Genomic DNA, 121,562 nt, shown 5'->3' on the forward strand with positions numbered 1-121,562 from the left:
TCAAAGAATTGTGGTCCCCTGCTTTCCGTGTCCTAGTGGATGGGATGCCATTATTTATGACATATTGTTTCAAATATGCACGCCCTATCATATGTCATTCAAAAGTAATCACCAAAGTTAAAATTTTTGAAAATTAGGTAAAACATTAAGGTGAAGGGGTAAAAAATCATAGCATGCTCGGAAACATCTTGTTACAGGTAATGTACATGTCAAATATGAAAGTCCTATCTCTTCTCAATCAAATGGTATAAGGAAATATAACATTTTTGAAAAGTAGGTTAAACTTCAAGGTCAATGTCACAGAGTCAAAAGTCATGATATATTAGAAAGGTCTTGACACAGATAATATACATGTATAATATGAATGCCCTATCTTTTCTCTTTCAAAATGATCAATTTAAAATAATGTTAACTTTTTTGAAAAGTAGGTCAAACTTCAAGGTCATGGGTTGAAAAATCATAGTATGTTTAGAAAGTTCTTGTAGGTAATGTACATGTGAAATATGAAAGCCCTATCTCTTATTATTCAAAAGTTATGACCAAGGTTAAATTTATTGTGACAGAGGGACAGACTGACAAACGGACAGACTGACAGACAAATGTGGGTCATAATTTGAACAAATTTGAATTTAAACTAAGTCTATGTAAACTTTTTGGGCCCAGTCAGTGGTTCTTGGTAAGACTTTTTTAAATGATACCACCAAATGTTCACTTATTCTTGATTATCCCCCCTTGAAAGAGGGTGTGACCCTTCAGTTGAACAAAGTTGAATCCCCTTCACCCGAAGATGCTTTGTGGCAGGGTTGGTTGAAAATGGCCCAGCGGTTCTAGTGAAGAAGACAAAAATGTGAAAAGTTTACAGGCGGACAGATGGATGACAGACAAAATGTGATCAGAAAAAAAAGAAAAACTCAAGTGAGCTAAAAACTTATGATCACAAGTACTTGGAAAGAGTTACAGTATTTGAAAAGCAGTTTTTTTTTCATGCATTATTTTCAGAAGCTGAAAAGGTATGACTTGTATCCATGTTGAGAAAAAAATTCACATTTCAGAAAACAGTATGATTAAAAATAGTTAATCAAGGTGCTTTAAGTAGCAAAATAAGCTAAACTGGTATAGCTAGTTCCACAGAGCTTAGTCAATTCTAAAATGCGCAACCTTTTCAACTCTTAATCATTCTTAAAATATTTATACATTGTATCATTCATTTCTGATTCAAGGCAGAACTAGAGATATGACCAGAAGTATATCCATTGACTAATAAACATGTACATGTATATTGTGTGTTTTACGTGATTTATGTTTGTTTGTTGTTAAATGTCCCTCTCGGGAATTTTTCTCTCATATGGAGACACCACCACTTAAAATTAATGAAGACGCACAAGTCGGATTTGAGGTTAACATTCATTTTAGGAGTTTTCAACAATTAAGACGTCCCTTCCTCTGTTTGTTCATGAAACTAATACTTTGTTTTGACATAAAAAAAATGTGAATAAATGTGAATATATACAAATAGTTAATGTGAATATATACAAATAGTTTAATGGTCCATCTCTTTGAATGATTTTCATTCCTAATTCTACATGGGTTGACCCAAATTCATGAATGAAATGTCAAGCAATCTTATCATTGATGCACTTTTATTTAATTTGATGTAGTCATATTGTGAACATTTCCAGGTCATTAAGAGAGTGGGGATGACCTCCAGGGGTTCATAACCTTAAACCATTAGATGTACATAACATAATATCTCAAGAAACAAAATTATGTACAGTCGAATGGAAAAATTTTCTACTATTTTGGAGTCACATGTCCATTTTTGTCATTTCAGGGACAGGGGGCGGCTAGGGAGATTGGACCCCCCCCCCTGGAATTTGCAGACTGAGTTTTTTAAATAGGACTATATACTGATTTACAGAAGCAAATAAAAAATGACTTTGGACGCCCTCACCCCTTTAAAAACATGGACCCCACCATCATTGTGTTTATTTTGATTGTTTGTTTGTTTTGTTTTCTTTTTTTTCCAGAAAAAAAATCCTGGATCTGTGCCTGTAACTAAATGTAATGTCTTCAGAATCTGAAATTCGTCTATTGTGGCATCCGATGATCTTTGATCCTTTTTAAACTTTTACCTTACCATTTGCATTTCGGTTATTTTACCCCAATCAATACTTAAACTTATACTTACCGACTGTCATAGGTCCTGTCAACTTCATGAAATATAATCCAATTAAAACACAAAATGAATTAATTTCTACTGATATACATGTAATGATGTTTACACCACGCTGCACCATATGCAATGATAATGGTAAAACTAGTACTAGTAGGGTGACGCAAGCCCAGTGTGATGTAGAAATTTTCAAAAAGGTGTTCACATACATGTGCAGTACAAGAACAAATCTTAAATTATCATTACAAATGATGTTTTAACATAACTTTGCCTTCTAGGCCTATTTCCAAAAACAGGCAATTTGTGTGTGTGTGTGGGGTGGGGGCAAAATTGATTGGGTATGGCTTTTCAAGGAGGTTTTTGCCTAATCAAATACTAAATAAAATGTTTGCACATTTTGATAAATTCATGAAACACGCTATTACTAAAAAAATTTTATTTGTTGTTGAGAAAGTAAATTTAAAAAGTTCCAATATGGGCCAAAAATTTATATCCCCCCTTTTACCAAATCCTAATTTACATCATTAATTAAATTCTGTTATTTCAGACTGGTAATGAATTAAGTAAAGGAAATACCAATAAGAGGCTCATAGGTCTCATGGTCACCTGAGCATTTTATGCTCGAATTGAGGAATACATGTACATGTACTGTGTAAATTATAGAATTATTTTGACTTTTTCGATCTTGGTAAGCCCAATATGAAGGAGTGTGCATTTAGAGGCAAACACCTTAGTGCGGGTATTACTGTCTCATGACAGCATCTAGTTTGCTTAGTTTTAAAGAAACAAGATATTTTTATGTAAGCATAATTTGGTGAGAATTTATCATCTATATCCAATTTTTTAAATTTTAGGTTCAATTTTAAAGAAACTATTCAAGATATTCTCATCAAACTTCATACACTCATACAAATTTTCATGTTGCATTAGTAATATACATTCGACGGGGCATTCATGTCCTATGGACATATTTCTAGTTTTTAAATCATGACCTCCGAGGGTAGGGTCAGGCCACAATAAGCGATCAAAGTTTTATATAGGAATAAAAGGAAAACAAATCTTCAAAATTCTTCTTTTCAAGAACAACAAGAGCATGATTAATATGGAAACATTCTCAAGAAGTGTAGATTCAAGTTTGTACAAATCATGACCCCATGGGTTAGGGAGGGGCCATTTTTTTCCTGCCCCTATTTGCCATCCACATGGAAATGCAAATTTTGAAACCATTTTATATATCCACAGGACAAAACCAATCATCTTCCAAATGATCATAATTTAAGGCTAATGCATAAAATATAAGGGAAGTTCTGGGAACCAGGGTGTTTAAACATGTTAAATATTAAAAAAAAAATTGCATCCCTAGGGTGAAAATGAAAATTCCAAAACCTTACTGCATATCTACATGACACCACCAACGATCTCCCAAAAGATGATTAGGTTACTGTGTAAAATGTAAGAGGAATTCTGGGAACCAGGGGCTTTTTGGATAAAAAACGTCATTTTTCGACCCCCATTTGACCCCCAGGGTGAAAATTAAAATTCCGAAACATTACTGCACATCTACATGACACCACCAACCATCCCCTAAAAGATGATTAGGTTACTGTGTAAAATGTAAAAGGAGTTTAGGGAACCAGGGTCTTTTTGCATAAAAAACGTTATTTTTCGACCCCCATTTGACCCCCAGGGTGAAAATGAAAATTCCGAAAACTTACTGCACATCTACATGACACCATAAACCATCTTCCAAAAGATGATTAGGCTACTGTGTAAAATGTAAGACGACTTCAGGGAACCAGGGACTTTTTGCATAAAAAACGTCATTTTTGACCCCCATTTGACCCCCAGGGTGAAAATGAAAATTCCGAAACATTACTGCATATCTACATGACACCACCAATCATCTCCCAAAAGATGATTAGGCTACTGTGTAAAATGTAAGTGGAGTTTGAGAAAGAAGAGTTTACAGACGGACGGACGGACGGACATGAGTAACAACAATGTACCCGAACTTTCTTTAGAAAGTGCGGGTATATAAAGTGAGATCAAGGTCAAAGGAAAAGTCAAGGTCAAAAAAGTTGATGCAATTGATAGCTCTCAGCAGATGTATCAGCATATGAAGTTTGGTAAATATATCTTGAATTGTTTATTCAAAACTGATCTAGATACTAATTTAAGAAAAGTGAGGTCAAGTCAAAGGAAAGGTCAAGGTCAAAAAGGTTGATGCAGTTGAATAGCTTACATCAGAAGGTATCAGCATATGAAGTTTGATTACAGTAACTTGAATGATTTCATTAAAACTAAGGTAAACACTAATTTAAAGAAAAGTGAAATCAAGGTCAAAGGAAAAGTCAAGGTCAAAAATGTTGATGCAGTTGAATTGCTTACATCAGTATGCATTAACATATGAAGTTTGATTACACTATCTTTAATGTTATCTTTAAGACTGAGCTAAAAAGTGAGGTCAAGGTCAAAGGAAAGGTCAAGGTCAAAAAATGTTGATGCAGTTGCATAGCTCTTATCACTATCTATTAGCATATGAAGTTTGATAAAAATATCTTGGATAGTTTCTTTGAAACTGAGCTTTGAACTGAGCTAAAAGCAAAGCGCGACAGAAGGACAGATGGAAGGACAGACAGAGGGATGGAAGGAAGGAAGAAGGACATGACAAACACTATATGCCTCGGCCATATTCATGGCGGGGCATAAAAAACTTGAATCTACACTGTATGAGGATGTTTCCATATCAAAATGACTAACAGGCAAATTCAAAGAATTGTGGTCCCCGGATTTCCGTGTCTTAGTGGATGGGATGCCATTATTTATGACATATTGTTTCAAATATGCACGCCCTATCATATGCCATTCAAAAGTAATCACCAAAGTTAAAATTTTTGAAAATTAGGTAAAACATTAAGGTGAAGGGGTAAAAAATCATAGCATGCTCGGAAACATCTTGTTACAGGTAATGTACATGTCAAATATGAAAGTCCTATCTCTTCTCAATCAAAAGGTACAAAGAAATATAACATTTTTGAAAAGTAGGTTAAACTTCAAGGTCAATGTCACAGAGTCAAAAGTCAAGATATATTTGGAAAGGTCTTGTCACAGGCAATATACATGTATAATATGAATGCCCTATCTTTTCTCTTTCAAAATGATCAATTTTAAGTGACGTTAAATTTTTTGAAAAGTAGGTCAAACTTCAAGGTCAAGGTCATCGGTTCAAAAATCATAGTATACTTAGAAAGTTCTTGTAGGTAATGTACATGTGAAATATGAAAGCCCTATCTCTTATTATTCAAAAGTCATGACCAAGGTTGAATTTATTGTGACAGACGGACAGACTAGCAAACGGACAGATTTATTATGGAAAAAACCCCCTGCATCTTTCTTTGGATCCCCATATGTTGCCCCACTCTACCCCAGTGGGTCCTAATTTGATCAAATTTGAATCTACACTAAGTCTATGTAAAGAAAATTTCAACTTTTTGGGCTCAGTCAGTGGTTCTTGATAGAGATGTTTCTGAACAAGAATCGAATCCGAATCTGAAAATGAATATGAAACGAATTTGAATAGGAGGGATCTCGATCCCGATTCGAAAACTGAGAAACATATCAACATAAAAAAATTCTTAATTTATTATACTATGAATAATAATGATAATAATAATAATAATAAAAATATGATCATTTCTGTGATTTATTTTTCAATTTTACCATGACTAGAAATGTATCGAATTTGAATTTGAAAAGTGTTTGATCCTCATCCTCCTTCTGAACTTAACTAAATCAAAATTACTTTTGCAAAATTCCATCGTCGGAAACCGACGGGTGATCTCGTCTTTTACTCATCACCCAGTGATGAGTAAATGACTAGATCACGATGGCGAAATACAAGTACATGTATCTATGTTTAATATGTCATTTAAAAAATAGTCGATGGTGTTTATATTTTTTGTACTGTGATGGGGATGTTATAAAAGGGACAAGTCAAATTTTCTAAACAGAAAAACAGGACAGGTACCCTTTCAACTCACTGAAAAAACTGCTCGTAAAAGTATTCACCTACTTACATTACAATTGTATTTGTTTCTCGCAAGAATCGTGTTCTGAACTCTATTTTTAAAAATATTCTGTGTAAATGTATACAAACGAGTCATTTTATATATTTATATTTAATTGAAAATTATGTCGGATAAATAACCTTTTCAGCAACCCCTTGGCCACTTTCTCGCAGGCCATTATTTTGTCGAAAGTTTTCGGCGATTTACATTGATGTTTACAAATTTCTTTTTTAAACGTTTTCTTTCATTTCTCGGAAAATTTCCTTGATTGGCGAAGAATGTAGCTTGTTAAAGCGAATAGTAAAAAGTTTAATTTGTCTCCTACATCTCAAAGAACACAATTCTCCCAAGGAACGAATATCTAGTGACCTCAACAATAAAATAATACGAAACTGATAGCTTTCGTATAAAAAGACACTTATTACTACATGTAGTATGTAATATGGCTGATTTATAGGATGCAGTTACAGTAGGGTAATGGGGCGCAACTGAACAAAAATTAAGTCTACGAACTTTATTTATGAGGGTCATAATTGTAATTTTGATCTGATTATATTGTGTAGTATATAATGGCAAAATTAATAGGAAGTGGGGGGGGGGGGCTGGTTTCCATGTCTCCCCCATTTCTTACGGGCCTAATATAATGCAATTTTTTTTTTTTTTGGACGACTTAAAATGAGAGGCCGTTCAGTAGCGATCAAGCGATGGAAGGCGTCAAAGTAGTCTAGTCCCGCCCCTATTTTTCAGAGTTATTAAATTATATATAATATAGTTAGCAAAGAGGAACTTGCCAGTCCCCTCCCCCACCCTACCCCTTCCTTAGGGAAACATGGACGGGCCCCTTGTAAGCTGGTCGAGGAGAATTACACAAGCATGACAAGCCCCTACACACAAATAGGTTTTTACACGTCTAGAGAGAGTTGGAAATTTATTTTTGTTTTAAAATATCCGAGTCGGAGAAATAGGGTGATTATTTACCTCCCTGTGGGAAGTGATTAGAATGTCCCCTTGCCCGCCTTAAGCAAAATTCATGGTTTACCCTTGACATTTCAAACACACTGAGACTATGATGCATTCCACCATTTCAATACATATATATCTATAATTTTGCTCGTGCACATGCACCAGTTACAACAATCATTTACCATCATTACATTACATAATCTACCATTGTATATAAAATTATAGTGTCCGGTGATCAATTACACTATTTCTCGTTTCATAAAATAGCAAGTGTATATTCATTATTAAAAACGTCATTGTACAAAGAATTTCAACCATTGCTTAGCATCCATTTTGGCGCCGTCACACTAATCTAGCGCATGCGTACCAATAACATCCAAGAGCCCACTAAAATTAACTCATAACGATAAAGAGCTCCACAGTAGTAAAATGCGAAGGCGAAAGTGCGAAGTTGCGAAGGCGAAAGTGTGATATTAGTATCGCTCCTTCGCCTTCACACCCTTGCACTCTCACCTTCGCATCTTCGCGCTTCGCCGTCGCATCTTCGCACTTTCACTCCATCGCCTTTGCAACTTTGCACTTTCGCCTTCGCAACTTCGCACTCTCGCATCTTCGCCCTAAAGGCGAGAGTGCGAAGGTGCGAGTGGCCCCAACGGAACACCATAGATTCATTTCATATTCAGAAACATCTCTGATAAGACTTTTTTAAATGACACCATCAAATTTTCACTAATTCTCGATTACACCCCCCCCCCCTTGAAAGAAGGTGTGTGACCCTTCATTTGGACAAACTTGAATCCCCTTTAATCAAGTGAGCTAAAAACTTATGATCACAAGTACTTGAAAGAGATACAGTATTTGAAAAGCAGTTTTTTTTTTCATGCATTGATTTCAGAAGCTGAAAATATATGACTTGTATCCATGTTGAAAAAACTGCACATTTCAGAAAACAGTATGATTAAAAAAAGTTAACTAGTGCTAATTGTAACGGGAACCGTTACAGATGTTCCCCAAACGGCTCCCCAATCCCTTATGATGCCCCATTCCCTACAAGCTTCAATAAATTAGACAATACTTTTGTAATATAGATGGACACTTTATTTTTAAGGGTATTTCATTGGAAAACTACTCCGATATAGCCATATGGGTATTAGCCAATCAAATTTCAGCGCATGTGCTTGCACATGTTTTCTACAATTTTCACAATAATTTTCTTATAGTGTGTCACAATACATACATTTGTGTTAAATATTAAAGAATTTCATTGAAAAATAAGAGAGATGTAACCCTTTAAGTATTAGCCAATCAGAATTCAGCATACGCGCATGCATGGCCTTGCATTCAATTTTGATAGTATCATAATGTAGGAGCTCTATGTGCCTATCCATGTCGTAAATTTCATCCTGTTTTGTTGAAAACCAAGGGAGTTATGGACATTTAAAGTTTCAACCAATCAGATTGCAGCACACCTGCATGAGCGTGTTTTCAAGATATTTCCTATATAACATGTTGTAGCACCTTATAATATATACTTATATTCTAAATTTCAAAGTATTTTGTCAAAAAACAAGGAAATTATTGAGATTTTTGTATCAGCCAATCAGAGAAGAGCGCACGTGCACGCGCGTGAGTTCACGCTAATTTGACCATGTTATCTTGTCTAGACTACTAATATATCTTTATATTTTGAGTTTCAAAGCAATTCATCAAGAAATATAAAAGTTACGGCTTCATGAAGTATATCAGTCATTTCACTCATTGCACGCGCGCGCACGTGCATGCATGTGCGCTCAAAATGACCTTCGTTCCGAACACCTACACAACATGCCTATTAACCCTAAAAAGGTTTCATGTCAATCTGATGAGTGGTTCTATGAGAACACTCCCGGACAAAAAAGTACCGGAGAAGAAAGTAGAAAAAAAGAATAATAACTAGAAACTCATTGCGAGCAATGAGAGGTCTTCCGTCCGATTTTGAAAATAAAAACGTAAATTCAAGCTGAAAAGGTGATAAAAGAAATTCAGATACTCTGGAGATTTAACCCTGGTTGTCAGCGTGAAAATCCAGCGTGCTAACCATTAACCATTCACTTTTTTGCATCACTTCCTGTCACGACCGAAAGTAACGGCGATACAAGATTTCCTCGAGATTCAAATAAACTGATGACTGACTATCAGTTCTGAAAGTTTTAGACTTCAGTCGTTTACTGTTGCCGAGCAATATAGTGAGAACAAATTCTAATTCTGAGGACAGGTAAACACGCGACCGGAAGTGAATTTTATAAAAAAAAAAAATCTCTGACGTTTCTCTAGACATTTGCATTATCTGCAAAATGCATAAAAACATTTCAAGTACTTTATCGATAAGCAATATTTATGAGAAAGATTAATATCGAAATAACGTAGTTTTTCACTAAAACCGGAAGTTGACGTTTTTGTTTCCGGTGGAATCTAACATAATTCAAAACAGCGAAAGAGATGCAACAAAGTGATGCAAACTTTAATTTAAAAAAGAAAAGTTAAAATTTTTGATTTCTTTGATCACTTCCTGTGACGACCGGAAGTTACGACGGACGCGTTTAACCAAAATGGTTTTGCCTACTCCTCAAGGTCTGCTACTCATAAAAATTTGGTGTTTTAATCTTTTACCTGTTTTTGAGATCTCGCTCAGACAATATTTCATTTTGAGGACAGAAAAACACGCGACCGGAAATGAATTTTTGAAAGATATTTGAGGTTACTTTAGACCTTTTCAGTCTGAGTAACATATTTAAAATTCATTTCAAATACATTATCTATAAAGAATATTTATAGGAAAGTAAAATACTCAAAATTTGTAGTTTTTCTCTTATAACCGGAAGTTGTCGTTTTTGTTTCCGGTGGGACCAACATCTTTCGAATCTGCGAAAAAGATGCAATAAAGTGATGCAATTTTTAAATAAAAAAAGAAAAGATGAAATTTTCGATTTCTTTGATCACTTCCTGTGACGACCGAAAGTGACGGCTGATGCTCTGATCCCAAGTGGTTTTGGCTACATCTTAAGGTCTGTTGCTCATATAAGTCTGGTGTCTTAATCTCTTACCGTTTCCGAGATCTTGCTCAGACAACTTCTCATTTTGAGGACAGAAAAACACGCGACCGGAAGTGAGTTTTTGAAAGATATTTGAGGTTACTCTAGACATTTGCTGTCTGAATAACATATTAAAAATTCATTCCATATACTTTATGTACAAAAGATATTAATGGGAAAGAAAAATACTCAAATTATGTAGTTTTTCTCTTATAACCGGAAGTTGACGTTTTTGTTTCCGGTGGGACCAACATATTTCAAAATTACAAAAGAGATGCAATAATGTGATGTAAGAATTGATTTAAAAAAAGAAAGTTGAAATTTAACGATTTCTTTGATCACTTCCGTAAGCGACCGGAAGTGCCGACGACGAACGAAAAGGTGCCCTCTCCAATCTAAAAATCATGTTCTATCATCTCTAACAAGTCTCCAGTTAATATCTTAAGCCATTCTTGAGAACACTCGCGGACAAAATTGCATTTTAAAATCAGAAAATTGTCCATAACTTGGCACTGGAACCGAATTTACCAAAAAACGGAATTTTATATAAAATTCATATAAAGACCTTTTATTCCTGAAAATTTCAAGGAAATTCATTGAATAGTTTTCGAGAAATCGCGTGCACAAAATTTTGTCTAAAAAAAAAAGAATAATAATAATAATAATAACTAGAAACTCATTGCGAGCAATGAGAGGTCTTCCGTCCAATTCTGAAAATAAAAACGAAAATTCAAGCTTAAAAAGTGATAAAAGAAATTCAGACATCCTGGAGATTTAACCCTGGTCGTCAGCGTGAAAATCCAACGTGCTAACCATTAACCATTCACCTTTTTGCATCACTTCCTGTCACGATCGGAAGTAACGGCGATACAAGATTTTCTCACGATTCAAATAAACTGATGACTGACTATCAGTCCTGAAAGTTTTAGACTTCAGTCCTTTATTGTGGCCGAGCAATATTGTTAGAACAAATTCTAATTTTGAGGACAGGTAAACACGCGACCGAAAGTGAATTTTATAAAATCTCTGACTTTTCTCTAGACATTTGCAGTATCTTCAACATACATAAAATTATTTCAAGTACTTTATCGATAAGCAATATTTATGAGAATGTTAAATATCAAAATAACGTAGTTTATCTCCTAAAACCAGAAGTTGACGTTTTTATTTCCGGTGGGACCAACATCTTTCGAATCTGAGAAAAAGATGCAATAAAGTGATGCAATTTTTAATTAAAAAAAGAAAAGTTGAAATTTTCGATTTCTTTGATCACTTCCTGTTACGACCGGAAGTGACGGCTGACGCTCTTAACCCAAATGGTTTTGCCTTCATCTTAAGGTCTGTTGTTCAAATAAGTTTGGTGTCTTAATCTCTCACCGTTTCCGAGATCTTGCTCAGACAACTTCTCATTTTGAGGACAGGAAAACACGCGACCCGGAGTGAATTTTACAAAGATATTTGATGTTACTCTAGATATTTGCAGTCTAAATAACATATTTAAAATTCATTTCAAATACTTTATCTACAAAGGATATTAATGGGAAAGAAAAATATTCAAATTATGTAGTTTTTCTCTTATAACCGGAAGTTGTCGTTTTTATTTCCGGTGGGACCAACATCTTTCGAATCTGAGAAAAAGATGCAATAAAGTGATGCAATTTTTAATTAAAAAAAGAAAAGTTGAAATTTTCGATTTCTTTGATCACTTCCTGTTACGACCGGAAGTGACGGCTGACGCTCTGAACCCAAATGGTTTTGCCTACATCTTAAGGTCTGTTGCCCATATAACTTTGGTGTCTTAATCTCTCACCGTTTCCGAGATCTTGCTCAGACAACTTCTCATTTTGAGGACAGGAAAACACGCGACCGGAAGTGAATTTTACAAAGATATTTGACGTTACTCTAGATATATGCAGTCTAAATAACATATTTAAAATTCATTTCAAATACTTTATCTACAAAGGATATTAATGGGAAAGAAAAATACTCAAATTATGTAGTTTTTCTCTTATAACCGGAAGCTGACGTTTTTGTTTCCGGTGGGACCAACATATTTCGAAACTACAAAAGAGATGCAATAATGTGATGTAAGTATTGATTTAAAAAAAGAAAGTTGAAATTTTACGATTTCTTTGATCACTTCCGTAATCGACCGGAAGTGCCGACGACGAACGAAAATGCGATTCTGCAAATTTAGAAGTCACGTTCTATGCTCTCCAATAAGTCTCCAGTTCATATCATTAGCCATTCTTGAGAAAAAGGGGCGACAAAATTTCATTTTAAAATCAGGAAATTGCCCGTAACTTGGAACCAAAATGGAATTTTCCAAATTTTCCTTGTGATGAACAAAGTTCATACAATGACTGATTTTTCCTGAAAGTTTCATTGAAAACGACTGAATACTTTTCGAGAAATCGCGTGCACAAAATTTTGTCAAAAAAAAGAATAATAATAATAATAATAATAATAAGAAACAGTAGAATCACTATAAGGTCTTCCGTGAAGACGGAAGACCTTAATAAGAAACAATAGAATCACTATAAGGTCTTCCGTGGAGACGGAAGACCTTAATAAGAAGAAGAAGAAGAAACAGAGTAAAAACAATATGTTCCCAAACTTCGTTTGGGGAACATAATTAAGGTGTTTTGAGTAGCAAAATAAGCTAAACTGGTATAGCTCATTCAACCACAGAGCTTAGTCAATTTTAAGATGCACAACCTTTCCAACTCTTAATCATTCTTAAAATATTTATATCATCATTTCTGATTCAAGGGAGAACTAGAGATATGACCAGAAGTATATCTGTTGACTAATAAACATGTACATGTATATTGTGTTTTCAAAGTCATTTGTTTGTTGTTAAATGTCCCTCTCGGGAATTTTTGACTCATATGGAGACACCACCACTTAAAAATAATGAAGACGTACAAGTCCGATTTGAGGTTAACATTCATTTTAGGAGTTTTCAACAATTAAGACGTAAAGAGATAACTTCTTCCCCTCGCACCTTCCCCTTCCCAGATCCCTCTTTGTTCATGTATGCAAACTAATACTTTGTTTTGACATAAAAAAAAAAAAAGTGAATATATACAAATCGTTTAATGGTCCATCTCTTAGAATGATTTTCATTCCTAATTCTAGGAGGGTACACGGGTTGACCCAAATTCATGAATGAAATGTCAAGCAATCTTATCATTGATGCACTTTTATTTAATTTGATGTAGTCATATTGTGAACATTTCCAGTTCATTAAGAGAGTGGGGATGACCGCCAGGGGTTCATAACCTTAAACCATTAGATGTACATAACATAATAACACAAGAAACAAAATTATGTATAGTCAAAGAGAAAAGTTTTCTACTATTTTGGAGTCACATGATCATTTGTCATTTCAGGGACAGGGAGCGGCTAGGGAGATTGAACTCCCCCCCCCCCCTCCCTAGAATTTGCAGATTTACAGAAGCAAATAAAAAATGACTTTGGACGCCCTCCCCCCTTTTAAAACATGGACCCAACCATCATTGTTTTTATTTTGTTTGTTTTGTTTGTTTGTTTTTTGTTTGTTTTTGTTTTGTTTTTTTTTTTTTGTTTTGTTTTTTTTTTGTTTTGTTTTGTTTGTTTGTTTGTTTGTTTGTTTTTTGATTCTTAGGAAATTCTGGGCTGGAAATTTTTTAAGTGAGGTGTGGATCCCCCCCCCCCCCCCGGAAAAAATTCCTGGATCTGTGCCAGTAACTGAATGCAATGTCGACAACGGGAACTCTTCAGAATGTGAAATTCGTCTATCGTGGCATCTGATGATCTTCAATTTTGATCCTTTTTAAACTTTAACCTAACCTGCATTTCGGTTTATTTTACCCGAATCTATACTTAAACTTGTACTTACCGACTGTCATAGGTCATGTCAACTTTATGAAATATAATCCAATTAAAACACAAAATAAATTAATTTCTACTGATATACATGTAATACACTGCACCATGTGCAATCTAACAATGATAATGGTAAAACTAGTACTAGTAGGGTGACGCATACCCAATGCGATGTAGAAATTTTCAAAAAGGTATTCACATATATGTACAGTACAAGAACAAATTTTAAATTATCATAACAAATGATGTTTTAACATAACTTTGCCATCTAGACCTATTTCCAAAAACAGGCAAATTGTTTGTGTATGTGTGTTGGGGGGGGGGGTGACAAAATTGGTTGGGTATGGCTTTTCAAGGAGGTTTTTACCTAATCAAATACTAAACAAAAGTTAGCACATTTTGATAAATTCATCAAAAACGCTTTGTACTAAAATAATATTATTTGTTGTTGAGAAAATAAATTTAAAAGTTCCAATTATTTGCCAAAAGTTTATATCCCCCCTTTTATCAAAACCTAATTTACATCATTAATTAAATTCTGTTATTTCAGACTGGTAATGAAATAAGTAAAGGAAATACATATAAGAGGCTCATAGGTCACATGGCCACCTGAGCATTTTATGCTCGATTTGACGAATACATGTACTGTGTAAATTATAGAATTATTTTGACTTTTTCCTTGGTAAGCCCGATATGAAGGAGTATGCATTTAGAGGCAAACACCTCAGTGCGGGTATTACGTGTCTCATGACAGCATCTAGTTTAATTTTCTTAGACTTTTATTGAATATTAGAATTTATTATCCCTCTACTGATTTTTCCCCATATAAAATGAGATTATTAGATGGAAATAATCCCATGTGAATGGACTAATCCCTGTTTTGCTGTTTGTCAGTCAAGTGAGGTAATCCCTGCTTCGAAAGTTTATTCCCGGTTATCCACAATCCTCTAGAATTTACTTTTTGAATAGAGAAGAATATCTGAAATTTGCATCGGTAAAAAGTATATCATTGAGGGTGTTAGCAAGATTCCAGTTCAAATCTTGGTAACTCCCTCAATGATATACTTTTAGTTATCAGTATAATGAGCTCCATTCTCTCTTCATGATTGGAGCTAAAACTTGGAGTCTTCTTTTTAAAATATGGTCTGTGTAGAAGTGGAATGGTAACATGTGACCATTATGATTCATGGACAAAAGAATATTTTCAAATATATTTATCTGTAGTAAAATAAAGGGCATAATTAGACCAAAGCTCAGAAACATGCTCACTTGCTTGAATTTGTTATCTCCAATATGTCCATTCAAAGTAATGAGTGTGATTTGTGTCCACTATATATTCGAAAAGTGTATATGGTTTAACAAAAACTTGTGCCACAGTTTGTAGGGAAGAGGGCTCAAGTAAGCACAACATCTTCTTACATCATCAGAGGTGGTTGCATTGTATTGTTATTTTTGTATTAAAGTTTGAGTAAAAAATATCTTATATACTTATATTGGGGAATATTGGAACGAGTTGGCTGTACAGCTTGCAAGTGCATTTTTAGAGTAAACAAGTGTCAGTATTTACCTATATAAGTTCTATAGCTCCTTTTTAAGTAAGTAAGTAAATTTTAATTTCAATTTGTCATTTTTTTACATGAAATAACAATTAACATGAGCTCTGTTGAGCTCTTAAACCAACAATCACATGTACCGTTAAAATATTACATGAAAACAATTATATAACAAAGTCCAGTATGCAAAACACGTGTACATATATTAACACACACAGTAAAAAAATAAAATTCATATTTAAAAAAACCCAGTGATTAAAAAGGACAAAGAAAATTTGCATATAAAATTTTTCTTTTACAAAATGATAAAATAAAAAATAACAAAATTTAGCTCTACATGAAACCATAGAAATCAGATTAAAAAGCACTGGGTGTAATAATAGAAAAATAAAAACCTTTAAAACTTAAAAAAGGTTTGATTTTTCTAATAGTAGGTCTTAGCTGCTTGTATAGTCGATATGAATAAACCTTAGTGCTCGCTCTGGAATTTTTTTTACAATCTTACGCAATTATAGTAGCAGATTTCCAACAATTTAACCAGAAAAGGGTATATGTGTATGTTAATATAAACAAATCAAGAGGAATGAGATACAGAAAAATATTGTGACCTTCAAATATCAACAAAGAGGGTTGAATGCACTTTAAAAGTAAATTTAAACCAAAAAAATAATTAATAAATAAATAAATAATTCAATTGTCATCAGTTCCGCAGTGCAGTTGTTTTCTCTCTATCTGTTGATATTATATAAAGCTGTCAACACCTTTTACTAGGTTTGTCTGTTTTGGATAGGCGAGCAGGGTCATATATATATCTGAGCTTAGTTTAGATGTTGTTAATGTATTACCAAGTCTTTGTTTTAAAAACCATTTCTGCTTGACATTTAAAGGTCAAAAGGTTTTTGGTCGCACTGATTTCTTTTGTTCCTTGTATCATTCTTGTTAAACAAATCCAAAATGACATTGCAGGGGCGAGATTTATGCAAGAGAAATTGTTTTGTTCTCAAACTTTCTGTAATGTTATATACAGACTCCACTCCATGACTCCACAAGACTCCACTCCACTTCACTCAGCTTTTTACCCCAAGCCAACACATATCGGTTGTCAAATAAAAGAACTAATGCTATTTTTGAGTGAAAAACAAAGGACAATTAAATTGATCGCTTAAAATGTGCACAACCACTTTTGACAAAATTATTTGTAATTATCTGCTCTGCATAAGGTTACGTGATTTGAAAATGAAAACATAATAGCCTCACTATGGAAATAAGTGTATTAGTTAACCTTGCATGTTGTGTGAACGCAATTTATTCCGCATAAGCTTATCGTGCACACAGAGCATTAGCTTAGCAGGATAGGCACCACCCACAAAATTTGAATTGAACATATTTTATTGATACATAATCAGTGGGATTGGACACAACTTATTCCAACTTGATTGTCCTCTCCAACATACAGAAAATGACAAAAACATATTCAAGTGATGTACAGCCAACAAATATACAAGACAAAAAGAAGGGGGGAAAAGGTGAAGAAAATTAAGAAAGGAAGGGAATAGGAGTGCAAGGAGAGGAGAAAGAAGTTTGCATGTTGTGTGAACGCAATTTAATTCGCATAAGCTTATCGTGCGCACATAGCATTAGCTAAGCAGGATAAGCACCACCCACAAAATGAAGTTTTTGCATTATGATCGCTGTAAATATTGCCAGTTGGAGTGTATCCAGGTTCCGATCGCACTAATACAACGTCTCCTTGTTGTAGCTGAACATACCAGTTACTCCATTATAAGTGGTATCACCTTAACAAATACTATGCCAGCTCTGGCACTGTTGATTGTCAGCTCCATTGGAAATAGGGATGCGGATCAGCAAAGGTACTCCAAGAAAAAACATAAATTCCAGTCGCAGGGGCAGTAAAGGACCCGGTATGTTTATTGTAGCCCTGTCCGGAATTCGTCACAACATGGTCGTAGACAACTATGTGATGCGCTCCTGGGTTTATTTCAGATGTTGTTAGATATGCATAAAAAGCAATGAGATCGTCAGGTACCGCATGTATTCTGCTTATTTCTATGTAAATAAAAAAATTATATTGACTATTATACAATGACTGACCAGAATAATTTGAAAATTTCTTTGGAAAAAGGTGATTCAAAAGGCACATAAATTCTTACACATTGTTTTGTAAGTCAATACTTTCATTTATTAACTTATTGAAGATTGTGTTAGTAAATGTACTTAAAACATTGTCAAAACCACCTTATGTTATTGACGATACAAAAAAAAACCCTTATCTTTTGTAAACATCAGAATGTGTTTCTAATTAACGAATAGACAATATATGGCCTTAAGTGAGTCATAATTGCATTTTAACACTAAGTATTTCATTGAAAAACCAATCAATTTTTACTAAAAAAAATTATAGGTCATTTTTAGCCCAATTTCCATTCTTTTTTCACTGAATCATGCACAATTGCTCAAATTTAGTTGTCATAAAATGCTAAGCAATTGATATACTAAGCATTGAGAATAAATCATGAAACGTCAAGACAAAAATTTCTAGCCTCAAGTTACAATGATTTCATAACAAATTAGATTCTTAAAATTTTATTTCGCATTTGACATGTGATATCACTGCAATGCCTGCAGATAAAATTATTTTAAAATTATGTGAAGAAACTGAAAAGAATATTACATTTTTATTATGTTTTAGTCATAAAAAAATGAACAACAAATAACACTGCAATAATATTTTCGAAAAATGCATTTTTCAATAAAAAAAATAGTGGAGAAAAAAAATTGTTATTAACTTATGGCCAGAAACTGTACTTTCATTTTTTTGAAAAGATTCAAATCGGGGTGAACTGTTGTTACTGTCTATTTTAATTATGTTAAAATAAGATACTCAACATATGTGCTTTTTATCACCTCGTTAAGCATATTAATTGCTCAAAAGTATTCAAGAAAATAAGGAATCAAAACATAAATAGGACAATATAATTTTCAGAACTTGTGAAACATATGATTATTGTGAGGCCTTTGTTTCTGTACTGAATTTTACTACGGAATATTCTGATAATTACATATAGCGCTCACGCCGTGTGTGACCAGTTAACAGGGTATGCTTATTCCTCCTATATATTTGGCACCTAATTCCACCTCTGGAATTTCCAGGGGTCGTGTTTTATGCCCTCTTTACGGATTTGTATTGTTTATTTAAGGAATAACTGTCTTATTTTTTTGATTCATGATGTGATCAATCGAGTGGCTTGCGTGATAATTTGCATAAACGCCGAAGGCGTTTATGCATAAAATTATCACGCAAGCCAATCGATTGATCATCGTCATGAATCCAAAAAATCTGACAGTTATTCCTTATATTTACATGCTCCTGCAAATTCCCGTGCTAATAGCCCCGCTTCTGTCTCTATTTGTCCCGCCCCGCACGTGATTTTTTTTTAACCGCGCCTATCGATGAACCAGTAGATTTATGTAGAAATAAAGTATTTTTACAAGTTGTAATTTTATCTCGGACAAAGACATTGGAAATGTAGATATAGATCGATCGCTGTTTGTTATCTTAACTTCTTTCATTATTTATATAACATTGTTGTATTTTGCATATACTATACCAAAACTACTGGTCATATCATGTATGCGATTGAATTTCACTGTGTATCAAATCTTGATTACCGATCATTCATTGTACATGCAAACATAGTAAGAATAATCTAACTGTGTCTCGGGAGAAACCCTCACCACAGTTAGAATATGTCCCATATACTTGCAATGTAGCAAATCGGAGCGGATCCGCTCCGAAATGATTTTGAAGTATACAAAAAGAGTTGCACTGAAAATAACTACCAAATTAATCATAACAAACCTTTTTGAGTTTGTTTATGCCTTTTACCTAAAAAATAATACATATAAACAAAAATTCAACTCATTTTCTCAACATTTTTTCTCGCTTAAAATTTACACGCCATTGACACTCGAAACTCTCTGGATTGATCATAGTAAATGCACTGAGTTCGAGTTATCGCCCGTGTTCATTTTGCTACATTGCCAATACACGGAACGAATTCTATCGTTAAACCGGGTCTGAGGGACAATATCATTTTAATGATAGAACGTTCTATCTGATGCAAACACAACACTATTGCCATAAAGTGCTGACTGTTTTATAAATGCAAAAATTAATTTAATCAACAGTCCCAATCATGTCTGTAAATGTGATATCTCATTGCGGGTTTTCTTTTGCTTTCTTCAATTAATTGTTTTTTTTTTTCAGTCAAAAGTGGTTTTATGACTGTAACACCCATGTGAAGATGTGCAACGGATTAATTTAGAGAATTATCAGGTCCTTGCCAATATTCATTTCGTGTTTTGTTTCCAATTTAATGAATTTAACAATTATAATTAATCTTTTCTCTACATTGTTAAAACAGTGCATGTGATATTGAATATAAAGATGTACATACACAAAACATAATACTAGCAATAACAATTAACCAATCTTTTGACTTTGCTACTATGTAGGTTGTAAAAGATTCCCAAAAAAACTGAAATCAGTCTTTTACTTTGATAATAAATATTGCCTTGACTTTGCACTGACAGGTCTATGAAGGAGTTCAGCCTCTAGACTGCGAAAATTAACATCAACAAATTCAAAAAGAGGCGGCTTTCCATTGATAAAAGAAACATACATATGTATCTACTAGCAGTTCTAAAATAAACAAGCATATAGAATTTAACTTTTTAGGTATCGAAATGCTTGATAGACTACTAAAATTGCATGCATATAATTAAGTTGTATATAAAATTTAACTCACTCGGTTGTGCCATTCTCTTCCATGATGAGGATATGTTCCTTTGAGATAAATTCGCAGTTTTCATTTCTTTTGTTTAGAATTTATCATAATTTTTTTCTTTCCTGCTTACTTCGGTCAATGTTTCTTCGTTTCTTACAAGCGATTCTTTAAGATGAGATATAATTCTTTCCTGGTTGGCTATTTTCTTCGACTGAACTTTGTTCTCGATCTCCAGATTTCTTGATCGGTTCAGTAGAGTTTGCTTTAATGCATTAAATTCCTCTTTGCTGACACAATCACTATCACTGGAAACTGTATTTCCAGCGAGGAAAAGGCAAAAAAGTAATTGCAGTTGGGATTTCATTATGTTGAAGATTGTATGAAGCGGAATATCAGTGGTGTTGTAAATACACTTTCTGTATGATATATAGAGATAACGAACAGTATTCAAGCTCAAAGTCCATTTCAACAATACAAATGGGGAACAGAGCAAACACAGACCTCCAAAACCATCAGAGGTGAGATCAGGTACCATGGAGGAGTGGGCATCCCCTGTCAACCGGTCATACCGGCCGTGTGCTCTTTGTCATGCTCGGGAAAAACGGAAAAATGTTCGTACACAATTCAGTGGGTAAATAATGGCCTAACAATTAGTATAATTTTTTTTTAGAAATTGTTTATATGTAGAGCATGCATCGAATCAACTGGGAGACAAAAACCCCTTAAGCAGGTGATAAAGGCATATTGCTACATAAGTAAGGAAGTTGCAATTGAAAAATTGAAGTCATCACGTTTTATCATATAGCTTTGTTGTCAGGTTACTATTAAAGTCGTTTTTTCTAGTAAAATATCTAAATATGAAACAGATGTATATGAAGCAGTTTATCAGAAGTGTAGTGCATACAGCCCCTGTATACAGAGCGGATTATCAGTGCTTAGAAGTGAAAATAGCTTCTGTTTACAGTGTTAACAGATACATGTATAATGCAATATTCACAAACATTTTACATGCATGATGTATCCGTAATATTAATAATGAATTTTTATCATTTATGCTTTTCAAGTCCGATTTCTGATTTCAGTTTCAAGGGTTTAAATTTTAATGAAGTCGCAGGATTTCTAAAACAAAGTTTATCATGCAGATCTAGCATTTGATACCATGCATGAAGAATGATAATGATCCTTCTCAATTTTGAAATTCACATCCTCGAAATTTGGTTTTCAGGTGACACGAGAGGCCTTATTTGTGTATTAAAAATGAAGGAGAAAAAGCTTTGAAAATCATTGTTCAATGTTTTATAACTAAAAAAATCTATCAAAAGAATTAGACCCCCCCCCCTTGAATAAGGGCCACAGGCTTTTGAAAGGATAAATTGTTTGCATTATTATGCTCCCCACATATATTGTATGCAGATATCAGATAAATGTGTGTCTAACCTTAGATTCAAATTTTGTTCAGGATATACTAAGTAACTTTGTTAGATACAATAAAAGGAAACTATTAATATACACAGAGCCTATTTATAACGGCCAAGAGAGTTAAGATTCAACTGATGCAAAATTCACAGTCAATGTCTAAAAATACGCCGATTTTACAACATTTCAAAAACCAATGTGTAAGAATGTATAAAATGCAGAGATTTATGTTCACTCTGTGTCTTGAGATCATTTAGCCAACTTTATAACAGAAAAAAAACGTGAAGTACATGGATACCTGATTTCTTCGGCAAACATAATCGATTCAATGACTTTGTTGGCAAATAAAATCTGTCGGTAGGTCAAATGTTGACTGACATTTTTCATGCAAATTTGATCGTCAGTTTACCCGACCATGACAAAGAGCACACGGCGGATGGAACCAGTTGGTAAGGGATGCTTATTCCTCCATGACACCTGATCCAACCCCTGTTTTCAGAGGTCTATGTTTGCTCTACTCATAATTTGTATTGTTAAAATGGACTTATGAGAACGGTCACTGTTTATTATCTTCTTATTTTGCCAGTAAGAAATAACTTCCTAAGTTCAAGGTTCAGTCATATGACATGATAACATTAAAAGACATTTCTTTATGTCCTTTATGCGTAAAATATGGTCAGAGTTACTTATTTGCAAGATACTTTGCAGAAAATAGATATAAAACGTACTATTAGAACTGTAAAATACGACAGAATAACACAATGTCACATGTATATACAGATGTACACATGTATAAACAGTGTTAAAGATACGACAAAATCAGGGATATTTGAAATATAACCATATTAATATCAACTGAATAAATCGAACTAAAGCACTCCAATGTCTAATGGTGAAAATGATTTTTAATACTACAATACAAAACAAAGTCTCATATGCATAAAAATCGTTGAGGTGAGATTTTGATATATTCTATTACCATTGGAATTCCTTTACTTATAAATAATAGTTTTCTCCTCCTCCTTTCATCTGAATTCTTATGCTGATTGCCTCCCTACCATTTCAATCAACTGTAAGTATAAACAAAAAAATAATTCCTGTATAACCACAACCCATTCTATCTTTATCAAGAGAATAAAAACGCATTGAATGGCGGAACGGTTTACTAGATAGTATAGCTGTTAAATTCTGAAGTCAGCTGCGGATCCACTGAACATTTATTTGAACCTGTTTTTGAACAGGTAAAGGGGAGGCTTAAGTCGTTCTAATGTTACTTTACCATATGGATATTTAATTTTATTTTTATTTTATTTATTATATTTAATAAAACTAACATCATCGTGGTTCTAAACCCCTGAAACCCTCTCATTCCACCTGAGCTCCCCGTGGGATTTCAATGCATCGACAGAAGGCAATATCTTCTTGAGTTGAAACTTCTCTCCGAGTATATTCTAAATAAACCCTACATAAGAATGATGTTCAGGGGAAAACCACATTTTAAATATCCAACATAAATTAAACATTGGTTCTAGAGATCTAGAGATAATGAATATCATTGCTCATCTTTTTCAAATTAAAAAAAAAAAAAAAACATTTATTACATGCATTAGGCATGTTGAACTAATACTGCGTTTATCACTAGACTCTCGAAAGTAGCACACAAAACATTTAATAAAAAAACATGTTTTGCAGAGAAAGGGGAGAGGGAGGACTTCTGTAATTCTACATAATGAAATTCCAGTAGAATTGAATATTTAAAAAACCCATAAGAATAGGTAAATGCACCATTTCAATCAACACAGGATATTATGACTACAAAGTTCCGCAAATTTATTAATGAAATCGAATTTTTAAATTCTATATCATAGATATCTTTTTAATGAGGTGCTTTTACATGTATGTAATTGATATCTTGAAAACCTTCATATAAATTATAAATCAATACTGCAACATGTGTTTTAATTGATCTACAAACACAAGTGTCTATATAATGTTGTATATCATCATTTTTTTTTTTTTTTTTTTTTTTGGTGATTTTTCACTAAGAGAGGAAAAATGTCTTCAGTAATATTACATTGGATGATCATTGTCTCTGTTTTCGCTTCGGAAATGAAGGGTTTGTGACAAATATTTACGTATATACCTAAAAACCACAAACTATTTTTGCACTATATAATAATCGTATTATCAATAAGTTATTTCATTCCAGAATTGTCCTACAAATACCTCTCGTAATATCAATATATTTATGTCATATCCATTCAGAACATGTATCATATTTTTTTATTTTTAAACTTCAGAGCGGAGGAATATAGATTAACAAAACGAGTTTGTCAAAAGACGTAAATGTTCAATTCATTTCATAATCAGCGATTTTTTTCTTCCTTTTTTTAAACTACCTCCCACTCTTTTTGAATTGGGAAAAATTAGCGACAGTTTCCTTAAAATTGTGGAAAAATGTATAGTAAATTAGAATGATAAAAAATGCATAAAATAATTGAACAAAGTAGAAACAAATGATTTTGTTTCAGGTTATCTTCAGATCGATCTGATTTAAAATCATAAAATAAGCCATTTTTTTAATATTAAGTATATTTAATGGAACATGACTTTTATTAGTTATACCTATAACATTTATTTTTTTGAAATTACTTATTGTTCAATTTCAAAACAAACAATAATAAAATATACCAGCATTTAGACTTATGATCTAGTAAACGGCTTAGTTTACAGAAGGTCTTTACTGTTTGTTTTTCTGATTTTAATGAACCCCAAGAGTGTTGTCTATTATTTTTTTTATAAGCCTGACTCTCTATTTAATAATGACGATAAAAAAAATTTAAAATGCGTTAAATTTGGGACCAAGTTAATGCACTTTGAAAATAAAATATTTCATTTCAAAGTGCGTTAACAAGACCATATTAACGCACTGTGAAAAAAATATGTGCACGGTTAATATTCTTCAAATTTTAGGTATGATTAATAATTATTTGAACCTGCATGGTTGGATAACTTTTCGGTGATGGTGTCACTTCGTGATATAGACGTTTCAAAGATTTTTAGGGGTTGTCTTGTTCCCAAAGGTTCTCATAAATGTTATAAAAGGGAAATAGGTATTTAGAAATAATGAAGAAATTACTCAAAAGGAAGTCCAATTCAATAATTTGACCTTGACAAAGTATGGGAGAAGACTGAAGAGACACACTTTTGTTGTTCACACATGTAATATTAAGGTCTTTCGACTCCCTCCTGAAGATCTTACTATTTATGTTTTGTTTCCCTTAATGATTATTCCCTTTTCTTAGTATATACAATTTTCATAAAGTATCGAACCTATTTTAAAGATTTTTTTGTTTTGAATTTAAAAATACTTCCTGTTGCATTTTTTTCTTGTCTGATTTTCATATTTTTAACTATTTTGTCAATTTTCTATCAAATGACTCAAAACGGAATCATAATTTTTACAGGGAAGATAGAATTCCCTTTGAGTTATGCATTACAAATTTTTGGTTTTGAATCTGTCTCTTCGGGTTGAAGAGGAAGTGATTTTTATTAAACATTTTTTTTTAAATTAAAGAATGTTTAGGAAAGGCTTTAAGAACTACATGTAATCGAAAGAAATCCAAAAAGTACTACAGTATAAATCAGAAATAGTCGAGAGAAATGGAAATTTTTTGCTAGAAATCATTAGAAAAGGTATAAAATGGTTTGTAAGTGAAGCTTAAGTTTTTTTTGTTTTTTGTTTTGTTTTGTTTGGGTTTTTTTTTTTTTTTGGCTTCTTTTTTTCACCGGAAATGGCATCTTAAGGGCCAGAAAACACTCTGAACATATTCGACATCCATCGTCCATCGGAAGACCCACTCCTTGCTTGGCAACGAGCTTTGCTTTAGTTATTATTATTTTTAATTTTTATTTTATTTCATTTATTTTTTTTTTTTTGGGGGGGGGGGTTAAATGTCATAACAGTAATGAAAGTACATATATTTGGGTAGGAAAGATAAAGTTCTGGGCTGAGGGACCTTCTATCTGTCTTCTCCTCGTTCTCAATGCAAGTAAATCAATTCATCAGGTTTTCAAAAGAAATTTAACAAAATAATGCTGTCTATTACTATTTTTGTTTTATACATATTTTTTTCAAAGTGCATTAAGTGTCTCCACGGTAAAAAAAAAAAAATAAATGTTTATACACACCCTTAACGTACTTTGAAAAAAAATTTCGAAATGCGTTGATTTTGTCCAAATTTTAACGCACTTTGAATTTTTTTTTTTCAAAGTGCGTTGCCAAATACCTTCAATGTTTTCTAGTTTTCTAAATGAAAACTTAAAATTGATTATTTGTTCTTTGATATGTCTTCTTATTTACCAGTGCTCCGAGAAAAGTATAGTATACATTAAATCAACTGAATCTGAAATTAATAATAAATACATATATTTATATTTTATCAGAATCGTATGGCCAGGATCCTGATAATATCGTGCAAGCCGCCTGTGCTGCCATACCTACAGGAGGATTTGTATCTGTCATTCGAAAGCAGTGTGGAGGGTCCAAGACCTGTGCCACAGTATGTAAGGAGGCGGGTGCAAGTATGCGGGCAATCTATGGAAATCAGGGATCGACAAAGTAATTTCTTTTTTATTCCTCATGTCAAATCATATTTAGAAAAAAATAAGTATGAAGTGTTTACTACATTATAAACATGTGTATGAGGGTAATCGTGTTAAAAATCCAGACTTAAGCTTGTAAGTTTGTAATTCCGAACATGCAATCGTATCAGTGTCATAGTCTAGACATTTAAGCAGGTAATTCCGACATATTAGCACGTAATTTTCGAACATACAACTGTGCTGACTTTGAGTTTATACTATGAATCTATGTACTTTTGATGTCGTAAACTATGCTTTTCCGGGAGAGATACTTGAGAATTAAACTTGAATGTGTTGTAAGTTAACCTGTCATCTCTCTACATGTTTCTATACAGCCAAATTGTCGAGATTCGATAATAAGAATCAGTGCCACAATTCGTCTTCAATGTTTATATTCAACTTTTTTGTTAAAATTTCAAATTTGATTCTCATTTCTTAATCTCATTTTATTTTGACAATTTTACATATGTTCTTATTTTAATTCTATCTTAATTCAAAATTATGTTTTTTTAATTTTCGTTTTTCCTTATAGTTGCACCATTAAAATTAGAATATAGTTAGGAATAGTGAAACATAATTTTAAATTTACTTGCTATAGAGTCGCGGCGTAAGGAGTTGGCATTTGGGAAAAAAAGTATCCGCGTTTTTAACGGCTTATGAACGATACAACACAAAGCAATGCTACGCCCTCACACATAGTTTTAGTCAACTTAAAGTAAAAAAGTCAAAGGCGTTCTTCAGAATTCGTATTTTTGGTTGTAAATTAGAAATGCCTGATTCTTCTCCAGTTCATTCGGGGATGCCGTATTTCATACTTAAGATAGTAAAATATCTTGAACTAGAATATAAGGTCACATTTTTATCACTTTGGTACCAAATGCTTATATATTGATATTCCTTGAAAATATGCCTCAATGTTCAGAAATGTTTCTAAACAACATTGTATGCTAGTGAGAAATTCATTTTTTAACAAAAGTAAAATATGAATAAATTGAATATATTTTATTGACAAAAAGTCAAAAGGATAAAACACAAATTCAGTAACACAGATATTCACTCTTCCTCTGATATTTGAATTTATCAGCATGTCAATATTTTTCAGACCTACATGTTTTAACGCATTCCACTTCTACTATAATGCCCGGTACCTTCACCCTAAAAAGATAGGAAAGGCACGCTTGGCAATGTACAAATATGGATCCGCTGGATGCCATGCAACATACTGTGGTCCTAATTTTTGTTGCTGTAGAGCTTAAAATAAACTTATTTTAGTTCTATACTGTGGTTCTCTTTTGTTATTCTTGGTATCCAGAAGAAAAATTACAAGCGTCAATATATACCTGGAAAGGAATGTAATAATATCTATGTGAATTTCACGTATAAACTCTAACTTTTGTGGAATTTCAATGATATATATAGATAATGGTATTAAATCTATGTCAAATATATGCATATCTTCGTTTTCACTTAGTTGCAGGTATTTTGATATATGAATCATCATTCACATTGGGTTGATATCATACTATTGACTTTACATTCGTTGAATCTATTGGTCTATTAAGAAGTTCAACACACTGTGGCTAATAATGTGATTATACCCGCACTTTCTAACAAAAGTTCGGGTATACTGTTGTTACTCATGTCCGTCCGTCCGTCTGTCACACTTTCTTCTTCCTCACACTCCTCTTACATTTTTCACAGTAGCCTAATCATTTTTTGGGAGATGGTTGGTAGGGTCCATTAGATGTGCAATAAGGTTTCGGAATTTTCATTTTCACCCTTGGGGTCAAATGGGGGTTGAAAAATGACGGTTTTTTTATGCAAAAGACCCCTGGTTCCCAGAACTCATCTTACACTTTACGCAGTAGCCTAATTATCTTTTGGGAGATGATTGGTGGTGTCCTGTAGATGTACAATAAGGTTTTGGAATTTTCATTTTCATCCTTGGGGTTAAACTGGGGTCAAGAAACGACGTTTTTCTGCAAAAGGCCCATTGTTCCTAGAAATCCTCTTACATTTTACAAAGTAGCCTAATCATCTTTTCAAAGATGATTGGTGGTGTCCTGTAGATGTGCAATAAGGTTTCGGAATTTTCATTTTCACCCTGAGGGTCAAACGGGGGTCGAAAAATGACATTTTTAATACAAAAGCACCCTGGTTCCAAGAATTCCTCTTACATTTTACCCAGTAGGCTTATATATTTTCTAAAGTGATTGGTATTGTCCTGTAGATGTGCAATAAGATTTCAGAATTTCCATTCATATAGGTGTTCCATATGACATTTGTAACAAATCATTAAAAAAGAAATTCTGGCTGTGTCCTTTTGTAATAAGATGTACATCAAAGCCACGACTGTAAACTTATTTTTTTCACTTATCTAAGTAAGATGTCATTCTAGCTGCAGTATGAAAGACACAGTATAAAATTCTGAAAAGTTGATCAATTAAACTAGAAATATGTCCATAGGATATGAATGCCCCGCCGAGTGTATATTAGTAATGCAACACAAAAATTTGTATTAGTGTATGAACTTAGATAAGAATGTCTTGAATAGTTTCTTTAAAATTGAAATTCAGGCAAACATATCATTGATGCACTTTTGAATACCATTAGATACATAATAACACAAGAAACAAAACTATTCATAGTCAAATGGAAAAAGTTTTCAATTATTTTTGAGTTACATGATCATTTGTTATTTCAGGGACAGGGAGGTCGGGGGTGGGGGTTCATGTCCGCTTCTACCATTTAAACTGTCATAATACAAAGACGGCTTCGAGGTTTCAAATTTTATTTAAAGCTGTCTGATTCAGATTGTTTCAATATCAAGGGAATGGGAATGCAGATCTAGACCCGCCAGACGACGACTTTTACAATTACAAAAGTTATTTCCCTTTGCGGGGTCAATCTGGGGTCAACCGGCGTAAGGCACTGTTTACCCTCTATAACGTTACCAACTCTTAGAAATGAAATTTATATGAATATGTTCATTATGTTTTTCATGTTGCCCCATACTCTAAAAATGTAGGAACGGATCAAAATTACCCGATAGCATTTGAAGTTTGGAAATATTTACAGGCTAAAGTGAGAAAAATGAGCGTTACGTCGACAACGGGAGATAACTCTTCAGAATGTGAAATTCGTCTATTGTGGCATCCGATGATCTTTGATCCTTTTTAAACTATAATCTAACCATTTGCATTTCAGATTATTTTTACCCCAATCTATACCTAAACTTGTACTTACCGACTGTTATAGGCTGTCAGCTTCATGAAATATAATCCAGTTAAACACACAATGAATTAATTCCTACTGATATACATGTAATGATGTGTTCACCATGTGCAATCCAATAATGATGATGGTAAAACTAGTACTAGTAAATTGACGCAAGTCCAATTTGTGGCGCGGGTTTAGAAATTTTCGAAAAGGTGTACACATACATGTACTTTTATATTATCATTACAAACGATGTTTTAACATAACTTTGCAATTTATTTCCAAAAACGGGCAAATTGTGGAAAAGGGGGTGGTTTTGACAAATTAATTGGGTGTGGGTTTTCAAGAGGGTTTTTGCCTATCCAAATAAGTTTAATTTGCACAATTTGATCAATTCTGAAAGTTGGCATCTAATTTTTATTAAGTTCATCAAAAATGCTTTGCACTTAAATAATATTATTTGTTGTTTAGAAAATAAATTTAAAGAGCCAAAAATTTATATCCCCCTTTTTTCAAAACATAATTTACATCATTAATCAAATTCTGTAATTTCAGACTGGTAATGAATTAAGTATATGAAATACCTACATGAGAGGCTCATGGGTCACATATTCACCTGAGCATTTTATGCTCGATTTAACAAATACATGTACTGTGTAAAATTATTTTGGCTTTTTCCTTTTTTACCCAAATATGAAGGAGTGTGCATTTAGAGGCAAACACCTTAGTGCGGATATTACTGTCTTATGAAAGCATCTAGGTCTTATTTTTTTCCATTTAATGTTAAACAAACACTAATGTGCCAGAATGACCGACGAGCAATTTGAGTGTGTTATGAAAAAACAATTTTTTTTCATACACAATATAATAAAATAATAAACATGCAACAAATTTAACTATATACAGTAGTGTCAATCTGCATCCTACAAGACAATGTTTTGCAAATCATGAAAAATCACAGTGCATACTATCTACAGGTACAAAATATATGTCCATTACTTTTACAAAGAAATATGTTACAGGGGATATTACTTTTTGATTATGACATTATGACATTTGATTTAATATCCTTAATCAAGGATATGTTACTCTCTTATCCAGAAATCCTTTTTTCTATTAAGTGCAATAGCATTTACTTCTGCTTTAATAAGATCATCCTCGCGTCCAGTTTTAGCCGATCTTTATTTTTTAATTCTTATAAATCAGAAAATAGTCAAATGTTCTACATGGGAAGAATAAAATTGTTCACGTCGACATTTAGAGATATCAATGCTTATCAATTCACAATAGTTGTTTTTTATTTATTAGTCAACCAATACTCTAATGTTTAAAATAGGTAAAATAGACTCTAACCTATGTACATTTTGTGAAGTAGAGGAAGAAACAATATATCATTTAATTTGGCAATGTCCAGTTGTACAACAATTTCTAGATGGTTTTGGTAGACACTGTCACCAAAAAGACATTTTATTAAATCTAGATGGTAAAACTTTTATATTTGGAGATACAAGTAATACAATATCATCAAAATCTTTAAATATGCTGCTTTTGTCAATGAAGCAATATATCTACAGAGTTCGTTGTCAAAACCTCAGCCTCTCTATCCATGGTTTTCTGAATGAATTCAAAATTATTTATAAGTCATTGAAATATACAGCCAGAGAATGCAATAAAATAAATGAGTTTAACACCTCCTGGCAAAAATGGCACTCCATACTTTCAGACTAACATGAATAAACCCTGTCTTTAAACTAGTTTTGCTACTTCCTCTAATTATCTGTCATCCACATTCTCTTTTAACTCTCTCTCTCTCTCTCTCTCTCTCTCTCTCTCTCTCTCTCTCTCTCTCTCTCACAAAAATGAATACTACAATGAAAAGATTGTGTTAATTTCATATGTTTATGTTTGTATTATATCATTGTGGAATTCAAATAAAAAAAATGGTTATTTTTATTTTCCAATATCACCTGCATATTATGCTTATGTCTCCCAACCGATTTGGTACGCATGAGCATGTTATGAGAACTATTCATTTTCGACCAAATCAGGCTACTGACATCACAAGGTTTTCAACAATCTCGTTTACATCAGCTTTTTGCTAATTCTATGTTGAAATTATGACACTATTTGCAAATATTATACTTTCATGTAGATTAGTTGAAACTGATTCATTTGTTAAAAAACACTATTACCCGCTGAATGATGAAGCCACGCCCTCCAGCGTAGCAACAGTCAACAATGCTTGACGACGGGTGATATTCCAAAAAATGGTGACTGCGCAGAATTTATGCGCGCACGGTTCACTGTTATATGTATTTGTATAAAATATTCAGAATAATATAATAAAAATTGCATATAGTTGGGTGTAACATTGAAAAATTTCACCCCAAGAAAACCATTGTCAACCGAGGCGCAGCAAAATTTACATAATACAACCTTTCGTTAAGTCGAATATGGAATGACATTTTCTATACCAATACCTTGCCTCTGATGTTACCAGGTGTCGCTGTATTTAGTTCTCTACACGAATTGTACTTGTAGAGGATTTATGAGATCTCACACTGCTTTATCTTCAAGTTTTTCATTTTCAGTAATAAAACTGTAAGTTCATACTGTTATCATACAAAATATATTATTTTGTGATATGTCAATAACAAAATGGTACCATCTGTCTATTGTTTTCCATCTTTAAATTAATATTTTTTTTAAAGTTATTATTTAAACACAGTGTCTCAAATTCTAATTCATTAACAAAAAATCTAATATTTTTCAAATACTTTATAATTGCCTACATTTCGAAAGATATATATATATATATATATATATATATATATATATATATATATATATATATATATATATATATATATATATATATATATATATATATATATATATATCCCCTTTTAGCGGATGTGATAGCAATTTTAAAAATTGTAAAATAAGCCTCAGACTTCATAGGAATAATGCTAATTAGGTTGATAAAAATACAATTTGGTACACTCCCAAGTAAAACCCGCCGTGAGTCCTATGTTTTGATAAGTTAGTCGGAACATACCACAGACAAATTTAGTATCTGAAAAAGGCCTAGCTATAACAATCGGTATGAAGCAAGTCAGGCAAAAAACGACCCAACAATAGGTTATATTTGTAAACATGGTCATTATAACGAGCATACAATTTACGAAATGCTTACTTAATATATATATATATATATATATATATATATATATATATATATATATATATATATATATATATATATATATATATATATATATATATATATATATATATATATATATATATATGTATATATATATATATATATATATATATATATATATATATATATATATATATATATCAATCGATAAAAAATCTCTCATAATATTTGTTGTTGGATATGATTTTTATCCAACGAGTTGTGTGGGAGTTTTTTTTGTTTTGTTTTTTTATAAAAAACAATGGTATGAGAAAAAATATCCAACGAGTGATATCCACGCGACAAAGGGTGTAAACATGTGAAAAATGTATAAAGTATATCATTGAAAGATTGTTCCTCCGTTTTTTGTTTCAATATACTCAAATTGGGGTAATGTGGCAATGTATGAATAAAATTTGGTTTTGAAAGAAGTCGGAATCTATTTCCCCCCCCCCCCCCCCCAAAAAAAAAAGAGAAAAGAAACAGGATTTTTGAGTTTGGAGAATGTTTATGGTTCCTCCTTTCAAAAACGATACTGATATTGATTCTTTCTATTTTACACCATTGAGGGGTTTTCAGGTGACACAACTTTATTTACTATTGTTTGGTTACATTCTGTGCAAATAAAAATTGCAACTTACTGGACACTTCAATAATTTTAACATATGGCATGTAAGCAACAGTTGGTCGTTCCATAGTTTAAAATATATAAATAAATACAATTAAGTCTCAATCACTCATTTGAACACGTCATCATAAACGTCGTTTAATGACATATTATATTAATTTGCCTTGTTTAAAGTACATATATATATATATATATATATATATGAGTATGATTTCAAATTGTAACACAGCAATTAATAAGTTTGATTCAATAGAAAATGATCATATATAATAATAATAATAATAAAAATTAAAAAAAAAAGAAGCAACAAGCTAATTCAGAGAATTTGTTTTCCCCGCTTAAAGCCCCCCCCCCCCAATAATTTTGCCGATATATAGATTACTATAGTAAACATAGATACTATATGCTTGTGTCCCCTCAATAAAAACGTCTGATGACCTTTTTTTTTTTACTTGTCAGGAAAATTTTGGTAGTGCCACCGCAACTGTAAACAGAAAATGTATGGCTGTCCCCCCAAACTGAATTTGCTTCCTACGGGTCTGAAATGCCAAAATGGATATATAGATTTGATTGCTTCTTCGTTAAAATGTGAACAGGAGATTCTTTTTTATGTAAAATATTTATCACAGTAATAATAATTTTATGCGAACGTTTATACTCCCGTTTACTGCTTGTATGAAATTGGGCGCAGATCCAAATACTTTCAGCATATTGGTACTTTGCGTGTAATACACCACTTCTAACTGGCCTTTTTTCTAAATTGATATTTTTTCGTTTGACCAACAAATACTTGTGCTTCGTTCGAAAATATCGCAGATTTCCACTAACCTTAAGCTTATAACATCCTATTCTTCGTTCTTGACACGTTCGATATTGTCAGATTTTACAAATATGTGTCTAATTTAGCCTTTACTAAACAGTTCTTGTAGATTTGCCATGCAAAGTCCGCCGACAACAATTACTGTATGTAGAGTTAACTGTTCTCTATGCTCTCCACATGCTTCTGTGCTAAACATTGTGCCACGCGACTTTTAATACAAAAGGGGAATATCTCTAAAACGTTGACCCTGATCGATGCCAATAAACTTCTAATTGACTTTGATAAAAAAAAACTTGACCAAAATAAAAAAAAAGGAGTGGGAAACTTTGAAAGGGACGGGCGGGTCCATAAGGAGTTGTGGTATAAAATTTCATTGCAAAAGCTCAAACGCTTCTTGAGATATCGTTCGGAAACGAAAATATTACACTCAGACAGAATGTATGAATTTATGACGTTGACCTTGGAACTTTTGACCTTGGAACCTCAAAAATCAATAGGGATCTACTTTAGTCCATTTGGAGTTGTAATTTAAAACTTTATTGCAAAAGCTTAAAGGCTTCTTGAGATTTTTTCTGGAAACGAAAGTGTTAAATACAGACAGAAATACAGACAGACGGATGAACTGACAGACAGACCCAAATTAATATCTCCCACTTTTAGTGAAAGCGGGAAACAAAACAATAACTTTTATACACCTTTCATCTTCATGTTTTCGACTAGTTATAAGTACTTTTAAAATACATGAAATAAGTGCAGTTACATTTCTGGTCTTTCAGTAATTTATACATGAAATAGGTGCAATCAGGTATATCATATATTTCTGGTCATTCAAGATATAAATCCTTATCATTGAAGAAACTCATTGAAAACTTAAACTATCAGCTGATTCAAGTAAATGTGCATGCATATTCCATAGGTAACCCTGGCCATAAGAGAAAAATAAAGTCTCTTGAAGGACCTTTGAAGATGTCAGATTTTTTTTTCATTTTTGCACCTGAGATTCTTTGAATAACTGTCACCAACATCCTTAAGTCTGGTGGTTTAATTCCCCTTTTTGCTGGAGATATGATGCATTATCTCCCTTACTCCAAAGCAGTCAAGAATACACACTGAGCACTCTGAAAGAAGTTTTTTGTGTATATTTTGAAGCAGAATTTCATCATTAACAGACTAGGCCTGGCAGCCAATTTTGTATCCATTGAGAGTATATGCTTTGTTCTTCACAACAAACAAAAAAGAGTTCACAAGTCTGAGACAATTATGCAATTATTACATAACAATGTTGAATTTTACTCTCCAAAGAATGATATAATTCACAGAAATTGTTGAATATTAGGTTGATAATAAAATCTGCATCTGGTCAATTTATGTTCCAAATAAAGACTAGGTATTTGTCTATAAGCTGCTGTGTAGAAGTTTATCTAAAAGCTTTGTTGTAACACAGGGCAGTCTAAATAATATCAGCATCTAGGGAGGTTCTGGACAGTTCTGACACTCCATTAAACTGGCTTTGATGATAAGAAAATGGAGAAAATAATTCAGATGTAATTTATTGTTGTGATTTATGTAACTGACATTCTCTGCAGACACAAATTAGCCATGAAATTCCAATTGAACATGCATAATTATCCTCTTTTCATTGAATTGCTCAGGAATTCCAAAAGTGTTTGATGATTTTGCATGATTAATTCAAGATTACAGCTTTTTCTTTCACCAAATTTACATAAAAATTCAACATTTAGATTTCAAAATATAAACCTTAAATATTTTTTACAGTTTTAACACTTTTAAATGTAAAAAAAAAATGCAACACAGAGACTAGTATCAGGCCATCCTCCATGATTCTTGGAGGTGGGTGGGTGTACAAAAACTGCTGATAAAATTTATAGGAAGTGACATAAGAAGAACAGGGCACTTTATTAGCTATATTATGGTTATTCTGATATTTTAATTATGTAAATATGTCAAATTTCTTCAACACTTTAATTTGTAATTTATTAATATTTCAGTATATTAATATGCTTAACAAACCATGCTGAAATAAGCATCACTGGCTGGGACTTATTTTAAAAGTGAGGGTCAACACCTAGAATTAAGTAGTAAAATGACAAAAACATTCTCCGACAAACTAAAAAAAACATGAATTTCAGCTGTGAAAGCATGGAAAAAGTCCAGAGAACCATCACAGGCATGCCATGATGCTAAGTAACATTCTGCACTACACCTGTAATGCATGGTTAGGACTCAGAATAAGTATTCACTCTCAGGTTCTAACAGTATTTATACATTTTTTGGTTATAAGCTTCTTACTTGTGAAAAATTCTTAAAAAATTTTATTTGGGCATTACTTTTATTACACAAATTTCACTCATTTCATTATTTCTATTCCTCCACTGCAGTTAATACATGCATCACTTGAGGTGAATAAAATGAAAGTAAATCCAGTAAATCTGTAAAAATTAACACTCTGTTTTACTTTTTTACATTTTATCGCAGTTGTCGCTTATGTTGAAAACTCATTCGCAAACCTAGAATTAGGTTTTCCTTGAAAAAATCAGCCTAATACACTTTTACGGCAAAGTCTGTAGACACTAGCTATAATTGACTGCGGTCAGGCGGTGCACATAGTTTAAACTCATCTAAAATAAAAAAAAAAAAAAAACCCAACATTTTCTGACTTCTTTCTACATGTCAGATGAAAATCCTACTTTTTAAGTCATAATTTGAAGTTTTGAGGGTAAAACATGACATGCTGTTAGCATTTTACATAGAAATCTGTATAAATTAATGTCAATCTGACTTATAATTTGAAAACTGGGTGCTTCCACACAGAAAGTTCATAAAATGACATATTTAGTTGAAATATGCCTTTTAAAAATCAAAACTGTCATTAATCTGGATTTACATGATTTTACACAATCAACTTCAAGGTTTCACACAGGTAATTGTTTTCACTATATAATTCTATATAGAATAAAAAAAATCTTTAAAAATCAGGCCTTTGAATTCATGAAAAATTATTTAGCAGGAAGTGTTAAACGTAACCCGTCACATTAGCTGACACCAAAAAAAACAGGGTACGTACACGGCATTTTCTGATTTTTTTTCATCAGCAAACAGGAATACCCTCAAAACCACGTGTTTTCAATGTGTTTATAAACAGTGTGCACCCCAGGAAGTGGCCTCCCATGCCCTGAAAAAAATAGTTCCTGTCAAAAACCTTCAACATTTTACAAAGTACATAAAATATCCTATACACAGATACCAGAAATGTAAAAATAGAAGAAGGAAAAATATAAAATTTCTCACAACAAAAAAATATTTCTTTATTATGTATGGAACTACAATTACCGGTGTGATACCTTAAAGGTAAAGATACCTTTTCGTTATCTTCACCTTTTTCATTAAGAAAAAGCAGAGGTTGTAAAAGAAAGTTTATTCAGTTCCATAACATATAATCATCAGTAATCCTAATCACTACTAACCAGATACATATAACACCTTTTCCTATCTCTTATGACAATGTCATTCCAAACAAATTTCATGATTGAATTATCATTTGTTCTTCCATTATTCAGACAAAAATTTCCTTTGTTTTTCTGGCTATCACTCTGGTATTCAACACAGAGGTGATTATGTATTATTTGGGGGCTAATGTATGCTTCAGTTCTAAAGCTTGTTTCATTTAGAAGTAAAGAATCCTTTGACTTCTTGATAGGATATACTCTTTATTTTCAGAGTAAGAATTTTTTTTAATGTTTTTCCTTATTTAAAACTCTAACAATTCGGTTGAAGAGGCACAAATACTTTTGTAGCCATACTAATGAAGGCAAACAGATAAATGATGAAAAAAAAATTTGAGTACAAAATGAATCAAAAATGATAAAAGTAATAAATACAGTGAAATCACTGATGATTTGACAGTAAATGTTTTACTTAGATTTTAGGATTGGTTTTGTAACAATTTTTTTAAATTGTTCCGATAAACGTCTGTCCTCTGAATCTGGCTGTAATTATAAAAAGCAGCTACTTTTAGAAAAATTAGTTTTCAAACATGTCTTAAAATGTTTCTCTTGTTTTCTATCCACCCAGGGAAAATACACACTTGAATAACGGAAAAGATTATCAAGGACGAAGACAAATACTTTTCTTGACCTAATTACATTATTCTAGGAATTTCATGCATGCATGCATGAATGTTTTTCATAATGAATATGAACTAGAGGTGAATGGACCACAAAGCCTACTTGCGCGTAGCCTTGGCTCTGCTGCTAAGAGGACATAACTTTATCAAACTTGAATCCACACAGTTTGGGACTCAATATGACTAACTTGGCCTAACCGTTCTGGAGAAGTAGATTTTTTTTTCTGTATACATGCATTATTTAAAACATGAAACCTGAATATAGCTTCCTCCTGATTTCATCGTCAATAATTTGAGAAAAAAAAATCTTGAATCTATAATAAGCCTTGAAGATTTAAGCCTTAAACCCAAACTCAGTTGTAGTTTTTTGTGTGACTTGAATGGAAGGAAAAAATTATCAAGAAATTTGTTTTCTACAAACTTGACAACCAACCTAGAAAACTGATGTTTGATCCATGTAGGACCAAGGGGAGAAAAAATAAACCCTTGACAAGGATTGTACACAAAGAGTTTTCTGACTTTGACCTTTCATCTATAAAAAAGTAGAAAGAACATATGCTCTGAGTTTTTTTTTATGCAAAGAGATTTTAAAACTTAGAGCAATTACCAATTTTTATCCCTAATTAAGGAATTTCACCAACAGACAATGCCAAAAAGCAATAGAAAATTTTGAATCATCAACCAATAAAAACAATTTTACCTAAATTTCTTTATTTTATAAAAATAATTTCATGTAATTTTCCTTAATTACAAAAACACACACACACACACAAAAAACAAAAAATAAAAAACGAGAAAAAAAACTACAGATTTATATGGACCAGATAGACCAGATTGAGTACTATGATATTGATGTAGAATATTGTCATGTTTCTATTAATACCCATCTTAAGTTGCTTGTAAATGTTTCCATTCATCACCTGGATTAGCCGTTGCTTCTCTTTCTTTAGCTTGATGAGCTTACAACAAACCTACAGCTTCCTTAACCTAAAAAGCAATTCAGAGCTCCATATACATGTACATGTAAAAGATTATTGCTAGTTACTGTTCCAGCCAAAACAAATAATTATGATTTTATTACATTTACTCAGTTAATAATACAAAGGAGTTGACATGAAATGGTAAGTTATTAGTTATGTACATACATATCATAAACATTTGTCCATAACACATATGTCAATTGTCTGTGACTTTGAAATAAATCTTTGATACCTATACAGTACAGACCAGACACAACCTAATAGAACGCAATTTCCAATGGAACTCCGGGTTAGCTCAAGTTTGCAAGGGGCCCTCTGTAAGGCTGACACCAAGAGAACAAAGATCAAGCCTAGGCCGACCTAAGGCGTACGCCAATTTCAGAAGCGCACCAAAAAAAGCTAACGCCGGGTTCGCTAATGCGTAACAGACCTGCCGATCAGGATTATAGACAAAACGCATTGACCGATCAGCGCCTCGACCAATCAGCATGCCACTATGGCTATTCGGTGTAAATACATGTAGTATAATCGTGTTTATGAACATTTTCTTTAAATGTATTTTATTTCCTTAAATTATTTTTCTCCGGGTAACATTAAGATAAATATTTTACAAATTAATTTCTTAAAGTGTTCTTATTCGATTTAATAATATCAAACAATATAATCATACATGCATGAATTTTAGACAAGATATCTACAAATAAAATATTAACTAGGTTAACTAAAACTAATAAAAGAAACTAATTAAATATCAACTAATATAAAATATTATTACCATATACATGTCTTCATTACATAGCTTTTGTAATTATTCTAGTATTTATTTTGTTTACAAAAATACAACTTTTGAAATACTTTTTCAATACATTGAAATCTGAATTTTCTTCGCTTCTCTCTCTCAACAAAATTAATGAAATAGATTTATATTTTTATTCCTTAGTTTACGTATCTAATTCTTGTGTACATGTAATAAAACATCAATATTAAAGATAAAGTGGAGTCCGCTTCCTGCATGAGTGAAAGCGAACGCCAGGTTCACTCTAGCGGGTCCAAAGCTGACCCCAAGCGATCGTAGAGCGCACCCAAAGCGCAACAAGATTATGAATTAGCCGCCCCAAGAAAACGTGTTAGGTTGTGTCTAGTCGGTACTGTATCATGATTGGTAATTTCATGTATCTGTCAAACAAGCAGATTGGAAACATGATCATTCTACGGAAATCCCTCTATTCTGTATGGAATATTGCTTATTTATACTTCCTGGTGGTTCAGATAGCTTGGCAGTTTGTTTACCTTAGCCTCTAGTGACTCCTGATATTTCATCATGTGCAGCAGCTCGGAGTTGTCGAGTTCCAGCAACATGCCTGTGATCTTTCCAGCCATGTCTGGGAACATACTGGAGATGAGAGGGAATAAGCGGTCTCCTAACATTTGCTTCTGCTCCTGTGGCGGAGCTGTAGCCAACATGGTGGCAGTAAGTGGTTCCTGTCCCTAGACAATCACAACTTTAGGTAGATCCTTTTACAAAATCAGATTATTTTTTTTCAATACACAAATTAAACCTGTAAAATCCAGCAATCCTATAAATCAAATCTTAACAATAACCACAAATCTCTGACGAGACTTGAAACTACTGCAACAGCAATAAATAAAATAATGATCCTTGGTTTAGTGTCTTTCTGAGTCAATTTTAATTGCAATTGGACAATAACTGTAACAGGAGTAGCGTTTCGAGATAATTTTACAGAAATATCTTTTTAAGTTACAATGGCAACACCATTCATTGAAATCAAAAATCGATAGAAGAGAACAAAATTGTGTATCGTGAATTCACTAATTTTCATGACGTTTAAATTTTGTTTTCGAGGTATGAGGAGACCCACAAATTAATGTCCACCACGAAACTTGTCATGTCATATACATCATTACTCAACAATTCTTCATTCACAAAGTCAAATCCTCAGGAACCCATAGTTTTTCCTTAAAACAAGAACGTTTTACCCTACGAGAATATTTGATTTTATAGTATCTTACTGTAGTCTAATTGCGTATCAAGTAATATTAAATTTGACAGAAACTGTAGGAGTAGCATTTAAACAGACAGACAAATGGACGACGGAAACCTTACTAATACATGAGCTCTACTGGTCTCTGACCAGTGAGTTAAACAAGGGTGAAACATTAAGTTGAATATTCTGAAAAAGACAATGGACCTGCTGCATTCCTGGATTTTGTACTTGATGCTGCTGCATCATATGACCTGCACTATATATCCTTTGTAGCCTACCTGGCAATTTGCAGCTGCAGGCATACTGGGTTGGCTTCCTTGGGGACGTCCAGTCACCTGCTGGCTGACAGGCATGTGCTTAGTGTAAGGTGTTCCTGACTGACCAGAGACTGGATGAGCACCTACTCCAGTTGGTCTCCCTGTTGGTCTCTGACGTCTTATTTGCAGGGCTCCTGGTACGGTTTGGAATCCTTATAATATATGTGTCGAATTATAAACTCTGTCATTTTAGTTTCTACTTTGATGATACATTTCAATTAAATCTGAATCGTAATATCTGAGCTCAGCTTTAGTTTTCACTCTAAACTTGTGTGAAAAAAGAGGCCCACTCAGCATAACTGATATCCTCATTATGAGATTTTTGCGTATCCTTACTCATACCATAAAGTATGTGGAAAACTCTGAATATATATATTTAATTTGGAAATCAAAATACCTTGTGTATATGATATATGATGACAAGTTTGACGACCTGATGTCTTTTTCTTCCGGACAAAAAGAATGAGAACAAGAACAACACAAAAATACCCCTCTAAGGACTGATGTCAGATTATTATATATTGCAATTCGCTAATTATTGTACCAGTGTAGTTAATATTGTTTAATGTTAATTCCTCGAATATCAGTTGTGTATCTCTTTGTGATATATAAAACATTAATCATAATTATCATTATCTTCTGATTTAGAAAATGTTTTCAAAATGTCTAAGTACATAAATACACAAAAAATTGGGATATTGTCAATGCTTGTGATTTTCAATAGGGTTATATAGTAAACAACATCCTCTGGTATCTTGCACAAATGCCTGGTAAGGTTTGTTTGTTTGTTAATTAACCTATCAAGAATTTTTCACTCATATGAAATTTATCTCAAAAGGATGAATATAACGTTTCGTCATTTCAGCCAAAGAATATTACGAAAATAATCTTCCTATATTATATATGGTGGTAGAGACAGACAGCTAGACAGACAGACAGACAGACAGACATCTGGTTAAGTGATCCCAAAGTGTCACTTTGTTCTACAGGCAACACAAAAGTACACAGATTGGAATTCAATAATCTAATGAATTAAAATAAAAACAAATAATACACGGTGAATTCTTTTACATCACAAAAACTGCCAAACCCAATATTGCTTTCAAATATTTACAGCTTAAGTCTGAATGATTATATAAGTAAAATCCCTGTTTTTGCTTAAATTACCTTAAACTTACATAATGTAAAACCCAAAGTTAAAAAGGATTAAACCCTCAAATCTAGTAAAGAATACGAATTGTAATTAGCGCAAATACACAGACCCAAGTTATATCATCCTTTATTATCCTTTAGATCAAAATTAAAGATGACAATGACCTTAATTTTATTTTTACTATTTATTCAAATTCATATGATTGTTGTAAACTTGCTGATTTTATATTATTTATACTGCTAATCCTATGCATTTTCATTCAGTTTTATATTTCATACTACTATTTTCAGTATGCAATAGGGATCCTGACATAAGAGCTGTTATTGAAAATCAAGAAGGATAATTATTTATAATTAAAAAAAAAACACAAATAACAGGGTTCTCCACATTTGAAAATTTAACCATGGAGGAAGATGCGCGAAAAGGAAATGTGAACAAAAGCACTAACGCGTGTTTGAGTCTCTAGGCTTCATAATCAATGATTGATTTCACAAAAAAAACTTAACCATTGCAAAACAAGAAAATGAAATACACCTCCCCCCCAAAAGAAATTTAAAAAAAGGAAGAAAAGAAAATGAAAATAATACAATAAAAAAGATTATGTACCTTAATTTACAAAAGTACCAAATGTACCAAAATTGGACCAATTCTTGGTCGAATTCTACAAAATACCATATGACATGCCTAAGCAAAGCGTGTGCTAAAATTTCAAGCATCTGCGATGAGTAATTCTTGAGAAAACTGCGACCAAAATTTGTTATGCATGGTACGGACAGACACACGGATAAAAGAAAGTTGACACCAGATTCGTACAAAAATGAATCCAACCGTATGGCATGCCTAAACAAAGAGTGTGCTAAAATTTCAAGCATCTGTGGTGAGTAATTGTTGAGAAAACTGAGACCAAAATTTGTTATGTATGGTACGGACGAACACACGGATAAACAGGAAGTTGACGTCGAATTCTTACAAAATACCATATGACATGCCTAAACAAAGCGTGTGCTAAAATTTCAAGCATCTGCGATGAGTAATTCTTGAGAAAACTGCGACCAAAATTTGTTATGTATGGTACGGACAAACACACGGATAAACAGGAAGTTGACATCGGATTCGCAAAAAATGAATCTTACCATATGGCATGCCTAAACAAAGAGTGTGATAAAACTTCAAGCATCTGCAATGAGTAATTGCTGAGAAAACTGCGACAAAAATTTGTTACGGACAGACACACAGCTAGACAGACAGACAAGGGTAAAACAGTATACCCCCCTTTCCTTCGGAGCGGGGGTATAAAAACATTTTCTAGCAAAAGGTCAGTGAGTAAGAATGGGTCTAAAATAAGACTTGATAAATAACAATGACATGTTTGGAAAAAAAGAACGTGATCACTCTTTCCAATCTCCCTCTCCATTCTGTATGGCACAAATACACTTCTGACAAAGGTTTCAAAACGAAATTAACAATATGAGCACGTCAATGTAATTCAAGCAGATTTTATATCAATGCCAGATGACTTAACGTGTTCGAACATAATGTCCTAGTGAGTACAAAACATTACTACAAAACATTAGCTACCTTACAAGTCACGGAATCTAGTATTCACAAAGTTACCTGAGGTAAGAAATCACGTGGTGAATTATAATATTCAACATGTCACAATCCTTGGTTACAACACATAGAGCGAATGTAAGAGGAAGATGTTTTTTTCTCTTTTTAACCATGAGCGCATGATTGTCTATTAATCTCCTTTTGACACATTATTTATGCAAATATACAACTACTGTTAAACGTAGAACAATAGACAAACATGCGCTGACTATGTATAAAGTCAGGAAAAAAGTGGGCGTCCTCATTATCGAACGGAGATTCAAGAAATTGTGATGACCACTGCCTTTGAAAACAGATTCGAACTTCGTAAATACACTTTTTTATTAAACGTAATTACATAAAGTTGTAGATTGGATGTTGACCATTCTTGCTATGAAAAGAAAAATGCTTGTTTTGAAAGTTTATGTTGTCGCAAATTTCGCATGTCCTTAAGTGCAGTCATCCTTTCCTTATGAATTTCTGTTTTCATTCGATGTGGTTGTGTACATTCTTAACTACACAACATGTAAAACCAGATATTCCCTTACCACTTGCAGGCTGACCAGTTGGTCGAACAGTAGTTGTCTGCCATCTTGGATTGGTTTTCATGGTTGGCATGTTGTTGGGACCATAGAATCTCTGAGCTTGAGGCATTGTTGGGACAAAGTATCCAGCCCCACCTGGTTGGAACATCTGGCCCACCTGTCCCATTTGCTGTCCCTAAATTAATGACTTCCATGTTTTATAGTACAGGAATATTTCTGTAGATATCTTGTATCTGGAACAATTCTTGCATATTTTTTCCATTACACTGTTGTTATGTATTTAACCTATTACAAAATAATTCATTGCATGTATATACGAAGGTTGTTCGGAAAGTTCGTGAACTATGCAAATCTTCGTTATACTATCTTTAAGAAATTTAAAATGAGCACAAATGAACGGACAAGTTCTATTGTGAGCACGCTATTTGCATGAAATCAGTAAAACTCTGCAGGTAAAAACTATACGTATTTTCTAATTAATATGCAAAGATTTGGTGTTTTCCGATGATCTTTAAAAAATATACAGCTAAATTATTTAGATAAAACATGCTTTACGGAGCATGTTACTTTTTTGCACCTGTACTTTATAGAGACATAATTTGATGAAAATAAAAATTGCACTGTTGTAGCACAAAACAAAGCCAAAAATGGTAACGTCATTGAACGTCTTGGAGCACCGAGCTATTAAAAATTATGTGTGCAGACAGGAAAATGCCCGAAAGAGACTAAAATGTTTTTTAGATGCTGCTGGGGATGGCTTACACGTATCTTGTACCAAAGTGTTCAAGCTTTGTAAGAATGGAAAGAAAGACACTATTGATTATCAACTCCTGCGATATCCCATTATCCTGCTCATCGCATGGACGTTGCGCCTTTGGATTTTGCAGTGTTTCTCCTATCTGATCGCTGAACTGCGTAGACAATGTTTGTAAGATCTCACAAAAGACATTAAAAAATATGACATGTCTTGGAATACTTATTTGATTTTTAAGTCAAAAAAGACATGAAAAGTCTATAGAAATGAAAGAAATATGTAGAACTGTGAAAAAGCTTCACAGGTCTGGAATCAGGTTGTCACGTCACCTAACGCCATAAAATGTCAAGTGATTGCTCCGTGAATCCTATGACTGCGTAGTAAAAATATATTTTCAAAAATTTCTAAAGTAAATGGACCTGGTCTTTTGCATACTAATAAACAAAGGATAAGCATTTAATTAGACATACGTCATTCTTCAAAGTTTACAATATTTTTTGTGTAAATCAACGTGTCCGCGAACTTTTCTAACAACCCTCGTACACACATCATATTTGGTCTTACATCTTTTTTTATTCAAGTAAATATATGTTATTCAGGTTTCCATGTAAGATTATTCAATGTTACCTGCATTCGCATGCTAGTGATATGCTTCATATACTGGCGAGCCTTACGTTCTTCCTTCCTTTGAGCAAAATCAACATACAGGGGCTTTGCCACCACAATTCTTCCATTCATTTCAGTAACAGCTTTGGTAGCTTCTTCTTGGGAACTGAAGCATACGAATCCAAAGCCTCTGGATCGACCTCTCTCTGACATGACCTGAAATCGTGACATTGAACATTTATAAACACAAGATTCCAACACTGAACGTTGAAAGAACAGATTTCTAATATCTTCATAAAAAAAATCCTTACAAAGAAATATAGATGTATAGCAGGATCTAGTTAATGTTATATCAAGCCTTTTTCTTTACTCCTCACGAAAATATTAACATCAGTGAAAGAGAAACTTCAAGAGTACTGTACAACAATATATTTTATTATACTTTTCATGATAAATACTAAAATCTGATTGGTTTAGACCCATTTAACAATCTGTAATGTTACCCTCAGCGTTAGCAACACACTTGAGAACGGGTAACATTACAAAAATGTCACATGCGTTCAAATCATGCGCGTACAGTTCACCGTAGAATTCTCAAAACGTCAGTTGTGCGTTTGAAAGAAGCCGATTAAACGACGTCAATAAAAGCTTGCGTCCGATGTAGCTTACTTGAAAACAACAAACGACAGACGAAACATCCTTGCGAGTACAAATTTTATTTGATAAAGGACTTTCTGAGTAGCAAACAAACAATAAAGAGGTTGGTAAATCTTTTCCGAAGCTTTCTTATTGAGAAAAAAAGAAGAGGGGAGTATAAAAGCTTTCTAAACGTGAACTTAACGACGATCTCCGAATTTTTTTAATGACATCCGAAATCAAGAAGACATTCAGTATAATGAAATAAATAGTGCCCGTTTTTGAGGATAACAGTTGAAATCGACACCCCGCGGAAAACCATTGTCAACCTCCGCTAACGCGTCGCTTACCAATGGTTTTCCTTGGTGTCAATTTCAACTGTTACCCTCAAAAACGTGCACTATTTATATATTATTACTTTTTATACTCATTCCCCACGGCAAAGACCAGGCTTTTTGACTTAGAGAATTGTTTTTTCAATAAAAATGGAACTCTTAAATTTGAATACTGTGTCATCGGTTAGGCCAAATTTATTTTGTTAAAAACATTCTGATTCTTATCACAGGTATTTCTTAGATAATATTGCAAACGTGCTTGAGTGTCTCATTGACAATATCGATGTAGTTTTTGGAGACCAGGTCTTCCAACAATCTGATGGAATTTCCATTGGTACTTACCGTGCCCCGTTCTAAGCAGACCTGTTTTTGTGTTCATATGAAGCAGAATTTATTCAAAATCTTCTACATCAAAAAGAGAAGTATCTTGTGGTGGCCTTTAATTCGATGTATATATTTTGATATATTGATCGATGACGTTTTTTAATGATCAATATTCATTTTCATTTCTACATTGATTTGATATGATGTATCCCATTGTATTCAAATATTCTACAGTCGTTATTATAGACTTGTTAGCAAACATAGCGTATCATTGGATAGTATTTTGGCTGACGGCTAGCATACCAATTGCTAAGCCTTTGTTCTTATACCGAATTTGACTACTAAATGTTGTCTACCTGATCAATACTTAGGGCTAACGACGGGTGTTACCAGTCAACAGGGGACGCTTACTCATCCTAGGCACGTGATCCCACATCTGAAATTTCCATGGGTCTGATTTTTATGCTCTCTTCACAGATATGTATTGTTTCTAGATGTTTTTGAGAAGGATCGCCATTCGTTATCTTCACCTTTTTTCATACAAAACACCACAGAGTCTGACACATCTGTTTCATATTTTGATATTTTACTAGAGAATGACATTGATGACAAACTAACAACTAAACGTTATGATAAAATATTTAATGTATTGACGTCAACTTTTCTATTGTCAGCTTCCCTTTTTTATGTAGCAGTATACCATTATCACCAGCACATGGTATTTACCGCCTATTTCATTCGATACACAATAGTTTATGCTATGTATGAACTTTTCTAAATCGAGGTAGGCTATTAACAGATAAGTAGATGATACAAGGATTACAATCTCGTTTAAAATCCACGGTTCAAAATTCTAAGGTCGATACACAGACCTCTAGTGAGTTCAAATGTTGACAGACATCTACCCATACAAATTGTTAGGCCATTATTCATTAGGCCATGAATTTTACCGTTTACTCGATCATGACAAGGGGCACACAGCGGGAAAGATTGGTCGACATGCGATGATCACTCCTTCACTGCACCTGATCCCACCCTGCTTTCGCTCACATTTTGTAATGTTTAAATGGACTTATGAGCTTGATCCTTGTTCTTGAGCTTCCTTTTTTATTTACTAACCGTATGTAACTGAGTTAAATTTGATCGCTATAGTTCTAATGGTTTGTATTCCGGGGTTTAAATTCCCTCAAATTTCACTGGTCCAAGGACTGCTTAGCTTGAGAAATTCTCTAATCACTAGCATAGCATCAATAGTCAATTTGCAAGTATAAAAATCAGACTGAAACTTTATTAAGTAATTGAGAAAAAAGTGGTGATGTGACTTGTAGCATAATAAAGTTGTACTCAAACTGCGTTTTGTGAACCAGCTATGAAAAAAAAAACGACAAGTAGCCCTCCTCACTTCTAATTTATTTTTATTTTCAGCATAATTAAGCAACAATCAAAGCAGACAAATTAATTTTTTAGAAGATACAGTGTTGAGCCTAAGACACAATGTAGACTAAAACTATATAATATTAGCTTTATTTCAATAAATATGAATATTTTAGGCCTATACATGTGCTATATATAATCCGTATACTTCCAAATTTCATGGAAATTCAATTCATAAATAAAAAGCCATAAGTACCTGTTATATAGATATATTTACAATCAACATGTATTTTGCTTATAAAGTATGGGGATAGCTACGGCATTCAAAACACCATAACACGGGCGGGGGATCAAAAGGTTAAAGTATGCGTTTTATTTTGACGTCACAAACGTTTAACAACGTGGACGTGCAACGTCATAATCGAAAATCAAATTTCACGCTCACATTGAACAGAAGCTGTTGCAATGGCTCTTCCATTAAATGTAACTTACCCGAAGGATAATACAGGGGTTTTGAAATAAAAAAAAAACCTTTGCAGTCAAGGCAAGGAGTTAAAAAATGTAAATATAAGCATTGAATCATTATTTTTGAAAGATATAGTCTCATAACTGCAACGGTGTGTGGAAACAAATTTTCATGTATACTATCCAAATTATTTGTATGGATATAAATGCATGTACTATATTAAAAGTGAATGCTTTAGATCCTTTTGAAAAAGGCACTAATTCCAAAAGTTGAGGAACGTAGTATCTGCAATAAAATCTTTACAAACCAAGTCAAACATTATTCTTCCCACTAAGGAATATTAGCCCATGAGGAACTCCACCCTCTATTAACAGGTTTAGTAATTACTTTTTGTTTCATGACATAAAGATTCTTTTTTGAAACATATGAAACATTTAAACAGTAAAATCAAAATTAAAAAATAAAATAAATCTTTGAAATTGAAAAAATCAAACATTTTTTGTGGAAATAAAGAGACTCCAGGGCTATAAATTTTACTAAAAATTACATTCGGTTTCCCTATACATAACAAACCTTTGCTTGGGTGATTTTAAATCAGTATAGCATAATAAGTATTCAACATACTTGAACCTCTGAATATGATAAGATATCTCAGCATCTTACCTTAGCACTGGTAATGGTACCAAACTGAGCAAATTCTTTTCGTAATCGTTCGTCATCAATATTGTTATCTAGATTCTTGACATACACGTTGACTCCCTGGTACCTATTGATGCTTTCCATCTTAATCTGATCAAACTTTCCTTTGAGCTCAGTCTGTCGAGCACGCCCTGTATACAATACTTTTCCACTAAACACTTTTCCATTTAGTGCATCAACAGCCTAAAATAATCATGGAAAAACTGATTTTCATGCTGCCACTGACATGTGTATGTCACTGTATATCAGAGAACAACTTTCCCTAAAAGCTTACAAAGAAGAAGGTACGGTTTTAGCTTTATCGTGCCCTAAAAATGTAATGTTTCAAAAAGTTTTGAAACTGGCTTAAATATTAGCTGAGTATATGACTTTGATAAATCATGAAAGAATATGGCATGAAGGAGTACCATTCTGGAAATATGATGTCATTAATTTGATGCATTTCTCTATTTTAAACAGAAAAAGCCACAAAATGACCCATTTCAAGGGTTATTTTCTTTAAGAAAATAGTGTCCACAGCTGTGGCCCACTTTAATTTTCGGATATGTTGTGTAAAATTCTTTGAAAAATCACATATCCCAAAATCTTTGTGGGCGATGCCTGTGGACAATATTATCTGAAAGAAAAATCCATTGAAAATTGGTGTCTTCTGCAACTTTTTAAGAAAATACGGGAAAATGCACAAGTTTATGACGTCACAGTTAACATTTAGAAGGTCATGTGAGAAAAAAAGATTTGTATGATCTTTCTCCATGGAATTTCAATGATTCAAAAAGCAGGAGTTTTAATTTATTACATCATTTTCATTTTTAAGATCTTCTGTCTCTGGACCATCTGCACTAAATTGTATGAAGTTATTTATGTTCAATCAAATGCCTACCTTGTCGACAGCCTCAGGGTCTTCAAAGCTAAAAAAATCCAAATCCTCTACCTGTCATGACCTTAAAATGTAAATGGAATGTGTTGATATTTCGACCACATAATAAAATCAAGACAAGATTGTTGTGTTCTAAAGGTGGTGCCCCTTCAAATTACGACAAGTCGTGAAAAACTTTGATGACTAACATATTCATAACTATACCCATTAATACAAAAATAAACACTGACAAAAGCGTGTCATTCTGGCGCATAACAGTATGTTTTATCAATTGCAATTAAACACTTGCATTTTTGAGTGTAGTTTAAATTACTGCTATTGGTAAATTAGTAACTAATTTATTACACTCTCTGATATCTCAAACAGAGATATCATATAAGTAGTTCTAAAAATCTTCGAAATCTCAAATAACTTAAGACTTTTCAGAAGTAATTGTAGCCAAAACTTTTTTTCCAAAATAGCAACCCAGTAGTTTATATTCAATATTGATTATGATATCGTGGATACTAGTTAACCCTCACTGTCAAATGTAAGAAATTGTTTTACCCAAAATCTGTTGAGTAATACTTTAAGATGATCAGTCAGGGAGGATTTGAATACAATGAGTTCATAGCCCAATGATTCGTTCTAATAAACATGCATGAAAAAACAACTAGCACTACTATTAAACTTCCAAACACTTTATATATACAAAATTACATGTTTAATTTGAAAGTTTATAACAAATAGTAAAAAAGGGAAATCCGGACCGCTATGAAATACGTCCGGTCTGTCGGGTGTACTCTGGTGAAGTCTGGTGAATAAAACATGTAACATTGTACCCATAGAGGAAACTATTAGATAAGTGAAAGGAAAAAAGCTTTGTAGTTGCATAAAAATGTTTACGCTTATACATTAAATATGAAAGTGTCTTTAGTGAACTATTTAATGAAGCTTTTAACAGTTTGATAAAGTATTTCTTCTTTTCTCGTCTTTGTATAACATTGTCCGTATAAAGTTGGTAAAACAGAAAAAACTGAAAATTATCCCCGGCCACAAGTATCAAGACGTCCGCTTAGATTCAGGCTGGTTAATGTGTTGTTTGTGTATTCGGACACGTGTACGTAGGGTGGTTCCAGTTTCCCCTATATAAAAGTGTCTACATCCAGCGCACGTAATGCAGTAAATTACGTTTTTAGACTCACATCATGTCTGCTTTGATGGTAAAATCTTTATTCCCGAATTTAAAGGTACTTCCAATTTTCATGTACTGGCAGGTTCCAAAACGGAGATCGGAACATTTTTTTGACTGAATATGAATTCTGCTGGTGAAATGAAGATTTGCATAATATCCTTCGGAGGATCTCTTTGATGTTTAAAATCTTTTAAATTCAGTACCAATGATGTAAATTTGTAAATAATATGCTAATATTCAAGTAATATTTTCATTTGATATAACAAATATGCGCATTTCAACTGTAGAACATAAAATATAACGATCTGAAAAAATACTAAAAATACTTTGATAGTGAATACTTTGATTTGTTGTAGTAAAAACTTTGACATGATATATGGATATGACGAACAGTATTCAAGCCCAAAGTCCATTAAAACAATACAAATAGGGAGCAGAGCAAACAAGGACCTTCAAAAAGATCGGAGGTGGGATCACGTGCCATGCAGGAGTGAGCATCCCCTGCCGACCGGTCACACCCGCCGTTTGCTCCTTGTGACACTATAGTTAACTATAGTAAACTATCGTTAACTATAGTATATTTTTGGTAAGTTTTGGTCGCATAAATTTAGTACTATTATACCTCTCTGGTTCTTAGGTCTAGCAATTCCGGGGTGAAATTTGATAAACATTTTTCAGCAAAACTGAGTTCCGATAAACAGGTTAACTTTAAATAAATTTGATGAAATAGAAGCAATAAATAAACTTAAACAACTTCTATCAACAGAATTTCAGAAAAAAATTCTGCACAAAATTAACTAGATGACATGAGACACTAATGATCTTCTTCGAGAAGCACTGACTATTACAGTCGACGGCTTACATTTACCACCAGGACAATATATGGAAGCTCGTTTGCAATATAAATATTTAGATTAAAAGTTAATTAAATGGTCATTAGAGGCCATTACAAAGCACATATAACGTTTTCTAGGAAGGGAACGGCAACCTCTCTATCCTCAACCACCTTCCTTCCCACCTTCAGCAACTCCTGCCTAATTTTCCATTGATCATGTCCCACTATATGGTATAGTGGTTAGATACTTTTGAGTTTAGATACATGGAAACACATCTGAACACCTCAACTATTTATTAAACTGAACTGTCAAACATAATAACAACTTTACCATGATGGCATGATATGACACCGTCACAATGGACTACTGCTGCGTCTCAAATGCACTGAAGTGTTATTCAGTAATAGGTATTTACCAACAATTTGAATGCGACAAAATTTACTAATAAAATTTAATTTACTCATCAAATGAAACTTTAACTAGTTTTACAATATAATACGTTTCCTACATAAATAAACAATTTTGACCTATTACATCTAGACACATGCAAATTAACTTGATTTGAATATACCTTATTTTCATATGAATTTACGAGAAGTCAAGCTGAAAATATTATTCACCTGAACAATAAAAAAATGAGTTTAGAGCCACGCAACTCGTGCTTCTGGAAATATCGAAGATGAAATCAGTTGCTATGGAGAGGTAAGCGTGAGCTCTTTGTCTTGATAGAACAATCCATAGACAAATCAACATTGTACATGTTCAACATGTACAATTTATAAGAGATTCTGGCAGATTCAATTAATTATTACAGCCTTACACTAAAACTCTAGTGAGTTATATATTTATCATGTAATGAATGTATGTTTAAAGCAAACATGTTTGTATATCAATATTTTTTTTTATATAGACTTTGACAGTTGTAGCCATTTATGGTGAGAACCTCGTAAGTTGTTAGACCTTGTGTTTAAACTATTGGTATACTATATATACAATAAAATATGTTGGAATAATAACTACCCAGGTAATTTTTTCTTACATTGGCTAAAGTTTTACATTCTAAGATATAATGAAATTCATCAGCAGTTTGAATATTTTTACAAAATGTACAGATTTTATCACACAGTGGTATACCGTACCATCTTCCAGTCTCTACTCGTAAATGATGATTAGCGGTACGAAATTTTTTAAATATTTCTCTAAATCTAAGAGATAGCTTATCAATATAATGCTCAAATCCAAAGTTTTTTTTAAAGATTCTGTAAATCTATCCTTTTAAAGAATTATTTACGTCACTAGACCACTTTTGAATAAATTAATCTTGTAATATTTATTTTAACAGTGGCAGTTATCCATTTATAATTCATATTGATACCCTTTTCGTACCATACATCTGATAAACCACACATATTACATATTTTCTGTATGCAATCTAACCATGGGTTTGTTAAGTTTCCATCACAGTACAGTTTAAACATATGTTTGTATAAAACATTTATAATTTTATTTGGTGGGCCTGAAAAAATCTTTGTCCAATATGAAATCATTCTACAATATACCGAGATATACAGAGGAAAGCGACCATAGACCATGTACGATGGCGTGCAACTTTTCAAATTAAATATATACTTTTAAGTTCAAACGCTCGAAAATATCAAGATTTTCATAGCCCCATATTTCAGATCCATATAGTAAGACCGGTGCAACGACGAAAAGTGACCCCCGTAGAATATTGACAGGGGGCCAATTTTTTGGTAGAAAATTGACCCAGGTCAATTTTCTACGGCAAGTAGGGTTTTTTTCGACCGTAGAAAACCCTTCCAGGCCGGTAATTCTACGACTCCACACACGTTGAAAAATGACCCCCATAGAAATCTGACCCCTTCTTGTTCACCATATTTTATAATTAAACCTTTAGAAATGATATGTGATATGCGTTAATCCGAAGTTGGGGAGGGTCGGTGAAGGCCTAGAGTATCCTGATTTTTTTCCCCTTTCAAATGCATATTGGCGGAGGAGCAAAGTATCTTCCCCTCCTTAAAGGTGCTTAGACACAGATTTGAAGTTAATATTTTCTTAAATTTTCTGTATAATATCACGACTTATATATTGCAATAGCATTTTACACGAAAATATAATTAAAAACTTATTTTATCTGCAAATTATTGGAACTACGAATTCCTGGACGAGTTTGATTAACACATCCTTGCACTTTCACGAATTTTATCTTTATCCTTAACATTTAAGAAAAGAAGCGATTTTGTTGTGTATAAATGAAAAACATTACATGTATAATCCAGAAAATTCAGAGTAGAAATGTGCGAAAGCAAACCCCCTCACTAATATCGTCAGCCAGTGCTCAGTGTTGTGTACAGAGTTTAACAAATTGAATACACCCTTGAAACGTAAACTGTTTTTCTAAGCAGGGCACGAGCTCTGTTATTGTTATTGTTTACGATTCACCGGATGTGTTCAATTGTTAAAGTCTGCACACACCACTGAGCACGGACTGACAATACTGTGAGTGGGTTTTGCTTTCGAACATTTCTATTCTGAATTTTCTGGATTATATTTTTAATATTTTTCATTAATACACAACAAAATTGCCACTTTTCTTAAGTATTAAGAATGAAATTAAAATTTGTGAAAGTGCAAGAATGTGTCAATCAAACGCGTTCAGAAATTTGAAGTATATATATATAAAACAGTATAATCCGTTTTGTTTTGTTTTGTTTTTTTCTTTTTTTTTCTCACAGGTCTTGATCCGAAAATGACATATGTTTCTGACAACGATATACCTGTATGGAATGCATGTTATCGGAAACCATTTAAAGGACAAGTTTGTGGCCCTATACTTCTAGCTTAAAATTTGTGCCCGCTTTCAACCTGCCTCCACCATGCATCAGTTTCTGGATACACCAATGTATTGAAACAAAAAACGTATTGTATTATTATTATTTTTAGACAATGAAAAAACTGGAGAAAGCACGGCATACGAAGCGTCCAATATGGAGATGCTATCATTATCTATAATTACTGCTTCATTTTTAATATCATGTAATATCTTTTCCCCTCTTTTAGGTTCATTTATCTTTATTTATTACGTGAATATTAATACCCGCGCTCCAAAGGAAATGGGGGTATATACCTTTTACCCTGCGAATCGCTCTGTTGTGTGTGTGTTGGGTGAGTGTTTGTGTCTGTCTCTCTGTCCGAAACATTTTTTTTTCGTTGCAGTTTTCTCTGCAACACCTCATCGCAGATGCTTGAAATTTTGACACATTCTTTGGTTCGGCATGTTATACAGTGGTATTCATTTTGGTACAAATCTTGTCCGTCTGTCTGTGGGTATCACTAGAGAGCACTGGCCTATAGATTTCTTGTTTCCCCTGTAATTTGTGTACTTACAATGTATTTATTGTCTGTAGAATCAAATTATTTGTATTGTAGGGAAAAAACGAATGTATCTTAATAACGTTAATTATGAAACACTATATATATTGTTTGTATCAGGATCGCTATATGAAAAACACTAATAGTCTCTAACCCCCCCCCCCCAAAAAAAAAACTATAGTTTACCAAAGTTAACATCAAAGTTAGTATCAAAGTTTTTACTATGGTAAATCATAGTATTTTTTTTTTTGATATATGATTGTTATATTTTATGATTATAAATATGTGCACATTTTTTATATTTTAGGGAACTACGAGGGGTGATCAAAAAGTTCGTGAACTATCTCTTTATTTACAAAACCACAGTTCAGATCAAAATGAAATTTGGCACACATTTCTAGTCATAAACATGTTCTATAAATAGCAGATGTTTGCTCCATGTATGTGACGTCACAATATAAAAATGACTCAATATGTAGATGACGTGACAAAAAATGGTTGACTCAGTCGTACTTGAGTAACGAACGGCTTTAAAAAAGTTTAACGTTATCTTTGAAATTCCTTTGCAGTAGCATATAATAATTTGTACAAGATTTATGAAGACAAAAGACTTGCCAGAAGTTCAATCATTAATTGGATTGGTGAATTTGTAGTGAAGGAAGGGAGGTGCTTAAAATGATGTTTGTTCTGGTGCAGAGTGAAAGTAAGCTGTGGAAGAGATGTGTCCTCAGTTGAGCAATTTATAATGAAAGATCGCCAAATTACAGTTAGAAAAATAGTTGAATATCTTAACAATAATATAATTATTAAATCCCTTAATTATCGTTTACCTTAGATTTTAAACATATCATATATGATAAAAAGAAGGCGCCCATACTTTATCCACAATAGATAACCAACGGACCCAATACAAAAGAGTCGGGTTTTGATGGTCACCATGCTCATTCTGGGAAATGATATCCTTATCCATCCATCCTATTGCCGAGATTTGACCATTTGTGACTAATGGACTATTTTTGTTGTAAAAAATAACTTGCACGGTATAAGAAATATAATATTGGAAACATTTTTAACTTCTGTGAACAGAACGCTACGGAGCATGTCACGTGACCGCCTGGATCACGTGATTCCCGCATGGGCAGAACGGATGCAGATGTCCATTCAAATCGGAGAGGGCCACTTTAAAAAATAATAAACACTGAAACCTGATTTTATTTCTTTTTTAGAAGTAATTCAATTAGTTCGCAAACTTTTTGATTACCCCTCGTATTTCTTGTATATTAACATATCATTTCAAAATTTTACATTACTGATATCAATTTTAAGAAAGTTTCAGCTTTGAAATCTCAAAAAAGTTCCAAACTAAGTTTCATAGTTAAAGTTTCAAAGTATTTCACGTAAATTTATTTGGGTAGGTTTCGAAAGCATTAAACTTTCTTGTAACTTCTGAAGAAAAAAAAACGCTTGGGACTTTATTTTCATCCTTTTTTTTTCTTTTACATTATTTACCCAGAGTAAAATTTAAAGAGAATCATTACAATTATACAGAGAAACCATGCATTTTTATGTATATATAAGTTTCTCTTTCTGACACCAGCTAATTAAGTAAATAGTCTTTTTTTTTTAAATGACGACTGTGGAAACTTATTTTATAAAATGTGCTAAAACAAATTTAAGAACACGTGTATTGAGTCTATTTAGTTCATTTTCAACATAGGGTATCTGCCTTATTTCCGCAGGAAAATGTTCAAAGACAATGGACTATTCATAGACAGAAATCACCGTTGTTCACTTACACTGGGAAAAATATTGAAAGTAATGAATTCAATTACTTATTCTTAGTCAAATATAATGCTTAGAATATTTTCATCTATAATAAATTGTGTAATTAACTGTAAATAACCATTTTTTTCTATCTTTCTTCTAAGGGCAGATCACTCTAACTGCATAAAACTACCCTACAAGTAGAACTCTTTAGTTTCCAGTGTTTAGAGCTTCCTTAATGGGATAAAACATCTTGTATTATTGATGTACATGTAAGGTATTGTATAACCTTTTGTTATTTTAACTTCAAAGCTTTTAGGCTGCGTGATTTTACCCCTATGTATTTGCCTAACAAGAATATTCCTACAAAAAACAGTTTTCTTGTATAAAAAAGACAAAGGGTCATTATTCTACGGGGTCATTTTACAACCCACACGGAAAAAAATGACCCCCAAGCCATAATTTCTACAAAAAGATGTGTCATTTTTCTACGTAGGATATTGACCAGAGAGTCAAATTTCTACGTAGAAAAATGACCCGGTCTATATTCTACGGGGGTCACTTTTCGTCGTTACACCGGCACTACAACTCTATCAATAAGATCAAATTGGCAGTCAACTGGTAATTTAAATCGTCTAATTTTTCTTATAATGCAATACATCGCTTTCTGTGCTTGTTCATATAAGTGGGTTTTGTTTTGTGTGTGTGTGTGTGGTTTTTTTTTTTTTTTTTTTTTTTTTTTTGGTTTGTTGTTGTTGGTTTTTTTTTAACAAATGAACCTGTGCGTGAAAAACAAAAACAAAAAAAAAAAAAAAAAAAAAAAAAACCGCCTAACTAATTAAATTCTATAAAATTTTCATTAACTAAGTTGTCGTACTAAAATTTTATTTTTAACATAGAGCCCTTTTGAAATACTTGGATCTTCGTTTTTTCGATATTCACTTTCAACTTCCATTGTAAACAATATGTCCGAAATTCGTTAATTACATGTTGTAATTCATCGGCTAACATAAACATGCATGCAGGTGACAATGGTATTTTCCTCTATAAAAAGGGAAGTTATTGATAAAAAAGTCATAACGTTTATCATAATGTTTAGTTTCTAGTTTGATATCGATGTCTTTCTATTAAAACATCCAAATTTGAATCAAATTTGTCTGTATCTGTGAGGTCTTTTATTTCGATTTTATTGGGACATATCAAATCAACGTATGAATGAAATCTCACATTCTTAAATGATAAATGGTTTTGAATATTTGAAATATATGCAATGCTGAATTGAAGACAGACATAAGAGAAATTCTTTTCATATATGGCTTGATTGATTGTATGTTGTTTAACGTCCCATTCGAGAATTTTTTACTCATATAGAGACGTCACCGTACGCCGGTGAAGGGGTTCTTTAGACCTATACTCGGCACTCAGGGCCATTGAGCTATGAGGGTTCTTTATCGTGCCAGCGCCTACCGTGACACGGGTCCTCGGTGTTTAAGGTCTCATCCGAAAGACCCGTGACTTTCACTTCTAATGCCGGGCGCATGGTGAAGGAACAGTCTAACAATGTTTACCTCTAAGGTTTGACGCGGCGCGGCGAACGAGAATCGAACCCGGGCCTCCCGATCACGAAGCGAGCGCCCTACCACTAGGCTACTGTGACCGGTCTTTTCATAAAGAAGTTTTGAAAAAAACATATTTTAAAGAAACAAAAACTGCATTGTTTGACTGATAAAGTGATACATGAAATATGTATTGGATATATGCTGAATACCGTTTCTTTATGGAAAAAAATATCAGTCAGTTTGAGGCCCTAAATGTCTGATATTTTTTTTCATACAGAATTGTATTCGGCATATATTGCACTTAAAACATTGCTTTTTTGATTTACCTGAGACAGCCGCCAGGCTTAAATGAAAAGTACTCGGTATTTAAGGAATCACTACACTATAGTAGGTATTTGACTTACCTTGATAAGTTTGATTCGGAGAGTGGGGACAATTTTTTTCTTCCTTAAAACATACATGGAACTTAAATCAATGCACCGGATTATGATACAGACAATCTAGTGAATGAGTTTCTTGGAATGGAAAGGAAAATGCAGACGTGAATTTTTATTTGAACTGAATAACCACAGAAAATAAGCAGATGCTGAAGGTATATTATGCCATTCCAATTTTTTTTTCTATGTTTAGCGTCCGTATGTGCCTTGGTTTTTGACACCCATAGCAGAAAAACAGACATAATCAGCAATCCAAGAATTGATTATTTTGATGGAAATGTTGGAATTCTGTCAATTTCTTTCAACAATTGTAGAGAATGTGTCAAAATAAGTATTTAGTTATCATATATACTACCTTGGTTTTGCAAAGGCATTCATCTCTCTACGGTAAAAAAAGAATTATGGAATCAAATTGTTACATTGTTCTTTATACGTCTCTAAAGTTTGTGTTTATTTTTCGAATCGTGCGTTGGTGGTGTTGTTCTTTTTTTTAAATAGGTAGATAGGGTTTTAGTGATAGATTCAGACTAAACAGAGAGAAAAATTTGAGTTGTCCTGTTTTCAATTACAGATGTCAAAATAAGTTTTAAAAAGTTTGCATGTGTAATGAATAAATTTGTAATGCAACCAGCAGTAATACTCATCCATGGTGTAAATGAGAAATTTACCAGCCAACTCTGCTTCCAGTGGTTAAGTATCATCATAATTTATTCAATCCAGATAAGGGAATTTGTTACCTATGGTCAGCACTAAATGATTGATTGATTGTATATTGCTTAACACCGGAGGGTTTTATATCCCTAACCTTGGTTGCTTTGCAAAGGATTATCTAGCTGAAAAAAGAAAATTTTAAATATTTATAATCACTCTGATCAGTTTTAAACACCGCAAAATATAACGATATTACATAGTCTGGACTTTGCGCTAGAACGTTCAAACACTGTTCATAAATTTAGCACGATTCGAAAAATAAACACAAACTTTAGAGACGTAGAAAGAACAATGTAACAATTTGATTCCAAAATTCTATTGAAACTGGCCCAGTAGTTCTGGAGAAGAAGATGAAAATGTGAAAAGATTACAACGACAACACCAACGACAACGACAGACAACGGACAAATTTTGATCAGAAAAGCTCACTTGAGCCTTCGGCTCAGGTGAGCTAAAAATTTATTGTGGGATGCATGTGTTAATTAATGAATTATCCTTAAAGAAATATTAATTTAAAGTCATGGGATACTCAATACATTATGATATAAAATTTCTTGAACAATTTGTACTTATTTGCTAAAACATATTTATCATCATGAATTTTTTACTAATCAAGCCAATCTCATTTTAACATTCTCCCTTAAGATGTACTTTCAAAAATCTATATTAATATTTAATGCAAAATCAAGAAAAATGAAATTCCAAAAAAATAAACAGAGATTTACTCTAAATGTACCAAGTAACAAATAAATTTGAATATAAAAACGATGTAATTCAAAAAGACGAGATATCCCCCCTTTTTTCCGGATTTTGGGCAATCTATAATTAATTCATGTCACATACATATTTTGAACATATGATAGAATCTTACCTGTATTGAAATTATTCCCATTAACCTGGAACCAAACTCCTCTATAGTAATATAACTTCTGGATCCACTAGTTCTCTTTGATTTTAATTTTTTTTATTGTACAGGTCGAATTAACTTGTTTTGTGAGCTATATACATTACCAATATCAGCAAACCTTTTCTCAAGATTCTGGAAACATTTTCCCTTTGTGACATATTTATTATCAAAATGTTTTTCTATGTTTGAAAAAAAATTAAAATTTTCGTCCTAGCATATTTTAGCTAATAAAAAAACACTACTTTCAAATGTCTAAACAAAATTCAAGATATAACAGTTACACCGGGTAAAAAAAATTGTCTGACTTCCGTCCACTTTGACATGTTATTTAGTTGTTAACTAGACGATCAAAGGGAATGACAAGACACACTGTATTGTTTGCTTAAAAATGTCATCACTTGGATATTTTACTTGAAAAAGACGTTAATGGTAATCTAACAACCAAGCTTTATGATAAACGTGATGACTTTAACTTTTCAATCGTCAACTTCCCTTACTTATGCAGCAATATACCTTCATCACCTGCATACGAGGTATATATCTCTCAGTTGATTCGATACGCAAGAGCATGCTCTACGTATGTACAATTTCTAAAACGAGGTAAATTATTGACAAATAAGTTGATGAAACAAGAATATCAGCTGTATCGTTTAAAGTCATCATTTCGTAAGTTCTATGGTCGATACAATGATCTTGTCAGCAAATACAATTTATCATTGAGTCAAATGCTGACTGACGTTTTTCATACTAATTGTTAGGCCATTATTTACACACTGAATTGTCGACGGATTTTTCCGTTATTTCCCGATCATGACAAGGAGCACACGGCGGGTGTGACCGGTCGGCAGGGGATGCTCACTCCTCCATGGCACCTGATCCCACCTCTGATGTTTGGAGGTCCGTGTTTGCTCTGCTCCTATTTTGTATTGATTAATGGACTTTTGAGCTTGAATACTGTTCGTTATCTCCATATATTTCATTGTACAACAACAAATATCTTGTATATATAATTGCGAATCAAAAAATAACAACACCGTTTTTAAATGAATATTTATTTATAAAACATGATTATAACTGAACCCAAATACCCTTTTCTCTGTTTGTTGTTGTGGATGTTTTGCATGCTTGTTGTCAAAACTTAAGACAAAAACAGTAACAATATATGGGTTAGAAAAAGTTAAGAATTCATTACAGTGAATCTGACTCTGAATGTTTTATGAAACTGTTCCAACACTGCACTTTTTATGAATAATGTTTATGAATTAATTATCAATCAAAGGAGAATTTTGAAGCCTTTTTCAGCATATTGTCAGTGAAAATGGTGAAGAAATCGATCTCAAAAATCTTTAAAATAACACAAATATTGAACAGGGCATATAAAACGGACCCATGGAGATTTCAGAGGTAAATCAGAGGTAAGTATTCCTTATTGACTGGCCATCGCCCTATGTATTAATTGATAAGGTAGACGGAATACTCACTCCTCAATTTTAGCATAAAACAATATCTTCAGCTGGTATGAAACACTTCAATCAAAAAAATGACCCAACGTAGGTTGTATTGCAAACAAGGTCATTATAGCGACCGTAGGATTTTTGAAATGCTGAGAAAATTGTTGAAATCCCTGTAACATCAACTTATTTGTCAGTGGCCAGCATCATTTTAGAAATAAAATCGTTCCCAGAGCATTCTCGAATTAGTTGGGAAGACATAAACACCATATGCAGATGGTAGTAATACAAAAATAAGGAGTTAACGATGGAAAAGCTGAAGTCATCTCGTTCGTTATCTAATAAAGTTTTGTTGTTAAGTGGCCATTATCGTCTATAGTCAGTAAAATATCCAAATATGAAACAGATGTGACGGACTCTGTGCTATCTTTTATTTTGAATTAACTGGGATCGTGTCGACATATGAATGAAAGTAACTATTGTTAATTGATAAAACGTTGATGATGTATCTAATGTCGAGTTGAAGCCCAGAGTAAGATTTTTCTTCTTCCCTTATATAAGTTTTTGAATAATTCTGCTTCAAAAAAAATCCCTAAATATGTGCATGTAAAAAATTATGAAAGGAAACGAAAAAATATGAAAATTTATATACTTATTCACATAATAATTTGCCATTTTTTTTCTCATTTGTTTGTAAAAATAAAGGTTGACAATAAACCAATCACATTTTTTCTTCACATTTGGAAAAATGATTACTATATAAAATTATCAGCAAATATTAAAAAAAACCTATTACAGCCTCAAAAGACAATCTCAAAACATTTTCTTAATAGCCAAATCCAAGATCAGCAGCAGATAATTTCGACCTAGGCACAAATACAAACAACTTTTATGGGATGTTCCTTATTTACAAATGCACTGAAAATGTACATGTCTCATGTTACTTTGATGTTTATATAGAATGACAAGATTTTAATTTCGCTCATTTCATATATGCTGACAGATATTGTATTAAGTGTATTAAGTCAGTTTATTCATCCTGTATTGGCTGTACATGTATCTGTTTCTTTAGTTTAAGTGCTTCCTAAACTTCTAAAGTAAAACAAATTAAATTTCAAAACTCCCAGACTGACCGGTTGGTCTTACTGTGGTTGTCTGCAATCTTTTATTGGTTCTCATCGTTGTTGCGAGCATAGAATCTCTGAGCTTGAGGCATTGTTGTGACAAAGTATTCAGCACCTCCTTTTTGGAACATCTTGCTCATCTGTTCCATTTGTCGTCCCTAAATAACCAATTTGTATGTTTTATCTGGCAGGAATATGTAGCCAAATGATCTTCTATGAAGAAATATTTCCGATATCAACTCTTAATTATAAATCAATCACCTATATATTTTATCGGTATCGAAAGCAAGGTTTTTAACTTGCCTAGATTGCACAGGGGGTTGTTGGGTATTAGATGCTCTGTATTGAACAATATGCAATATGTAAGGAAACGCTTCAATAGCGTATACGTTTTATTTTATATAGTATAATAAAAAATTACTAAGAGTTTCCAGAACGATAATTTAATGTTACCTGCATTCGCATGCTAGTTATACGCTGCATGTATTGAGAGGCAAGATGAGCCTTACGATCCTCTTTTCTCTGGGCCAAAGCAACATACAGGGGTTTTTCCTCCACAATTCTTCCATTCATTTCAGTAAGAGCTTTGGTAGCTTCCTCTGGAGAACTGAAGCATACAAATCCAAAGCCTTTGGATCGACCTCCCTCTGACATAACCTGAAATAATGGCATTGATCTATAATTACCAAACCCAACACTGAACATAATAGGAACAGAGAAAAGGTTTAAAAATTGTAACCACCCATATAATGCCATGTAATTCCTTCAGACTTGCCACAAAATTTGTTGTGTGCAAGACTTAGTTAATTCACAAAAGATATAAAGGAATCAGATCACACAATTCCTTAGGGTACTTGGTTCAAAATTGATTTGAATTAAATTGTATCATCTTATAATGTAAAATATGAAAACAACTAACAGTGATCAATCTCATAAGTCCAGTAAACAAAGCAAATTATGAGCAGGGGAAAACACAGAACTGTGGAAACACCAGAGGTGGGATTAGGTGCCAAGGAGGAGTAAGAATCCCCTAAATGCAAATAGAGGAATGATCCAGGAGCACATTAGTGCCATTTTGACACTTTTTTTTTTAACCTTAATCTGTACATTTAATACTTTACTACACTTTAATCTGTAACTTTTTTTACTTGTATATGTAAAACTATTTTCTCCAAAATAGCCAGACAATGTTAGTTGTAATGATATTGAACAATCTCCATCTGTGTCAGTTAAACTTTAATTAATTCATTAAAGGGGTCTGGACACAGTTGCATTGTCGATTTGTTTATAAATTGAAACTTCTATTTCTATTAAAATAAAAAAACAACTTAATAATTGAAATTACATGAAAAATACATGAAAATTCTTAAACTTCAGTGATCACAATATTCTTCGTTACATTAGGTCAAATGCGTGTTTGTAAACATGGGCATACACTCAGTTATTGTTAATGTTAAAAGTTTTACAGGGTGTATTTAGTTTGTTAACTCTGCATACGTCACTGAATACAAACAGAAAACACTGGTGTGTTCGCTTTGTCGATCTTAATGATCCTTAAGAGTCGCTCTACTTTGCAGGGGCAAAAAATGAGTCAAAAGGACCCATCAGATGCAAAAAATGGAAAAACAGACAAAAGTAGAATATCTGTACCACGCTTCCATTTGTTAAAAGACAATGTCACCATAACAGGAACTATCAAATTTAGATATCATATGGACATAATCATAGTCCTTTTTAAAACAAAAAAACTTCTCTAATGTTAAGGAACGTCGTATCCTCAATACACTCAGTCTATTTAAAGACCAAAGTAGAGTTCTCCAAGGAACGCATGTATCGCCTACTTTGTAGTTTCATTAAAGATGTAAATAAATTTAAGATTAGTCAGCTATTTATTAAGTACTTGCATTATACTTCATGCATTTGCCTGCAAAGAAATAAAAGAAAACATCCACGGATGGTAATAGACTGAGATAAAATCTCTCGATAATAAAAACATAGCTCCCGAGCCCTCAAATGAATAATTAAATTGAAATAATTATTTACCATTTTATTAACACATATGTTTCGAACAATCCTCAGTCTGTTTCTACTGCAATTGGCAGTCTACGCGATCCATTGAGTAATACCAACCCTGATGTATTTACATAGTATTTGAATATAAGTTTGCATTGTAACTGAATATCCAACAGTTTCAAAGTACAGTTTCACAAGTCATGAATATGTATAAATGCTAATTATCAAACACTACTTCTAAAAATTCAATAAAATTGTCCGGGGTATTTTTTGCAAAGTGGGTCAAGGGTCAAGGTCAAGTGGATTAATTGCAACGCTGTTTTTTTTTTCATAATGTTTTATGACAAACAGTGCATATGCTAAAGAGCATAGACTTATCTCTTAAATATCAAAAATTTGCTGCATATCGGTACTCTGAAAGTAAGCCAAAGGTAAAGGTCAAGGGTCACAAGGTTGGTAACCATGGTACATGTAATTTACAAAAGCTTTAGTGCCAAGCAATATATGTGCAAAATATCAAATCCATACAGTTAGCGAGATATAAGGTGTGACAGACAGACGGGCAGAAAGACGGACAAACTACAGACAAACAGCCGCCGGGTAAAATGATTCCCTAAGTGTCGCTCTGCTCTGCGGGTGCGTGGAAAAAGGTAATTCATATAACTCATTTAACGAACGGATGGTTATTGAAGAGATATTACCCTTGATACTGGATTTTCCGAACATGTATTACATACATAACTGGTAAACGATCAAGTGTATATTTACAACGATTGTGTTCGAAATGCTGTCGACAAACACGTCCCCCCCCCCCCCCCCCCCTTCGCACCAAAGACCAAAGAAATTTGCCGAATTTTTTGAAGCGAAAATTCAAAGAATTCGAACGATGCTTTTACATCAAAACAACAGTCATAACGGGAATTTGGATGCGCTATGGGCAGACAAAAGGTTTACGGGAACCCCGCTTCTTGAATTTACAAGTCTTCTGCTGAAGAAGTCTTGAAAATTGTGTTAAAAACAGTCTCTACGTCTTGCTGACTGGACCTAATGCCTACGAATATCTTGAAAACCTGCATCGAAAAATGTTCTACCAATCATCACGCGTCTTGTTAACTAGTCACCAGCCGGAGGTGTTTTTCCAGATGATTACAAACAAGCAATAGTTAAGCAGCTTCTTAAGAAACCGTCGCAGGATAAAGAGTGTCTAAAGAACTATAGGCCGGTTTCAAACTTATCGTACGTTTCAAAAATCATTGAGAAAGTCGTGGCAAAAAGAATCGAAGATCATCTCAGTTCGAACACTCTACATGACAATCTTCAGTCAGCATATCGCGCTGTTCATTCCACAGAGACTGCCCTTCTTAGAGTTCATCATGACATTGCGGTATCTCTTGACAAAGGATGTTGTGCTGTGCTACTGATGCTTGATTTATCTGTGGAGTTCGATGTCATCAACCATATACTTTTCCGTCGACTAGAATACTCCTACGGGATAGAATCGTATCTGAGCGATAGATCACAACGCGTTTCGAAAGGCTCAACATTATCGGAACCAAAATCTCTCAAGATTGGTGTGCCCCAGGGTTCGGTACTCGGGCCCAGGATCTACTGCATGTATGCAAAACCAATCGGAAAAATTTGTTACACAAACAACAAGAACTATCATTGCTATATGCACACAGGTCTACATCATGATTGAGCCCCGGGATAATTGGAATAACATCTTCATTCGTCTAACTGCATGCCTCAATGACATACAAAACTGGATGAGTGCAAATTTGCTTAAACTTAACCAGGGAAAAAGGAACTCATGATATTTGCGCCTAAGACCAGATCAAATGAAATTGAAGGTTTCAGTCTTTCATTTGGAAACAACGTCATCAACATTCAACAACACCCCCTTTGTTAAAGATCTTGGGACATATTTCGATACGTCGTTAACAATGGAAAAATAATGCAATGCACTATCTAAACCATGTTATTTCCACCTAAGAAACATCGGATGTGTTAGAAACTATATCACCGAAGATGCATGCAAAACGCTTGTTAATTCATTAGTTACATCCCGTTTGGATTACGGGAATGCTTTACTTGTCGGAACAAACAAACAACTTACAAGCAAGCTTCAACGTGTACAGAACACAGCTGCGCGCATAATAACATTGTCAAAGTCGAAATTTGACCATATAATCCCTGTCTTGATCAGTCTATACTGGCTGCCGGTAGAGTTTCGTTGCCAATTTAAGACTCTTTTTATGCATACAAAGCACTCCACGGACAAGCTCCAACATATATTTGCGAACTAATTGAGCCGTACACACCTTCGCGTAGCCTACGCTCAGAATCATAAAATCTTTTAGTTGTTCCGTCAACAAGAACTGTGACATATGGGAACAGACGATTCGATAGAGCTGCGTCTACCTTATGGAACTCTCTCCCTTTGTATCTGAGAAAATGTGACTCAATAGGACTTTTTAAGAAAAAGCTAAAAACTTTTCTTTTTAAAAAGGCAATGACTTGTACATAGACTGTGTATTTAATCCATTTTTTATATTATGGACACTGCATTTTAATTATTTATCCTATATTTAGTACTTTATGAATAGTATGGGCCCTGAAACTTGATATATATTTATCTTATAATTTCATATATGATTGCTGTAAATTTTTAAATTTAATTGTTTTATATAAGTATTATTTAGAGAACGAGACAGGTACTGTATCATAGATACAAATTTGGGGTGGACGAGTGCGTAGCACGAGTCTCCACTCCCAAATTTGTATCTATGATACAGAACCTGTCGAGTTCTCTAAATGATTTGTGACACGATCAATCAAAAAAAAAAAAGCACCGCCCACTTCATACCTGTGCAGCATCCAAACTTCCGCCAGAATTCGTTTCATCTTTCTGAAGATGAGGCCTCGACATCCGCAGTATATATATTTCCACGTTTAGTCAGATTAGTTTTAACAACAGGGTAGACGTAACAGACTCGAAGTCAGTCTTATTTGATAAGGTGGACGATTTAACCTTGTTGCAGATGGAGATTGATCCTAATTTATTTCAGGGGTCTTAAAATCTCAGTTAACTATAGATACACATACAGACAGTTTTTCGATGGACTTTGATGTTACGGATTTTTATTTTCTTATTGAGACGTGACATTAAAAACGAAGTGAAAGAGATGTGCGGCAGTCGTCAGCGATAAGGATTTAAGATGAAATTAAAAAAACCCTGAAAAATGGACTTGAGTTTGCACGAGAAGAGTGGAAAATGGGGGGAGGGGAAGTGCGAATTTCACGTAATGTATGCTGCATCCGCGAACCCATTGGCTTTACTATTTTGAGGGGGACACACAAAGCAGGGAAAGCAAACAGGTTTTCAGGAATTTCTCCAACATAGGATGTTTTCAATAATTGCGAATTTTCCTTTTCGTCTGGTTCGAACTAACGTGTAGATTCTGTGTGGAATAATTTTTTTAAAAGTGATTGAGAAATTTTGACATTTTACATTCCTAAGGAAATATTTCTTCAAATTTATAATAGGAGAAAAATCAGCATTTACTATTTGTACGTGCTTTTGATAAATTGAATCAGATTTATTTTTAGACCGTGCTGTATTTTAGATACAGAACAGTTGGCTAATACAAGACAGTATACAGGGCTAATACAGAACGGAAAGTAGCTCCGCCCACTGTATTTCCGTTCTTTATTGCTAATAAAGAACAGCAAACTTCAAAGAAAAACACCGCAATCGTGTCACAATATGCTTGTACAGCGCCTTAGAGTTTAATATATAGGGCGCTCTATAAATGTTTAATAATAATAATAATAATTTTAGTATAACTGCTCGTTTTATATTCCTTTTTTTTTTTTTGGGGGGGGGGGGGGTCAAACATTTTATTTTATGGACAATGAATTTTTTTTTTTAACAAGCATTCTGAGAGTATTGCATTAGCAATACTAGTCCCCTACCGGCAAGTGTAATCTGGGTCCGTTCCCGTTAAGAATTGAAAATGTCATAATTCCATCAAAAATTAATGAAGCCGGACGAAATGCAAACTTGATCTATAACTAATCAAGGTAAAACCACATACCAAAAATCAGCTCAATATCTACAAGCGTTTAAAAGAAAAATGCGGAAAACCCGTAAAAATTGAAAAGGCCGTAATTCCGTCAAAAATCAATGAAGCGGAACGAAATGCAAACTTGATCTGTAACTCATCAAGATACACTCACAAACCAAAATTCAGCTCAATATCTACAAGCGTTTAGGAAAAAAAGCGCGGAAAACCAAGTGGGACAGACTGACAGACAGACAGACAGACGGACGGACAGACTCAGAGGAAACCTATAGTCCCCTCCGGTTTCACCGGTAGGGGACTAAAAAAAATCAATGCACTTATGGAATTGTGAAAAAATTTTTAAAAGTCGTACCTTGGCACTGGTGATGTTACCAAACTGAGCAAATTCTTTTCGTAATCTTTCATCGTCAATGTTGACATCTAGGTTCTTGACATACAGATTGACTCCCTGGTATCTATTGATTCTTTCCATCCTAATGCGTTCGAACTTATCTTTGAGCTCAGCCTGGCGCTCGATTTTCTTCTGAGCACGTCCTGCATACAGCACCTTTCCACCAAATAAACCTCCATTCAGTGCATCAACAGCCTGGAATAATGATATTCATGTTTTCAAATTATCACTAAAAATGAATATCACAGAGCAAATTTGTTCTCAGATATAACAGTTGCCATTCTCAGTGGTACCTTAAAGCTGAACACGACTCGTAAATAGGCATACGCCATTTACGATACTACTATCTAAGATATCAGCACCAAGGTATACTCTTCGCATTCGTTACACCTGACTGCTTTTTTGTCACGGGTATCGGCGTGGAATGGCGACCCGTGTTCGTGCTGGTTATCTTGCATTACTTTTGTTTACATTTTATTGCAGTTACGTATATTTGTGTTTGTTTGTAGACTGCACTGACCTGTGCAACTGTTGTAAATCTCTTTCATATCTTACTCTCCTGCATTAGAAGAAGCACACAGTCATTTTCGTCGCTACTAAGTGCTGTATAGCATACGTCCGTCTACACCGGTGACAATTGATTACACTAAACAGTGACCAAGTGAGCGGCTCTATATATAGGGGCTCTCAGATATAGCGAAAGTCCTATCGAATATGGCGGACAGATTGTTTTTACGAAGCGTGTTCAGCTTTAAGTCATAATGTAGTTACTGTTCCTTAAGTCATAATGTAGTTACTGTTGATCTTTAAAAACTTTACACCGTATGTCCATTGTCATTTCAATCAAAAGCTATATAGAATGCTCACCTTCTCAGCAGCCTCTGGGTCTTCAAAGCTAACAAATCCAAATCCTCTTCCTTTTCCCGAAGAATCATCTGTCATGACCTGCAAATATGATAGGCATGCTTTAATACATGTCTGCTACAATAAAGGAAACAAATAGAATCATCTGATCATACACTGTTCCAGATACAATATGAAGTCAAGACCAGTCCTGCAGTTATGGTGTTCAAATTGTTGATGTCCCATCAAATTGCAAGAAGTGTATAACTATGGTGTCCCAATAGGGCCATTTGCAAAAGTGTAACAACGCTTTAGTAACAACGCGCTAGCGCGTTGATCATGACATGATGGTGCGCTGTCATTTTGCCCTAGCGCGTTATCACTTACAAAAGTGCAGCAATGTGTTAGTATCAACGCGCCGGTGTAACGACGAAAAGCAACGCCCGTAGAATATTGACCGGGGGTCATTTTTCTACGTAGAAATTTGACCCCCTGGTCAATATTCTACGTAGAAAAATGACCCACTTTTTGTAGAAATTATGGCCTGGGGGTCATTTTTCTCCTTGTTGGTTGTAGAAAAATGACCTCGTAGAATAATGACCCTGTGTTTTTTTAATACAAAAATCTGGTTTTGGTTTGAATATTCTTGTTAAGCAAATAGATAGGGGTAAAATCACGCAGCCTAAAAGCTTTAAAGTTTAAATAACAAAAAGTTATACTATACATAAACACAAATAATACAAGATGTTTTATCCTATTAAAGGAAAACAAATAACTAGACATTATGATGTTTGATGACTATAAGAGCAAAACTTACACGTGTTCTTAGATTTGTTTTATCACATTTTATAAAATAAGTTTCCAAAGTCGTCATTTAAAAAAAAAACAAGATTATTTACTTAGCTGCTGTCAGAAAGAGAAACTTATATATGAATAAAAAATGCATGGTTTCTGTGTAAAATTGTAATGATTGTCTTTAAAATTCACTCACGGTAAATAAAGTATCAAGCTTTTTTTCTTCATAAGTTACAAGAAGGATTCATGTTTTTGAACCCTACCCAAGTAAATTTGCGTGAAAAAAGGACAATTGTTAAGAAAATTAGATCTGGTATATATCTTTGATTTTCTAGTATAAAACTTCTGATAAAAATATAAGGAAGATCAAATTTGTGTAAAAATAACAGACAGGACTATATCAATATTCCTCTGATATTCGATCTCAGGGACACAGGCACTGGTTTCAGTAATAAATTTTGACCATAGTATAATAATAACACAAGGTATCCAACTCCGAATTACATGGAGTACCCCCCTCCCCCAGAATCGCACTCATTTACACTTTCAGAGGAAATGCACTGGCAAACATTTTATACCCATGTCATTTCTAAAGGTTTAATAATAAAATATAGTGAAAAAGGAGGGGGTCAGATTTCTATGGGGGGTCATTTTTCAACATGTGTGGAGCCGTAGAATTACCGGTCTGGAAGGGTTTTCTACAGTCGAAAAATGACCCTACTTGCGTAGAAAATTGACCGGGGGTCATTTTTCTACGGAGAAATTTGACCCCCCTGTCAATATTCTACGGGGGTCACTTTTCGTCGTTACACTGGCGCGAAGTGACAACGCCGGTGTGTTATTTCTAATGCATTGTTGTACTTTTGCAAGTGACAACGTGCTACCGCACGCCGTTGCACTAACACACAGCACGCCGTCACGCTAACGCAACTTTACACAACACGCCGTCGCGCTTACGCAAAACACGCCGACACGCTAACACAACTTAGCACGATGTATTGTTTGCTAGCGCGACGGTGTGTTGTGTAAAGTTGGGTGAGCGTGACGGCGTGTTGTGTGTTATTGTGACGGCATATTGTGTGTTAGCGCGACGGTGTGTTGTGTAAAGCTGCGTTAACTTGATGGCGTGTTATGTGTTAGAGCGACGGTGTGTTGTGAACAACGCTCTAGCGTCGTCACTTAAGGACGACGGACCTAATTTGAAATTTCGAGCCACTGCGCAGAAAACCGCGCATATGCCTTGAATCAAATTGACTTAATTATGTATTGCAAACGATAAAAAATATACATTTTTAATTCTTTTAAAGATATTCAAACGTTTCCTCTCAATTCGAAAATATTGTAAATATTTCGATTTATATTCATTTGTTAATTTTATAAATAAATGATTTATTTGGCCAACATATTTTCATTGAAAATTTCCCCCAAAATGTGCCCTACACCTGTGTTTGACATGCCCCTCTGAAAAATCTAAACCGAAGACTCATTTATTTTTTGGCATAATTTGGTGGTAAATTGTCTAGTTAACATTGTCCTTTAATGTATGAATAAAAATCCTATTTCAGATTTTTTTTTCAATGATCACTTTTATACCCTACACTGGCAATTTCCCATTACTTCCTATAGTAATTGTCGATTTCCATTGCCAAATTTTAAAACGCTTCCCATTAAAAATCTATATCGATGACCATATGATTTTTTTTTATTTGATTTTAACTTACCAAAAGTCACTTTACCTCTTATTAAAAGTTAAATAAAAAATCTATTGCCGAAATGAATCGGGTCCGTCGTCGTTAACGCTAGCGCTTTGTTCCTAACGCATTGTTACACTTTTGCAAATGGATATACCGGGACATCATACATAAATATTCTCATTCATTAACACACATACACACACACACACAATATTATAATAATGACAATTATACAATGCTACTTCGACACATACCAATCTATTTTTTTTTTATCAATTGCAATTAAAAAATGCACTTTTGTGAGTATGTTGTGTATAGGTGCTATTTGTGAAATGGTACAGGCTTATGACACTTTCAAATATCCAAAAATATTAAAGAGGTTTGTTCCTGATCTTTTGTGCAGATTTTTGTCTTGACCTATATTTAAAAAAAAATCTGCGTGATGTTTTTTGTTCTTATAATAAATTTGGATTCAACGATGCAAATGAAGCTATATTCAATTAAAACCCCATAGAAGAAAATGATCATTTTTTCTCTTTCGAAGTATTTACAGTATTGTTTTAAGTTTGGATTCCTATTTTTCCATGCAGCATGCACACATAGTTTTTGTGCAGCGAACTGTTGTATACTGGCCCTAAATTACATATCAAATTAATTGTCATGAATTCTATCATCATATTTGACAAATATAGCAAATATTGTGAGAGACTTAGAAAAAATAGCCCCAATTTAAGCTTAAAATAAACACTTTATTAGTAATCTCTAAAAATTAGCATCACAGACCCCTACTTTTAATTTTCTTTTTTGAATATATATGATAATTTTAACCATTTTGCTTAAATTCAGTAAAATGACATTACTTTCAAATGATTTCATTGCTTGTTAAATTTCTAACGCCAGATAAATGATCTTTTTTTGGGTGCAGAAAGGTCAAATAATTGACCTTGCAAAGTAATTTGAAACTTTTTTGTTGTCACGAATTTTAATGTGTCTATTCGCAAGGTATTTTGAAACTTTTTTGTTGTTACGAATTTTAATGTGTCTATTCAAGATGAAATGAGACTGTGTTTGTTCCTATAATTTACTTGAAAAAAATATAGGAGGAAAAACTGAGAAAAAATGATTTACGTGTTAGACTCAAAAACTGAGAAAAATTGATTTATGTGTTAGATGTACTTACAGTGCAAAAAGGTCATACTAAATGCTCCGTTAACCCCGATTTTGTATTTTGATGTTAATTGAGCTCAGTGAGTAGATTCTAGAAATATCCTTGATAAAAATTTCTCAATACTTTTGATAGCAGGATACAACCTCCTTAAATCTGTAGATGTAAAACTCATCTTAAATCAAACTACACTATAGTTTTCAGAGGCATTTGTGAGAATTCCTTTTATGATGCCGGTCCAGTAGTCCACTTTCTAGATTCACTTGAATATCCTACTAGATACTTCATTTATCCACCAACTAAATCTGTTTTATCACGTTTAAAATATTGTTATATGATAAAGTTTACCCGATATAATTATCCGTTTATGTTTCTTTCAAAAAATTGATATTTTTGATGTTTCAACGATTCAAAGTCTTAATTCCTCAATATGTATTTTTAATCGGCAAATAGAATTTTTAGGAAAGATTTTGCATTTGCATTGAATCAAATTTGATTTCTTGATAGTCAAAACTAAGCAAAGGGGAGTAAGATAATCGCAAACTCACTCAGATTGGTGAATTTAGATCTTAAATCTCGAAATCTCGTAATTTGAATTTCGTATTTCGAAACTAAAAAGAGCCTTCTGGACTTCCGTAGTATATTGTTGTAAATTCAGTATGAAAATAATGCCTAACAATTTGTATGAAATTCAGCCCACCCAGTTACTCTCCAACTAGGTTTTGTCATTAACTGTTTTATCACGCATTTTTGTGTGTGGGGTATAATCGTTTAGATGCTATTAAAATCGTCCACTTTAATTTCTTTGCAATGAAATAATATTTTTAATGTTTTGACAATTCCAACTTTAAATGTATGTATCTTAATCGGTGATTTAACTCGACATTGCTCTGCCGTGAACGCGCATGCGTGGATTAATAATGTCGGACTTCAAATTTGGCTCCGAAATTTGATAAATATATGTGTAATTACGGGTGGGATATGATTAGAAAGATGAGTGAAGACGAACTAAAGAATGCCTAAAGCCAAGAAGAAAAAGGAAACAAAGAAAAGGAAGAATCCAGATGGTAACATAAGTGGTGAAAGCGAGGAAAAAATTCATGTAAGTCACTCAAGCGTGCCGATACCAAGAAAAACAAATAGAACACCAGTTATAGCTCCCACAATGGATAACAGTGTATGGAATAGCAATAATGTAAGTAATAATTTAATGCCAATACAACAGTCTACACCAAGCTATCAGGGCTATCAGGGAATCCCCCAATTTATAACGTATTCTCCTCATGGGCCACAGGGGCCACACGGGCAATTTGTTGGCTATGTTTCCCCAACTACGAATAACATGGGAATGGGAAATGCGCGGCTAGTGCGAGGGGACCAGCACAGGGTGAATTGCAAGACGTAATGAAAACCCTTATGGAGAAATTAGATACAATGGACAGAAAGCTAGATGAGCTTACTATAATAGAGAACAGGCTAGATGATCTAGAAAAAAATGTGCAAACTATTAACGTAGAGTTAGACTGTGTGAAAGAATGAAAGTCAAGGTCAACGACCTAGAAAATGGATTGACCTTCATAGGAAAACTTAATGAGGATTGTCAACAAGAGGTAAATTTAATCAGGAAGTCAGTTAAAGAGATTCCAGCACTGGAAACAGAAGTCAGTTAATTAAGAGAACTCAGTTTAGATTTAAAAATGAGGTCAATGAGGGACAACTTGGTTTTTGACGGAATAAAGAAGAAGCAAAAGAAAACGCAGAAGAAGTAATTAAAGATTTCATAAAAAATGAACTAGAAATTATGTCAGACATTGTGTTCCACCGTGTCCATAGAATTGGTAGAAAATCATTATTTAAACATCGGCCAATAGTTGCGAAATTTGTTCGTTTCAAAGATCGAGAATGCGTCAGAAATTCCGCTCCGAACAAGTTACGAGATAAACCATATGGAGTAAATGAACAATTCCCGAGAGAAATTGCAGAAAGAAGGAAGTAACTTTACCCTCATTACAAGGAAGAAAAAAAACAAGGGAAAAAGGCCAAACTTGTGACGGATAAATTAATCATAGACGGGAAAAGAGTAGAAATTGCTTAAATACCAACCAAACTAGTGGTAGATAGGAAACGAGTAAAAGCAGAAGAAATCACCGCCTTTATCATGAAAGTGGGTGATAATACAGGAATTCAAATGGAAAGCACTAGCAGTATGTCAACCTATGGAAGAACACCATGATACAGAACTCAAGCTAATTTCAACGTCGTATCATCACCACCACAGTTAATGGATGGGCTAACCAGAGAAAACGTGCAAACAAACCCTAAAGTTGTTCCACTTGTACCATAGGCAATGGAGAGGCTTACTGAAGGAAACGGCTATTAGGATCACCATGGAGAGCAGTCTACAATCCATCTAACAACCAGAACAAGCAAGAATATCTCTCTCGAAAAGGAAAAGAAACTTAAAATAATCAGTCTAAATGTGTGTGGGCTTCCTTCAAAATTACAGGATGAGGAATTTACAAATTTCATTAATGAATATAATATCATATGTCTTTTGGAAACTAAAACAGATAGTGCAGATTTAATTAATTTAGAAAATTATAAAGCTTTTAGTAAACATAGATCTGTGTTATCATTTCGAAAATCAGGTGGATTAGTTATTTATGTCCAAAATAATTATGCACCCAATGTATCCATTATTGAAAATGAATGTGTCCAAATCTTATGGTTAAAAATTAATGAAAGTTCATTGGGAATTGATAAACATGTTGTAATTGGAAATGTTTACGTACTCCCTGTAATTCGCGTTTTTCATCAACAACAATTTTGGAGGAAATTGAAAAAGAAGTCATTATGATGTCAACTGAATATAACTGTGTATGTATATTAGGTGATTTTAATAGTAGAACGTCCATCGAGAAAGACTATATTTCTTTTACTGAAAATGATTTAACTGCATTAGAAAGAGACATAATACTAGAAGGAAGTCAAGATGTGTTTAATTTAGAAAAGTATGGTTTTTCAATAGAAAGAAAATCAAAAGATAAAACAATTAATCAATATGGAAGAAAACTCATTGATATATGTAAAAATTGTAATTTTTATATCTTGAATGGTAGAACAAAAGGGGATATTAATGGAGAATTAACTTGTAAGCAGACTAGTGTTGTAGATTATTGTATAGCCAACATAAATCTTTTAAAGTATGTACAAGATATGCAAGTATTACTATTTTCCTCTTTTTTTATCTGATATTCATAGCCCTATTTTGTTGTGTCTATCATTTGGAAATTTTCTTTGTTCAAACAATAGATCGCCATTTAAAGAACAAGATTTTAAAATTGTACGAAAGTGGAACAATGAAGGCTTATTATCTTATAAACATTCGGTAGATTTAAAGTCAGACAAAATTCTACAATTAGAATGTGAAATAGAAAATTGTAAAACAGAAAATGCATCACAGGAATTTATTGATTTAATAGTTAGTCAAACTTGTGAAATCTTAGTGGAAAGTGCTAGAGAAACTTTTGGTACTCAAAGAGTTGTTGTGAATACAAGTATAAGAAAGAAACACTGTGGTTTTAAGAAACCATGGTTTACAACTGAATGTAAAGTTGCAAGGCAAAACTATTTAAGAGCAAAAAGGATGTATAAAAAATATGGAAGTTGTATATTTGAAAGCAATCTGTATGAACTTGAGAAAAAGTCATATAAACTTAAGTGCAAGAAATAAACACAGATCGGAAATGACTAAAAAATTGAATTTTTTACGCACAACAAATCCTAAAGAATATTGGAAAATTCTAAATACTAATAAGAGAACCAAAATGTAATGCTGACATTCAGGATCTTTTTAATTTTTACAAGGAATATGGTAATCTAACTTCAGATAATTAAAGCGATTATGTATTAACAGAGGAAGATCTTTAAACTCTCTCAAATGTAGAATTAAATCATGATATAAATCAACCTTTTACATATGAAGAGGTATCTAAATGTATATGCATGCTTAAAAATAATAAAGCTTGTGGTGAAGATAAAATATTTAATGAATATATTAAAAATACCACAGAAAGCGTACTTAAACTATATGTATGTTTATTTAACAAAATTTTTGAGTCCGGTATATTCCCATCGCAATGATTGGTTGGTAATATAATACCCGTATATAAAAATAAGGGTGACAGTACTGATCCGAAGAAATATAGGCCAATTACCTTAATTAGTTGTCTGGTTAAATTGTTTACTTCTGTTTGAATGAAAGAATAAGTGAATATACAGAAAACATTTCCCTTATATAGGAAAATCAAGCTGGTTTCCGCAAATATTTTTCCACTCAGGATCATATATATTCTTTATATTCTATTATAGAAATTTACAAATCATTGAAGAAGAGATTATATTGTGTATTTATTGACTTTGAAAAGGCTTTTGATTCTGTCTGGCATATAGGCCTATGGAACAAGATTTTGTTGAATAATATAGATGGAAAGTGTTTTAGAATAATTAAAAATATGTACAAAAATATTAAGTCCAAAATATTTTGTAATGGACAAAGCTCTGATTTTTCCCTTGTACTGTTGGAGTAAGACAGGGGGGAAATCTTTCAGCCATTCTTTTTTCACTATATCTCAATGATTTAGAAGAATTTCTTGTTGTAAATGATGTTAATTGTTTAATTATCAACATTATCAGATAAAACAGAAAAGAGTATTAGCTTATATATGAAACTGTATGTCTTGTTATATGCAGATGATACTATTTTGCTCACAGAAGTCCAACATGACTTTCAGCATCAATTAGATATTTTTTTCTAAATATTCTGAAAAATGGCATTTAAAGGTGAATATTAACAAAACTAAAATTATTATTTTTGGCAGAGGTAAAGTGAATCACAATATAGTTTTTAGATATAATGACGTACCATAGGAAATTGTTAGCGAGTACCGATATATTGGTGTTACATTTTGTAAAAGTGTGTCATTTAATTTGAATATAAAAGAGTAGTATGTCAAAGCAACAAGAGCAATGTATGGAGTAATTAGCAAATGTAGAAGACAAAATTTATCTATGAAATGCAAGCTTGACCTCTTTGATAAAGTTGTTAAACCAATTTTGTTATACAATTGTGAAGTATGGAGTTTTAATAAGTAGTTGTTAATTGAAAAACTACATCTTAAATTTTGTAAACATATCTTAAATGTGAAGTCATCAACTCCTAACTCAATGGTATACGGTGAACTGGGAAGATATCCATTGTTAATTAATATTAAAGTTAGAATGATTACTTTTTGGGCTAAGTTGATTGCATCAAACAATTCAAAAATATCTTCAAAACTCCTGACATTAAATATGAATCAAAATGAAACACCATGGTGTAAATTTGTACAACAAATTTTAAATGAATGTGGTTTATCATATATGTGGAAATGTAATACGATTAATGTAAAGTGGTTAAAAAGTAAAGTATATCATACTCTTATAGATCAATTTAAACAATCATGGTATAGTGAAATGTCCAATTCACCAAAAGCACTTAATTATTGGTTATTTCAGAGTACATTATCCTTTGAGAAATATTTTGACATTTTACCAGTGAAATTTCTGAGAATTTTTTGCAATTTTAGAACTGGTAACGCTAGGCTCCCTATTGAAACAGAGAGCTGGCACGGTATATCTAGAGAATCAAGACTATGTTATCTAGTATGTAACTGTAAAGAAATTGGTGATGAGTTTCATTATTTATTCAATTGTACTGACGCAATATTAAAAACAAGCAAGGTCATTATATTTATCTAATTATTATTCTGTGAATCCAAATGTATACAAATTTGAGAATCTGTTTCAAATTACAAAAAAAGAAACAGTTGATAAAGCTATGTAAATTTATAGAAAAGATTATCGAGAGAGTTCGCTCTCCTGATTAATTTTGCCACGCGATGCGCATTGTCATTTATATTTGTTTTAATTATTGTTCTCTACAAACTGTAACCAGTTTTATGAGAATAAAGTCATTGTCATTGTCGTCATAGGTGTCAATTTTAGTCAAGTGAGAAGGCGAGAAAACACACATCAAAGGGATTATTCATTGCATCAATTAATTAAACTAATAAGTTAGCAGTTTGGTGTTAACTGAATTATTAACAGTAAGTATGCCGTACTTTGCGGCTTTTTGATGCACAAAAAGGGATGTTAAAAGAGCGTCACAAGGATTCTTGGTGGGTGGAAAAGCTTAACCTATATAAATCCTCGGTATACAAAGGGAAAATAGTTAAGCGTTGATTATATAGTAACAAAGTGACAGGAAGCATAATAATACATTATAAAGCTTCCAGGACGCTTTTATACTATTTTATTATCAGCCCACTTACTTTGGCACAGATGATCTTGCCATAAGGTTCAAACATTTCCCTAAGTTTTTCATCATCAATTTCTTCACTGAAATTTTTCACATAGACATTGTTGAACTTATGCATCTTGTCTTCAAGCACTTCAAGCCTTTCCCGCCTGCTCATGAATCGGCCTACAAATCTACAAGGTACAATTTGAATATGATAAATTTTTTTGAAAAATAATTAATCTATTGATTAATTGTCCATTAAGGTAAAATCACTTAAGTCACATTTCTTTTCTGACAAATGAACATAAAAGGGCAATTAATTAACTGACAATTCATGATTTCAACAATTTTTCATTAAAGTGTTTTTAAGATCACTGTAAATTACAAATTGTAGCCCTGTTAGTCCTCCTGTAGGTTAAAAACTTAAGGTTAAAAGGTTAAAAAACTGTATTTATGATACCTATCATACCAATTGTAGCCACACTCATGTCTTGGGGCCATTATTTGGCAAATTTGAATTTAACTTACACAAAATGCTTGCCTTTTAATTTTACTATTCATGATCCTGCTAATTTTGAGAAAACCTTTCAAAATTTTTCTTTAAAAATATTTCCTATATACTTTAAAAAAAAAAATTGTATGATAAATTTACGGAAGCCGGTTGGTGCCAGGTGGAAAAATATTTTCTGGCGGCCACCAAATAATTATCTTGTGGCCGCAAGTTGTTTATGTGACGACCGGCTAAACTATTTGTTTGGCAGGCGCCAGAAACTTATTTGGTGGCCACCAGATAGAATATTTTTCTTCCACGCACCTACCGCATTAACTTTATTCGAAATTACTTATTTCATCATATCACAACAAAATGAAACTACGACACTGTCTTTTCTTCATTTTCGGTTTACATATAAAATGTGAAATTTAATTAGCACTGGTTTTTGAAGTTTGTTTCTTTATTGTCTAACGTTTCTCTCAAGAATTTTTCACTCATATGGAGACGCCACTACTTGCCGGTGGAGGGCTGCAAATTTATACCTATACTCGGTAATCAGGGCCATTGAGCATTGATTGATCTTTTTCGTGCCATCACCTTCTGCGACACGGAACCTTGGTTGATACGGTGTCATCCGAAGGACGTACCAGTCTTCACGTTCCGCAGTGGATTCGAACCCGCGACGTAAGGATCAGTTCATTACTCCGCCATTTTTAGAGCAGACGCTCTAGCCATTGCGCCACGCGGGCGACGGTTTTTGAAGTAATATAAGTTATATTTGATTGGTATATTTGCAATGCTTAGAGAACTTATATAAGTTCAATTAGTTCATAAATATTTCCAAGGTAAGATACTAGTAATCTGCGATTCGATATTTACTAGTATTTATAGTTTTATATACTATCCATACACAATGATGAGTTCCATAACGTTTGGTGAAAACTTTTATTTATCTAAATAAAGTCAAAAGTAAGCTTTTTAAGAAAATTATGAAGCTTTAAACCTTTAGTAATTTTTATTTTGCATTAAACATGTCAAAGTTAAGATTGCTCTGTCTATTCGCCCAAGGTCCTCAACGGTCACCTGAGTATAACACTGTAAAGAATCAATAGAAATATAAAGCAAATGCCCACTGCCACAATTAAGTTCACAAAGAGAAATTTTAAATGCCTGTATATTTACTCGAGGTGATGCCTCTTGGCTACACAAAGTTAACAACTTAGCTGCTTTCCACTTGATAATACTTGGTACCAACACTTGCATCTTGGGTATTTAGAAAACTTGGTAATACTTGTTACCAGCACTCACCACTTGCCTATATACAACACGGCTGTTTGCCACTTGTCACAAACTATAACACATCTGCTATTCACCATGACTCTCTGTGATCACTTGGTTATTTTGATAAAGTATAAAATAACTTTATGTAGGTTTTTACCAACTAATATATGGTTTCCATGACTTTATTTGTCAATAAGTACATCACAGCATACACATACTTTGTGCATTCGCTATATAGCTGTATAAATATTCTTAATGTCAATCTTTTATATTGCTTTACAAAAATCCGACTTTGAGCAATGCTTTGCTCATTTAAATCAAACAATCATTTTTATTTTGTTTCTATATATATATATATATATATATATATATATATATATATATATATATATATATATATATATATATATATATATATATATATATATATATATCATTTTTTTCTTTTATTCTCATTCAATCAAATAACTTGTTAATTCAATTATATAAAAGGATTTCTTGATAAATACAATTAGGCAAAGGGGAGTAACTCTCATTTGCTTCACTTATTACAATTTTGAATTCTGTTTGCCTCCTAGACACCAAGGAGCAGAGAAAAAGTACATTTGTTTATATTTATACATTTTCATCTATAATACACTTACATATATATTATTGCATCTAGTTTGTTTGCTTAATACTCAGGGGCAAAAAAGAAGATTTTCAAAGCGATTATGCATGTTTACTATATAACCAACAGAGTCCCCCGCGCAAACACCAGAACCTCTGACCCAGGGGCGATGAAATTCAGAATTTTGGCAGATACATCCTTGATTATCATAACTATGCATTTTGTTTGTTTGCTTAATATCCAGGAGCAGAGAAAAAGGTTGTTTGATAAATAATGCATTTTCACTACATATTCAACAGAGCCCCGCCCTAGCACCAAGACCCCTGACCCTGGGGCCATGAATTTCACAATTTCAGCAGAGGGCTTAATGTTTATTACAATTATGCCAATAGTTTGACTTCTTGATGTTCAGAAGTATATAAGAAGATTTTTTAAAGATTGCATTAAGTTTGATTGTTTTAGACCAACCACTCAGACATCCCATGGGGTCGGGGGGGGGGGGGGGGGCAGGGGTCATGAATTTCACAAATTTTGTTTCCCTTTACCCATAAATGCTATATGTCAACATTGGTTGAAATGTTGAAATTGGTTCAATGGTTCCAGAGAAGAAGCTGAAAATGTTCAAAAGTTCACGACCGACGGACGAAGACTTACAAAAACAGATAGCAATAGGTCACCTGATTGACTCAAGTGACCCCAAAAAAGAATAAGATTAAACAATAAAATCAAAATCTTAATTGTCCGGTGCTCGTAATTTTTCCTTATACAATATAAAATCTTAAACTACCTCACAAATTCAGACAAAAATGCTAGCTGTCACCATCCTTTATCTTTTTTCCATATATGGAACATTTATCAAAGTAATTTTTATCAAAACGTTATTTTTATGCTCTTATTTAATAAACTCCTTCTCAACAGTACTTACACCTTCTTTCCATTCAGCAACATGCCATTCACCTTCTCAATGGCACTCCTAGCAGCTTCTTCAGTCTCAAAGTTTACAAAGGCATACCCTTTTGATCCATGTTCATCACAAACAATCTAAAAGGCAATTGTAATATAATAAAAAATAGTTAAAGTAAAACGTATTTTATTTTGGCATAATTTCAGACTATACATTAAGACAGAATCTTAACTTCTTTCCCATTGCCAAAACACACACACACACACACACACACACACACACTGGATGCTGCCACAAGACAGTGAAACCACCAATTAAGTATCTGTCTCTTAATGCAAGCTACCGCCATATTACACGTTGTGCATAGGTGGCGAAAAACCATAATAGTTAATCTATAATTTAAATGAATTATGCATACATGTATCACATTGAGGATAAAACGCATAAAAGATTATGGCTCGTGGGCCTCTTATGTTAGTTTTTCAAATGAAAAATTCATAACCTGTCTGAAATAAAAATTGTAGTGAAGTAAATCTGATTCTAAGAGAATAAGTATTGGAAAGAATGGTTTTCTGTAATAAAAAAAGACGAAGAAATTGGGCAAAAACTGGATCTTGATATTGCTGTTTAACCAAATAATATTTTTCAGTGCATGATAATTTTTATGAATAGAATATTTTTGACGCCGAACTGACAATTTTTTCGAAAATGAATTATTAAAACTTGCATCAGTATATGTTGGGGGTGCGGGCTGGGGGGAGGCTTTCCATACTCACCCGGGTGACCGCCAATATATACCTTCATTTCTAATTCATTATTTCTAAAAGACCCATTACCCTTATATAAATATTTACGAGAACATTTAGGAACAAGACAACCCCTAAAATCTTTAAAACGTTTAAATCTCAGATCCTGAAGTCACGTCATCACCGAAAATTATCCAACTAAGTTCAAATAATTATTTATCATAATAAATAATCATATCATCAAAATTTGCAAGAATATTGACCAAGCCTTCAAATGAATTATCTCGTTTTTCGACCCTAATTTGGTCGACAGGGTGAAAATGAAATTCTAAAACATTAAAACATTAATACACAACTTCAGGACAACATCAATTAAATTCTCAAAAAAAAAAACGATTTGGCTACTGGATAAAAAGTATTAGAAGCTACTTAAATTGTAAGAGGAGTTTGAGAAAAGCGGACCAGGATAACGACAATTTATTCCAGCTCCCTGAAGAGTGTTCGGGTATGAAAATTCATAAAAAGCTGCAATCTAGTATTATCACATACCTTACAAGACAGAATATTGCCAAATACAGAAAATGATTCATAGAGAGCTTTGTTATCGATACTCCTGTCCAGATTTTTGATGAAGACATTGCAAACACCAGATTTTCTATGGGATGGATGAGGCTGGGACCACATGATCCTGATGGACCGTCCCTTGATGGTGTCGAAGTTCATGGTAGTTAAAGCTCTCTCGGCTATAATTAAACCATACACATGAAATTACCTTTCATAAAAAGTCCGTCATTTCCCCCCCCCCCCCCTCAACTTGTGCTAAATCTCCAATTTGGTATAACAGCATGACTTACCGTTTTGTAGTTAGATATGGAATTTATTTCACAAGTGGGACAGGATTTTTTTTTACATTTTCACGAGTGCGAAGCACGAGTGAATTAAAGTATGAGCTAATTAAAGTATGAAAAATTCAATCATATGTTGTGGCGTCATAGTATAGCAGTTGTGAGACGTCATAACTAAGCAATTTTAAGATTGAAAAGTGTTTTATAAGCATTGATTCATTACTTTTTGAAAGGTGTAGTCTTATAACTATAACAGTGCAAACAAATTGTGTAACGCGCTAACGATTCAATAGATAGATAGATAGATAGATAGATAGAAAATAGATAGATAGATAGATAGATAGATAGATAGATAGATATTTCAGAGATGACTTTAATTCTTGAGAATTCATGAGGACATGAACTACAACGCTTCACGCCGGCATAGCGCTTCATGATGAATATGCAGGCGTGAAGCGTTCTGGTTCATGTACCTCATGAATTCTCAAAAATTAAATTCATCTCTTACATTAACATTATCTTCTGATAACTTGCCACATATTTTTGTCATTCAACGATCATTTTTTATAAGAAAAAGTTGGCACTATTTTTTTTACTTCCGTCACATCACAATGGAAATATTCTTATTCATCCCACGGAAGTGAGGATGAACTTTTTCTAATTTGAAAAGATTCTCAAGGAAAAATATTTGGAAATATCTATCTATCTATCTATCTATCTATCTATCTATCTATCTATCTATCTACATTGTTTATATACAATTAAAATTAAAATTAGGCTTCTTAGATCCGCTCAGTATATTCTGCGTAAGCAAAGAGAAATAAATAAAATTTTAAAGAAAGGATAGTTTAGAGAGCTTAGCCATCCCCCATATCTGCTAGATCTCAGCCATTGTGAAATGTTTTTCTTTCAAAAACACATGAAAGCAATCAAAGGAAGACTTAAAAATTTCAGGTATATCATGGAAAGTGCCATTCATCAGTGGCTTTAGGGCATCCGTAAAGATGAGTATGCTGAGGTTTTTCTGGTCATGGGTACAAAGACTTTAGAATGTGTAAATGTTAACAGGGAATGCTTTGAGAGATAGAAAGTATTTAGAATCGTGATTTTCCAATTATGAGATGACATTTGGAATTATTTATTGAGCGACCTTCGTAATTACATGGATATTAACGACAATTTGGAAAAAAAAAACTTAATCATTTTTGATCTGTGTTAGGAAAGTTAATTCACGCTCACTAGCTTATAAGAGGGAACATTTTCTTTTTAACACTCTTCCAGAAGGGAGTTTTTTGTCGCATCTTTAAAAAAACTGACTTTTGGCATTTGACATGAAAAATATCACCTTCAAATATATCACTTTATTCAATGGATAAAGCTCAGTGCGTCATTGTTGAAAATACAACAAAAATTATTTTTGTGAATGACCTACCATCAGCAGGTTGTTGAAAGTTGACGTAAGCATACCCCAGGGATCGTCTCGTGATCATGTCTCTGCAAACACGAATGCTAAGGACAGGACCAGCCGTACAGAACTTTTCAAACAACATAGCTTCGGTGACGTCTGGGTGAAGGTCCCCAACGTACAAGGAAGTCATTGGGTAACTGGGACCAACTGGGTTCATACTTGTAGATTTTTTAGGGTTTCCAGAAATTTTGTCGCTCTCTCTCAAAGAAGATTGGACCTTTGCTTTGAGTTCAGCTGGGGGCTCGATTTGTTCTTTGCGATCAGTATTCTGCACCTTTCCAATAAATTTGATGCCATCTAAATCCTGTGTTTCCTGAAAGAAAAGATCTCAGTAATAAAAACACAATGTTGTTTATGCATTATTTGGTAAAGAATAGAAAAACTTATAGAATGGTGGGGATGTGAGAACCAAGATTTGGTTAATCTTTTATAAAGCAATGTTCTTATATTAGATATAATACATAAGTATGAATCGTGTGAATCTTTACCATTTGTGTTAGTTTAAGAATCAATGTCATCTATTACCGGACAAAAGAAAGCATACACATTTTTTTTCCATTTCTAACATTTTTCTTCATTTGCTACTGGTATTTTTAAATGTAAGGAAAGTTTACGCACGTCATAGAATGCTCGTATTTAAGAACTGCTGTTAAGAGCAATCAAGGATGATAAAGCCTTAAATAAATATTCATTCCAGGAAACTTCTTTCTGTTCTACAAGTAAATTTTCACCCAATATTATATTCCTTTGATAGAAACCACTTTGTGTACATAACTAGAAACAGGACTTCAAGCTACGAATGTGTTTTAAACATATTCAAAATGCACTCAATTATCTCCTCGCAACGGAGTTGAATATAGTAACGCGCTGACTGAGTGTGTTGGTGTGTTAGTTTGTCTTTGTGCGCGAAACGGAAGTGATTTGCACCGGGAAGGAATGTTGCCTTGATTTATATATAAGGATATTTTTATTTTATTCGTTTACTGTGTGAACGTCTCATATTCCAATCACAGAAATGAAATTGAACGAGGGGATAATAAAATATAACATACAGTATTCTGCTTTTCCAAGTGTAAATACTGAGTTGGGTGCAATGGGGTTCGAATTTTTAGAAACATATTAACTTTTTCGTTCACTGCAGCAAGGAAAAAGTTGTAGTTAAACAAAAATTGCCGCAAAATATGTCACTTGCATTCAGTTACAACTCAGACATTATTCATAATAATTGCTGCTCAAATAAGTTTACACTGATTAATAATTCAAACTGTAGCAACGGTTCACATACCTTATAACATGGAACATACAACTCAACATGCTCAATATTCAAAACTAGTGTCAACTTCTTTACTTAGAAATATAAAAGTATTCTCCAAGGAAAATATATACAGTAAAATTGTGTTTCCCTTGCAAAAAAAATATTATACCCTCGCCCTCGCAAGAAGTTGGAGAGGATATAGTAACGTGTGTGTATGTGTGTGGGGAGGGGGTTGGGTGAGGGAGGGTGAGTGTGCCTGCGTAACACAAGTTATTAGGCAAGTAATAATTTATATCAGGACCGATATGCTCTTTTGCGAGGGAATGCTGCGCTTTGCGGTGCCCTTGGATTTTTTTTTAACCTGTCAATATTATTTTTTTTATTTTCCTTTCTCGAAGATGAAACAAATCTCATATTTTAAGCATTTTTTTTAAACAGATTCTTACATTTATAGTAGCTTGATTATTGTCCCTGTCTACTTCTTGATGTTCTTTGGCCTCGTCGGATATTTTATCATTGGCCTTTCTTGAAATGAATATTTCCCTTTCAATGATGTTGTGATGATTGTGCCTCTTAGCTGTAATACATTTGTTGCAAGCTGGAGCATCACAATCTATACAGTGGAAAGAACAACACTGATTGGAATGGACAGGACAAAATGGCTCCAGGGTTGTTGAAAATTTCATAGAGTATTTTACAACATTGTGTTTCCAGGATGGCAAAGATAGCATGTGTTTGCCGACACAGTCACTGCACAAGTTTAATTCACATGTTTTGCAGAACATCTCTACCCTTTTTGAACAAACAGAACATTCGATCAACACCTGGGCAAACCCAATGTCTATGTTTTCACCAGTTGCCATTTTCGTTACAACAGATTATCTGTAAAAGGCAATGTATTCAATAATTAAATTTTATAAAATAGAATTAAGTATTCTACATTTGTATGGCTTTTTTTGTTTACAAACCTTTTTGATATACCATAGATCAATTTCTGTTTCCTTTTTATTCCGTTCGCCTAAATGTAATCCGTTGTTTGCTTTTATTGCTTTTTTTATCTACTGAAAGATTATTCAAGGCTTGGAGTAATTTATGAAGTGGAGTGGAGTCGGAGTCAGTAAGTGTTGGAGTGGCATATTTGAAAAGAAAAATATGTAATAAATGTATTGTTTGACTTTCTATCAGTGTATCCCGTGAAAAAATCAAATTAGTGAAAAGGGTGAAGATAACGAAAAGCAAACAATCTCATAAATTCAATACACAAAACAAATCGTGAAAGGGAAAACACGAACCCCTAGAAATACCAGAATAGCAGGTATTCCAGCTATAATACACCTGAATAACAAAACTGTCAATGAAATGCGGTGCAATAAAAATAAAATGATGAAATATGTATCCATTAGAAAGACTGACTTCTAATACCGGTATTGCAATTCATAAGATTGACCTCATTCTTGTTGTCTGTGACAGAAAAATGTCCTTCACCTAATGATGATTGAGCTTTAGAATCTATATGAAACAGGTGTCTAAAAAGAGTTGCTTTCTATAGCTAGTTGCATTGGAGTACCGTTGGAATACAGATGTTATTGTTTTATTTTATGAAGCAGTAGTGACTCTACTCCACTCCGCTCCCTTCATTTTCCCAAGTCCTTGATTTAAATGTTTCCTTATTCAAAACGAAAGTAAACATTTAAAGGAATGTTACAATGCACAGTAACTTATGTCATTGATCAAGGTTAAGATAATAAACAGTTTTCAATCTCATATATTGTGTAAAAGATAAGTCGAGAACGGGGCAGTCAAACAAAGAACTCTGAAATATCATGTAGTACAGAGATGGGATCAAGAACTTGGGAGAAGAAAGCATGCCTGTCAACCATTAAAGATGTATTCTGCAGATGTAACTTGAATTACTTTTCAAATTTGGCATTTTGATTTTACGTATTCATAATTTGAAACAAATATGAAAGGGGAAAATATGAGTTAGTGGGCATATTTTTGAGATATAAGGTGTTGGATTTTTTATAGACAATCAGCAAAATTTATTTCTCTGAAAACTTCTGATCAGGAATTAAAATATTTCTTCATATTTTAGAAGAATTTAGAAGAGCGTCAAAACTACAGATAATCAAAATAATAATATATGATTAAGAGTAAGCGGAAAAATAATGTGCTTATTTTTATGGAACTATGTGAACTTTGGAGATAACGAACAGCATTCAAGCTCAAAGTCCATTAAAACAATACAAATTAATCGGGAGCACAGCAAACACGGACCTCCAAAAACACCAGAGGTGGGATCAGGTGCCATGGAGGAGTAAGCATTCTCTGCCGACCAGTCACACCCGCCGTGTGCTCCTTGTCATGATCGGGAAAAAAAGGAAAAATTAGTAGATAAATCAGTGTATAAATAATGGCCTAACGATGAGTATGAAAAATGTCAGTCAGCGTTTGACTTAATGATAGGTTTTATTTGCTGACAAGGTCATTGTATCGACCGTAAAATTTGCAAAATGAGGATCGACTTCAAACGAGACTGTTAATATCCTTGTTTCATCAACTTGTCAATAGCTTGCCTCGTTTTAGAAATTGCTCATATATAGAGCATGCTCTTGCGCATCGAATCAACTGGGAAACAAAAACCCCATATGCAGGTGATAAGGACATATTGCTACATTAGTAAGAGAAGTTGACGATTGAAAAATTGAAGTCATCACGGATATATCGTGTCGACTTATGAATGGAAGTCACTATTGTCAATTGATAATACGTCGTCGATATATCTAAATGTCGAGTTGAAAGCCAAAGTAAGTGTTTTCTTCTTCTCATGTAGAAGTTTTTGAATAATTTCTGTTTCATACAAATCGTATACGATACCAATATGAATACAAAAATAGGTCTGCTAATAAGGGGGCGCAATTGGTACCCATGGAAATTATAACAGATTGTGGAAGACCTGATCTCTAAAAACTACATACAAATACATATTGTCAATCAGAAACTCAAGCATATTTTTAATATCAACTTAGAGTACGTACTTGTGTGTACAATCAGAATGTTTTTTTTTTTTTTAAAAAAAACAATTTTGCAAATGACCATTGACAAAGTAAGTGAATTTACGAGTTCCAATTCTATTGAAAAAGCAGCTGTTTATGATGTCAATAAGCCTGGATTTTAATTCATCTTGCAGAATGGTTGTATAAAGTGTTGAAATGTCGTACGTTTTGATGTTATTGACTTTGGTAAAATTTTGTGATTTCAAATATTCTAAAAGTTCCTTTGAATTTTTAAGTATCCATATAAAATCAAAGGAGTTCCAAAAATATGCCTGACACCTCAGCATATCAGCAGAATACATCCAAATACAGCAGTGAACCCTCTTTTGATTGGGTAAACAGAGTACTCCTTGACACATGCTGGTCAAATTCAACAGACAGAAAAGGATTCATAACTTATGAATATCATGTACTTGCCACATACCCCGTGTCAATAAAGATGGAAGTTGGGGTACATAAATGTGGAAGATTCACCTCCACATTTGCACACTTCATGGCGCAATACAGGACAATTATATAATATCCTATCAATTATGTCCATTTTATTCAGTTGTAATCTTGAGTAAAATTATCCTTACTTAAACATCAGAATAAAAAAGAAAACAATCAAAACTCTCAAGAACATCATTCTTTCCTTCAATAATTAAATAAATTCCTATAAAATTTTCCTGTACATTTTATGCTGACGTTAATTGATTATAGGACTGAACTTTTACAATGATACTAAAAGTTACCTAAAAGTTACATTGCTGATGTACATGTAGAGTTATGTATTCAAATGGTAAAATACATGATAACCTTGCTATATATTCAGGATAAAAATACAGCCCCATGCAAGGAGAAAGGCTAATTGTCTCTTTATTCATTTTACAGAACACATGCAATATGCAGTCTATTAAAACAAAGTTCCAATTGAGAAAAAAGAATACTAAAAATATACCACTCATTTTACTTGAGATAACCAGAACATTCTAAATTGAAGAACAATATTGATGATTAAAAAAATATTTAAAACCTTCCATTTTTAAAATTAAGTATATTTTCCACACGTAATTTTTGCCCTGGTTTTAAGCAATTACAATCGTCATTAGCATTGAGCTTTCTATTGGTACAGTTTGTAGGTGATGCCCGGCTGATGCAGATCTATTTATAATACTCTACTTTCATATATTTTTCATATACGGTTTGTTATGATTCAAAATTCAATCTGTTTTACCAGGTCGGCAGCGAGTAACAAAAAAATAATCCCTAGAAGTTAGCAGCCAATAAGAAATCAAGGGACAAATTAAATAAGTCATTTCATTATTCGTTTTTATAGCACTAAAGAATAATTAAAAGGAACTAATGACTCGATTTAGTCTGTCCTCCATGATTTTTCCACATTTTACCATCGTTATATGTATATATGTATTTATCTTTTTCCCCTTCTTTTTTGTCCTCTTTCACTTTCATTTTCTGAATAAGTATATTATATACTTGTACCTCTGACCTGAATTTTATATGCTGTAATATTTTTCGTTGTCCTCATGTATCATATACTTACATGGTTTTGAGTGAATAAATGAACTTGAACTTGATTAATTATGAATTAAGATTTTCATACGCAAAAAGCCTGCCAAGACTTTTCAAATTTCATCATACAACTGCTTAATACTCGTCTTATGCCATTAAAAGTTTAAACTTAGGGGGGCCTCCGTGTGATTCTGATCTTTGAAAGTCCCCTGACCTAAAAAGTATTTGTGGATGAGAACAAAACAATCACTGCAAATGATAAGCGACCTCAAGGGTATCCCGTATCAAAACACAGTCTCCAGGGTAAGTATTGGCAAAATGTTGCTTCAACTTGCCTGAGATTTGTAATTCTTTTATTCATTCTGTCGTGTTGCATAAGGTGTAATGAAGCCCTTAGGACTCTAACTTTACAAGACCAAAAGGACTGGTTGCACATATTCAGGCTTCTTTTTTTACCAGTAGATCATGTAGACAAAAACTAACTAAACAATAAACATACTGGACCTCAAGGGATTCCTCACCTCACCCACTGTAAGGGACTGTATATGCAAAGCGCTCCTTCTTACTTGCCTGATGTTATTTCATATTAAATCATTAGATATAGAAAACGCTACCTGTGACTCTAATTTTTAAAGGAAAACTTGGAGAAAACATAGGTAAAGGATACCTATAACAATCATTTTTCGTCCACCCTTACGGTGCGCATTCTTCAGTTGAGAAAACTCTGTGGACAAGAACTAATCTATCACTGGACATGGTAGCGATCTCAGTGAGAATCCAATGTCACCCTCTCCGTGGATCTGTAATAGCACAGTAACCCTGCGAACTTTTGGACTATGCAATGTTTCAACGGTTTGTGTCACGCGGTGCATAATCTAAGTTTCATCCTGTTGTAATTGACGGGAATATTCGAGCCCTGTCTATCGTAAATTTTCAAGTTTCCACGTTTTCAAGTTATTTGTAGTTTCAGTTTAATAGGATATTCAACGGTGTCACGTAGCGGATTTTTCTACAGTTCTTCTGAACCAGAACAATATCAGTACACTTCCTTCTCTATCCGGTTCCGTCGCCTGTAGAGCACCCTTGGGCTGCATATTTTAGAACCCACCATAACGCTGCATCAAAACGAGCAATATGGTGTATGCTTAGGGTAGAAGGTAGGTCATTCCCCAACATCCAATTGCGACCTTATTCGATGGAAGAGACTTTTCAAGGTAAAAAGTCCTCAGGAATTTTCAGGGTAAAGAAGAATGTAATAAAACTTTGGTGAAAATCTAAAAAAGAAGAAAACGTTATTTGACAAATCAAAGATAATAAATACGCCTGCAATGTCTAATCTTATATATGTTACTTCAATTTATTACATACTTAGTAATAAACACACGCAATATACCTAACGTCACAATATCCGTATCAGCTTCCAGGGTTGATACGGATCCTGCATAGCTGCTATGGATCTGCAGGGCTGATACGGATTTATATCACACCCTAGTAGATTAAACCATTAAAAAACAGTACTTGTGATAATACACCTATTTTTTGTTCACATTCTCTTAATTTTAAAGTACTTTTCTTTGATATAATACATAAGTTACATGTCAGTAGTCAGTATATGATTTTTTTTTGGGGGGGGGGGGGTATTTTTCTCAAGTTGATGTGTGGTGAGTTTTTTATTACTAAGTATGTAATAAACATAATAAAGCATACCCTTTTCCACATCACAATCTGTATCAGCCCTGGACACCAATGTCAGCCAGAGGGCCTTCGGCCCTCTGGCTGATATTGGTGTCTCGGGCTGATACAGGATGTGATATGGAATGGGTATGTGTTATTCTCTATGTTCAGTCTTCCTCACAATGTTTATACACTGTGGGTTTTTTTTAAATCAAGGTGTTATTTAACAACTTCATTTTGGATTAAACTGAAAGAATTCAACGCACTACGTTAAAATGTAGTGTTTTAAAAGATGGACTCTCAATTGTTGACATTGAATGTAGATAAAAAGCACTAAAAGCAACCTGAGTGCCTAGAGATTTAGTTAGGAAGCAAAGGTATTTTATAGTGTATTTTATAGTGTATTCGATGGTTACTGTAAAGTGATGAATAAAGAATGTCTCTTTTGATTTTTCATTTTCTAATTGAATGGTAGAAAATATGGAGAAAATATGAAAACTGTTTTTTTTAGATTGACAAATGGTAAGCTTCTTCAATGTAAGTTTTGTACTTTGGACAAAATATCGTCAGTTACAATTCTTTAACAAATATAAAATAATTTTATGTTCTCTCAAGGAGACTCTAAACACTGCTCACTGAAGAGTTTTAATTCTATGGCGGTTATATGCACTTGGAATGATCTGCCCTCTGACGTAAAATGTAATAAAATGAAATGTACTGTAAATGACACAATCTGATATAGATTTAAGTATCCTCAACATTACATTTAAGTAGTGCAAGGTTATAGATCTTACCTATATCCAAAACGAAAGTAAAACTTTTAATTAAGCATTTCCAAGAAAAGAATAATATACTAAACACAGTATTGTTTCATTATGATTTAAAGAGGCTGCAAATAAATTATTCTTTGTATGTTATAAAATTAAATAATTTCTATGTACGTGAGTGAGTGTTTCCAAAAAGTACTTAGAGTCTTGACTTAAGTACCCTGAATTTTTATTAATTTCTTCTGCTGAAAATAGGCACAAATGATTGGAATATAGGTATAACTGAATTAAAGATAGATATCGAGAGCAAAAAAAATATTCGGACATTGAATAAAAATACTTGAACGTCTTCACTTTGTGGGATAAGAAAATACATTTTGAGAATCATTTTGAAATACCTGTAAGAAGGCTAATATATACGAAATAATAAAGGTTTTCAAATTGATATACTGCAATACACAATCCAAATGGTAAACAAAGTCTTTGTGGATATCAATTAAAATTAGATGTTTGATTTGCTCACATATCTTTATATCTCGCTATATACAGCATCAATACCTCGAAATACTATACCTGAGTGACCATGATTCTGTCTCATTCTTACCAGAATTTATTTCATAACTCTTAACACTGCTCACTATAGAGTTTCTGATTTAGTTTGATGCAGTCAGAAATAGCCTGCCCTTTGATGAAAAATAGAATAAACGGAAATCAACCGTTAATGACACATGCAATTTAAAATAGATTAAAATATTCTTTACCTTACATACCGAGTCCAAAATGTTTAGCAACATTTTTTAAAATTATATAAATTGTTAATAGATGATAACAACTTGATTTTTATTGTATATGGTGAACATTTTGGACCATATTTACAGTTGTCTAAAGAATGGTAACATTTCAGTATCTTGTCCATCCCTCATGCGCGTTTGGGGACGACTGCAGCTAGTTTTAGACGAAACTCAAACTTATTGCTGCTCTTAAATGATCAGCAAAGTTGGTTGCAGGCAGAAAACTGATACCTTGACTTACGTGTACGACAAATTCCTGTTTTTTGTCCGTGTTTCTTTGGTCTCTTCACTCATGGATGGTCCTAAACTGCTCCAGTTCCCTAGTCGCAAGCATCTAATCGGTATACAGTTGTTGTATGGGGGCAACATCAGAAACTTTCCTTCAAACATCAACCATTTCAAGAAGTCTTTGGTGGTAATTTGAATGTATTTTCCCCAATGAAAATTAAATAAGTGATTTCATTTTCTCTTAACACTTTTCCTGGAAAATTATGGAGGTACCCCATATTAAAAATGATCTAGATAAACTCAATATATATAATCCTTTATATGATAAAATTTCCTCCAAGTCAAAAAAAAAAAAAAAAAAAAAAAAAAAAAAAAAAAAAAAAAAATTCACGGGTGTTTATGGTTTTCTTCACACAGTATTATGTTAATTTCCTCGCATTGCTTGGTCCTGAATTAGTCCGAGTTTTTGACCTCACCAAACAGCATTTCAATTGGTATCTCTTTCAAAAATTAATTACAAGCATCATCATAACTTCGACTTAGAAATACACGTGTTTTTGCGGAGTAGTACTCCGGTGTTTTAAAGATACACTGTACTTTAAAAAAAAAAAATTCTCCTTAGCAGGTGTTAAAATAACGTATTGAACATGCACTTGTATGCTCTGTATTTAAAACTAGGTTTTAAAAAAGAGAGAAATAATTTTCTTATTTGGTTTACTCACTTAAAAGAAATGACTTACCGGGTAAAAAAAAAACCCAGACATTTATACATCATATATCTAAATTTCCTTAGAGTGCTGTATTAAGATTATCAGTCATTGCAATGTGATTCAAATGAAATATTGTTAAATGTGTGTTTAGATGCGTACTTAAGACTTCTCTTTGGCCATTATTTGAGATTATGATACCTCTACTGATTTTTCACTTTAAAAGAATAAAATCAATTTATTTGGCTGATTTCCTGAAAGATTGAATCCTTGTAAAAAGGTAAGTCTACCTATTCGGAACTTAGCAATTTCAGTGAATCAAATGAAAAGTTCCAATATGTTCCAAATATCATGAATATTCATAGAACAGGTCAGTTCAATTACTAATTATTGTGACGTCAATATGGTAAAATTAAATGTGCAGTGAGAGGCAGATCATGATACTTTTTCGCTGAGAAATGTGTATACTTATATAAGAAAGAGAATAATGCTTGCTGATACATGTATTCTATAGACTTTTCATTCAAATGCAATTCCTTTCTATTGAATTTATTAATTTTTATCTACATTCTTGGTAACTGCGCGCACCTTAAAATTGCACTGCGTAAAGAAAATAATCCCATTTAAAGGTTAGCAATGAAAAGATAAAGATAAAATTTACAATCATCATGTACCCGTGTAAACTGTAATAAAAACCAGAAGTCTCTGATGAGACTGTAGCTCTACTGGTCTGTACGTATAACAAAAGAAAAGTAGCACTTGGATTTGAAACTTTGCAACATGCAACAATAAATAGAATTATGTATCTAATGTAGTCTACTTCTTTGCCAAGGTATATTGAAATAAAACGAAAACAGTAGGAGGAGTAGTGTTTTGAAAGTATTTCACGGAAATTTCTATTTTTAGTAACCATGACAACACCATTCACCAAAATAAAAAAAAACAGAAATACATATTATGTATCTTAGTGTATTCTATCTGTGTGCCAAATTAGATTGAAATCAGACCAAAATTGTAGGAGGAGTAATGTTTTATTTTAAGTAACCATGGCAACATCGTCCATCGAAATCAAAAACCGATGGACTAAATTATGTATTTTAGTGTAGTCTACTTGTGTGCCAAGTTACATTGAAATCGGACCAAAACTGTAGGAGGAGTAGCGTTTTAAAGGAATTTCACAGATATTTCTATTTTTAGTAACCATGGCAACACCGTCTATCGAAATCAAAAACAGATGCACTAGATTATGTATCTTAGTGTAGTCTACTTGTGTGCCAAGTTATATTGAAATCAGACCAAAACTGGAGTAGTGTTTTAAAGGAATTTCACAGATATTTTAATTTTTAGTAACCATGACAACACCATCCATCGAAATCAAAAACCGATGCACTAAATTATGTATTTTAGTGTAGTCTACTTGTGTGCCAAGTTATATTGAAATCGGACCAAAACTGTAGGAGGAGTAGCATTTTAAACGAATTTCACAGAAAAATTCTATTTTTAGTAACCATGGCAACACCTCCATCGAAATCAAAAACCGATGCACTAAATTATGTATCTTAGTGTAGTCTACTTGTGTGCCAAGTTATATTGAAATCAGACCAAAACTGTAGGAGGAGTAGCATTTTAAAGGAATTTCACAGAAATTTCTATTTTTAGTAACCATGGCAACACCGTCTATCAAAATCAAAAACCGAAGCACTAGATTATGTATCTTAGTGTAGTGTACTTGTGTGCTAAGTTATATTGAAATCAGACCAAAACTGTAGGAGGAGTAGCGTTTTAAAAGAATTTCACAGAAATTTCTATTTTTAGTAACCATGGCAACACCGTCTATCAAAATCAAAAACCGATGCACTAGATTATGTATCTTAGTGTAGTCTACTTGTGTGCCAAGTTATATTGAAATCGGACCAAAACTGTAGGAGGAGTAGCGTTTTGAAAAATTGTTTACAGACAGACGGACAGACAGACAGACGGACGGACGACGGACACCTAACTATCGCATAAGCTCTTCTGGTCTCTGACCAGTAGAGCTAACAAACTATCATTACTTACTTTTAACAAGTTTAAACACCACATACTAGTAATATATTTTTTTTAAAAAAAAAAAAAACATACTATACATGTATATTTTGCTATCATGTTACCGCCATGCAATTAGGAGGCTTTTGAAAAGTTATGTCAATCGAGATATAAAAAAAATTAACAGAAGTTAAAATCTACTTAGTAGAGAGATATGACTTAGATTAGCGATATACATTTTATAATTACTAAACCTCTTGAAGGTTTTGAAATAAAACGATGGTACATGCATTCAAAAATGTCGAAGTTCATGTTTATTGGCAGTTAAAATTAAGAAAAAAACTTCATCATTTTTAATTATACAATAATAAACACAGTCGTGTATTGTGAAAGAATTCCAAAACCATTAAATATTAACCCACTAGAGAACAATATTATATCTTTTAATTTCTTTTTACGTTTACTTACAAAAAATATGAATGAATAGACATTTCTGTAGAAATGATCTCTTCAAAATTAATTTTCTGGAGTATTATGAAACATTTCTATGGTTATGATAGAGAAGAAAAAAAAGATAAACTCAATTCTACTTCTATATTTTTATTCTTACTTTGTGTTTTAATTGCTTCTTCGCTAGTTTGCAGTCTGCATAGATATCAGATATTGCCTTCAGTAGTGTTGTATACATCCGTGACTTTACTATGCATATAATATTTAGACTTTAAAACATGCAGGAAAAACCCTTTATTATCCAACGTTTAAAATCGTTTCACAACAACGACCAGACCATTTTCTAAAATATATACACCGTAGGTTATCAATGGAACAGTAAATAATATACACATGATATAAAGTATGATACCACAACATAAACACAATTTATCACTTCATTATTTAACGTTGATATAAACAATCTTTACACTCTAGCTTATATTCAAGAATATAAAAAATAGTACTATGTAATCGGTATAGTCATTATACTACTTTACAAACAGTTGCAATTAGTACAGCAAACAATGGGAACCATTCGAAACAATCCTCAAAATTTATTATAGAAAGAAAAAAATAAGATTGTCCAATTTTTAGCTGCAAGTGTTGCAAAACAATGACAATGACAATGGATTAATCAGCTGCATGGACCGCCATAGCTCTTGATATGAGTCTGTCCGTCAACGGTGCATTCGATTTTAAAGCTTTTCTGTCAGCTAGCAGACACCTTTAGTAAGAAGTTTAAGAAATATCAATTATCTAAGTTCCATATGTAATCCTCTAAATGTTTGCAAATTACATAATAAGAAATCCTAGTTTATAAAGATTATGCAAACCTTGCCAATTTGTTGTGATCTTTCTGTGGGGACTGAAGGGCTGCGTGGATCAGAAACTGATTGAAGACGTCTCTCTTGTAACAATAAACATTTACATAAGTATATAATTTTTTATTGTCTTAAAAAGATTAAACACAGACGCATTGGTGTCAAATTCAAAGATTAATTTTATTTAACCTACTTATTAAACCAGAAGTCTCTGACGAGACTGTAGCACTACTGGTTTTTATTTAATAACGAAGGTGGAGAAAGGTAACATTTTGGACTTGAAACTATGGCAACAGCAATAAATAGAATAATGATTGTTGGTTTAGTCTCTTTCTGAGTCAATTTTAATGCAATTGAACAAAAACTTTAGGAGGAGAAGCATTTAGAAAGAATTCAACGAAATTTCTACGTTTAGTAACTACGGCAAAACCATTCATCAAAATCAAAAACCGATAAAAATAATTATGTAACTTAGTGTAGTCTTCTTAGTGTAGTCTACCGAGTTATATTGATATTGAAGTAAAACCAGGCAGTTGGGGGGGGGGGGGGGGGCACAGCCAAACATTTTTCAGTTGACAGGTGAGGGGGCACTACCAAAAATTTCCTGACAAACAAAAAAAAAAGGTCATCAGACGTTTTTATTGAGGGGGCACAAGTATATAGTATCTATGTTTACTATAGTAATCTATATATATCGGCAAAATTATTGGGGGGCACGCCCCCCCCCCCCCCCGGTTCCTACGGCTATGAAAACTGTTGGAGGAGTTGCATTTTGTAAAAATTTCACAGAATAATTTCTACTTTTAGTAATCATGGCAACACCGTTCATCAAAATCAAAAACCAATATATAGAATTATATAATTATCTTAATGTAGTTTACTTGTGTACCATGTTATATTGAAATCGGACTAAAGCTGTAAGAGGAATAGCATTTTGTAAGAATTTCACAGAAATTTCTATTTTATGGCCACACCATCCATCAAAATTAAAACCGATAATCAGAATTCTGTATCTTAATGTAGTCTACTTGTGTACCAAGTAATATTGCAATCGGACTAAAATTGTAGGAGGTGTACTGTATATAAAGCATTTCACAGAAATTTCTGTTTTTGGTAATCATGGCAACATCATTCAACAAAATCTTAAGAATTATGTATTTTAGTGCAGTCTACTTGTGTAACAACTCATGTTGAAATTAGATTCATACTGTAGGAGGAGTAATGATTTGAAAGAATTTCACAGAAATATCTAATTTTAATAACCATCATTGCAACACAATTCACCTAAATCAGAAACTGATAAACAGAATTATGTATCGTAGTGTAGTCTACTTGTGTACCAAGTTATATCAAAATCAGACTAAATCTGTGGATGAGTAGGATATTGAAAATATTTCACAGAAATTTCTTTTTTAAGTTACTATGGCAATACCGTTCACAGAAATAAAAAAAAAAAGATACATAGAATTATATATCTTAGTGAAGTCTACTTGTATACTAAATATTATTAAAATTAAAATTAGATTAAAAGTGTAGGGGGGGGGGGGGGGGGGGAGTGGCATATTGAAAGAATTTCACAGAATTTTCTATTTTTAGTAACCATGGCAATGCTTTTCATAGAAATAAAAATCGATATATAGATTTATGTATCTTTGTGTAGTCTATTTGTGTAGAAAGAAACATTGAAATCAGACTTAAACTGTAAGAGGAGTTACTGTAGCATTTTGAAAGTATTTCACAGAAATTTCTATTTTTAATATCTATGGCAACACCATTTATCGATTCAAAATCTGATGGACAGAATGAGTTGTGTATCTTTGTGTAATCTACTTGTGTACCAAGTTATACTGAAATTGGACTAAAATTATAGGAGGAGTAGGATTTTGAAAAATTGTTTACAGAAAAATAGTCGGACAGACAGAAGAGCAACGGACACCTTATATCGCTCTTCTGGTCTCTGCATGACAAGTGAAGTTAAAAGTGAACTTTTTTAGTTTTCCTTTTCGCATAGTTGTTAAAAGACTTTAACATTTTTTAAAAATCTTGTAAGCACCTTAAACACATAATACACAAAAGTATTTTTAAAAATACCAACCCTTTCATTAAATGATAATAAAAACAACAGGCCAAAGGGCCTTAACTGTCTCCGGAGTATAATAAAATGCTGTAAATGATCAACAGATGTATAAAAAAAACACAATAAAAAAACTGAAAGATGAAGATATTTTGCCTCAAAGCAAGAAAAATAGGATGAGCAAGGGCCAACAAAATAGCTAGTCTAGTATTCAGCAACAACTCATAAAATAGGTCTATTAACTTGCATGTATCTGCCACTGTTAATACACTCCCCTTTGTCACTAACACCATGCAGTCTAAACAAACAATTAAACATGTGTAGTGATTCAGCTATTTCCTCTCACATGTGCCTCTCTTCGTCTTTGAAGAACATTTAATGTAAAAAGATAAGGTATTTTTGTCTAATTTTTATATATCTATTATTTACAAGTCTACCTAAGCATTAAAAACTATGAAAGTACCCTATATTTAGTTAAAAAATTCTTGCATAATTTTTTTCATTTAAGTGACCTATCAATTACATTATTTAAAGTGATTAATTATTTTGAGTGAAAATCAAAGGGAAATAACTTCTCTCAGTACAGTAAAATTTCCAAACAAGATCATTAGAGCCCTGCCCATCACCAGAACACTTGACCCTGTGGTTCAGAATTTCACAAATTTGGTAAAAACACAATTGTTCATTACACGTAAAACTTTGCACTCTGTTTGCCCCCTAGATGACCAGGAACAGGAAAGATTTTCGAAGAATTAATGCATTTTCACCATATAATCATTAAAGCCCCGTCCTAACCCAGAACCCTAGACCCAGGAGATCATAAATTTCTCAATTTTTGGAGAGGCACCCTTGCTTATTATAACTATGTTATTAGTTTATCTGTTAAGTACCCAGGAACAGAGAAGATTTCCAAAGAATTAATGCAGTTTCACTTAATAATCAACAGAGGCTTGCCCTAACACCAGAACCACTGACCCAGAGGACATTAGAAGAGACACTCAGGAGGGAATAAAAAGATTCTTAAAGATGACATTTTTATGGTTTCAGCCCCACCTCTCAGTCCTGGGGTGAGAGATAAAGAATTTCCTATAAAAAAATTCCCTTTCACTCATAGATGCTATATGGCAAAATTGGTTAAAATTAATTCCACTATTCCTGAGAAGAAGCTAAAAATTTTCAAAAGTTCACGACCGACGACGGACGAAAACAGATAGCAATAGGTCAACCGAGTGACAAACCAAAGACAAAAGTGTAAATGACTGTTGAAGCAATTCTTTCAAGAATGCAACCTTGAATGAACACTACTTAAGGTTTTGGAAATTGGCAACATCGCAGTAGGTATTTGAAGTAATTTGAAGTTTGTAATGGAGAGTGGATAGGAAAATTCCATAATTAAAACATTCATAGAGCTTAAAGCAATGCATTGGATTATGACACAGACAATCTTGTGTATGATATTTTGGGAATGGAGATAAAAATGCAGGTAAGAACCTTTATTTGAACTGAACAAACACAGAAAATAAAGCAGATGTTAAAGGTAGATTTCCAAACGTAGACATTGAGAATGACTTTTTAAAAAAAAATCAGGTATAATAATTGTAACTAGAAGTACAACTCTTCTACTAAATCTCGTATATTAAAATATGACAAATTTACCAGCCAACTCTGCTGTTAGTGGTACAGTCTACCTCTGATTATAGGTAAGGGAATATCTGAACTTCATAACACTGAATGAAAACCTTGCTTCAAGTTTAACAAGTTTATTACAAGTTCTAGAGCTCGTGTTTGAATCCTAGTCTGGTCGGTCGAACTTTTTCCATTTGTATTTTGGTAAGTTAAATTTTTCACTTTTCAATTCTGTATGATCATTAGATAATATTCTGGTGTACAATAATCATTATATATATATCAGATTAATCTTCGATTATTTGACAGTTAAATTTTGAGAAGGCTATCAGTACTGAGACTGTCTGATATTATACATTATCAGACTGCAGTTTGAGACAAAAACAAACGAATGACATTACAGCAATATGTATATCCATTACTTACAGTAAAATACTGTAATTTACTTATTGAATAAAACAGATATTTTTGAAAGTGATAGTTTTTACAGTGAAAAAAAAATCATATCCAACTAAAAAAAGGTTGAATAACTCTCTCTCTCTCTCTCTCTCTCTCTCTCTACCTGTGCATGACTTCCTCCAATGGTTATTATTTTGTATCTTATTGGATTTACAAGAGAGACGGCTTTAGCGAAATCCCCGGAGTCGTATGCAATCAGAGCTTCACACAATGGGACCCCAACCTCTTTGGAGATTCTCTGGTTGTCCCCCTTACCAGTTCCACTTAAAAAATAAGTCATAGTTGTCAGTTAATATTACAGGACACGTTCTGAGTCGTATAAATCCAAATCAAATTTTGAATCCAAGGTTTTATACTTATAACATATTGTTAATTAAATTTTAAGATACTAGAAAACATCTTTTGATAATATATTTTACTTTGCAAATTCCCTCAGTGACGCCATCAATTTATCAGTTGTTGTCTTATCCTCTGCTCCAAGACTTGCCATTAAAAAGTGAGCGTCATTGAATGTCAAAATATGATCATCAGCATGGTCCTTGCAGATTTCATTGAATTCCTTCCATTTGTCTTTCACATTTACCCCTAAAACAAAAATATGACCTTTTTTCGTCGTAAAAAAAATCACTGCAAGTATATGAATAATACATGATAGGCATAAATTGGATTTATTTAGCATAATAATTAAAATTTATCTGACCCTCCAGGTTAAGTCTGTAAAGTAATGAACAAGCATCAACCATGTCCAGCATTGCGCCGCTTTTGACTGCCCTTGGTCCAACCTTAAAAAAAAGTATTGGTAATATATAGATGAAGCAGGAAATTCTTCCGAGTGGTTTAACATACTTTTCGTAGTAATTTCAGGCTTTAAAAAACCTATTTTCGGATGAACATTCTCAGAAAGTGAAAGTCATTAAATTATTATCGAAAGTCATTTCATAATTTTCAATGGCATCTGAAAGAAAATTCAATCAACATAAATTCGTAACTATAGTATGTACTGTAACGAATACTGTGATCAATGCTCCCTTACACCTAAAGAGTACCCAGTTCTTTGCATGCTTTTTAAAATTATTCCAGCATCGATTATTATCACACATACACTTCACATAAACACACATATACACACACACAAACCATGTATAGCAATAGAAGTGTTAGCCTATCTGATCCATCAAGTGTTATGCTTTGTGAACGATTTTGTACTAAATGGACACTAATAATACGTGCATCCATGCATATCAATTTCTATTTTTAGCTATTTAAAAGTTTTCATTCAAATTTGAGTTTAAATAGTAGAATTTAAGCTCAGCAATTAATCTGTTCAGTGTTTGGATTTTGCGATGTTTCTCAACAGTTCAGATTGATTGATGTGACATTATGTTAGCATTACATTATCAAACAAGCACTCTGAGAGTACTGTATATAAGCAACACTGGTCCCCTACCAGCATGTGCAAAGGTCGTTATTCAGTCAAATAAATCAAATCGAAACGAAATGCAACTTATCAAGACAAACACACAAAATAAATATCAGCTCAATATGCAAGTGTATAGGAAAAAGTCCTGAAAATCAAGTGGTATAGACTGACTGACGGGCAGTGGGATAGACAGACATATCAAGAGTAAAGTCCCCTTTGATTTTACCAGACTAATACAATTCATGTAATTAACATGATTAAGAAAAGAATTTAAAGGAAAAATTTGGAATGTACATGTAACTTTAGTCAACTACTTGTACGACAATTAAAAAAAAAGTATATACTATTGCTATGTGTAGTACGGAAACATACCTGTGTGTCAAAGATACCCATTGCCTCGTCATACAATCCCTGTAAATATAGAAAATCCCTACTGGTTGAAAGATACAAATTACTGGTGTAATTAAATCAACTATTCGTCATTATGTTGTACGGTGATTTGCCTTTTTAATTCAATTAGCTAAATGTATAAAGTATATGTGAAGATAAACCACACTTTCTACAAAAGAAAGCACATCAAACTTATGAAAAAGATCATACCTGCTCGATATTATAGACCCCGTAATGCCAGTAATTGTGGCAGGCCAGCATAGCACAAATCTGAAAGAAGGGAGAAAAAGAAATGTTTAAACTCAGTTATCAATTGTGTACATGTACATGTATTTCTAGATTCAATTTTGCTGCATGGTCATTTCAAAGTAAATTATAACTATATTAAGTTAATGAAATCTAAAACTTTATAAACTGAAATGAAAACACTTTATTATACATTATCCCTAAAATGTGTACAAGCTAATATCACATTGACTTCTCCTCTGTGAAATGGAAGCAATAATCTTGTCTATATATCTTTTTTACTATTTATCAAACTTCATTTCTCTTACATTCCAATCATTTTCTGTAGTTGACATAAATTTGATCCCCTCCGTGGACCTCCCAGTCATCTCGAGCACGTGCGCCATCGAATGTGTAGACCAGCAATCATTGCGATTTAGTTCCAGACCCTTAAAAATAGCAAGGTTAACTGACTGAGGATTTTCTCCATTATCACTCACCAATTCAAAGACAAATTATTAATCTTCACAGCAGTTTTGTTACAGACCACCACAGCCCATAGCAGTCTTTTGTAACCTTACTTCTTTAAATGTTCAGGTATTAACCTTTTTAGCCAAACGTTCTGCATCTTCATAATGATTGCACTCCTCCAGTCCAAACGCATGCATGCCATACAGATAACTACAAAGTCGCATACATTAAAAATGTTTTTATGAACTCTCATTTATCCGTGATAAGATTAACATTAATGATGAAATTGATACTAAGGATGAAGAAATAAAATACGCATCAGCAGCACTACAGATGATTCTGTAAAAATTTCTTCAGTACAACACTCTCTGGGAAAATATTTGAAGGGCCTAAAAATGATCTAGATTTAAAAAAAATGGTAAGAAAGAAGAAAACTGGAAATACACGGCACCTATACAGTGGCATAGAGCTTTTCCAGTGTGGCATGACCCTAGCAATACTGTCCCTCATCTGTGGGTGGTGAGCCTGGTAGAAATACGAATCATGGGCAAACTTCAGAGCCAACATGTCCAAAGGATTGTCAACCAAAATAGACTCCCAGATCAGGCAGGCATCCGTCATCTCTCTGTGGTAAGTTTTGCAAATACAAAAAGTGTGTTTAACTACACAAATTACAACACAGGCATTTTACAATTTATACAATTAAACACTCTTAATGTTCTGTTACAGGCATCCTTTCCAACGGTTACAGCTCTCAATATGACACTGAAGCTGCGTTTTGATATTTTTGACCTGACCTGAGAGTTTCATGATTATTCATTTTAATAAAATAGTAAGTTCATGATGCAGATTTTTTAAGGAATTTGAAGTGAGAGCATACTACTGAAATTATATTTATTTTGTGTTCCCTAAATAAAAATTCAAAAATAAAATTGTTTTAAAAATAACATTAATATTTGCATACCCTTGAGCCCAGAGTTTGACAGCATTGATGTGTTGCTTTTCGCGTGGGAGGGTACTAGGGCTGTTCTCTAAATTAAGCATGGTCTGGATATCTGTCTGAAATTCCTTATCCAGATAATAACTTCTCCCAGTTCCAAGTGCATCCAGACCATTCTTGATCACGTGACCCATCACTAAAAAGGCCATCAACCCTTACAGAGCATAAACATTGAATTCTAAAATAGTAACAAGTAGAGCTTTTTCAAAAAGCTTACCGTCTTCAGCAACAACCTTAAACAGTAAAATGACCTAAACCCATGAGGCCGTATAATTCTTGAAAATTTCTTGGCTTTGTATTTCTTCATTAGTATTTTTCTGACATAAGCCCTACCAAGTGATAAGTTAACAGATGCCCGGCTGCCTCCGTAAACTTCGATTCTACTTCCGAGATCATTCGGCATACCTCGGCTGATTCCGTCATCTTTGTGATATGTAGGTTGCACAACAGTATTAAATTTTGCTATATATTCTTACCAAAAATGCGCAACTTTGAGTAGGTAGTATTAATTGAAAACAAACTTTTGAGAAGTTTCCTTTTCAGATCTTGTAAAACAATTCTTTATAAAGATTTTAGTACCAAAAAATACATAGGCATCCAGCAAGGCACGCAAGTTTGTTTCGGTCGAAGTCGAGCAGGTGCTTGAAAATCAAGTCCAGGACCTAATCACTCCCCCACTCAAATACAGTATATAGAAAAATCAGCACGCCCTAAATTATAATGAATCTAGTCAATACAGGAAGTGTACATATTGTTTCTCATCTCATAAAAAAATTCAGCTCCAGTCTCGTGTTAAAATGCCCGAATCGGAAGGGAAGATTCAGGAATTATTTTGCGTCAGCCATGATTTTTGCTTGCAAGTATAATGCTATTTTCCCGATTTGTAATGAATATTCAATGTAATAAAGCAAGTTTCATAAAAATCCGTCTCAAGATAGGAAAAATATAGGCGACACTCGGTGACAGGGGTGTTCGCGGTGAACACAGATTTCTAAAAATATGGCAAAAGTTGAACTGTATGTCATGATCTTGCGCGTTGAACTTTTGTTATTTTTTCGTTTCAAATTTTCAATTAAAGCATACTGATTCACATAAAGATTAAACATTATTTAAAATAGGTTTGCTTTTTATAACAGGGCGAAAGAAGTAGTCTTTGTCATAAGGAAGGGGGGTGGGGTTAAAAAGAGCATTGAAATAATACATATTATTGAAATATCATGGCGTTTTCTGCTTAATTACGATTGTTTTGCCTAAATAATTCTTTTTTCGAACCAGATTTCTGCATCTGTTACCACTGTGTTCCAAATTAACCGATATTTACACAAATTCAGAATTTTTATTTTGCTCCGGGTTGAGTCTAAATTCTTTAAATTTATAGATTTTGAAATTGTTTATGAGTAAATAATGTTAACGAGTGTGATGGCAAGGTATTTGTTAAAGTGTCTTCTAATTTTCATGCATTTCTCTCAACCCGATACATCGAAATCAGGCCCTTGTGTGGTCAAGATAAATTATTTTAGAGGAAATCTGGACTAATTTTCTATGCTCCATTAAACGCGAACGAACAGCAATGACGGCCAAAAAATGCCATTATTTCTCATTTTCCGTCTAAACTCACGAAATTAAACCTTAAATTATAGACTACAATATTTCTAAGTATAAAATCTGGTTTTACTGCAGGTTGCACAACAGTATTAAATTTTGCTATATATTCTCACCAAAAATGCGCAACTTTGAGTAGGTGGTATTAATTGAAAACTAACTTTTGAGAAGTTTCCTTTTCAGATCTTGTAAAACAATTCTTTATAAAGATTTTAGTCCTCTGCAGTGGGCTCGCGTCAAGATTTTTGACGTAACGTAAAAAAACATCACATTTCAAGGATTATTTCAAATTAAACTGATAGTTTTATAACTATTTAGTAAATATCTATCTTAAAGGACTATTATTAGCTCAGACATTTAATTATAATGAATTAAAACAAACGCACTATTTCTCGTGCTTATCACTGTGATATACGCGAGCCAACGACAGAGGTGAATGTATGAGCCGATGGTAGAGAGTGATGTAGGTGAGGTACGAATCGGCCGAGGTAGTGCTGCCGAGATTAGAAGGACAGTGCAAAACAAAGGGGAAAAGAATACTTACAAGCTGTAAAGCTTGCATGTAATAAAGATCATTCTGTTAACAATGAAAATATAGAAACGTTGTTTTGTAATTGCTATATAAAACCAGCATGTTATTTCGAATTAATTACTGCCAATTTCACTGTTCGTTTTCTCATATTTTTTTACGATTGAAAATCTTAAAAAATTGTTAAGTCGTACGAAAATTACATCATCAGAAAATTATCTCCCTTGCCTTGAACAGCATTTCAACCAATGAAATAATTGAAAATTTTCTCATCATGCAATTTCTACCAATCACAAAAGAGAGGAAATGCATAGTCCGAAGACTGTAAAATACTTCAACTCTGTATACCGTCTTCCAAGGAAGACGGTAATGAATCGTTTTGTCAGACAATTTCTCTGAATATGTAAAGATAGATTAAATGTAAAGTAATGTACATTACTGTACATTTACTTAAACTTACCGAAATTGGGGTCAGTGGCGATCATTTTTTCCACCGATTTTTCCAGCCCTCCCAAGCTATCGTCATCGTACCATCCGACATACTGGACAAAATATTGGGATACGGAATCAATTTGTTCGAGCAAATGTTCAGGAAACATAACAAATTTACCATGGAACACGAAAAACATATTCTCGGCGAAATAATGGTTGCCAAGCATACATTAACACTAACATGTACATGTATGACTATGCTTTGAAAAGAGATGTACGATATTATATATAAAATACTTGGTATGTTATACTTAATAAAACTTCAAATGAAAATTTCGTATTTTTTTTTTTTTACCTGAGTCAAAACAGCATCAAATAATTTAGCGGCTTCATTGCTAGTGGTGGACAGACCGACGCCAAAATCATTCCACGCCTTATGAAAATAGATTGATACAATTTTTCAATCATCCTGAAAATAGCTAAATATATGTTTATATGAGTAACATGATTGAATAAGCTTAGCCGCATTGTTGCAGCCACTATTTAAATAACGCCCAATATTGGAATAATTATTTCAATAGTTGTTGAAAATGCATTTCAAAACCAAAATCAAGTTGCAACCATATACGAGGGTTGTTCGAAAAGTTCGTGGACTAATCTATGCCAATCTTCGTTATACTATCTTCAATAAATTCAAAATGAGCACATTATCATATGTAGAAATATTTATTTTTTTAAGTGTGAAGTTTCATTCCGGCCATATGTGATTTAAAGTTACATAGTGAGTCAATATCATGTGTTTCTTTTAAGATAATTGTATCATAAAACTAAAGATTCATGAGAAATATGAATAAGGCGAAGTTTTGAGAACTCATCTGCACGGTAAAAGCAAAAGACTGCAAAAATTAAGTGCCGGAAAAAGAAAAGTTATCGTCAATGTCAACAATATCAAGGTCATGTGTCTTTTATTTTTAGCGTGAAACTTGTAAACAACATTAAATTGGAGCAATCAAAATTGAGGAATAAGTTTTGATCATCTCTTTTTTCCCCTTTTTTTTTGGGGGGGGGGGGGGGCTTCGGATGAGACCGTATAAACCGAGGTCCCGTGTCGCAGTAGGTGTTGCCACGAAAAATATCCCTCACTGCTCAATGGCCGTAAGTGCCGAGCATAGGACAAAATTTGCAACTCTCCACCGGCAAGTGGTAGCGTCTCCATATGAGTGAAAAAGTCTCGAGAGGGACGTTAAAAACATACAATCAATCAATCATTCAATCTTTTTTTGGAAGATTATATCAAAATTCTCGGTCATCCGACATTTATACCTATGGAATTGACACCATGGTATTTTCTTCAACTTTTCTGCGCATGCGTACCCGAAAGAGGAAGAAGTGAAGCAATATTTTCGTGTTGGGGCAAACTAAAATTATTTTTACTTATATTTTTCTCCATAAAAGTAGATTTTTTTAGGTTCTGAAACCTGTAATTTTCTGAAACCTAATACTTTCAAGAATTGAATAAAATTTGCATGTGTCTTGCAAAAATTCTACTTTTGTCAATTTTCCCGTTTTTCCGTCACGTTGTCGCTTTAATAGAATCCATGCAATTTAATTTTAAAATCAACACGTTTTGTAACCATGGAGCAAACTCGACAACACTGTAACGTCAAAACCATGAGGTTCTCAAAAATACTAGCCCTATATACATTTCACACAGTATTGCCCATTACCAGTGCACTCATTAAAACGTTTCTCTATCATTTGAAATCTATTCTGCTAACAATTGTTCCAGTAGCATTATTTTGTTTGCCAATGTTATTTTTTTTCACTGCATAAGTGTCCTAAGCTTTCACTCTGAAGAGCTTCACGGCGAAAGCGCTAAGTGTATTAAATGTGAACTTGTTTGTTTATCTTGGATTTAATTTATAACCTACCTATACCATGGACTTTTACTACACTTTCACTATATATATATATATATATATATATATATATATATATATATATATATATATATATATATATATATATATATATATATATATATATATATATATATATATAAAATTCAAATGACATAATTATATTAAAAAATTTAAAATATCGTGGTTAATTCAAACTTATTTAGACTTTAAAAATGCGAAAAACGGATCACGGAGCAGGTCAAAATTTTTGTAATTTACAATCGAGAAATAAATAAATCTTCTGTAAAACGACACAAAAACCGAAAAATTCTACAGGTCCTAATTAAGAATTCTTTCATCGTTTCTGATTCCAAATTATGACTTAATATTTTGCTTCGTTGAAATGAAATCAGTTTCAGAAGATAGGTGCTTCCCATTGAATAAGGCAAAAAAAGAGTGAAGTACGTCGTAGAACGTCACGGAGCAGCAGTTAACCATACAATTTTGTATTGTACTCTGGAAAAATCCAGAAAAAAAAACTCTGAAAATGCCGGAGAAAGTAGGAATATGTCAAAAGCGAGCCATGCATGTGGGTGTACATATGGTACAAGCGGTATTTGAATGATCTGTGAGAAAACGGATTATCTGTAAAAAGTCTTATTAAAAACATTGAAAAAGTTAGTAATTTATCGCTTCACAGATACTGATCTTGTGTAACAAACTTTGTTACACTCCCAAGAGCATCACTGCGAAAGCGCCAAGTGTATATATTAACTTGTTTGTTTATCTTGGATTTAATACATATATATATATATATATATATATATATATATATATATATATATATATATATATATATATATATATATATATATATATATATATATATATATATATATATATATATATATATATATATATATATATATGAAATTGACGTACAAACCGCGACAAACATGTATAGGTCCGAAAATGTTTCCGTACTTTTTAACTTCATATTTAGCCTAGCTGTTCAATGATCCGAGCTCTATGACTTTTCAGTAAAATGTGTGTCACGCTTACCGTCACCGCCTTGTTTATGTATTTATTTTTAAACGCTGTCCTTTGTTCTGTAGTCTTATTGAAAAAAAAAAAAATAAGTCTTCGAGCTATAAGCTAAACCATCATCATACCTACTAGTATTATTAAAATAAAATATAAGTCATTTAAGGCACGTGACCTTTACCACCAGTTTACTTGTTTACTATACGTCCATATGAGTCGGTCCTTTTCCCTTCTGTATTACACTAACTAGGTAATAAATTCATGACATACCTGACAATCTCTCCAATGCGTCCGCATGTTTTCATGGATATTGTGTACGACTTCCGTCTACTTCTCGGTTCTTTAAACTTGAATAAACAAGAGGTTCATGGTCCTCAGGGTTCACCTGAGTAACGCATACAAAACTTATTTCAATGTATTGAACAATCACCTGGCTCGAAGACCAAAAACTGAGAAAAGACTTAAGTCAAAGTTTTAGATTCATATAAAAATAACTATTGATATGGTTTAGAAAATCATATAAAATTTTCATCACGTGTTTGTATCTGTATGTCATACTAACATGCAGGTTTTTAAAATACATTATTGTTCAATAAAACCCAAGATATCAAAAACGAAATTTTTTACTTAAGTCTGTTCTCAGTTTATGGTCTTGGGCCCTGTATACATTAATGTTTGGATTCAATTATCGGGTATTATAAGGTGTAATTAGTATTACATTTTTTCAGAAGTATATTTATCATGATTATGGAAAATGTCTGTATTGTTTAAAACTGAACACATATTAAAATATTAGTCTATAATTAATTTTAACTTATGAAACAGTCTGGCTTCAAACCTGTTTTGTTACAAGGTTAATAGGCTTAATATGGTTTCACTAAAACGAACGAATTGGAGGTGGATGTTTTTTTTTTTCATTTACGATATTTATGCTAAAAATAAGGGACGAATTCCTATATATCCTCTTCCTCATTGGCTGTCCCAAAATAAAATCTATCAAGGTCAGTAAACATGGCTGTTGATGTTGACATGCTGGACTATCTGAACTATTCATTAAGCGCTAAGCGCAGCGCAAAGCGCTTACTGTCATCGTAAATCTACTTCCGTTCGCGATCCAGCGCCACTAAGCAAGTTAGATAACTCCACTGGGTTTTCTAAAAATATGCAACTGGAAATCATGACTCTCTTTCGGCTATTTTAGTGTAATACTGAGTTATTTGCAGTTCTAATAATATATAGGAGTCAATTAGTAAGTTAAAGATAAGCATGTACATTGTAAGAAAATCCACTGTTAGTGGATAACCGTGGTTCTTGTCATACGTATCTCTATACATTGTTGTTCACTGAAAATCGTGTCGGCACTCATCACTTGTGTACCATGTAGCTAACAATCGCTGCATCTATTGCGCAAATACTTTTAATTAACCCTCTGGCTGCGACGTCAGTGTACAGAAAATATAACGTCACTGCGAGATTAAAACGACGTCACAATTTTTTTGACATTATTTTGCGGGATTTTTTTTCTGGTTTACGCTTAGTGCGCGTCATATACAGGAAAGCGTGTATGGAAATTTATTCAATTATTACATTAACAAAACTATGTGGATTTAGATCAGCTGACTAATCATAAACATTATCGAAAGTTTGTTGAATATTTGCTAAATAATTAAGTAAAAATACAGTGCATAGATCAACATAAGTGTTTTTTCATTCTCCATTTTATTCTTCATTTGCATTCAAATTTCTTACTATACACTGTACGGTGTGATGCCTTCTAAGACATTTCGCTCAAAGCGTACCACGTTCTATTAATTTTGCTTCTGCAGCCCGCGTAGATTTTTCTATTCCTAAATTAAATAAAAAGCAAGCTAAATTCCTCCAAGAACGGTTCTCACTTTGAAAAAAAAATCATAATAAAACAACTTTGATCCATGAATTTGAATTTAATTTATTACAATGTATTCTATAGAAGTTGTATAAATATTTCATTTTAGCATTAATGTTGACTGAATGATGAAACACATGTTAGGCTAATTGATTTGTTTTTTTAATTAATGAACCAGCAATTAGGAAAAAAAATTTACCATTAAACTGTTCAGTGTAATGCTTCTGTTAATTTGGCGGGAGTAAAAGTCTTAATGGCTAATTTTTGTGCGTAGCCCACTTCCCTATAGCTGCCGATAAATGATATAGGCATTGACTATAAGGTGTTGTTAATCAAAAATAATCCTTGGTATATAGGAAAACTTGCAAAATACAATCTTAAACTGATAAATATATAGACCAGTTGAAAAAATATAATTTGTATATCAGAGGTAATTTTAAGCAACATTAATTCTGTAATTCCATATTTTATGGATGAGATCGATTAAAGGGAAAAAAAATATTTGCAGTTTTTCGGAAGTAAAATTTGATAAACGAATTCAACTGCATCAATTATGGGGCAATATCGAATAAAATCCTGAAAAGAAAATAAATTAGGGTTGTATTCCATATTTTTTTGGATCGATCTAGCTGATATCGGAGTCATATAATTCCAACGATTTGTCGGACAAGTCGATATCGGCAATCTTATTTTATACAAAATAGACATCAGGGAACTTTTGCATTTTGTATTGAAATTATGCTGTAAAGTTAAAATACATACGAACAATATTTTATTTTATGAGAGAAAGTGAAAGGATAATGAGAAGAATTCAAAATTTAATTCAAACCAATACAATAGCTATTATAATGTTAGAAAATTTTTTGCTCCGTTTCCACATCTAAGTATCCAGCTGTATTGTTCATGAAAGATGAGATTAAGATGTAATGTTCACCATGATATATGGGATATTCTATAAACTAGCAAGAAGGGTGTTTTGTAAAGGAAGACTTCGGTTGAAAAGGGCATTGTTTTCTTTTTAAATAAAAAAAATGTTTTAACATTGGGTAATAAATCCTAGTTTAAACCATTTTTTAAAATTACAAGCATAATAAATAAACATACACTTGACAAAGATTAAACGGGATTTGGAAACAAGTTAAAAGCATATTTATCCGTTTCCTTAAAAATTTATTACTGAGTTTTTGTTTTTGTAAATAACACATCCTTTTTTGTTGTTCAGAACAAGGTTGAAACTATAAATAAAAGTTCTTTTTATTTTATAGGCCTATGTAAGAATTTTTTTTTGGGGGGGGGGGGGGTTCAAAGGGAAAGGATGCGATAGATAACTGTTTATGAATATCTGGATTTTTTGGGGGGAGGGGGGGGGGGTCATCTTCGCTAGCCAAGGGTTTCCGATCCAAAATCTACTCTACAACATCTGCCAAGGGTTGTAGAGTAGATTTCGGATCGGAAACCCTTGGCTAGCGAAGATGGGGGCGGGGGGGGGGGGGGTGATGGTGGTGGTTATGAATTAAGATATTGAAAAATAAATACACTTATAATAAACTAATACAGGATGAAGAGTATGTCCCAAAATGGGTCCCAAAAGGTCGTGTGTGTTTGTTTGTAAACAAGATGTTAATCGTTTTTCTGTGTACTAATCACGTGATTAAAATTGGAGAATGAATGTCAAAATTATGAACACCTATATTTAGAACACGAGAGGACAGCAACCACGACTATTTATCCGATTAAATGCAAACCGTGCCCCCTCCCCTTTTTACATATCTGCTGGTTGTATTTGTAATCTACGTGCAATTTTTTTGGTGAAATATCAATGGCTTAATTCATTTAACTGACAACGGGAGAGCAAGGGGATTACAAAATTATTACACACATTATTTGGTTCTTATCTATTTATTTTTAAAATGAATTTTTCTTTCTTCTTTTTTCAACAAACCCTGTGTTTCGTTAAAATCGGGGTTAATTGTGATAGTATTTTGGTGGGAAAATGAATTCCTTGGGTTTTGAAAGCGAACACATTAAAGATTTCTTCAATTTTTTGAGGTAATGTTAATAGACAGAGAATTATTGTATCATTTAGACTCTGCTCAAACAAACAGTTTTTTATGCGACTTTTTGGCAGGCACATACACTACAGAACAATGTCACTGTTAAAGGACAAAATTACCCAATATATATTTGAGCTCGATGACATTTACATTCCACAACAGAGTATTTGTGCATATATACATGTATTTACATGTGTTTGTAAAGTCTTTAAGAAAATCCAGGTAATGCAAGTGTTTACATGCTAAAAAAACTAGCATTTTAAATCCAACCATATTTTATCAGTACATGTATATACAGAACATGTAAAATCTCTTGCTAAATGTTATCCTTTGAAAATGAGCTATTTATGTACATGTGAAGTTCAGTAATGGACGTGTGCGTTTGGTCATACCTAGCGGTCCCGCGCGAGATATATGTTGCGATATCATTGCCATGGAGAAACATAGAGAGAATATGAAACCTGCCTCTGATCTTAACATCTTACATGTAATATGCAGCATGCACGGATGGATGGGTAGGTTGGGGGGGGGGGTCCGAAACCCCACCCCACCTTTGGAATTTGCGGGATCCTGGATACGCATCTGTGCATGTGTCCTAAAACGCGACAGATTCATGCCTGTAAGATTTCTTAATTTTAAGTGTACTTTAATAAACTGTAGTATTTGACAATTTATGGTTCCTCGAATTTAGGGTTTGGGGTCGTGTTTCGAAGATAGAACCTGCTCTGCACATCAATCTATCAAGAAAATATAACAGGATCAGGTATGTGATAATTCGACGGGGGAGGGGGTTCGACGTAATGTGGGTAAACGTGCGTATGTCGGGGAAATGGTTTGATAGTATGCGGATAATAAAAATCATTCACACACCCTGCATTTTTCTATATTGATGGCAAAGAAACTTTATCTTTGCTTTCGGATTCAAATCAAAATCAGAACCAAATCTGGAAGCATAATTCTTTTTTGGTTTCTAATGTCGGACAGATTAAGTAATAATGAAAAAATGACAACATTTTGTAATTTTTTAAAAAAGAAAATTATATTACTAAAAGATAACGCTATTTTCTCTCTAAATGTGTGTGTGTGTGGGGGGGGGGGGGGGTATTTTCATTAGATCTGTATAGGAAATCTTATAAAACGTTTTATTAGTATAACTTGACATTTTTTAAAAAATATATATTTTATAATGGACTTTTACGTATGTTCTAATTTCACAGTCATAATAATACGGAAAAAGTATTTCGTTTGCGCATTTAAGAATTAATCACATGCATGGAAAAAAAAATACATGTGCATATAATATAATAATTAAATAAATGTGTGACTGGCTTATTTAATTTACATTTAAATGCAAATGCTTTTAAATTATTCAATCCTTTTATCAAAAAATGCTGTGAAAATGTAATAATACTAAAGAAAATCTCAAAAAAAAAAAAATAAATAAAATAAAAATAAAGAGAAATCACGCAACATTTATAACGTCGCCAGGGACATATATGTCCTTCCCGCAGCGAACGGTAAAAGGACATATATGTCCTTCCCGCAGCCAGAGGGTTAAAAACGGTTTATTATATGTTATGTACATGTAATGTAGTGATTGAATAAGTACATATTTTTAAAACTCAGATGGGATTTTAATAAGTATTTAAAACTCAAACTGGAATTGAGTTATTTAGTAGAAAATTTCGAATAAAATTGATTTACAATGTACTTACATATATACGTTCTATATAACTTATATCCATTTTAACTATTATTTCTTCCTCTAGACCCTTATTTCATGGAATTGTAACTAAAAACAGGTCATCCTTTTATCACCCTTGCACCATGCAGAGAGCTATTAATGAAGTATTTTCGCATCTCAGTATCAATTAGTAACAGACTGGAATGCATTCATGGACTTTCTATACTTTTCTATACTTGTAATATGGGTAAAAATATGATGTAAATAATTCGCAAGGAAAGGCAGTTTGCGGCTGTACGTACATGTAGGGCACATGGTGGCTGTGTTTTCAACGAATCCACTCAAATAGGAAAATTATGCTTTAAAATTGTGCGTGCAGTGTACAAGATATGGCGAAAAATGTAAAAACCTTATAATTAATTAAACGTTCTTAGCAATGGACAGGAATAGCGCCGATGTAATGTTAAGCAAATAGTGTAATACTTGTATTTGGAAAATAGGAAGAAATAGTTTATGTAAAGATGTGCGCGTGTTGCCGATTTGACTGCTAAGCAACTTAATGAGGACTACATAAAAACAGAATAGAACAATGTTGTATAACTTCATGAAGATTTATTGATACTTGAGATTAATATAATGTATTTTCTTTCTTAGGCTATTGAATTATCATGGAAATAGCAGAAAAATTACGGGCAATTATTTTCAGTATTCAACTAACACAACAGTGCTGTGGATAATTTTCCCCCTCTAAACACGTTTTGCGTAGTAGTAAAAATCATACATAAACAAGTAAAGAATGGTATAAAGCATCAAACGTCTGTAAAAAATACTGAAGCATTTTAAAGTATTTCAACAATAGTCCAAATACTTTTGGGGATTTAATGACATATTTTTAATCCGAAGAAGAAAAGTATAAAATTTTTATTTTAAAAAAATTAATATTTACAAATCAGATATACATATTGTGAGATCAACATATTTTGGCATCAATTTATTCTTACATACGGTAACTACATTTCTTGAATTCTGGTTAAGAAAACTTTAGGATGATTTGAACCAAAATCTTTCCGGAATGAATCTCTCCATCAACTGCACCATTTTGGATATCCTGTTATCACCCCCCCCCCCCAAAAAAAAACAATTTAGAGGATTACATGTATATTATT

General features: G+C 33.0%; 4 protein-coding genes and 1 long non-coding RNA gene across 5 annotated transcripts; 1 reads left to right on the top strand and 4 right to left on the bottom strand.

Annotated features, from left to right (window-relative positions):
* The first annotated feature begins 23,976 nt into the window (after nt 1–23,976).
* On the top strand, nt 23,977–27,821 carry LOC133191513 (uncharacterized). Its single transcript, XM_061327264.1, has 3 exons — nt 23,977–24,037; nt 26,368–26,542; nt 27,668–27,821. Exons 1-3 carry the CDS (start codon nt 23,977–23,979, stop codon nt 27,819–27,821), a joined length of 390 nt encoding a protein of 129 aa, XP_061183248.1.
* Nucleotides 27,822–39,501: 11,680 nt separating this feature from the next.
* Nucleotides 39,502–41,884, bottom strand: LOC133191240 (uncharacterized). The gene is made up of 3 exons (XR_009721668.1): nt 41,772–41,884; nt 40,852–41,076; nt 39,502–39,568 (listed from the first exon to the last, which is right to left on the bottom strand). It is a non-coding gene; the product is annotated as an uncharacterized LOC133191240 (long non-coding RNA).
* Nucleotides 41,885–44,554: 2,670 nt separating this feature from the next.
* Nucleotides 44,555–60,430, bottom strand: LOC133191315 (polyadenylate-binding protein 4-like). The gene is made up of 5 exons (XM_061327062.1): nt 60,374–60,430; nt 50,331–50,549; nt 46,554–46,748; nt 45,176–45,347; nt 44,555–44,577 (listed from the first exon to the last, which is right to left on the bottom strand). Exons 1-5 carry the CDS (start codon nt 60,428–60,430, stop codon nt 44,555–44,557), a joined length of 666 nt encoding a protein of 221 aa, XP_061183046.1.
* A 4,195-nt stretch (nt 60,431–64,625) lies between these two features.
* Nucleotides 64,626–90,327, bottom strand: LOC133191237 (polyadenylate-binding protein 4-like). The gene is made up of 9 exons (XM_061326992.1): nt 89,974–90,327; nt 88,237–88,585; nt 86,509–86,702; nt 85,235–85,350; nt 81,957–82,116; nt 71,956–72,033; nt 71,050–71,283; nt 65,053–65,256; nt 64,626–64,757 (listed from the first exon to the last, which is right to left on the bottom strand). The coding sequence occupies exons 1-9, from the start codon at nt 90,310–90,312 to the stop codon at nt 64,641–64,643; spliced, it is 1,791 nt and encodes a 596-aa protein (XP_061182976.1). The 5' UTR covers nt 90,313–90,327; the 3' UTR covers nt 64,626–64,640.
* A 10,689-nt stretch (nt 90,328–101,016) lies between these two features.
* On the bottom strand, nt 101,017–115,114 carry LOC133191238 (tetratricopeptide repeat protein 38-like). The gene is made up of 14 exons (XM_061326993.1): nt 115,044–115,114; nt 112,184–112,261; nt 111,857–111,938; nt 109,230–109,401; nt 108,717–108,890; nt 108,400–108,475; nt 108,124–108,243; nt 107,780–107,839; nt 107,552–107,590; nt 106,460–106,541; nt 106,179–106,344; nt 105,863–106,022; nt 101,613–101,686; nt 101,017–101,503 (listed from the first exon to the last, which is right to left on the bottom strand). Exons 1-14 carry the CDS (start codon nt 115,068–115,070, stop codon nt 101,410–101,412), a joined length of 1,404 nt encoding a protein of 467 aa, XP_061182977.1. The 5' UTR covers nt 115,071–115,114; the 3' UTR covers nt 101,017–101,409.
* Nucleotides 115,115–121,562: the final 6,448 nt, after the last annotated feature.

Source organism: Saccostrea echinata, unplaced genomic scaffold, assembly GCF_033153115.1.
Source record: "Saccostrea echinata isolate AGI-Se365-2 ecotype Australia unplaced genomic scaffold, CSIRO_AGI_Sech_v1 ptg000023l, whole genome shotgun sequence".
NCBI classification, from domain to species: domain Eukaryota; kingdom Metazoa; phylum Mollusca; class Bivalvia; order Ostreida; family Ostreidae; genus Saccostrea; species Saccostrea echinata.

Bases quoted from the DNA above. Each gene is read 5' to 3' on its own strand.
- LOC133191513 (XM_061327264.1), top strand. From the start codon at position 23,977: ATGTCTTCAGTAATATTACATTGGATGATCATTGTCTCTGTTTTCGCT. The intron at 24,038-26,367 runs GTTTGTGACAAA...ATATTTTATCAG, and splicing joins TTTCGCTTCGGAAATGAAGG to AATCGTATGGCCAGGATCCT. The intron at 26,543-27,667 runs GTAATTTCTTTT...AATATTTTTCAG, and splicing joins GGAAATCAGGGATCGACAAA to ACCTACATGTTTTAACGCAT.
- LOC133191315 (XM_061327062.1), bottom strand. From the start codon at position 60,430: ATGTATGTTTTAAGGAAGAAAAAAATTGTCCCCACTCTCCGAATCAAA. The intron at 46,749-50,330 runs GTAAGATGCTGA...TCACGATTTCAG, and splicing joins GTACCATTACCAGTGCTAAG to GTCATGTCAGAGAGAGGTCG. The intron at 44,578-45,175 runs GTAAGGGAATAT...TGTACTCACTAG, and splicing joins AACTGGTCAGCCTGCAAGTG to GACATTATGTTCGAACACGT.
- LOC133191237 (XM_061326992.1), bottom strand. From the start codon at position 90,312: ATGTTCTGCAAAACATGTGAATTAAACTTGTGCAGTGACTGTGTCGGC. The intron at 88,586-89,973 runs GTAAGAATCTGT...CTTTTCTTTCAG, and splicing joins ATAATCAAGCTACTATAAAT to GAAACACAGGATTTAGATGG. The intron at 65,257-71,049 runs GTACGACTTTTA...CCATTATTTCAG, and splicing joins GTAACATCACCAGTGCCAAG to GTTATGTCAGAGGGAGGTCG.
- LOC133191238 (XM_061326993.1), bottom strand. From the start codon at position 115,070: ATGCGGACGCATTGGAGAGATTGTCAG. The intron at 101,687-105,862 runs GTAGAGAGAGAG...TATTGTTACAAG, and splicing joins TTGGAGGAAGTCATGCACAG to AGAGACGTCTTCAATCAGTT. The intron at 101,504-101,612 runs GTTTGCATAATC...TTCTTACTAAAG, and splicing joins GATCACAACAAATTGGCAAG to GTGTCTGCTAGCTGACAGAA.